Consider the following 102,306-nt stretch of genomic DNA (forward strand, 5'->3'; position numbering starts at 1 on the left):
TTTTCAGCTCCTCGTGACTGTTCCTTAGTCCCTTGATCTCTGTAGCAAGAGATTCTCTGCTGTCAGCTATACTGTTTTCAAGCCCAGCGATTAATTTTATGACTATTATTCTAAATTCACTTTCTGTTATATTATTTAAATCCTTTTTGATCAGCTCATTAGCTGTTGTTATTTCCTGGAGATTCTTCTGAGGGGAATTCTTCCGTTTGGTCATTTTGGATAGTCCCTGGAGTGGTGAGGACCTGCAGGGCACTTCCCCTGTGCTGTGGTGTATAACTGGAGTTGGTGGGCGGGGCCGCAGTCCGACCTGATGTCTGCCCCCAGCCCACCGCTGGGGCCACAGTCAGACTGGTGTGTGCCTTCTCTTCCCCTCTCCTAGGGGCGGGATTCACTGTGGGGTGGCGTGGCCCGTCTGGGCTACTTGCACACTGCCAGGCTTGTGATGCTGGGGATCTAGCATATTAGCTGGGGTGGGTAGGCAAGGTGCATGGGGGCAGGAGGGGCAGGCTTAGCTCGCTTCTCCTTAGGTGATCCACTTCAGGAGGGGCCCTGTGGCAGCGGGAGGGAGTCAGATCCGCTGCCGGAGGTTTGGCTCCACAGAAGCACAGAGTTGGGTGTTTGTGCGGAGTGAGCAAGTTCCCTGGCAGGAACTGGTTCCCTTTGGGATTTTGGCTGGGGGATGGGCGGGGGAGATGGCGCTGGCGAGCGCCTTTGTTCCCCACCAAACTGAGCTCTGTCGTCCGGGGGGCTCAGCAGCTCTCCCTCCCTTTGTCCTCCAGCCTTCCCGCTTTCCGAGCAGAGCTGTTCACTTATGACCTCCCAGACGCTAAGTCGCGCTTGCTGTCGGAACACAGTCCGTCAGGCCCCTCCGCTTTTGCCAGCCAGATTCGGGGGCTCTGCTTGGCCTGTGAGCCGCCCCTCCGCCCCGGCTCCCTCCCGCCAGTCCGTGGAGCGCGCACCGCCTCGCTGCCCTTCCTACCCTCTTCTGTGGGCCTCTTGTCTGTGCTTGGCTCCGGAGACTCCGTTCTGCTAATCCTCTGGCGGTGTTCTGGGTTATTTAGGCAGGTGTAAGTGGAATCTAAGTGATCAGCAGGACGTGTGGTGAGCCCAGCGTCCTCCTACGCCGCCATCTTCCCTCAGCCCCTCTCTGCATAGGCTTTTTGAGCACAAGTTAATTTAAGGAAATACATTTTGGATCAAAAATACCAAAAGGTAAAGGAAATTAGATTCAGTCATGCGCCTCCAATTTCTTTGATGATATCACTCTAAACTGAATATACCCAAATATTAATTTTATAGTAGAAGCTACACTCATTCATGTTCTCATGGGATGTTAACTTTCTGGTTAAGGGAAATTGAAGGTTTACAAGCAAAGTTCTATTCATTCCTAAAGGAAGGACTTCTCATTTTGTAGCTATTGGATTATGGATGAGATTTCATTTAGATAATAACCCCCAAGCCCTAGAGGGTGCTCTTGGACGGAATTAACATTCCCAAACAAGTAGATGCAATGCTCTTGGCCCTCAAGGCCTTTCAACTCTCAAACCAACTGAGCTACTGTGATCCCCAAATACTTACCTTCTCTGGTGAGTATGCAAGCTTCTCTTCTAAATGAAGTCATATAAACCTCTAGTAGCACCAGGCTAGTCTGTCTTTTCATATTTTTATTGGTCTCTATACTCTTTTAACTCCTTGATTGGCAGCTTTGCTAATGAAGAAAGTTCACTTTAATAAAATTACTATGTTTAGATGCTCATTATTAGAAACTGTGTGCCAAGTGCTATTTTAAAGCCCAATCATTAAGGTTAAGAGGGTTTGTTGTTCACACTACTTTACATAACTAATTCTGAGGCTATTAAAGAGCCACACAGGCTATTTCTATTTTAAACATGCCTATCTATGATGTGTTCTTGTCCATTATTTGAACCTATCAATATGGTAAAGTCTTAATAAGCAATGAAATGAATGACATTTGTTCACCGATTTAAAAAAAAAAGGGGGGTTTGAGGCACCTCGGTGGCTTCATAGGTTAAGCCTCTGACTCTTGGTTTCAGCTCAGGTCATGATCTCACAAATTATGAGACGGAGCTTCGTGTTGGCCTCTGCACAGTGCAGAACCTGCTTGGGATTCTCTCTCTCTGCCCCTCCCTTGTGCTGTCTCTCTCTTTCTCAAAATAAACTTAAAAAAAGAGGGAGTTTGTTGCTGCTGTTTTTCAGTTTACCTCCCCATGTGAAATCTGTAGTTGCTTTAATAGCCTTTACCTTTGTCATTATCAAGAATTCCTACTCTGCTTTCAAAGCTGGGTTATAACTGGGTCTATTCATATTCCCAAGTCTTATTTTAATATGTTCTATTACCATTTGGCCTGTCCTTGCCCCGGGGGCGGCGGCCCCCCCCCCAATATGGAGCTGAGATGTTTAGAGAATAATCATTAGGTGTTACTCCTACATCTTCTGGTCAACTTTTAGAGATCCTGATGCCTAAGTAGCACTCCACACCAATTAAATCAGAATGTATGGGGGTAGGAGTCCTATGCATCAGTATTTTTTTTATTTTAACTCTTTTAGTGTTTATTCATTTTTGGGAGAGAGAGAGAGAGAACGAGCATGGTAGAGGCAGAGAAAGAGGAAGACACAGAATCTGAAGCAGGCGCCAGGCTCTGAGCTGTCAGCACAGAGCCTGACACGGGGCTCGAACTCACAACCCGTGAGATCATGACCTGAGCCAAAGTCAGATGCTTAACCAACCGAGCCACCGAGGTGCCCCTGCATCAGTATTTTTTAAAAGATCCTCCAGGTGATTCCAATGTGCAACAAGGTTTAGAAACCACTGGCTTTACTTAATAACCATGTAGACTTAGCATAGAGGTTCTTGCTCCCAGTATCAATTTACGCCTCAGAATTAATTAGATGACCTTATAATAATGCACTTTAAACTAATTGGAAAAAAAGATGTTATATAAATATAACCTATCACTATTTTTGTTATTATATAGACTTTAAAGAAAGACTTTTGTGGTAAAATATACATATCATAAAATTTATCATTTTAACCATTTTTAAGTGTACAGTTCAGTGGTACTAAGTCCATTCACATTTGTTGCACAACCATCACCACCAACCACCTCCAGAACTTCTTCGTCTACCCAAACTGAAACTGTCCGTTGCACAGTAACTCCCATAACAGCCCCTGGCAACCACCATGCCACTTTCTGTCTCTATACATGTAACTGCTCTTGGTACCTTACGTAAGTGGAATTATGCAGTATTTGTCCTTTTGTGACTGACTGATTTCAGTTAGCACAATATTTTCAAGGTTTATCCATGTTGTAGCATGTATCAGAATTTCCTAATTTTAAAAGCTAAATAATATTTCAATGTATGTATATACCACATTTGATGTGTCCATTCATCGGTCCTTGGACACTTGGATTGCTTCTGCCTTTTGCCTACTATGAATAATGCTGCTATGATCGTGGATATACAAGAAGCCAATTTTAAGTGATAAAATTATGGCCTTTCTCCCACTATAAGATGCTCATCTGGATAAATTGCTTGTTCTTTATGGTTAGGTTGTAGTGTAATTCACCAGATGAGATGACCTGCCCCTAGTGACTGGTCTACCTTTTACAAAATATGGCAAAAATTAGCTATTGTTCCATATGCTTTCTGGATTTTCTCAAATATGGTGGTAGAATTATTTTGTTGAATCAGCTCTCTTGCCCAGTCTGTGGATCAGTCCCACAGAGGCTGTGTTCTAGAAATACAGTGACAAAAGTCTGTGTCTAGAATGAAATAAAGGACTTATGCTATATAGTTTAGTTTAATTTCATTCCCAAATGCTACTATGGCAAAATCGTAAGCTTCAAAACAAACCTAGAAAGGTTGGTTCCCCTAGAAATTATAAACTAGAAGTCTGTATGTTGCTCTGGAAGTTGTAAATTAATTAGCTTGAGTCTAGAAGCCACAGTAAGATCCTCTGACTTCTGCCTGTGTTACTCAGGCCATTTAGCTCTACTCCCATACATGGCCTCTTTGTATTACAAAACCTAGTACTTGAGCTGAGAGTTCAGTTTTTTAGTTCTTTCCATTCTTAGTGGACCCTTTCTGTCTCTTGACCTCCATGAAGGGTATGCTTTCTTTTTTACAGACAGTTCAGGTAGGTGTTTCTTCTGCAAGAGATCAGCTGTGTTGTAAGGGGAAATTGTATGGAGTCAATCAACTTTGGAAAAGTAGTGATTATTTATTTTAACATTGTGTTTCTGAAGGCATTATTTTCTCATATTCCCACAACCCACCCACCCACTCATCTTTATAGGATCAAAGAAATGAATTTTCATTTGTGTGTGTATATTTCACTTTGATCCCTTTGACACTTTTCCTTAATTTTTCACTTATAATAAAAAGCAGTTGAAGTGAAAAGAGGCTTAGCTGTATCATTGAAAAGATACCAACTGTACACTTTTTGGTCTCACTGGGTTAACAACTGGGCTGCATCTGTGTTCCTTAGAGATACAGGAATGTCCCAAAACTGAGATCATAGAATTTTAGAACCAATTCTACACTTTTTTTAAAAAAAATTTTTTTTTGAACGTTTATTTATTTTTGAGACAGAGAGAGACGGAGCATGAAGGGGGAGGGTCAGAGAGAGGGAGACACAGAATCTGAAACAGGCTCCGGGCTCTGAGCTGTCAGCACAGGGGCCCGATGCGGGGCTCGAACTCACGGACCGCGAGATCGTGACCTGAGCCGAAGTCGGTGCTCAACCGACTGAGCCACCCAGGCGCCCCAAACCAATTCTACACTTAACCACGAGCAACTTGTTCTTCTTGTCTGAAGACTGGTCTATCAAACTCTCCAATCTGAGAGGCCAAGAGTGAGTAAACAAATCTTCTTTCTTTCTAGATCTTCATCTGCTGGTGGACGTGGCCTGCAAACAGGAGCACTTTCCAAAGGAGGAAGAATTAAAAGAGTGAGGAATGGAGGACATACGTGACATTGTGCACTAGCTGTAGCTGAGGGCAGACTAGCCTTGCACATGACACACTGTTCAGAGTTTTTCAGTTCTGTTAAGGAAAAAAAAAGTATTTTTGTTTTGTTAATTGAGAATTTTGTTAATTGAGAATTGGGATTTTGGTATTTACTACAGCTTTTCAGTTCAGATTATTTACCTTGACAAACTATTAAACATCTAGCAGCCTTTTTTTTTTTTTTTTTTTTTTTTGCACCCAGATCCCTTTCAAATGGAAAGTCCTGGCCTTCTGTTACAGTCAAGAAGCATCTAAAAACTGCTGCATCTATGGTACTGGAGAATAATCTGTGTGTGTGTGTGTTGATTTGCTGTCTTGCCACTCTCAAACTTTAGTCAGCACAATTCCAGAGGGGGAGTTCAGTCTATCTGTTTCAAGTCACACTGTGATCCTTCTAGAGAAGACTGTGCGAAACAAAGGCATGTGTGGTCACCAAGATCGCAGGTCTAAATGGGTCAGGAATTCCAGGAAAGAAACTCTGAGAAAGAGCTAATTTTCTAACTGATTACCAGGAAATGCTCTTACTTCCTAACCCAACATTCTGTTTCAAAAGCGAGGCACCTGGACTTGGACCATCCATCACACTTAACAGCTCCTGATTGTTTTATATTAATGGGAGCATTCTTCTATTTTCATATCTTTCTTTAATTTTAATGATACATTATCATAAATGGTAAGAAGGTTTTGTTATATATCACTTATTTAAATGTCTTCTAAAAATTTTTTAATTTGTTTAATATATTTATAAATGCTGGTAGAGTTAAAAGTTTTAAAGCTTTATATTTTTATTAAGATTGCACAATAGAAGGATAAAGGATGCATGTGTAAGATACTTATTTTGAAGGGGAAATGTGTGAACGAAAACATTAAGAGATTTAACACTGTTTTCTTACTTTAGATTTTTACATTTGGTACATGTAAATTCTCATCTATATATACTGTGTGCAAAATTTTGGGAAAACCTGATCAGTCATTTAACAGAAGCTATACCTCTGACATTTGTAATAGTTTATGTCTGGTTTAAGCTTCTGAGAGAATTTTGGATAGTGGGATATACCATAACATTTTTATTTTATCCCCTCTGCAGGATTCTAAATTCAAGTAGTAGGATTGTGGGACCGGTTTTTAGGAGAGGTATCTTGGGTGTCCACTTTCTGTGGTTCATCCCTCACTTGCTCATCTAGTGATAGCAAGAAACTTTATGATTTTAAAGTCTTTTACACTGACGAGAACTTTCTTATTGGATTCTGCTTTGGTTGTCCTAATAAGAATTGCAGAAACAAAAGGAAAGTGTAGGAATATGAAACTAATTAAAAAGAAAAGGCACTTAGTGATATGACATAAATACTATGCTAGTCATTGTGGGTGTAACAATTCATCTCTTAAATTGCATTGTGCCTTCCCAATGATGTCAAACCATAGACGTGTTAACAGAGATAGTAGTTTTTTGGAAAAGGATGAGTTCTGTATTGGTCTGCAGTGACTCAGTTTAGATATGAAAGTAGGTTCTGAAAAGTGACCTGTTTGGTCCATCTGATTAGATTAGTTGATGTCCACGTGATGGGCATTTATTAATCTTTATTAGCAAGGTTTAAAAAAGATGAACAGAATATCAAGACTCCTCCATCTTTTGGCCAGACTATGTATTTTGGCAGAGTATGTGAAGAGGAGACCCAATTTCCAAATGAAGGAACTTTGCCTTTTCTCTGTCATGTTGAGAAGCTGACAAACTGTGTAGGTGACATTCCTTCCCTTAATATGCCTTTTTAGCTTTGTATCTGTTGAAAGAGATAATATCCTTTGAGGAACATATGTCAAGCAGAAACCTTGGCATGGCTTAATTAATGAAATGCCTTTATCAGCTTTCCAAACTTTTTTATATGTGAATACAACAGACCAAGGAGCTGGATCTCCTGTTATACTCACATGCCTGCTATCTATCAACTAAAGCTATCATCGCTGACTTGGGAAAAATGTCAGAAGATAAAATAAAATCTTTGTGTGAATTGGCCAGTAGGGTCTGACGCATACTAACAAGGTTTCTGACTAGCTCCTCAGTATTTCAGCACCTTAAGCACAATAAATTTCAATCAGTCAACAATAAAGTGAGTGTTTCAACTGGAGTTGTCTTGCTTGTTTTTACTGTTTAACTGGTGATCAATACAAAACTAAGTCATTGTGACTAGTATTAATAATAGCAAAATTTGAAAGATAATGTATTACAGAGAAAGACAGATACCACATGGTTTCACTCTTATGTGGATCCTGAGAAACTTAACAGAAACCCATGGGGGAGGGGAAGGAAAAAAAAAAAAGAGGTTAGAGTGGAAGAGAGCCAAAGCATAAGAGACTGTTAAAAACTGAGAACAAACTGAGGGTTGATGGGGGGTGGGAGGGAGGGGAGGGTGGGTGATGGGTATTGAGGAGGGCACCTTTTGGGATGAGCACTGGGTGTTGTATGGAAACCAATTTGACAATAAACTTCATATATTGAAAACAAAAACAAAAACAAAAACAAACAAACAAACAAAAAAAGAAAGAATGTATTCTGTTTTTCAAAGAATCTACTTAAAAAAATGTCCTGGCTTTTTTTGTTTTTCTTCATTTGTGATTGAATGGAGATTGAGTCTTTAAAATGCCATTAAGGATAAGGACAATTCTTGGACATATTTATAGAAATCTGTTTTTTTAGGAAAAGGACTCATGTCTTCAGTAACTTTAGTCAATCCGGATGTGAAAATAGATCCTGAAGGATGATATTTCTCACGGGTAAGATTAGGTAGTAAATATTAGTGACATGGCATTTCATTACCATGGTAATGACATCTTTATGATATCTCTGTGGACGTTGTAGTAGATAACGTGAGGGATAAGCCAGAGAATAATTTTTCTTGTTTGTCAGCTCTGGTGACCCAATAAATACAGTGTATCAGTGAAGTAAAGTGCATTGGGCTGTTTAGTTTGATCCTGAGTATCTAAGTGGATATCCAGGTTCATGATACATATTTTCATCATTCCTAGATCTTGGAGTTTCCTCAAGAGAGGGCAACCACATCTATATTTTCTTCCTTCTTTCAACTAAGTGTTTCAACTAAGTGTTTCAACTAAGTGTTTCAACTAAGTGTTTTCAACTAAGTGTTTTCTTCCTTCTTTCAACTAAGTTTCAAGCAGGAATAGGTGAGGTAAAGTCCATTAGTAGGTCACTTTTTGTTTAAGATAATTTTGCATATATCAAATATATAGTAATGTGTATTTTGCATTTTTTATGCTATACTATTACACAACATACATAAAATAAAAATATAAAACCACAGATGTAAAAAATTCTCTCTAGAAGAATTAGATATATTCCTTTTTAAAAATTTAATTTATTTTTTAAATTTACATCCAAGTTAGTTAGCATATGGTGCAACAATGATTTCAAGAGTAGATTCCTTAATGCCCCTTACCCATTTAGCCCATCCCCCCTCCCACAACCCCTCCATATTTGTTTGTTCTCCATATTTGTTTGTTCTCCATATTTCAGAGACTTCTATTTTGTCCCCTTCCCTGTTTTTATATTATTTTTGCTTCCCTTCCCTTATGTTCATCTGTTTTGTATCTTAAAGTCCTCATATGAGTGAAGTCATATGATATTTGTCTTTCTTTGACTAATTTTGCTTAGCATAAGACCCTCTAGTTCCATCCACGTAGTTGCAAAAGGCAAGATTGCATTCTTTTTGATTGAGAATTAGATATATTCTTTTGGAAAGAGCTGTAAAGGTCTATACTTGCATTGTATTCCTAAGGTCCAAGCAACAAAGAAACATGCTAAATTAAGAATTTATTTTATTCTGCTCTATGTCAGTCATTAGGCCTAAAATGTCAAAAGTGTTCCCATAAACCTTCTCTAGGGAAAAAATGCTCAGGGTGAAGAGAGCTCCTATACTTTTTGCTTTCAGAGGTATTATGTCATTTAAGTTTTACAACCAACCTACAATGCAATTATTGTTATCCACATTTTACAGATGATCAATTTGTATGCTTTCATTTGTAAAATCAAAACATTTTTAAATCTTATATGCTTCTTACCACAATTTAAAACATTAAAGTGTACATTCAGTAGTGTTAACCACATTCATACTGTTGTACATCTGTACCATTTGGAAAGATTATTGTCAAAAGGTCAAAAATAAAATGTCTGGCCACAGTCAAATATAATCTGGTAAATATGAAAATTCAAATTTTAGAAACACATATGAGAAATGTTTGCATTCTAATGACAAGGTAACTAAAAGGGTTATATATAATTCATGAATGTGGTTATTAGCCAAAATGGGTTTTCTTTTTGCCTACAGGCTTCTCATTAATCATATATATTTTGCCCCTTTGGTTGCATTTATGACATAGACTTACTTGCAATCTTACATTGAGGGCATAGGTCTGACCTCCCAAAGATGTGGGAAGAAAATAACAGGCTCAAGACCTCTGACATCAACCTGACTAAAAGCTCCATACAGGAACAGTTTTAGAAAGGAGATACTGAATTTAAAGTAAGTAAAAGCAGAAGAAAAAGTATGCATAAAATGGACAGAGTTCCTGCCAGGGTAGCAGACATAAGACAGCAGTAAACACTACAGCACTGGATGACTTTATTCTGGCTTTGTGCCACTTATAGACACGAAAGCCCCAAAAGAGCAGAAACCCCTTTGAACTTACATTTGCAAAGCCCTGTGTCCCCTCTTTCATGTTCCGCGTTTTCGTTATTTTGTTCTCTTTATTTCTTTATACCACCATTTATGTTCTCTTGGGTGCAATCTGCTTAGATACCTGTTTGAGTGAACCTGACTTACCTGTGGTAGCTTGCTTACCCATTGAACTGGATGCAATTTGGCTGTGGCTCAATAGAGGGAGTAGCGGAGCTGAGAGAGGAGAGAGCAAAAGAACATGTCTGGCTCAGTTAAGTGTGCGCGCACTCCAGCCCTTGCCCTAGCCAGCCAGGAGGAGGAGGGGCGGGAGGGGGGGTGGTTGCCTGTAGCTGCTCCACCCTCACTTTGTGTCAGCAGGTAGAGAGCGTGATTGCAGTCCCAGGGGAGGGAGTCAGAGCTAGAACACCAATTACAAACCACAGGCTTCCTCCTCTAGGGAGTTGATCCAGAATTGTCTTTCTGGAAGGGAAGCACTCGAATCTTTCCGAACTTTCCAAGCCCATCCATGATTCAGAGATACTGCTTTCTCCCTCTGGGATTTTCTGTGTTCCTGGTAGTGAATTGTTGCTGATGTATTTGCTACTTTGCTCCTTTTCTCTCTCAAGATTTGATCATTTTATATGCTGTTCGGGGAGAAAAAGAACTTTTGTTAGAAAGGAGATTTCAGAAATGATTTTGGATCCTTTATAAGTGCTTTTAGAGTCTTGGGAACAGTAGCTCTAACCCTGGAGTAAATGTTTGCCTTTGACCTGCATGGATTATTTTTTCAGGCTGCGGAATTTCTCGGCACCTACCTACAGTGTGGGGCACTTGGTTTGGTTGCAGTGTAAGAAGGTGGAAGAATGAGCTGTACTTGGTTAAGCAGTTGAAACCTTTTTTGAGCAGGACCTATAAAAGCATAATTGAATTTGTTTCACCCCCGTGGATTCCAGTGGGCCCGACAGCGCAACAGGTTTGCAGATTTCTTTTGAAATTCTTATTTTTCTCCCTCTGCCTCAGCAAAAGAAAAGGATCTATGTAACAGGTTCATGTTCAATTGCTTGGCTTTTCAGCACTTTTTCTGAAGACTTTATAAGACTTTTTAACTTGACCTCTGAACACGGCGGGCTTTATGGTTGAAGTGCATTTATATTTACTTAAGGGTGCACATTTTAATATCTTAGAACTCAGATTTTGTTTGTACAAAGACCCAAATTCTCAAGTGTGCCTAGAAATAGCACAGATCTACTCTACTCAGGCTTATTTATACTTTTTCAGGGTGTTCTACTTAGAGCCTGTAGACTAATCACCTCCCTACTCCCCCTATCTTTTATTCCCCGCCCCCTCAAGGAATTTGAAAACGTGTTAGGAATGGTCCTTTGTTTTACTTATGAACCTAGAAAATTACAGATTATAAAATCTGGATAATAAAGTAGTTTCCAAAATCATCTCATGGGAAATCAAAGTACTTGACATTCTCAAGCAGGAGAATAAAAGCTGGAATCCCTAACAGAGAAAGGAAAATAAAGATAGAAATATCAATTTTAACTGGGAAAAATAATTGGAAAGCTAAACTTTTCAAATATTCTTCGAATTTTGAAAGTTGGAAAAAGCGGTGATACTCAGGATTATCCTGTAATATGTGAAGACATATAAATTAGCATCTAATTTATAGACAAATTTAGGTAGAACATTAAAAATGATAGTATATTTAAGTTCATGAAAAGTATTATAAATTCAATGGGTCTAGAACTTTGGCTACCCTAAAATACAGTTTAATGTGGAAACTTTTATGAATACGTGTTATAGCATCTTTGGACATCCCTCACGGTGTGGCCTGAAATATATTGTACCCTCTCCTTCTCCATTAAAACAAAAATCCTCCTATGACCATTGACAAGTTTTGTGGCTTAAAAAGGACCATCTCTTCATTTTCCGAGCTGGTGTGTTTCACTCTCACCTTCAGTGCATGGCTTTAGTTGTTTACTTTGCCTTGTTTTGTTCATTAACATTGGATTTAGTGGCTCAGCAACTTGATGCATATGGAAGACCAGCACCAAGTGATCTGACATAATAAAAATTCAGGATGTGACATTCAACCTCAAGCAAAGTTGGAAATTCCAAACAGAAGTGGTGATATCTTTACTAATCATAGTGAAGATGGGAGAAAATGACATCCCTGCAGCAGAAGTGGGCTGAAAACACCTTCTTCTCTGCCAGATCAGGAATGCCACCTGTTCTTGGGAATATACTTTAGAGAAAGGAAGGGCCAAAACTACGACTTGGCTTTCAGAAACTGAAGCATAAATTCTCTTTTCCTCCATATTTGTCTGGATCTGAGAACCTGCATTTGGTATTAGCTAGTGGAAGCAGTATGTATGGCCGAGGTGCATTGCTGCAGCTGGTAGCATGAGTGGTGGCCACCAGCTGCAGCTGGCTGCCCTCTGGCCCTGGCTGCTGATGGCTACCCTGCAGGCAGGCTTTGGACGTACAGGACTGGTATTGGCAGCAGCGGTGGAGTCTGAAAGATCAGCAGAGCAGAAAGCTATTATCAGAGTGATCCCCTTGAAAATGGACCCCACAGGAAAACTGAATCTCACTTTGGAAGGTGTTTTTGCTGGTGTTGCTGAAATAACTCCAGCAGAAGGAAAATTAATGCAGGTAAGGATAACTTTATTATGTTTCACTTTCCATCTGTTCGAAATGTGTCTTTCTTCTTTTGTCTCCCAAACCAAATACCATACAAGAGTTCTGCTGTTGAGTTTGCTGTTTGTTCCATCTTTTAAGGATATTGCGTTATTGGCATTCTAAAGCAAATTCTTATTCTAAAAAAGAAACATACAAATTCCACATTTTAGAAGATCATCTTCTTATTTTTAACTCTGGTGTTACGTTGCCATTTTAGATCCACGTAAGACCTTTCTTTGCAAGTCCAGTACTCTGGACGCTATTTTTTGATAGATTAAATATACGGACTTGTATTTAATTGACATGAGGATCATACTTTATGTCCTGTTTAAATTTGAAGTGAACACTGAGGAGGTTGATATTTTTTTATTGAGTTAAAATTGGTATATAACATTATATTAGTTTCAGGTGTACAACATAATAATTTGATATTGTATGCATTACAAAGTGATCACCACAATAAGTCTAGCTACCGTCTGTTACCCATACAATTGTAAGGAGGTTACAATGGTCAGCAGCACCCTGAAATTCTAGAATGCCCTTGGAGCATATCTGATTACTGTGTCACTTTTAAAATTCAGCCAAGCTTGAATGCTATGGCTGGCTTTATACCACGTGGAGCACCCTAGAGCTAAGCCCAAAATGGAGAGGACGGAATTACAAAATGGACACAAGGTGTAAACTTGCCTCCTTTGGTCTTGTCTATACATAATTTTATTTTTGAAAAATTTTTAATTTAACATCTATTTTTTATTGACCCACAGATCTTTTCAGACACAGTTTCTTAGGCTTTCAGGCTGTGAATTTTGCCAGTGATTCATTCATAGCCTACTCTTTATGTGTTGAATTTATGAACTGACTGGGTCCATAGCATTTCATAGATGAATTACCATTCCCCATGGTGAAGATAGAGCCCAAAGGGCTATACCTTTTTGCTGTGGCGTTCTAGTGTCTTATTCCATAAAATTATGTTGCTTATTGATTACAATTCATTTTATGAAAGGACACTTGCTGTAGCTCTTGGATATAGGTTAAAATGTTATTAAATATGATTTATTCCAGTATCCAAACTCAGATTTTAATTTTGTGATTTGAACAGAACCAAAGTATTGTATGAATTGCAATTTTTGTCTACTTCAAGGAGGTGAGAAAATTTAACAAAGTATAGAACTCTCTTTTCCAAACATGGATTTTAGCATATATGATTTAGTGGTTCTTCATGGTCACTTTTTAAGCAATATTTTGAAACTGGGATAAATTAAGTAGAAGAAGAATTGGATGACATGGAAGGCTTAACTATTCAGAGAAATAAACAGGCAAAAATAATGTATCTGGGAAAAATGGCCAAAGGCTTTTTGGATGAGTCTATACATATAATTTGAACTGTAGGATGGAATTAGGAATATTTAAAAATTGAAGTCACAAAGAATTTTGAATATAATTGGAAAGGAGACTTCCTGGCCTTGCCTAGTTAATACCCTAAAGCATGAGGTATGTGTTCCATTTTCATTTTTTACCCTAAGTAGTTTTACTATAGAACCATATTTTAATATCTCTGTGGTCTTTGGGAGCCATACTAAGCTTTGTGTCTTATTAATGTCCTGTGGCAGCATGTTCAATGGGTTAATTATATGCTGTATAAAATAGTGCCTCTTTTATTTTAAATGTGTTACCTTTTATTATCATAAACCTCTGTGTATTCAGAAAGGAAAAGGTATATAACAGAGACTAGCTGGTGTTCTCTTTGCCATTCATTATTTTACCAATCTTTATCATATCTTCTCTTGCTCTACCCTTTTTCTCTGGTAAATCCTGCCAATCTTTTTATTATTATTATTATTATTATTATTATTATTATTATTAACTATTAACTTTGAGCCCATCAGTATACTTTACACGTTGTTTCTTTACTTTGTGAAGAGGGAATTTCATTGTATCTATTATTTAGCAAGGCCTTTCACCCTTTATTATAGGGTGGTTTGCATCATTGGCAATTTTTAGTCTTTCTTCACTTTTTCTGTCCACGTAAGCTTCTTTTTTTTTTTTTAATTTTTTTTTTTTAACATTTATTTATTTTTGAGACAGAGACAGAGCATGAACGGGGGAGGGTCAGAGAGAGAGGGAGACACAGAATCGGAAGCAGGCTCCAGGCTCTGAGCCATCAGCCCAGAGCCCGACGCGGGGCTCGAACTCACGGACCGTGAGATCGTGACCTGAGCCGAAGTCGGACGCTCAACCGACTGAGCCACCCAGGCGCCCCCACGTAAGCTTCTTTTAGGTCATTAATAAACTTGTACACAGGTCTAGTATTAATCACTGGACAGTGTCAGCATTGGTCTTGGTTTATTGTCTATTAACCAATTCTTAATCCACAATAGCTACTAAATTTTCTTAATAGCTTCTTATGAGAGACTTTATTTTAAAAATACAAAGACAACTATTTGAATAATATGCACCAGTTTTTCTTTATCCACTATTTGATTAACTCTTTCAAAGAACTCTAGAGTGGCGATACATGGTTTCTAATTCTAGCATTCATGCTATTTGTTCCTTATCAGATTACACTACAACTCAGGTTTACTCAACTGTGGTTAACCAAGCCTTCCATTTAACTGAAGTTTGTATCTCTTAAAGTTGTGCTTTGCTGCACTTTAGTTTGCTTGATAGATAGCTGTAACCTGGTGTCACAAATCTGAAGACAGTCTTCTCTATTGGCTTTGAGGAATTTTGGATAATTCTATGTATCCTTCTGCCTGTGAATTACTCTAGCTGCCTGTTAAGTTTGATTGTCTTCGAAGATGTCGTCAGGTCTTTTTAAGATTGAGGATGTAAGATTGGGGATGTAGGCATTGGGAAATGTAAAAGTACAAGAACAATGATTTTAAAAAATAGTAACCTTGTCATGGTTTCTGGAATTCTCAGAGAGCTTCAGAAAATCTAACATTTCTTTACATTTTGCTCAATTAATCCATGTCAAGGAAATTTTCTAGATTTCCTAATTCTTTGTCTATGTCTGATAAAAAGGACTAGATAATAGTGATTATGATTTATTACTGTTTTTATTTTTCATTTGAGTATATTCTTTTCTCCTGGTTTATACCATTGTAGATGGAAAATGTGCTAGAGCTTATGCATGGCCTAATTGTCCAGTTTTCTGGTTTATTTACCTCTTGTTGAGGTTTATTTCTATTATTTCTAGTAATGGTGTTGCTACCTCTTCTGTAAATGATTACAGTCCTATTTTCTTTTTCAATTCTTGTTCATTATTTATAAATGTCATTTGAAGGGCCAGCTTGAAATCAATGTTTTTAAAAAAATTTTTTTTTATTTTTTATTTTTTTAAGTTTATTTATTTTTGACAGAGGCAGAGTGGAAGCATGAGCTGGGGAGGGGCAGAGAGAGAGGGAGACACAGAATCCGAAGCAGGCTCCAGGCTCTGAGCTGTCAGCACAGAGCCTGACACAGGGGCTCGAACTCATGAACCGTGAGACCATGACCTGGGCTGAAGTCAGACACTTAACTGACTGAGCCACCCAAGCGCCCCTCAATCTTTTTTCTTAAAGCAAAAAAAAAAAAAACAAAAACAAAAAAAAAAACAAAAAAAAAACCAAGAGGATTTTAGCATAGCACAAGAGAGCTCAACAATTCTTTGACTATCACACTCTTCCTGCTCAGCTGGTTGTCTTGGATTTTCTTAGGCTGTAGGATAAAGTTATGATCAAGATTAGAATGTACTGTCCTGTGGCTTCATCCCTACAGTGGGAGTTGTGGTGATTTGGCATTTGGCCACTAGCAGTGAACACCTCCTGGACAGATTCCCCCATACACAGTGTCTCTGCTTGTCCCTTAATTTACCTATTAGTCAACAAGTAGCTATCCTATCTTTGCATTTTTGCTTTATTTGTAGTCAGGGCCTGAAATAAATTATTTGAGGAGGGAGAGAAATCTTAATAGTTAAAGTTTTGGCCAAAGCCAGTGAGACGATGCTTTAGCAAACTGTAGTTGACAAAGTGACTACATTGTGGCTCAAGGGATTTGATTTTAGCTCTGGCTCTGTCACTAAGTAGTTGGGTGATTTGGGTCAAAATAGTTACTACAGTTTTCTAGGCTTCAGATTCCCCATCTGTAAAATTGAGAGATTCAAATATAATAATGCATAGCAAATTCGTGCTATTCAGTTTGCGTGTATTAGCTTATTGCAGTCTCATAATAACTTTGTGAGAGAAGCGCAATACTTTTATTCTTCACATTTTATGGATAAGGAAATTGAGGCTCAAAAATTAGTATCTGCCAAGGTTATGTGGCTAGTAGGGTGGCATAGTTGGAACTTGAACCCGAAAGCCTAAGCTTTTCTTGCTCTAAAATTCTGTACATTTGGGGCGCCTGGGTGGCGCAGTCGGTTAAGCGTCCGACTTCAGCCAGGTCACGATCTCGCGGTCCGTGAGTTTGAGCCCCGCGTCGGGCTCTGGACTGATGGCTCAGAGCCTGGAGCCTGTTTCCGATTCTGTGTCTCCCTCTCTCTCTGCCCCTCCCCCGTTCATGCTCTGTCTCTCTCTGTCCCAAAAATAAATAAAAACGTTGAAAAAATTTAAAAAAAATGAAATAAAATTCTGTACATCAAAGAATGCTACAGATGACCAGAACACCAGTGTAGACTTTGTATAAATGATTTATTTCCAGACTAGAAAGGAATGAAAATGATGAGTACCAGTTTCTGAGGTTGATCCAGAATACACAGTATCCTGCTAGTTTCTAAGAATCTCTGTATTCTGTATTCATTCTGTTTCTCTCATTTGTGTTTCATTTGCAAAGATATTTGTAAATCAGAATGTTTATTTAAATTTTTTTCATGTTTATTTGTTTATTTTGAGAGAGAGAGAGAGAGAGAGAGAGAGAGAGAGAGAGAGAGAGAGAACATGAGCAGAGGAAGGGAGACAGATGAGAGAGAGGGAGACAGAATTCTAAGCAGGCTCCATGCTGTCAGCACAGAACCTGACATGGGGCTCAATAACATGAACTGCGAGATCATGACCTGAGCTGAAATTAACAGCCAGACGCTCAACCGACTGAGCCACCCAGGCACCCAAAGAATGTTTACTTAATCAGTATCTACCTTTGTTTTTAATTAAAAAATTTTTTTAATGTTTATTTATTTTTGATAGAGAGACAGAGCACGAGTCGGGGAGGGGCAGAGAGAGAGGGAGACAGAATCTAAAAGCAGGCTCCAGGCTCCGAGATGTCAGCACAGAGCCTGACACAGGGTTCAAATTCATGAATCATGAGATCATGACCTGAGCCAAAGTTGGATGCTCAACTGACTGAGCCACCGAAGCATGCCCAAAGTTTACTTTTTATACGGTATTAAAGACATTTCTGGAGCTCATGGTTTTGTTTTTTTGTTTAAAAAAATTTTTTAATGTTTATTTTTGAGAGAGAGAGACAGAGCGTGAGCAGGGGAAGGGCAGAGAGAGAGGGGATTCTGAAGCAGGCTTCAGGCTCTGAGCTGTCAGCACAGAGCCTGATTAGGAGCTTGAACTCAGAAGCCGTGAGATCATGACCTGAGCCGAAGTCGGACGCTCAACCAACTGAGCCACCCAGATGTCCCTGTTTGTTTTTGTTTTTAATAGAAGGCCCTTTACATTTTATTCATTGGAAAATGTTGGAACTTTTTGGTACTTTTTTTCCCTTTAAATTGCTAAGTACAGTAGAGGAAAAAGATGTTATAAATGAGTGCTGTACTATTATAAATGTCCTGTTAGGAACCAGAATTGGTAGTACAGGGTATTGTTAGAGAAGAGTGTAGTAATGATGTTCCATTGAATTTATATAGTAGTTTTCTTCCAAGAAGCTTAAAATGATTCACAAATACCTGCAAGCCAAATAAGAATAGGTGATATATACTCCATTTTACAGAAAAGGAAACGTAATGGGGGAGAGAAAGCAAATAAATTATCCAAGAACAAAGGTGCACAGAGATGGGCCCAATCTGCTTTGCAGGAGATAAAGGAGTAGTCCAATTTTTAAGGTATCCAAGGATATGGATTTCTCTGGGATCAATTCTGCAGAGTGGCAATCCTAAAAAGCTAAAATATTGTCAAAGAGTGAAATATCTACTCTCTTTGAGCCTATGTTGCTCAGTGTGATAATTCAGTCAAAAAACTATTGGTGGAGCAATTTGCCAACTTTATGTCTCAAAAAGCCCTCTGCGCCACTGCTCTAACCTGCATTCATTGTTCTTTTCAGCATTGTTATTACGGTAAAAGTCAAAGTCTTTGCAACGACTTGTAAGGCTCATCAGGATCTGACCTGGCATTCTGATGTTTTGCTTCTGCCCTCACTCAGTTCTCATCGCTCTGACCTCCTTGCTGTCCTTCAGTTAAACCAGGCATACTCCCACCTCGGGGCCTTTCCACATGCCAGTCCCACTTATGGGATTTATGCCCCAGGTATTTTCTTCTCTTAGTCTCTCAAATGTCACCCCCCCAAGTGTCAAATATGTCACCTTCTCAGTGAGGTCTTCCTAGACCATCCTATTCTGAAGGGCTCTTCCTATTCCCTCTGGGGCTCATATTCTCCTTCTCTGCTTTGTTTTTCTTTATGAACTTATTGCCATGTAACATATTGTAGTATTTTACTTTTGTACTTGTCTCTGCCCCCTCAGTGAAATATGAGCTCTGTGAAAGTAGGGATTTTTGTCTTCTTAGTTCAGAGCTATATTCTTGGGAGTAATGCCTTAGTATACTTAGTGCCTTAGACATAATAGGTACTCAATAAACATTTATTGAATAAATGTAAGGAACATGATGGTGGTGCTAAGTAACTCTAATAGCTGGGAGATAACTTTAGGATAAAACAGATTTATTATGTCATCACATTTCTAAGTATACTGTGAGGTCAATTATTTTGAGTGCTTTGCGTTTGAAAGAACATGCTCTATTCCTTCACTCTGACTTATAGACAGCATAGTAGCTCCTTGATTGCCTCTTCCAAATTGTAAACATGGCTATAATCAATACATTTGCGGTGCTCCTTTACACAGCATTTTTACACAACATTTATTTGATTTAATAGATAGCTCAACATCTGCTTTTTAGGAAATTCTGATTTTCCAAGAAAGATTTATTGAGATATTGACTTTAAATCTGTGATTATCAGATATTGGTATATATCCAAAGGACCTCACCTTCTTAGTCCTTAAGCTTGTGATTCCCAATTCTGGTTTTGAGCTACCCTAACACAGTGATTCTTTATCCTTTTTTGGTGCCACAGACCCCTTTGAGGATTTGAGAAAAATTGCTGACTACATGTATTTGAACATATAATTTTGCATAAAATCTCAGTGAGTTGAATCTTTGAGATGTAGGGATCTAAGGACTCCAGATTAATGGCTGCTCTCCTAGAATAATCCCTATTATTTCAAGAAATGATACCAAATTCTCAAAACTAATTTACCCTCCGTTTACTTAATTTAAAAAGTATTTATAGGGCGCCTGGGTGGCTCAGTTGGTTAAGTGTGTGACTTTGCCTCGGGTCATGGTATTGCGGTTCGTGGGTTCAAGCCCCGCATTGAGCTGACAGCCTGCTTCAGATCCTCTGTCCTCCTCTCTCCCTTTGCCCCTCCCCCACTCCTCTCTCTCTCCCTCTCTCTCAAAAATAAATAAACACTAAAAAAAGTATTTGTATATATTACTTGAAGTCAAACAGACAACAATATTATTAGGCAGTTATAAGAAGGTTGGCCTAAGATTACCTCAGATGTAAAAACTGGCATGTGAGAAAGATCTGCTCATGTTTATTTAGTGAAGGAATTGTGCTTTCCAAATATTAAGTGAAACTCCATCAATTCAAGAAATGCTTACAACCCTTTCATCATGGTGGTTTCACTAAAAGGTCCATAAGAATAAAGGATATTTTACTGATTTGTTTTGATGTAGGTAGAACAATTGTAGCTGTATGTGTCTGTTTGATTACTAAATTCAAAAAACAGGCTGTAACACTAACTTTGGTTACTTTCTATTTTTTTGGTTTCTATCCTTTAAGCTTCACTTCTACCCTAGGGTAGAATTCTTTGAGCCCTTAAAATTTGCTATAATGGAAAACTTTGAATCTTTTTAAAAAAGGTTTATTCTTGCTAAGTTACTTTATATACTCTAATTTTTGTCTGGGCTCTAAACATTACAGTTCATGAATACATTTTGTTTTGATACTTTTTAGTAAGAGTTTGTGTTTAATATGCAAATTCAGGAACACCAAAATAATAAAAATGATTTAAGTTAGAGGGTTTTTTTTTTCCCTGAGAATTATAAACACAAGGCTCACATTTTCCTTGGAGATAGGAAATTAGATTCTTTAGAAATTCTAATTCCTAAAGGCAGCTTGGGTAGCTCAGTTGGTTAAGCGTCCCACTCTTGATTTCAGCTCAGGTCATGATCTCACAGTTTGCAGGTTCAAGTCCCGCATTGGGCTCGATGCTGGCAGCATAGAGCCTGCTTGGGATTCTCTCTCTCTCTCTCTCTGCCCCTTCCCCGCTCATGCTCTCTTTCTCTGTCTCTCACTCAAAAAAAAAAAAAAAAAAAATAAAAACCCGGGGTTTTTAGGCGTGGTAGTTTAAGACAGCAATATAACTATCTTCAAGACCACTGTCTGTTTTTTTTTTTTAATCTAGGATACTTCTGTTATAATGGAAATCAACCATAATATAACTGTAATTTAAGCAGCATATTCAGTTAGCATATGCCTGTCAATTTCGTGCATGCTTATATATCAAAAGGTTACTATTATGCATATTTAAATATATGATAATTGAGAAACACTGTTGCTATTGTTATTTCTGTAGAATAATTTGGATGAGACTGAAGGCCTTATGTTTTATGCCTATTTATCTTGCTAGTTCCTAAAAACTGATTATGGATTCCCATTCTTTTTCCCTAAAAAGTACAGTTTGTGTACAGTCTTGTGAATTAGCCACTCAGAAAAATATGTTACATGATTCAGGTTTTAGGTTTTAGGTCCTTTAATTTTTGTATCTTCTATCTAGAACCATATAGGTATCTGACTTTACAATTCTGTGGCCAGTTTTTTTTAAACTTGGTGGTGAAATACTTCTTTGGACTTGCACTAGAATTCAGTCCTATTCAGTTTTCCATACCTAGGGTAAAATACAGTTTGGAGAGGGGAAGGGCAGAAGGGCAGCCTATTCCATTTATAAAATATAACCAGCAAATTTCAAGCTAGAAAAACACCTAATCCAATCATTTGATTTCACAGATGAAGAAATAGACTCAGATTAGTAGTTTGCCAAGGAGCTGCCAATCTACTGCCATATCTTACTGGCCAGCATTTTTAGCAAACCTTATTTATTTATTTATTTTAAACTTTTTGGGGGGTCATTGCAAGGAGATTAAAAAGCAGATGTTGGCAGAGATTTTCCCCTGAGCATTCCATTAAGAAGATATTATAAACTGCCATAGGGTCTTTCTCCTCTTTGATCCCTAGTCAACCAGAAGGCATACTTTAAAATAAGTGAGCAAACATAAAGTATCTTACCACAACTTAGCATTACTTCACATGGTGCTTATGTCATTTATTCTGCTGTAGAGTCACTGTGCACCACATGGCCTGTTGACCTGGATTGTTTCCTCAAAGCAGTGGAGGCTTCTTATGAAATCTAGGCCAAGAACTGTACCCAGACTGGGGGCAGCACTGGAGTCTCTCAGTGTCTTATAATGTGGATCTCCTAGTGCATACCAAACACTGTGGCAGTTCCTGTAGGAGTACAAAGAACAGGACCCTAGCCTAGTCTATCGGGGGAGAACAGCAGAAGCCAGTATGAGATGAATGCCAAGCAAGAGGCTCAGGCATAGATGCTCTAGAGTGCTGATTTTCATTCTTTCAGGAGTCTTTCAAATGACTGTGGTAGTTCTGTTTCACAGTCCCCTAGGACCAAAGGAAAAACAAACAAAAAAACACAAAATTTTAACCCAGACAACTTCAAGTGGCTTAAAGCTAGAGGACAAGTACAACCCAAACAATCATACCTTCTAATTTTACTGTTATCAGTTAAATATAGGTTATAATATTGTCTGTGTAAATATTCCTGTATGTATAATACTCATCTGTAGCATTTTCTTTAGAAATGCTACATTTTCTTTAGTTAGTTGAACTAAACACCATGGTTTTCTTCTCAAGTTGCAAACTGTCTTTCTAAAATGTACAAGAAGTTTCTGTTAAGTTGTAGTGAAATTAAAACAGAACATTTAAACAGCTTTAAACAGAGTGCAACGTATTAGTTCTGTGTGAATGGAGAATCTCAGTAGCTCAGTTTTAATTCTTTAATAACTGCATAAAAGAAGAAATAAATACTATGTAAAAGGTGAATATTTGAATATCATCTCTATTCAGCAAAATTTATTTCTAATTTTTTTTAACGTTTACTCATTTTTGAGAGAGAGAGACAGAGACAGAGTGCAAGTGGGGGAGAGAGAGGGAGACCCAGAATCTGAAGCAGGCTCCAGGCTCTGAGCCGTCAGCACAGAGCCCAATGTGGGGCTTGAACCACAAACCACGAAATCATGAACTGAGCCAAAGTTGGACACTTAACCGACTAAGCCAACCAGGCACCCCCAGCAAAATTTATTCATCATACCAAGATATTAAAAAATCATTGACTTTAGTCCTCTGTATCTGTTATTTCCATTCTCTAAAATGTGTTGTGATTTTAGTATAATATGAGGAATATAGACACTTAACTCTAGAAGAATGTACATATCTGCTATGACAGCAGCAACAGGTTATTACCTGCTCTGAAGTTAGTAAACTGTATGGTTGTACATCATATATTTTGATCATTGGAGATTATGTGGAGTGTAATTGTCCCCTTTGTAACTATGCAAAGTCCCTAGGTGCCTCATGACCATTTAAAAAATAAGAGTAAGTTGTGAAACCTATCATTTGTTGGGGTATGGTTGGTCGGGTAAGTAAATAATCTTTAAGATCCTTTCCAGCTCTAAACATTGAGAGTTTATGTTTACTTTAGAAATAGACTTATTGTATTAAAGAGACATGTAACTTGCTTATTGATTTCTCTTCCCTGAGATAAAATTTGTTTTGCAGGTGGTACAAAAATCTGACCAAATTCCTTAAAATCACACAACAGATTGGTAGCAAAACGAAGTGTCAGACTCAGGTGCACTCTGGGTCCTCTGGTCCTATACTGTCTTTACATTCAGTTACACACACACAAAGGAATTTTTCTCTGGAGATTTAGATTTTAAAATATCTGTTGTGGATTGAGGACCCTTATTCTAAATTCTTCATCAAGGTGTCTCAGTGATCAAACCACACTGACTTCAATCATGAGCCTACATCTAAGTGAATCTGAACCTTTGGAAAGGCTTGGAAAAGCCACGTATAACCTAGAGCCAGTCTGGACCATAGTAGTAAAGGAGGATGATGCATCTGATTCTAAAATATTTGGGGCGGGGGGGGGGGGGCGCCGGGGTGGCTCAGTCGGTTAAGCGTCCGACTTCAGCTCAGGTCATGATCTGATCTGTGAGTTCGAGCCCCGCGTCGAGCTCTGTGCTGACCGCTCGGAGCCTGGAGCCTGCTTCAGATTCTGTGTCTCCTTCTCTCTCTGCCCCTTCCCCACTCATGCTCTGTCTCTTTCTGTCTCAAAAATAAATAAAAACATTAAAAAAAATTTTAAAAATATTTGGTAAAGTTGAATTATTGGAGATAAGCTAAATAATTACACTAGAAATAAGACTTTCAGAGCAGCTGGTAGGTGTCCATGTGTGGGGCTGTGGGATAGAGCTCTAGTATATAAGCATCTGGAGGCATCTGGGAGGAGTGGAAATGGGGCCATCTGATTAGTAACTATGCCTTGTTATTAAACCGTGACTTTCTGCATTGTACATCCTCAGAGTTGGAAAACTTCCGCTGGCAAAAAAAGAAGAGAAGGGCTGCGGTGCTGTTACTGAGGGCCATACAGTAGACACAAAAGCGCCTTCTTAGAGGCCTGCAGCAGAGGCAGCTTGTACAGGCAGGCCCAGTCCTCTCAAAGACTGGGAATCAGATTCTTTCCCCAGGGGGTTTCCAACTAGTTTGCACTTCAGAAAAATCTTTTCTTTCTCCTGCTGTTCACGCCCTGCAAAGAATTTTCTTCCAACCAAAGAAATTGTTTTATAATCAAAGATCCTTGTCCTTAGTTGTTGGACATCAAAGAAAGTTTGGAGGAGACTGGGGGATTATGTGAATGCCTCGAATTTATTTTGAATGCAAACTTGCAACATTAGCAGGTCCCCCAAAGAATATACTCATCCCAGACTTGGGAGAGAGCCTAATATAACTAAGTCTGTATTCTTCCTTGGTTGGATGTGCCCTAGTAAGATACAAATGAGTTGAATAGCTCTATCTGGACTTAATTCCTGTATTTGGTTCTTGAGGTTCTTACTGGAAGAGAGACTCTTACTCCACCTGCCCTTTTAAAACCTGACATTGGGAAACGTGAACATTTGTTGGCAAACTTGAAACAACAACAACAAAAGTCTTTTTTAACCTTCAACACTTCAACTCTTGGGAATTTGGGGTTTCTCCCAGGGCAGTTGATGATATCACCAATGTTGGGAGCCACATTCCCTGCATTCTCTGCTGTCTCCGAGGTGTTGATGATGTCATTTTCTCTCACAAAGGAAAACCTCAGCACCCTGAGGGCCTGAACTCAGGTCTTGGCAGGTAAATGAAGGAGGAACTTACTTCTGGATTTAAACTGTTTGGCACAACCATGTTAAATACTAGGGAGAATTAACACTGTAACTTTAAGAAATTATTTTCTGGGTCAGAGCAATGATTGATTTAATATTTTGGTTCTTGCAATTGGGACATTTATAGGCTGTTGTTCTAAGACATTATGGCAGCTCCTCCTCCTCCTCCTTCTTTTAGAGAAAAAGAGTGAGAGTGTGAGTGGGGGATAGGGGCAGAGGGAGAGAGAGCCTAAGCAGGCTCCACACTCAGTGAGGAGCTGATGCAGGACTCGATGCAGGCTTCATGACCGAAGCCGAAATCAAGAGTTGGATGCTCAACCGACTGAAGGGCTCCTTCTTAAATATCCTCCGAGTCTATGAATTTTTCCAAGCTTTTCTGGAATCCAGTTATAAATTATCTGACTTTCCTTCCTAAAGCAGATTAACAACAACAAAAACAAGAATTAGAAAAAAATAAAGTGATGGATAGGACAGATTTAGGCAGAATTATGCCCTGGGCAAAGTACATTCTTGTTATTTTAATCTTGGCTCTGTGGTTATGAACAGAAGAGAGTATTTGGTCTAGGAGACTTCCAATCTCTTCTGTCCCTTCATTGCAACCACAAAGTAGTGGTTGGAAATAGAATTCCAGGAACACCAAAAATGCTCACAGTTTCCAATAGTGGCAGCTCCAGTGCCCCAACAAGGATTCTTTGAGCACTCTTCCTCAGAAACTTCTTGTGGTGTCCTTGTGGTTAGGAGCCTACATCATCAATCACAAAGGCTTGTCCTGAAGACAAACCTGGTAAAAATGTCAGTTGTCTATCTTTGCCACCAAAAACAATCCTTTATGTTTTTACTCTGTTCTAAACGAATATGCTCTATAGGTTTTTAGAGGAAGACAGTTTCTTTGAAGGAATCATCAACTGCCCATTCTCACAAAATTTTAAATGCACTAGTTTGTTCTAGAAAGGTAAGTCAGGAGGTATAGGTTAGGCAGGATTTGACAGAGGTTTTTATTCCACTCAGCAGTGTTAAACTAACTTCCCCGTGTTACTCCAATGCAGACATTAGATTATAGTTTTGGGTTTTTTTTTTTTACACTAAGAATATATGGGTAAAATTCACTGAAATACAAGAATATCCCTTTAGTTTATATAGGGGAACAGGGAATTGAACTGAAGGGAAGAGCCTGCAACTCTTCATTATTATAATCTGATGTCTCCTGAGTTGATGTGTACTGGTACTAAATTAATATTATTATATGAAATGCCCTAGTTTTTGCAGCAAAGGTATGGAACAGGATTTGGCATTTTGTTTCCATTTTTATTGTTTTGTTTTCTAAAGGGAAGTTTGAGTTGGAGCCTGTCTGGCAGGATTCCATACTTCTACCAAACCACCTGCCCTGGCAGAGACAATGGAATCAAAAGTCAAGTTCTTTATGGAATCAAAAGTCAAGTTCTTTATGGTTGCACCTACCTTGTCAGTGCTACCAGAGATCTGGTTTTCTCCTGTAGCCAAACTCTACCCAGAAACTATAGTATTTGGCACCTTAACAGTGGGTACATATACCCCAAAACTTGGATGTCCCAATTTTAGGAGGACACTAGTACTAGTTCTCCATTGACATCTAAGGTAGTCTTCTGTATTGCATTCAGTGACTATTTTATTACTTATCAAATGGAGGAGATGTAACTTTCTGGTTCACTGGTTTTTAAGATTTTTGTCAGGGTCTATCAATGATGATGAATCATTTGGTAATTTATGTGTAGAAATTGCCTTGCACAATTATGTCTCTGCTAAGCATGAAGGAGAATTTGAACTATCTAAAAGAGATCAGGAACATGATCTCCAAAGTCAGAACACCATGCAGTGTTTGCCGGGAGAAGAAGCTACCATTTGCCCCTGCTGCTCTTTCCATCTCCCAGAAATGTAAGTTACCCTCTGGGTCACCAGGTGAATGCTCTCTGATTAGGTAATTGTTTTGGAGGCCATCTAACTTCCATGATGAGGACATTTTCCTTTTGAATTATCAGTGTGTATTTTGGGTTCCCTTAGGGTAGAGTTACTTCATTATGTTCTAACTTTATGTATAACTGGAGGCCTTCTGGCCTAAGAACATATTTTCTGTCACCAATCAGATCATTGAAAATAACACACCCACCAAACTCTTTGCACAGTATTCACATATAATGATATAATAAGGCATAAAGGGTGTTCTAAAATGAGTGGCAACATCTCACAGTAAAAAGAGTTCTCAGTAGTCTTGTGTTTTAATCACAGCTCTAATCCTTAAGGAAAATTGTTGAACTTCTTTGAGTCTGTATCCTCATGATTAAAATGGGGATAATAGTAATAGTCTGCCGACCTGAAATGAAATGAGGATTGTCTTTGGAAATTACAAATGTAAGGTATTATTATTATTATTAATAGTAATTAGACTTGAGCTCTTTCTTATTCACCTAATGACTGTTAAGAAATATGAAGTTTCAGGGTTATGGATTTTAGCTCAGTTAACCTATTTGAATTCAATTTGGCATTATCCTGAAATAACTAAGTAAAGACTATTTATATTTTTTATGTGACCAAAAAGACAAAGCTTTAGATTCAAAATTTGTGGGTTAAAGGGCTGATTAAATGTTACCATAATGTAGTGGCAGGTAGCCTTAATGGCTTAGAGAATGACTAATGGCATATATGTTCTAGGGTGGGAACTTAAGTCCTGTTATGGCCTTGCTTGTGCCATGGTGAATCACTTGCCCTCCCTGGACCTTTGTACATGTGGCTGTTCTGTATTGGTGAGCCCATTAAGTTCCTTCCAGGACCAATGAGGTGGTCACTGACACAACACAACACAGCTACTTTCTAAGTTTTTACTTCTCAGCGTCAGAGGGATCCTAGAACCATATTATACATATTACTCTTACATTTTCCCTTTTGGAAATTTTGGAGTATTCTTTTCATTGCTGCTGCCGTGAAATGATTGCTCAGAATGCTGAAGCTCTCAGCCTCCTGTGTAGGTTTACAGTTGTTTTCTAAGGGATAGAAGGAAAGGAGTTCAGGATTGAGAAGGGAACTAATTTACCCAGTTCATTATACTTGTACTGTGCTGGTCCCAACATGTTATTCTTTGAAGCTTGGCAGATAATGTTCTAAAGCCTGCTTGGAAATTATCCCACAGGTCCCTGAGACTCCCAGCTCCCCATCTGAGAAGTGTTAGATCAAAATGAGAATAAACAGTTTTAAGCATAGCACCTATCAAATATTTGTAGCCCGGAAATCATTTTTGGGTAAAGATATCCTTTGAGGCATCTCAGAGACTAATATTCTGCACTATGGAAAAATCTGTATTCCATGCAGTTACTTTATGAAGTCTACCCCCAAAATAGGTAAATAATGGGATAAAGGTAATTATGGGGTTTCTCATCTTTTCTGCTTGCCTGTTCCTTATTGTGATTAAACACATGTGGCTTATAATTCTTTTAGAAACCAACTGAATTACCATTATTATACTTTCAACACTTGCATGGTATTATAATCCATTTCAATCATAGTGCAATATAGTGGGAGTCAGGAGACAAGTGTGTATGGGGATGATGGAGAGGGCAAATGTTTTCTCTTGTGTTGGTTTTGAGAAGTGTCTTTCTTCTCTTAAGGTATTTCTTGGGGAGGGGCGCTTGGGTGGCTCAGTTGGTTAAGCATCTGACTTTGGTTTGGCTCAGGTCAGGATCTCACGGTTCATGGCTTCAAGCCCCGTGTTGGGCTCTGCACTGACAGCTCAGAACCTGGAGCCTGCTTCAGATACTCTGCTTCAGATTCTGTGTCTCCCTCTCCCTCTGCCCCTCCCTCACTTGTGTGTGCACAAACATGAGCATGCCCGCCCGGCTCGCTCGCGCGCTCTCTCTCTCTCTCTCTCTCTCTCTCTCAAAAATAAATAAGTAAACATTAAAAAAAAAAAAAAGACTTCTTGGGGAAAGCTGTTTTCTTCCCGAGGCCTAATAAAGATTAGTGAGAGAGGTCTGTAAAGCTTTTGAAGCTCTTTGAAATAAAGGCATGGATAAACACTCAGTATCATTGTTATTATCATTACAAAGGAAAACCCAGCATGTGATGTTTTGGGTCACTTCCAGCGGCATTTTTTTGATGTTCCTGATTCCTTTTTTGACCTTTGCCTCTTGATAGCTTTATACATTTATTGAGGCTATTGGACAAAGTCTTGCGATCCTAAGTAATAGGGTGTTAACAATGAATGACTGCTAGCCTCCATTTCTATGGGTCGAATGTCTGAAAATGTGTTTAAAGTAAGTAGGTGTCTGTCTGTCTTTGGATACCTTGTTGTTCAAGTTTGGCAATCTTGGTGGCAAACTTAATTTAATATCTGATCATTTGAATTTTTATTTCCAATTCTACTCCTTAGAACCAGAGTTTTATAGGGAAATTTTCATTAACTACAATAATTACTAAATAAACTGGGATATTTTTCTGTATTGTGCTTATAAGTTAGAGATAAATTAAAAGGAAGAAGCAGATAGAAAGGATATAAAAAACAAATAATATGAGAACTTCCAGAAATAATACAAGAATTTCCTAGGGGCACCATAATAAGTTCAGCCAATCTCCTATACTTCAGAATATAAATTATTTCATGCTAAAAATGATCATAATGATATCTTTATAGTGTTAGAAGATACCAAAGATACCAAATAAAGGCTATATTATGTTCAGCATAATGTATTTAGGCAGGAAAGTATACTAAACATTTTGGAAAGGGTTTGTCTGGTACAGATTAAATTGGTCCTTAGCAAGCTAAATAAATCACAAACTTTTATTTTGTGCCTTCTGTATTCAAGGACTCATGCTAATCAGAATATTCTCTTCCCTGATTGGCAGCTATATTTGAGAATTGAGTAGAACTAATGCTCAATTTTTTTTAAATGCTGCTGGTCTTTCCTTTTGAGTTTGTGGGGTTGCTATGTGTTGCTAAAAAAAAAAAGAAAAGACAACCCTAGTTGATGAGTTGGGGTTTTTTGTTTTAGATTTAAAATGGTTCGGGGCGCCTGGGTGGCGCAGTCGGTTAAGCGTCCGACTTCAGCCAGGTCACGATCTCTCGGTCCATGAGTTCGAGCCCCGCGTCAGGCTCTGGGCTGATGGCTCGGAGCCTGTTTCCGATTCTGTGTCTCCCTCTCTCTCTGCCCCTCCCCCGTTCATGCTCTGTCTCTCTCTGTCCCAAAAATAAAAAAAAATAAAAAAAATAAAAACAAAACGTTAAAATGGTTATACACACACATATATTTTCCCCTCAATTTTTTCAGTTGAGTTTGGTTTTTTTTCAATCCCCACCCCAATTTATGCATCTATACACACACAGGTTTTTGTATTTCTAAGCTTAGCTTTTGCCAAAGAAATGTAGAAAAAAGAATTGAATATTTGCATCAGAACCAAAGGAAACTCAACAAATTCTTTTTTTTTTTTTTATTTTTTTTCAACGTTTATTTATTTTTGGGACAGAGAGAGACAGAGCATGAACGGGGGAGGGGCAGAGAGAGAGGGAGACACAGAATTGGAACCAGGCTCCAGGCTCTGAGCCGCCAGCCCAGAGCCCGACGCGGGGCTCGAACTCACGGACCGCGAGATCGTGACCTGGCTGAAGTCGGACGCTTAACCGACTGCGCCACCCAGGCGCCCCAAAACTCAACAAATTCTATAGGAAATTGGATAGGAGGATGGTATACATTGTGCCAACCACTAATATAAAATTATTTGAAATTGGGGTACCTGGGTGGCTCAGTGGGATAAGTGTCTGACTTCGGCTCAGGTCATGATCTCATGGTTTGTGAGTTCCAGCCCCACATCAAGCCCTGCATGGGGCTGTCAGGGCAGAGGCTCCTTCAGATCCTCTGTCCCCTTCTCTCTTTGCCCCTCCCCATCGTGTGTGTGTGTGTGTGTGTGTGTGTGTGTGTGTGTGTGTGTGTATGCGCGCGCACATAGGCGCGAGCGTGTGTGCGTGGGTGTATGCGCACACACGTGCGCACACTCCCTCAAAAATAAATAAAATTAAAAAATAAAATTATTTGAAATTAACAGCATGTTTAGCCACCCTGAAACTACTAATAATGGTAAATATGTGTTTATGTGTATATACACTTGAAGAATTGAAGATGAGTGTTTAGATTAGAATGAATAATATGTATTAGATATACTTATAAATGACATATTTTTAAAATGTTATTTACAGTCTTATATTTTTAAATATGTTTTTTAATGTTTATTTTTGACAGAAAGAGCGTGAGTGGGGGAGGGGCAGAGAGAGAGGGAGACACAGAATCTGAAGCTGGCTCCAGGCTCTGAGCTGTCAGCACAGAGCCTGATGCTGGGCTCAAACTTATGAAGCATAAGATCATGACCTGAGCCGAAGTCTGATACTTAACCCACCAAGCCACCCAGGCACCCTTATAAACGACATATTGTATATGCTCTATAGAGAATATATGTTATTTATATTATATATAGAACATGTATATGGAATATAGAATACATGTATATATTCTAAATACTTATTTTCCATCCTTTATAGGAAGCTTCTTCCTCTATGCGAACCTTAGACCAGTCTCTGAAAACAGTTGCCTTTGGAGACCCTAAAGGCAAATTACTTATGTGGCTTTTGAAATTTTTCCTATTGAGAGGATGGTCACAGGCAAAATGGATAACCTTAGGACAGTTCCCCTCTATGTCCCTTTTCCCTGATACCTGTCTTTCAGTTAAATTTACCTAGCAGAAAACAATCAATTCTAACCCCAAAGTGGTGTCTTTTGCTTTGTTTCAGCCTTGTCTCAGATTCAGGATGTTGGGGTTGACTTTCTTCTCTTTCTTGTTGACTATCTCCTTAAGAATTTTTATCTACATAATGGTCCTGTTTCTTTTCTCTCATTTTCATTTTGGGGTCATTAAAGAATCTGTGCCCACTGTCAAATCAAATGTCTCTTCTCGCTATGAAAATTTGCTATCACTTTTGTATCCTCCATATCATGTTGGTCTTACTTAGTTTGGGATTTTGACAACCAGGCCTGTTTCTCTGTATGCCATGTACTGCACCCGACTCACCGTATAGGTTCACTCATAATTTTGTCTAATAAATTGGTGTGTTGCTACTATTGTTCCTCTGGAGATAGTTTTCTGCAGGCAGCATTAACAGACAGCTGCACATCAGATTACATTCGTGCTGACAGCAGTGTCTTCCCATCAGAAAAAAATCCTTTTTTCCTCCCTACCAAATGAAAGCTCAGATTTTAGAGAAAATTACAAAATACAGAAAATGAAAGAGAAGAATTGAAATCACAGTATCTGTGGTTTTCTCTATCCTTAATGATAAAGCAGCTTCCTAGAGAATTTTATTATAATATGTTGATGAAATGTTTATAGTCATCCCTTTGCAGTTTATTTAGAAAGTAGCTTCTAAGCAGCAGTTCCTGCATCATCTAGAAAACTTTTAGCTAGAGAAACCAAATTTCTTTTCTTTCTCAAGCTGCAGAACCGGTCTAATCTTTTTTTTTTTTTTTTTTGAGTTTGTTTAATACTTGATATTTATGGTGAGGGACTAAGTTACATGATCTTTCTTCCAAAAGAATATTTCTCAGATCTTTGTGTTTCATAGCCTTCTGATTTCATTGCCATAGTAGATTTACTTGTCAGGAAACTGTGGATATCTCTAGGAGTTCAAGTGTACACAATAATAAACTATCTTTCATGAAGAAGGGATAACTTCATGGTATTGCTATGATAGTAGGTTTGGGTGCATCTTACCATGCATGGACCCAGAGCTCTGACCAGAAATAGTTGAGTCATGTGTATGTTGAAACTAGGAACGTACCAACACATTATATTGCCTCATATTGACAATACCGTTTCCATAATCTTTGGATAGATAGGTCATGCTATGACAGACCATTTGGCTGCCTCAGAACTTTTACCTTGTATTTTTACTCAAAGGAATTTCAGATCCTATTTAATATTTGCTAGTTTTGCTAAGTAGTGAAGGCATGGAGGTTGTAGTAGTAATCTTGTGAAGAAGGAAATCAGTGTTTCTTATCTATTTTCCATATATTGTCAATCTGTGCAAGTAAACCTATTATATGGAAAACTGATAAAGAACTTTGTTTTCTTCTTGATATACTTGCCTGCACAGCACCATGCCCCACTTTGGAGAACCCTGTGGTGGAGTTTCAGCTTTCTAGATAAGGTGGAATATCTGTAAAATAGCCGAACCATTGTGCTTCCACAGATTTTCACAACCCTGAAGGTGAAAGGAGTTGGGAGGATGAAAGAGGGTCATCCCCCCACCCCCAAGACTCCTAAAATTGAAAGACACAGCTGCTGTTCCAGTAGAACCAGTGCATCTGGAGCAGTCCAATTACTAGAGAGGTGACACTACAGCCTTCCTGGTATCCTCTAAAGTGTTCATCTGGTGGCTCTTATCCTTCCCTGGGAATCATCTCCTCAAGTCCTTCTACCCTTTTGTTGGCCTGCTTTGAACTTCTTGGGTATTCCTCTCTTTTACAAAGCAAGGGCTGTAAGCAGTACAGAGTAAGTACTGCAGGTGTACTCTCTTCCATGCCGTATAAGGAGAATTGTTGAACTATCTTGTTTCTGCATATTAAAAACTGCAATAGCATCATCCTCTGAGTTCTTGTTTGTGTGACTTCTTCAGTTTCCCTAACAATTTTCTAAATTATTTCTTTTCACTTGCGCAATATCCAGTGCATTGATTTTTTATTCTATTTGATATCAAGTCATTGGTAACTACCTACATAGAGAGGCTAGAAGCATGTTCTCTTCCTTCTTTGAGGCTATTTTCTAGAAGAGTATGGAGCCATATTCTATGAGATTATCTGGAATTTCCCCATAAAATTCAACATCAACTGATAGGATTTTCTTTTGTAATTTTACCCCTCAAGCTTACCACTCACTGGGTCATATTGTTTCTATGATTTCTGTGCAAACAATATTTTTATTTGTATTCTTTTTTTTTTTTTTTTGTATTCTAAAAATAAAATGGGACTCCATCTAATCTTACCCCAGGAGAGAAAAGTATCCCCATTAGATAGGAGTCTAGAGAATATTGGAGGTGCTTTTTGAAGCAACTCAACAATACCTAATTGTGTTTCTATTCAAGTTTTGTGCAAGTAAATGCACATGGGTTATGGCCTGTTGTAGAAAATACAAATATTACAATGAATCTCAAAAATCAGGTCAATTTCCTAATCTACACCGCAATCAAAATAGTCACGTCACGTTTGCCTCCACCTCAAGGTAGATAGTCTAACATGATGGCCTATCCCCTACCACACAGGGTGGGTCACTAGTTGCTCCATAATAGCAACATTGCTCAGCAAGTTAGGACAGGAGAATAAAGCAACCGTATCTAGTTGAGGCTGCAAAGGAAATTCAAGGAAACACAATGTAATAATGATGACTATACTTACGTATGAATAGAAGAATATGAATTGCATGCACTGTCTCCAAATTTTCTTGCGAGAGTATTTTGTGATAAGTTATATGATGTCTGTTCCCTCATCAGGCCATGTATGGAAATAAAAAAAAAAAACCCATATAACCCTTCCTTAGATTTTGAAGATATGTATTCCCTTTGAGAGAGTTGTAGTAATGATGGTAGTTCTGGAGTGAATGTGCAACTGTCTTACGTATTGACTTTTAGATTTATAAGGCTTAGTTGTAGAAACTGCCATTTATTCCACTTTCAAATGTGTTCAGGGCCAATAGTTACTTAATAAAGAAATAGTAGAAATTCCTACTGTCTTTCTTTGGAGTCCATAAGCTAGCATACACTTAAATAATAACTAGACTTGGTGTTCACTGGCTTTGAGTTCTCTTTAATATTTGCTGCTTCCAGAAAGCTTTTCTGGCATTCTTGGTGTTAAGTCTATTTTTCAGTTATAAGCTAGCCAGTTTTCCATTATATCTCATAATTAGTAGTTGTATGTATTTGTGTGAAAAACATTTTGCTAATGTTCAAACAGCTGCCATTTTGTCTCTTGGGACTCACCTCAGTAGAGGTGTCTTTATAGCTCCCTTTAACTTTATTTACTGTCATTTTTGAAATCTCTTATTCTTTCTTAGTCTTGAGATGATGTTCTTTTTCAACTTGTATATTACTCTCAGAAAAAGCAATATACTTCCATCCACCCTCTGTATGCTGCCCCATAGGAAAGCCAGCCTTACAGATCTAATGTCTTAGGGGCTTCTGTGTCCTGTGGTAGGTGCAGATTTCTGCTTCATTTCAAGGGTCTTATTTCCCTACTCTAATCAACCTCTAGATGCCAGCTGTGAAGACTCTTACCTACACCTCCTAAACGGCTTAGAGAGGAATCTGGTTCTTCTGGACTCCGTGCTGACCTTGACCCTTTCCCCAGTCCTGAGCAGTCCTGGAAACTCTGCCCCTCAGCACCTAATTCATGCCTGATATTCTAACTTTCTTGCCCTGGCCTCAGGAGAGAGAGCACATTCTGAACACTCCTCCTTTTGTGTCGGCATCTCTGTGAGGTGCTTTGGAAGGACTCCAGCCAGGCATGGAAGGGTTCTTTGATAATATCTGACGGGTGGGTAAGAATTTCGGGCACCTGGCCAAGATACACATAGCCTGTAATCGTTAACTCAGTCTGTAAACAGTTCAAACGGCACTGAGAGGCCGTCAGTTATTACATTAGAAGAAGCCTTTCATCTCTCTTGCTTAGAAGCCAGGCGTCCAACATTGGCCCCTACTGTGGCGATTGGAACCATAGTGCTCTATGCACAGCCACCAAGGTCCGAGACATGCAGGGACATACAATGGAGCCTGCTCCGACTGACTGACTTCCAAACGTTCAGCATTGGAGCAGTAACTAAATCATTAATTTCCTTTTGTTCTTCACCTGGCTGATGCTAGAAAGAAAAAAAGAAAAAAAGAAAATCCTGACCAGAAATAATTAGGGGGAAGAAGGAATTATCATCTGGGATTGGAAATTTCATTCTTCAGCTCAATTTTTCTACCCATATTCGTGTTCTGAAACCTTTACAACCTCACCATTTACCTTTTTTTTTTTTTCCCCTTTGCCCCAAATTGAATCCAACTTTGGTCCTCAGTATACCCCATACCTTGAATTAGCTTTACAGTTATTCAGTATTACTAGACCCTAGGTAAAAGGCACAATGCGGGGCCCTGGAGAGGGCCCAAAGGAGCATAAGATAACAGACATCCTGCCCTCAAGGTGCTTACTAATTGAGACCTTAAGATAATACTAGATATATGCTAGAGATAACTACCACCATGGGAGTTTATAATAAGTGCCAACTAAGGTGTACAGTGAGTTTCTGTGGGAGTTTACAGAAAGGAGAAAGAACGGCAACATGGACAGGAGTGATTAGGGAAACTCCCTTCCAATTCTATGACAGGTTTTTTTTCAGTACTTTTCTTTTTATTAGTTTATTTTCTTTCATGTTTCTCATCAATTTTCTTTTGCCTTTTCCATTAAATTGCTCATTTTGCTAGCCACATGTTGAGCGTTCCAGGCAAATAGTAAATGGAATCATTAAGCCTCTTTTAGAATTTTTTCTGATGAATAGAATTTTGCAGAAGCAGAGTTTATGAGACCTGCCTTCCCCTGTGGTATTCTGGTACCGAAAGATGGTGCAGGAAAATCAAGCACAACTTATTCTAAGCATCTTAATTGTGGAAGGCCCTTTCCTAATGAATATTTTTGAAGATATTTACATTAGTTTTTAGGGTATTGTTGCTGAAGCAGTTTGTTCTCCATAGCACAGGAGCAAAATTTAGATTAGGCCATAGGTTTTAAGTAGACAAGAGAAATAAAACCCTACACTCATTATATTCAAGGTGAGCACCAAAGCTCCAGATTTTGCCCTTTACACCAGAATCCCAAGTGTAAAGCAACTAGACTCTTTTTCTCTACAAAACAGTGTCTTAACATTTGCCTTATTTACTTCAACTGAAGGAAGATGATAGAGCCATGAAATGTTCTTCCAAAAAAAAAAAGCCAGGGTGGTGTATTGTATAGTCAACTTGACTGGGGCCTTCACGACTTAATTAGTTAGAAAGCTCTGAGGTCGTGCCTTTTATTTTCTGTTTTGCTCAGCTTTCTGGATCACCTTTTCATCTCCTATACATATTTGGGGGTTTGCTTCTGACTTACCATCCAAATTTTCTTTACTGTTTCTGAATGTAGCTTTAGGGGAGGGAAGCACGGATAAAATAAAAGAGAAGGCATGGCTTGTGGATGTTCTCTGCTTCTGATTTCCCAATTTCGGATGATGAACATTTTCTGTTATCTAGGATGACTAACACTTTCCCCTACTTCCTAGAAAAAAAGCAGCTCAATATTAAAGAAAGAAAGAGGAAAGAAAGAAAGAAAGAAAGAAAGAAAGAAAGAAAGAAAGAACAAGAAAGAAATCAAATCCTTTGGAAGAAAACAAATAATAGAGAAAACAAAACCAAGTTTCTTTACCATTTGCTCAGCATTGTTATTTGTTCATGGTAAATAAGAGGGTGGTTATTGGAAAAGATGTGTTAAATCACATTTATACAGTAGAATTGCAGAAATACAAAATTTATAAGGTATTTCTACAAGGAAGTTTTGTGGCTTGCTATCTGATCCACCCAATTCAATGCCCTGCTTAATTCTGAGGTCATTTACAGGTTTAATATGACAGGGAAATAATGGAGGAAGTCCCTGCTCTTCTACCTGAATATAGTCTGTTTTTTGGGAAATGATCATTCTTGAATTTTGACTTCCCATCTTCATCGTTTTCCTTATGTGTGTAGTACCGAAACTTCCTAGAATTATTTTGGTCCCTCTAGATCAGTGCTTCACAGATTTTAATGTATATCAGAATCAGTTTTAGAAGGCCTGTTGGGATGCTTGTGTGGCTTAGTCAGTTGAGCACCCGACTCTTGATTTCGGCTCAGGTCATGATCCCAGGGTCGTGGTATTGAGCCCTGGGTCAGGGTCCATGCTGAGTGTGGAGCCTGCTTAAGATATTCTCTTTTTCTCATGCCCCCTCTCTGTGTATAAAATGAAATGAAATGAAATGAAATGAAATGAAATGAAATGAAATAAAATGAAATGAAATAAAGTTAAAATAAAATAAAATAAAATAAAATAAAATAAAATAAAATAAAATAAGGCTTGTTAAAATACAGATTGCTGGGCCCTACTTGCAGAGTTTCAATATGTCTGAAGGTGAGGCCTGAAAACTTGGATTTCTAACAAATTCCCAGCTGATATTGATGCTGCTGGGTCTCAAGGACCAAATTTTGAGATCCACTGTTCTAGGTTACTGCCTACTTTATAACCATGAAGACTTTAACAGATATCAGCTGCCTTCATAGGGCACAGCATACAGCTTGCATTGAAGTGGCTGTGGCTTTAATATCCAAAAGTGAACCCTTAGTTATGAGAGAATTTGTCCTACTTGCAGAGAGTAAGTGGTGTGAAGGCTACATCACTTACCTATAGGCACCTGGCAGACGCTTTTTGACTTTTAAGCAGCAGGTAGCTGGTGGGAGCTTACTTTTAGAAAAACTACTAGCTGGGCTATAGAAGTAGCAATATGACATAAGGAGAATGAAACCCAATGCTTTTGATTGGTTTCTGTATCATCCTCAAAGAGGAGATTCCAAGGTTGCTTTGCCTTTAGGAGTTCTCGTTTTTCTTCTCTCCACTGCCCTGAACTATAGAACCTTTTAGGTCATACATTAGATGATATTAGAAGCTAAGTGAGTGGAATCTCATTCTAGTGTGGCAGGCTACACAGCATCATCTCTTCTGGATTTCTTGCAGTGGGAATAGTTCAAGTGAACCAACAACCAGAAGCTCTACTTTTAATTGGATTCACTTACGTAGCCGTTTTAACTTTTCCTAAGTGTTTTCGTGCATTAAATTTAGTATTTACAATATTATATCCATAGTACTATATCTGAAAGATGTAAACAGTATTTGGCAAATTTGTGTCTCTAGTCCTGTGTTTTCACTCAAACTCTGATTCTTATTTCAAATCGCCTATAGGATTTAAATGTTCATCTCTAATTCAGAATTAGAATGAATTCATTTTCTTCTGTGCAAAATTAATTTCGTTTTCCAACGTCCATCTTTGGATTGATGCAACTCCCCTTCTACCTGCCACCAGTTCTCCAGGTTTAGAACCTTTAACTCTTTTATTCTTGTGGTTCAGTGTGTCAGCAAGTACTTTCTACATTTCCTTCGTGATTTCTGTGATTCATTCTTTCACCTTCTAACTGTTGCCACCAGGGTTCAAGCTCTCATCATGTTATGCTAGATTCTGGAACAGCTCTCTAACTGGTTTTCCTACCACCAGTTTTCTTTTCATCCCATTATAGTTTTTATTCTGATACTAAATTGTGTTTAAAATACTGTTTTGATCATGAGATCCCCTTGCTTAAGAATCCAGAGTGGTTCCTTTTTCTCGTATGCCAGCAAGGTCTTGCTCTTATCTCAGCATTCAGTGGCTTTCACAATTTGACCCTACCTCAGCTATCTAAACTATCTCTGCCGGTCTATTTTTTAGTTACGTAAGTCTTCGTACTTTGAAGACTTGCGAGAGACTGGTCAAGAACCCCGCTTTTCCTCTCACTTGGCCCCATGTGTTTTCTCAAGGCTGTAGCTGGGAATTTCCCCAAATCCATTAGACAGATCCTGTGGATCAGATCCTGCTTATTTTACATATGTGGTTATTCTTCTCTTATTCAAATCCTGAATCCCCAAATTCAAATTCCTTAGGGGCTAGCTTAATTCATCTCCTCCACAAAACCCACAGGACCTATGGGCTATACCACCCAATGTGATACTTGGTCATACATCATTTTATGTCACCATTTAGTTGTGTTTATGTGTTATCTCCCTAATAAGACTATAACCACTGGGCTGGATCAAACATAATTTTGATGTTCATCAAACACTTGCCAACTAAGAGGCCATATTTCAGGCCCATTCTGATGTGCCCATGGGGCAAGACTCCATGTGTACCCATCCCGCATCCACTCAATAGCAACATTGTGTGACTGTCCATATCTTGACAAGGAACATTTGGAAGCTATTGATCTTCCCTGTAACAAAGAGTTTGGGAAGAAATTGTAGCAGCTGCTATTTTAGTGAGAAAGATGGCTCCAGAAATAGGCCTGATAGTGTCCAGGCTAAGAATCAAACTTAGTGCCAGACAGCAACTCTGCTAGTTAGGTATTTTGCTAGGAAGGGAGTTCAGCCTCTGAAGCATTTCATGTAGGTGTGGACTCCACAATTAGATATGCTGCTACTTTCTGAAGTAAGCCTACCTAAAGGCAAAAGCATGGCCTGATGACTGGGTGATTACTCCCGCACTGTGAGTACTCATTTATAGGCTACATGGAAGTACCCACCCGAACAAACACTATGAAGAAGCAAAAGAAAGTGCCCAGGACCTAAGTGTAGTCACTGTGTCAACAGCAATATCAGATAGGGTGATTTTTATAGAGTGGGGGGTGTGGTGGGGGGGAAGAGTCGACGCACCTGTGTTTGGTGATTCAGAAACTTGGTGACCGCATTATATGGCACCATGAAGCCACCTTATGTTCCAGCCACCCCATGGTGGCTGATGTCATATAATTACCCACCCATTTGCTAACTGGACCAAGAGGAAATGGATTGGATGAAAGCCAGAATAAGGTATACCTTGTAGCTGAGCCACAGTCAAAACCTGTGAAACCAGATGGCTTTTGGGGACTTTTTCCTATACCAGTGAAGTCATTGCCATTGTCAACCTAATAGTGGTTGGTTTTTATAGGTATCATGCATTTTTGCTTGCCTATTCCTCAGATATGTTCTCATCTGAATTTATTCAAATGAGCTCTGTAGCTCACAAATTACTAAATTATGCTATCTTAATCAGGAAAGGGTCCAGACAATTCCTGTTGGCTGAACTAGGACTGAACTTAATCCTAGACTGACTCAGCTTCTCTGTTAAAGTTGTTTGAAATTCTGATATCCCGCCAGAGACTGTTTCTAAAGAGTTCTCAGTGTGAAGTATGAATCACAAACAAATGGACTCTGGGGAGACCAAAAGCACAAGCTTTCAATGTGAATTCAGCATGCATTTACTGGTTGCCTGCTATTGTTAGGGCATTGTACTGTGTGGGAGAGAAAGAAATCTCTGCCCTCAATTTAGTAGATAAGGATGTAAAGCAGAAGGTGAAAAGTGCCACACAATAAATACAAGCAAGGTGATTGAGACATTTCAGAGGAAAAAGAGATTCTTCATGAAAGAAGTAGCATATAAACATGCCCTTGAATCTCATGGTTCGTGAGTTTGAGCCCCACATTGGGCTCACTGCTGTTAGCTCAGAGCCCGCTTTGGACCCTCTGTCCCCCTCTCTCTCTGCCCCTCCCCTGCTCACGCTCTCTCTTAAACAAAACACAGCACAACAAAATGAACAAACAGAAAAACACGCTGCCTTGAATGATAATAAGTAGCATTTTAAAAAGTGACAGGATAGGAGTAAGGCATTCCAAGAGAACAGGAGAGAAGAGTAAGACAGTTTGGTTTGGATAAGCAGTATGGTACATTTAGGAGAGAAGTGGAGATAAAGTTGAAAAGGCAGAGGGGAAGAGGAAGGAATTAATACTTTTTTAGTGCAAGAGATGCTGGTACTTTAAATATGTTGTTTAATCTCTAGGATGATCTTCTTGGGTAGGTAGTGGTATCTGAATTTTTTTTATCCATAAAGAAACCAAGACTCAAGAGGTTAGCCTCCCCACTCAAAGTTACACACATTTTTCAAGTGACAGAGCCAAAATGTGAAACCAGGTGTTCTGATTCCAAAGCCAGGGCAGAGAGGTCTGAAGCCTTGATTTGATAGGCTAAGGAGCTTGGGATTTAATTCAGAAGGCAGTGGAGAGTCACTGATGGTATTTGAATAGGACAACAATATGATTGGTGCCGTATTTAGGAGGATTGCTCTTGCAAAGATACATGGAGAGCTTTAGAACGTTGAGAGACTGGAGACTAGTCAGAAGCCTATTGTAATGGTTCAGACTCCAGGGACATAGAGAGGTAGGTCTCCAAAGAGGAGTTTAAGTGATTGGATGCAGGATGGGGGGGGGGGGTCATAATGACTCTGAGGTGCTCGGCCTGGGTCTCTAATGACAGTACCACTAACAAAAACAGATGAGTTACGAGAGGTTATTGGTTTAAGGTGGAGTGCAGGAAGAAGATGATATGTAGGTTTGCTATTATTGGAGTTTGAAGTACCAGAAAGACTTCAAAGAAATAATGTGTGGCAGGCATTTTATAGTGCAGGATAACTGGACTTAGGAAACAAATTTTGGAATTAGCATTGAAGATATTAGAATGAATAAGAACCCCAGAAAAAAGGTAATAGAAATCAGAGAACATATGCTTATATTTAAATGAAAGGAAGAAGAAAAGAGGAAGGCAGAGGCAACAAACAAATGAGGGACAGTCAGAGAAGTGGAAGAACTAGAACAGCATTAGGTCAGGAATAGCAGTAGGGAGGGTGTCAAGAAGGGATATTCCACAAGTCAGAAGTTAAGTCAGCGATATTTGTCTTGCTTTAGTGTCAATCCCTTTTCTTGGGGAACTGGCACCACTAGGTTCAGATATATTCTTTTTTCCTTTCTCTTTCAATTCTGTTATGGAGGAAATTAGTCAACCAGAACTGTTTCCCTATTAAAGATGTGTTTGGTGATCACATTTAAACTCGTGAGAGCTCTCAGTTTTACTGCTGGCAAAATAAAGTAAAAGTTTCAGGTCTTGACGTTTATTTCCCAAGAAGGCTTTTATAATTTTGATGCTTTTATTCCTTTACTCTGTGACTCTTTCTATGGTCAGCAACATCTCCTCTTGTTATATTTAGTACATGAAATCCATGCCCAGAATTCAGGGTTCCTGGTTGCAAGCCTAATATGCGTTGTGTTGTCTCTTCAACCTAATTTGTGAAATGGGTGGTACTAATAAAGGGAGAATAAAAGAGCTAATGAAGGATTGTAAAGCACTTTGCTAATATACAGCGCAACATCAAAGCCGATAATAGTCTTAATTCAGGGCGAATGATTCCATTAGCAAAGTAAAAATAAAAGGACAAAGGGTAGTGTTGCTTTGTACCTTGATAACGGCTACAAATCAGAAGTGCTGTTATTGATCCTCATTGCCCTGTGAACTCTCAACTCAGGAGTCTGGCTCCCCTCCCTCCTGACCCTCCAAGTACTTCCCTTACCCACTGGGTCTGGTGATGGCATCTCTCCGAATGTCCTGAGAAGTGCAAACAGGAACTTCTGTTCCACAGAGCCAACCTGATAACTGAGAAGACTCTTCTTCCATTTATCAGCACTTTGATTATCTTTTCATATCTCTCACCATCTGCGCTTAGCAAGAAAAATAAAGAGGTTTGAGCAATTAGGAAGTAACAAAGAACTCATAGTTCACAAAGCGCAAGTCAAGGGATGTTTGGAATATTTGAACATACGACCACACTTGGCGTGGGGTGGCCCTCTTACGTCCTCAGGACCAGAGCAGGCTGGAGGGCTGAGCAGGCTGCGGGGAAGCTGAAACCCATGTGGCTCCTCAACTGAAGTCTTTAAAATTCGGGCTTCAGACACTTCAACCCTAAAGAATTTAAGGATGGAGGAAAGAAATATAATTCATCACTCATTTCATTTAAGGTAAGAAAAATGTTATTTAAATATGTTACTTCATTTAATGTTAATCTGACCCACTCAGAAAAAATATGGAGTACTATTGGGAGTTAATCAACTCTGAGTTTTTCCAGACCTTTTCCATGCAGATCACTTGCCTGGGTCCTCATAAAATCTTGGTAGGAACTGAAGTTCACCAGAGACACTCAGCCAACACCATGGCCTAAGGCCAGTGTGGCGGCCTAAGAGTTTCTTTGAATCAACACTATAGCGATAAAAAATAAATAAAACTGTTTTTAATGGTTTCTAAACGGTTCCTATCCTGAAGGAGCTTCCCATCAGATCTGGGAGATTAGGCAGAAGGGCCCAACGGACAAGAGAACACTTCGAAAACAAAGCACGAGAATAAGTTGGTCTGCCCATTCGTTCTACATTTGCTCAGTATGTATGTGTTGTGACCTGTGAATGTACATTCCCTGTGTGTTGTTGGACAAATGGGCTTGAGCCGCTTGTGTGTGTGCACATGTGTATGCATGGCTGTAGATTTACAGTTAGGCTTTAGTCTCTTGAAAGCAGGAGCCCTTTCCCTTTTTTGGCAGGGGGGCTGCTTTCTCTCCCTTAAGGCTTATGCTCAACTCAGCACATTGATACTGAGGGAAGACAATAAAAGAATAACCGAGGATGGGTTATTAAGCAGGAAGGTTTTCCTGAAAGAAGTGAGTTTTGTTCAGGGTTATGGAGGAGATTTAGGTGTGATATAAAAGGGAAGTGACCTCTCCCTTGCTAAGAGGTAAAAATACTATAAAAGCTGACTTTAAAACTTTAACTTATAGGGAGTATACAGAAGGTTTTTGAAGAGAAAGCCAAAATCTAAAAATAAGCATATCCTGATCAAATGACAAGGCAACCACCAAATTTATTTGACCTCACATCTGTTTATTCAACATGCATGCATTTTTTTTCTTCACATCTGTGTGCCTGGCATTCTGCTAAGTGATGAATAAGGCCTAGTCCCTGACTTGAAGTAGCTCAGGATCTACGTTAGAGGGAGGAGGAAAGGACTAATATTTTATTGAAATCTAAGAATCAGGCACTCTACTGATACAACTGTAAGACGTTAAGTGTCATTTAAGAATTTTGAATAAATCTGGGGTCCCTGGGGGGCTCAGTCAGTTGAGCGTCCAGCTTTGGCTCAGGTCATGATCTCATGGGTTGTGAGTTTGAGCCTCGCATCGGGCTATCTGCTGTCAGCACAGAGCCTGCTTCCGATCCATCCTCTGTCCATCACTCTCTGCCCCTCCTTCCCTCCCCCCTCTCTCTTTCTCTCCCAAAAGTAAACATTTACAGAAAAGAAGAAGAATTTGGAATATAACACTTCAGGGGAACAATGGGGGAAAGTGTTTAATTCTGGGGACTTAAAGCCCAGTAGGAAGAGTAGAGAAGACTAGGCTGGAAGGTTGAGGGCAAAAAGAGGGGGAGAGCTGTAGGACTTAGACGTTGGACTCTTTGGCGCCCAGGGGAAGGGGAGGTGCCATTTTTCTTTTCTATGCGGAACCAAGGAGATAGGGAAAGGCCCATGAGAAGAAAGTAAAAGGAATTTATCAAAGAACCAAACTACTTTCCCAGCTCATAAATTTTTTTTTAAAGATTTGTTAAGGGCCAAGACAGTGTTTTTCTGGTTTCATTCTCTTTAACTCCTAGAACCCTGCCATAAGAGGCTACTTACATATCTTGCTCTTTAGTTCCTAGGAGCCCAGGAGATGCTGCTATTAGGAATTACTAGGGGTGCCTGGCTGGCTCAGGTGGTTAAGCATCCGACTCTGAATTTTGGCTCGGGTCATGATTTCGTGGTTTGTGAGATTGAGTCCCACATTGGCCTCTGTACTGATAGAGTGGAGCCTGCTTGAGATTCTCTCTCTGCCCCTCCCTCTGTTTATGCTGTCTCTCAAAATAAATATTAAAAAAAAAAAAAAAGGAATTACTAAAATAGGGGCGCCTGGCTGGCCCAGTCAGAAAAGCACGTGACTTTTGATCTTGGGGTCGTGAGTTCAAGCCCTGTGTTGCTCATAGAGATTACTTAAAAATAAAATATTTGTGGGGAAAAAAAGAAACTACTAAAATATTCAGAGGATGGAAATACCAACTGGCACCGATGCCAAGGTATCCAGGCACTATCCACGGAGACCCAGTGAAGTGCTGAGCTCCAAATGGCAATCTCTTCTAGGCTCTCGCTACACCATCTTTCGCTTTTTCTTTTATCTCCTGCCTGGAAGGCTACACCATGGGTGGGAATAAAAATCTACTCTCCTGTTGCATCCAGGAAGCTGCCAGCAGCCTGTTTGCCTTGCTCTTTGCTGGCAAATCATTAAACAGTCCCCCCAAAGCAGGCCTCTTCCCAAGGGCCACCCCATGGACAAGGATTCAGAGCTGTGGTCAAAGGGCTGTCAGCAGTCAGGCTGGAGCCTTTGGGTTGTCTCCAACACAAGCCTCTTCTGACTGTTGCCTCTTCTGAACAGAAGCCTCCTTGGCCTGGTCTCAACCCCCAGTGGCTTCTGAGGAGAGACTCTGGGCATCTGAGTTGGCTGGTGGCTTGAATAATTTTGTCCTTCCCCTCCTAATGTAATTTCTAAGTACAACTAGGCCCATGCTCCACCCCTCCCCCTTCCCCTTTGCAATGTAAATGCAGTCTTGTGTGTTAGCTGCCCAGGAGCTGGGGCCTGGGATCAGCCAAGCAAATGCCATAACTTCCCATCACCACTCACAATGTGGCAATTAAAATCTGAGCATAGATTTAGTTGAATTGGCCCATCTGGATACAATATCTGCCCTTAAAGGACTCATAAGCACCACAGCCAGCCAGTCATAGATGACTGGAACAGAGTGTGCAGGGTAACTTGAAATCCCTACAACCCCTGAGCAGGAGACTAGCCTGAAAGACACAGAATGTGTGAAATAACCAGATTAATTTATCTATTTCACACTCTTGTGTTAAACTCACCAAACTTAGAAATACTTGGGTAGTTCTACTGGTAGTCGTGATATGCCTCTGGCATATTTAAATAAATAACCTGATTTCCTCAAATTTAATTTCTTTGGTCTTTTTTCACAAGGGCTGTCTGGTTTTAGTCTTTGGTCTTTTCAGCATTAAAATCTTAACGTCAATAATTACTTAAAAACAATAATACTAACACTGCTTCCAGCAGATTTCTAAATTCCTACCATCATCTCTGGCATGAGTTTGGCTGCAACAAGAACAGCAAAATCATAAAGCAGACTGTGTCAAGGCTGTTTGCAAGTAGCACATTGGGTTCAGTTGGAGCACTTGTGGGAGTGCAGTTAACTACTGTAGAGTTAAGAGTTAAGGCCATCCCTAGGAGGGGCTCTAGCCAAAGCCTCTAGAGCCCCTTATCCTGGAAATTTGACGGCAAGTATTGCCCTAGCAATACTGCCACCTGTGACAAGACCTCAGCTTTTCTGCAGATGACCTCTTTTAATAAGACTTAGGTAAATGAGGGACCTCAAGTGGTGCTTCCTATAGGATGGAGGTCAGTGAAGGTGGTAGGATCTCCCTGGGACAGTGGTCACTAACTGAGCAGCAGAATTCAGCTGATATTTCAGGACATCTTTGTATAGGAGTCTTGGAGGTTTGATCCCTGAGATCCTTACGTGGTGGAGGAAAGGAGTTCAAACTTCATGCCTGAAGCATCTTCTAAGATCTTGACCTTTGTGGGCCTGAGAACCTGGGTATCCTATTTCATAGCTTTTCTTCTAAAGAGCACTGATGTAACTAAAATGATATTTAGTGGGCTCCCACTCCTTTGTTCCTAACTTCTTGATTAGCTTCTTGGTGCCCCTATAACTAGAGGTCATTCTGGGCTGAGTCAAGACAAACTCTGTTTCTGTGTGAGAATATAATGGACGAAAATAGCTGAGATTTTTCTCCTTCTCTCCATCTGATTATTGCCAAATAAGCTTCCTCTCTGATTATCAGTTTATTTCAAAAGCAACTTAGTTAGCTCTTTCTTCTTTCTCCTCCCCTTTTTTTTCCTGCCCATGAGTCTGCTTATGACCCTGTGAACCACCCATACATAGATGCCAAGCAGAAAAACCACACCATGGGAACCATTTTAAGGTCATGAGGTCCATCTACATCATGGAGCTTGGATATGATCTGAGATGAGGATGGGTGAATTTTTTTAATAATTTTTTTTAACATTTTTTATTTTTTATTTTTTTTAACATTTATTTTTTGAGAGACAGAGAGACAGAGCATAAGTGGGGAGGGGCAGAGAGAGAGGGAGACACAGAATCTGAAGCAGGCTCCAGACTCTGAATTGTCAGCACAGAGCCCAACATGGGGCTCGAACCCATGTGCCTTGAGATCATGACCTGAGCTGAAGTCAGACCCTTAACCGACTGAGCCACCTAGGTGCCCCAGAGGATAGGTAAATTTTAAAATTGAAGAATGAAGTCTTTAATGTGGAGCAAGATGGGGAAATTGCAGTCTGGCTGAATGACCATTATTTGGGTCCAAGCTTTTGTGAACTCTAATTTCAGGACACACCTTTCTCATCCTAAACAAACATGGACTATTCACTGGGAAAGCATCTCTGAGCAGTGTCTGGATCTGGCTGCCTTTGTTGTGGCTAGGAGAAGAGATGAGATAGGCCCTAGGAGAGAGGAAGGAAGCTGAGGCTGCCGGGAAGAAAGAGCCTAGGCCTGGAGGGAAAATGAGCAGACAGACCTTGCCTTTGTCCTGTTGCTAAGAATGATTCAAGTTTGAGCATTCTAGAAATGGAGGTCGTGAAGCCTTTCATCCATTCACCGCAGTACTCAGCAATGTTTGTTGTACCACACAGAATACCTCCCATTGCATGTACCTGGAGGTGGCATGGCAGGGTAAACAGGGTACTGGGATTGAATTCTGGAGACCTCCAGGATTTAACTAGCTGTGTAACCATGGGCAGCCTGTGACTTGAGTCTCAGGTTCCTCATCTGTAAAAAAGGAAGTGTTGAAGGGCCCTTACAGGTATGAACCAGGCTCAGCTGTTAGCAAATCACATCTCTTTGTAAACTGTATGGCAGCTGGATTCAAATGAAATTTTATTCATTATTCCAGCAAAGACCAAGGGCCTCCAAAATGCAAAGCCTCAGACTAGACTTTTGATGAGCTCATTTCCCCCCCTCAGCCTTTGTCCCCCTGCTTCCTGTTGGAAGCTGGCACATCATTTCAGTTCTTCTCTTCTCAGCACTCTTGCTCACCAGCACACCTGTCCACTGGGGAGGTCTTCTGGATCCAGTGAGAAACACTGGAGGCCTCTGTCACCCATCCTCTCTCTGTCAGTCCACTCTCATCAGGGGGCCCAAGGTTGTGCTGCTCTAGCCCCACCAATATTATTTTCCTTCGTACCTTAAAAAAATTACACAATCAAGCAGGAATACATTTTCCTTATAAAAAAAAATTAACAGAATAAAGGGAAACTCCTTTTGACAATTTCCCCAGCCTCCCAACTTAATTCAGTAGGAAAGTCAGTCATCCCAAAGACAGTGACAGGCTGAGGTAAGGAAGAGAATGAGGTCTCGAGGTTTCCAAATCCAAGCCTAAACAATCACCAGTAGGGCCTAACCTGCGGATGTGAGCTGGACCTCTTTCAATAAAAAGGACAAAGTGCCCAAACTGGGCTTCAGAGGCTATTTCAGTGCTGCAGGCAGGAAGCAGCAACTTCAGGCTGTTCTGTTTTTCCCAACTCCCGAGCTGTAGGAGCTTGACTTTATGATGCTGGTGTGTCCCGGTGCTGGAGATAAGAGTCAGGTGGTTCTAAGTTCAGGTAATGGAGGTTGCATAGGAGAGATGGATTATAAAATCTGAAAAGAGGAAATGGGGGGAAAGGTGCCTTTGATGCCTGGCCAGTATTCCTGATTACAAAGGCAAAGTTGTAGCAGGCAGTAAAGTTACCTGTCCAAGGCCTGGGTGAAGGTCCGTATGTGGAATCAGAGAACTAAGAGATTATTGCAGCAGAGGTGGGGCGGGGGGGGGGGGGGGGGGGGGGGGGGGGAAAAAAAGAGACAGGAGAGTTGCTTGCAAAAGCACACGCCCCAAGATGAGGAGATGCCGTGGGTAAAGAAAGACCAGCATTAAGTTTGGGGCTCAGTTGAGCCCTGGAATGCCCTTTGTGAGGAGGTAATGAGATCACATGGCTTCCTTCATGGGAAGGAGGCGGGCTGAGAACTGGAAGAGCTTGTTCAGTGGGGTTTGGAGGGCTGAGCACAGGGGGGAAGTGACCGTGGATAATGAGCTGTCCCAGACTGCGCCTTGTAGAACACTGGCATTCAGAAGCACTGTTGACAATCGCCAAGGGAGTAGCAGTCAGAAGAAGGTCTTTGTCCCTTCCAGCAATAAGGAGGGATTTTATTATTGCAAATATGATAATAAAACAATGACCGTTTAATGAGCACTTATTGAGTGTCGGGTTCTGTGTGCTAGGTACTTATTATATCCATTATCTCCAGTCTTCATGATAATCATCCCATTCTGTAGGTGAAGAATATGAGGCTCAGAAAGCCTAGGTAACCTGTCCAAGGTCACACAGGCGAATGATGGAGTCACAATTTTAGCCTTAGGTCTATTTTAGAAGGGAGGGGGAAAATCAGAACAAATAAGTTAAAGGAGGAGGACAGAGACCTAGAGACCAGATCCATCCGAAAATATGAAGTATAACACATGCCACTAAAAGGACAGTATTCACGTCTTTACACAGGCATGGAAACTATGTGTGCAAAGCTGAGTTCTCAGCCAGAGTGGCCTGGACCCTGAAAGCAAGCTCAGGCTCCTCTTAATTTGCCCCTGAAGGCAGTGTCTGGAACAGGGGCATCCCATCTCCTGACTTTTCAGGAAGTCACAGATAGCCAGTCCTTAAGCCCCTCCAGTTTTCAGGGGCTCTCCCCAACCACACCCTCCCTGAATCCTACCAGTCAACTCCCTTGGCTCTCTCCTGGTGTCCTGAGAGGACAGGTGACATCTCCTTATTAGGAGACCTTGCATCCTAAGGAGGCAGGTACATTTGGATCTGTTTTCTCTCAGGGGCCATCTCCCTAGCTAGAATTCCCTGCAGGAGGGAGCAAAGACAGCCTGTGGTACACCCAAGGAAGACTAAAACTGCCTTGCTAGGTAATGAGCAGTGTCCTGGCTGAATGGTCTTCTTTTTTTTTTTTTTCTTGGTTTTGTTTCTAATCTGAGCATACTTGAAAAGTCTTACTGTAAAAGAGTCCAACCATACAAAAGTGCAGTGAGTATGGTTTTCATACCACAATACAACTATACAAGAAATAGGTTTTCTTGAGAGCTTCCCCTCACAGAGCAGCCAAAACAGAAATATCTAAGACACCCCTCTGATATTTGTCGACACTGGTCACCACAAATACGCTCATTGTTCAAGCCCAAGTGTTCCCTTGAAATCCATGTAGGCACATCATCTTCACCAGGGTCCAGGCTTCTGGGGTCTACTCCTTCTGGGGCACAGTCTGGAGATTCCCACATCTTGGCATATCCCCAGATTCCTTCCCCCATTCCCCCAGGATTCCAGGGACTCTAATGGCCCCTGCCCTATCCCCCATACACACTCCTTCTGTCTTCGGGACACTCACATTTTCCTCAAGGAATTCAATCTTTCACAAAAGCCAGGAAGATAGGTCTTTAGCATCACTTGTTTTGGGTAAATGCCCCTGAGGCAGGGAAATAGGAGAGGCTCTCTTGGAGTGGCAGGAGAGAAAAGATACAAAATATAAATAGCTGTCATTCTTTTCTGTTCTTCCACAACAGCAAAAAAGCAAAACTCAAATTAATATCTCAGTATATCATTCTATGATTGAAATGTTCAAAGCAAACCACCAAAGTCTCTCTTCACTATCTCCTCGCTAAATCCTCTCTCAAAGCCATTGTTACCAGAATTTTGGTGTGCATTGTGTTGCCTTTAGAGTTAACTGTCAGCTATCTGGTTGTAGACTGTCGATATTTAATAAAAAAAATATTGATCCGGATACCTACTGTGTGGCAGGCACTGAAGGGGCGGTGGAGGTGAGTTATATATAGCCTGGGAAGAGAGGGAAGTAAGCAAACAACTGAAATACCACTGCATAAGTCGTGATGGGGGAATACAGGGTGCTAAGAGGGCCCAGAGCAGGGGCCTCTGACCTATCCTGACAGAGCAGCAAATGCCAGAAGTGTTTGGAGACATGAAACACGTTATTTCTGGACCATGGGTTTCAAGGGGGGAGAAGAAGTATGGGAAGGGAATGGGAAGCCATGGGGCAAGGTGTATAGGCATGAGCCCAGAGCAGGCAGAGCCTTTTAAGCTGTCTTTATAAATACAGACTTTATTCCAAGAGCTATAAGAAGCTTTTTAAGAGCTTAATGTGGAAGAGTGACGCACTCAAGTTAGCATTGTAGATCACTCTGGCTTCAGTGTGTAGAACTGAGAGGGGTGAAATGCCCCCAGTTATTTGGAATAACTGTGTTCCCAGTAAATTGGAACAGCAATGATGGTGGCCTATATTAGAGTAGCCAGAGTGGAAACGGAGGAAAGAGGACAAATAAGAGACATGTTTAGGAGATAGAATTGTTAGAAGCTGGTGATTGGTGGCTGTTGCTGGTAGGAGTAGGGGTGAAGGAAACGGAGGAGGCTAGGTGGAAAACATCTGTTTTGGGGAGTAGGTAGATAGCGATTCCCTAAAATAGGGAACACTGGAGGAGCAGTTTTGAGGGATAATATGATTAGTTCAATTTTGAACATGCTGAGTTTGAGATGTCTCATTTAAAGCTCTTCATGTGCCTGAGTGGCTCAGTCGGTTGAGCGTTTGACTTCAACTCAGGTCATGATCTCGCGGTTCATGAGTTCGAGCCCCGTGTCAGGCTCTGTGCTGACAGCTCAGAGCCTGGAGCCTGCTTTGGATTCTGTGTTTCTCTGTCTCTCTGTCCCTTCCCTGCTCACGCTCTGACTCACTCTCTCTCTCTCTCAAAAATAAACATTAAAGGAAAAAACATTATAAAGTTCTTCGTGCAGAAATGTCCAAGCCCTACCTGTCGGGCATAAAGGTCTGGAACTCATGAGAGGTCTGGGCTGCACATGTGTAATCAATGACCTCTGTATGGAAACCAAAGCTATTCACTGGTTGGAGTCGTGTAGGGGGTGCATGGAGGGTAAAAAGAGAGGAGGGCCTAGGACAGAATCCAATATTTCAGGGATTTGTTTAGGAATGTAAAATTAAGATGGTAAGTTTTCTTGGTCATGAGTTGGGGGAGGCATCGTGTTTTCAAAGTAAAATGGGAAATATTCTTAGTTTATTATTATTATTATTATTATTATTATTATTATTTATTTTTACTTTATCCTACTTCTTCCATTTCTTCTGATCTCAGCTGTGTAATTCTGGACATGTTACCCTTTTTTTTTAAGTTTTTATTTAAATTCTAGTTAGTTAACATATAATGTAATATTAGTTTCAGGTGTACAATATAGTGATTCAACACTTCCATACACACCTGATAAGTGCATTTCTTAATCCCCATCACCTATTTAACCCATCCCCCCAACCACCTCCCCTCTGGTTACCGGTTTATTCTCTATGGTTAAACTATAGAATTTATTTCTCAGTTTGCCTCTCTCTCTTTTTTCCTCCCTTTGCTCATTTGTTTTGTTTCTTAAATTCCACATGGGTGAAATCATATGGTATTTGTCTTTCTCTGACTGAATTATTTCACTTAGCATAATACTCTCTAGCTCTATCCATTTCATTGTGAATGGCAAGATTCCATTCTTTTTTATGGCTGAATAATATTCCATTGTGTGTGTATATATATATATATATATATATATATATATGCACACACACACACACACACACACACACACCACAGCTTCTTTATCCATTCATCAATTAATGGACACTTGGGCTGTTTCCATAATTTGGCTATTGTAGATAATGCTGCTATAAGCATCAGGGTGCATGGATCCCTTTGAATTAGTATTTTTGTATTCTTTGGGTAAATACCTAGTAGTGCAATTGCTATATTGTTGGATAGTTCTATTCTTAACTTTTTGAGGAACTCCCATACTGTTTTCCAGAGAGGCTGCACCAGTTTGCATTCCCACTAACCGTGTAAGAGTGTTCCCCTTTCTCTGCATCCTCGCCAACACCTTTTGTTTCTTGTGTTGTTGATTTCAGCCATTCTGACAGGTATGAGGTGATTTCTCATTGTAGTTTTGATTTGAATTTTCCTGATGGTAAGTGATGATGAGCATTTTTTCATGTATCTCTTGGCCATCTGTATGTCTTATTTGGAAAAATGTTCCATTTGTATCTTCTGTCCATTTTTAAAAATTAGATTGTTCACTTTTTTGGGGGGTGTTGAGTTATATAAATTCTTTATATATTTTAGATACTAACCCTTTATTGGATATGTTGTTTGCAAATATCTACTCCCATTCTGCTAGATTGCCATTTAGTTTCATTGATTGTTTCCTTCACTGTGCAGAAGCTTTTTATTTTGATGTAGTCCCAATAGTTTATTTTTGCTTTTGTTTCTCTTGCCTCAGAGATCTGTCTAGAAAGAAGTTGCTGCCTGTGCTCTCTTCTAGGATTTTTATAATTTCAGGTCTTACATTTAGATCTGTAATCCATTTTGAATTTATTTTTATATATGGTGTAAGAAAGTGGGGTCCAATTTCATTCTTCTGCATGTCGCTGTCCAGTTTTTCCAACACCATTTGTTGGAGAAACATTCTTTTTCCCGCTGGATATTCTTTCCTGCTTTGTCAAAGATGAACTGACCATATAATTGTGGGTTTATTTCTGGGGTTTCTATTCTGTTCCATTGATTTATGTGTATTTGTGTGTGTGTGTCTGTGTGTGTGTGTGTGAGAGAGAGAGAGAGAGCGAGAGAGAGAGCCTGTGCCAGTACCATACTGTCTTGATGACCACAGCTTTGTAATGTAGCTCGAGGTCCGGAATTGTGATGCTTCCAGCTTTGTTTTTCTTTTTCAAGGTTGCTTTGTGTATTCGGGGTCTTCCATACAAATTTTAGGATTGTTTGTCCTAGTTCTGTGAAGAATGCTGTTGATACTTTGATAGAGATTGCATTAAGTGTATAGATTGCTTTGGATAGTATAGACATTTTAACAATACTTACTCTTCCAATCTATGACCATGGAATGTCTTTCCATTTCTTTATGTTGTCTTCAGTGTCCTTCATCAGGATTTTGTCGTTTTCAGAGTACAGATCTTTGTCTTCTTTGGTTAGGTTTATTCTTAGGTATCTTATTGTTTTTGGCACAATTGTAAATGAGATTGATTTCTTAATTTTTCTTTCTGCTGCTTCATTATTGGTGTATAGAAATACAATAGATTTCCATACATTGATTTTGTATCCTACGACTTTACTGAATTTGTGTACCAGTTCTAGCACTTTTTTGGTGGAGTCTTTTGAGTTTTTTATATGTAGTATCATATCATATGCAAATAGTGAAAGTTTTACTTCTATCTTGTCAGTTAACCGCTTAATGCCTCAGTTTCTTCATCTTTAAAATGGAGACAATAGTAGTTTCTACCTTAACATAGCATTGTTACGAGAATGGAAAGAGTTAATACACAAAAGTGCTCAGACTCATCACTGGCCCACTGTATTTACTCAATAAATGTAAACTAGCATTATCATCATCCCCATTAGCTTGGACAATGGAGGGTTGACTCTGGGTTCATTTTGAGTTACAGGACTCCAGAGGCTGGAGTCAGATAGAGCTGGGTTCTAATCTTGTGTGACCTTAACATCCCTGTGCCTTAAGCCTCTTTCTCTTCTTTAAATGGGAATGATCACACCTACCTCATAGTGAGATAACATCTAGAGGGCCTGGCAGGCAAGAGGTGTTTACTAATGGTTAATTTCCTCCCCCTCCCTCTTCTATAGTCCCTTCGGGATCAGGGAAGTCTGGTGACTCTGACACCAAGTTTTTTCTCCTGCATCACCTCAGAGGCATCCTACAATATAGCACTGCTTGTATATGCTGGTTCCCCCTGCGAGGGCCTGGGGGCAGAGTGGTGGTTAAATATTTGCAAATCTTTCTGTAAAGACAACTCTTGGGGCTCCTGAGTGGCTCAGTCAGTTGAGCATCCGACTCTTGATTTCAGCTCAGGTCAGAATCCCAGGGCTATGGATGGAGCCCCATATTGGGGTCCATGCTGAGCATGGAGGCTGCTTAAGGTTCTCTCTCCCTCTCCATCTGCCCCTCTCACCAGCTCACTGTGCTCTCCCTCTCTCTCAATTTAAAAAAAAAAGAATAAGGAAAAGAAAAGTTAAAAAAAAGAAGACAACTCTTCTCTGAAGTGACTTCCCCCCTCACTTGACACTCTAATCAGTGAGAGGCACGTTGGAATTATCTGGAGAAAGCTGGACTGTGGGTAGTGGTAGGGGAGCAAGCAAAGCAATAGAGTCCCATGGCTACGATTTGTAGTTCCTGAAGATCTCACATCTTTTGTTCTATTGGAACAGCTGACTTCTGACTCCTTACCACTCTAGACAGTCTTCTCTCATCACCAGGGAGACCTTTCTCAAACGCAAATCTGCAGTCTTTCCTCCTTGGTCTGGTGCTTGCCAACATTTCTGGCCTCATCTCCTGCCTTCCCCTCCACACCAGACCTAAATGCCTGCAGCCCCTCCTTGCCCTCTGCCTGTGCCTCCATGCCTGGGCACAGGCTGCTTCCTCTGCCAGGAATGTACCTCCCCCCTTCCTGCAGATCCAGTGGGTGAACACATATCTACTCAGTACCCAAGGGCTCACTAAAGTCACTCTGCTCTCCTACATGGGATACTTAGTCCCCTCTCCTTGAGCCCTCCCACAGCATCACAACATCACAATACAATGTGTTTGTACACTTGTCTTCTGAGCTTCGTTAAGGCAAAGAGCCTATCTTATTTATTGTTGACTCCCCAACTCATTGTACAGTGCATGGCAACAAGGAGGCCCTCCTTGTTGAAGAAATGAATGGATGCATGGTTGGGCAAATGGGCAGATGGACAGACTAATGGAACTTGTTGAGACAGGAGCTACAGCTTCAGTAAAGTGAGAACAACCCCTAATCTGGGCCCTGACCCTTTTCTGAGGGGGGTTGGGGTGCACATAGCATTTCTTCCACACTAAACTTTGACGACTACCAGAGTAATTCTCCTTAAATTCTGGGAGCAAGAATGGAACTCCCTCTCATTTCAACTCCCCCTGCCCAAAGATTTGTATTCACAAGGATAGAATTCAAAGCAGGGTGGTGCTTGTTTTTGAGAACCTACTATGTTCAAGGGACTGCAGTGACATGGTGAGAAGAAATAGCATGGAAATGCTTTCAAAAATGACTGTGCTTTTATTTATTTGTATATTTTTAAAGATTTTTTTTTAAGTAATCCCACACCCAATGTGGGCCTCGAACTCACAACCCCGAGATCAAGAGTCACACACTCTCCACCAAATGAGGCACCCCCAAAAAGTGACTGTGCTTTTTAAATCCATCATCAGCACCAACATCTTCATGAATTCAAAATGCTCTCTGGTTCGTCTGATGGTTCTTTCTGGAAGTCCTTTAGACTTCAGCGGCAGTGGAGAAGAAGTATGGACACCTCCCTCATACAAAATCCCCTTGTTTGCAGGATACACTGGGTTTCCACCACATAGGAACCTCCGGCCCATAGGATTATCTAGGGCCAGATAAGTACTTTTTTTTTCATAGCACAATGGGAAGATTAGTTTCAAGTGGGTATTCGAATCATTTTGAGTGACAAGTGAGTATATAGAAGGACATTCTTGTCCTCTGATGGGGGATTCTCTGGTCTGTTAGCACACTTTGGGCCCAGTTCCCCCTGAGCCATTGCTCTGCACCAGCTAGGCTAAGGGCACAGGGTCTTGGACTGACCCTGCCACACCCTCAGAACATGTGCTGGCTCACCTCCACTGCATAATTCCCAGGGAAAGGATGAGCTCCTAGGAAGTGTGATGTTCAAGGCTCTTAGCCAAGGCTTATCCCCAGATAGCGTCTTCTCCCTGCTTCATCTCAGGATGGGCCCAGGGCAGGGGCAAAGGGAGATATTGAGAAGATCAGGGAAACACAGAGTGAGTAGACCCAAGCCACAGGAAAGATGGGGATGTCAGCGGGCATCCCAAGGAGGCAGGAGGCACCCGGCAGCACCCAGCACTGCCCTGGGAGAGCATGGAGGGAAGGCAAGATTCTGAAGGCACTGATATGGGCTCTTAGCCTGGGGTTTTAGAACAGGTGAAAGAAGTAGGAGGTGAGAGAGTCTGTGGCAGTTTGAGGGTTGTTGGGGCAGATTTGCAGCAGGCTCTTCATTGAGGTTCCCCCTTTTTGGCACCCCTCGTGCCTACCTGCACCCCACCTCCATGTATCTTTGGCCCTGGTGGCCCTGAAATGACAACTGATGCTTACGAGCTTCCTCTGAGGCAATTTAGTAAGAAGGCCCATTAAGGAGGACACTTGGGATGAACACTGGGAGTTATATGTAGGGGATGAATCACTGGATTCTACTCCTGAAATCATTATTGCACTATATGCTAACTAACTTGGATGCAAATTAAAATGAAAGAAAGAAAGAAAGAAAGAAAGAAAGAAAGAAAGAAAGAAAGAAAAAAGGAAAAGGAAAGAAAGAAAGAAAGAAAGAAAGAAAGAAAGAAAGAAAGAAAGAAAGAAAGAGAAAGAAAGAAAAAATAAGAAGGCTGATTGTTTCATAGCACTAGGAGACCTGCCTGGTCCCTGCCTGGAACAGTGGGGAAGTACTTGGCTCCCACAGCTTACTCCTGCTCCCTAGAGCCTCCCTAACCTCTCTCTCTCCCTCTCTCTGCAGTCCCACCCCCTGTACCTGTGCAATGCCAGTGATGACGACAATCTGGAGCCTGGATTCATCAGCATTGTCAAGCTGGAGAGCCCCCAACGGGCCCCGCGCCCCTGCCTGTCACTGGCCAGCAAGGTAGGTTCACACTTGACCTCCACACACTCTGAACTTCACCCAGCTCCAGGCTGTGAGAGGGCCCTTTGTTCTCTGTCCCCTTCTCACCTAGGAGAGATGTGTCCAGTTTGCTCTGGTTTTCCTCATTCATGACTGGTTTGAGAGGGGTGGAAATTCAGGCCTCCATCCTTTCCCCACCAACCATCATCCACCAGCAGAACCTCTGACTGTCATCTAAGGCAGGTGCCCCACCCCATATCCTCCCCCATCACCTGGAAATCTTAAATCCCTTCCCCTAACCAGCATCAGGGCAAAGAGGCGGTCAGTTGAAGGGCTTTTCCATCTTTCAGAAACATTGACTGAGCATATGCAAGAATAGCAGAAACAGAAGCCCTGTTTCCTTAAAAAGTTCACATTCTTGGGGCGCCTGGTTAGTAGGTTAAACACCAGATTCTTGATTTTGGCTCAGATCATGATCTCAGGGTTCATGAGATTGAGCCCCATGCTGGGCTCTGCACCGAGAGTGAGGAGCCTGCTTGGGATTCTCTCTCTCCCACTATTTCTGCCCCTCCCTTGCTCACGAGCGCACACATGCTCTCTCTCCTTCTCTCTCTCAAATCAAATAAATAAACATTAAAAAAAAGTTCACATTCTTCCTCTAAGATTGCAAACTGGTGGCTCCACATTTCCAGAGGGCATCATTGGCTGGAGCTGGTGGCAGTTGCCAGGTTTCCACCATCGTGGACTGTCTGGTTTGCCATGCTGCTCACTGGCCTGCTACCTCTAAGGTCCTGTGAACATTTGTATTTGTTCTGCTCTAATGTTAGTTACTGTTTTCTGTGTGCTGACCATGTGCCACATGGGACAGATTCTTTATACATTATCCCCTTTATTTTGCATGACAATCAGGAAAGCTAGACATTTTATTCTCTATTTGACATGTGAAGCAAGTGAGGGTCAGAAAACTTAAGTAACTGGGGCACATGGCTGGCTCAGTTAGAGGAGCATGTGACTTTTTTTTAAATGTTTTTTAAAATTTATTTTTAAGAGAGAGAGAGAAAGAGTGCAAGCCAGGGAGGGGCAGAGAGAGAGGGAGACACAGAATCTGAGGTAGGCTCCAGGCTCTGAGCTGTCAGCACAGAGCCTGATGCAGGGCTCAAACTCACGAACTCGGAGATCATGACCTGAGCTGAAGTTGGACTTAACCAACCTAACCGACTGAGCCACCCAGGTGTCCCAGAGGAGCATGTGACTCTTGATCTCAGGGTTGTGATTTCGAGTCCCACATTGGGTGTAGACATTACTAAAAAGTAAATAAATAAACTAAAAAAGAAAAAGAAAAAAAAAAAACTTAACTTGCCAGGGTGACCCAGCTGGGAAGGGGTGGAGCTGTGATTTGAACTGAGCCTTGTCTAGTTCTCAAACCTGGGCTTTTAATCTCTCTGCTCTGTTGCCTCCCATTTTGGCTAGGAACACTGAAAGCATGAGAAAAGATTCTCCTGGTGGCATAAGCCAGAGCATAGTTAGATTCTGTGTGGCACAGTCAGGTGGATTTGGTGGAAGGGGTCCAGCTCCCCGGTGTGGGGAAAGAGGACGGTGACAGTCCCAACCAGTGTGCCCGCTGATTGTACTCAGGCCCAGACTCTCCCTGGTTTCCAGATCCTACTGAGGGCTATTTCCTGAGCCATGAGTCTCAAGGAAACAGCCTGGGCTCTTACCTGGTCCCATGGAGGGGGAAAGATGTGGGCGGGGTTCTGATTGTGGCACCCACAGGTGGGTGGAGATATTCTCCCAGCCCAGGCCACGCTGATGCAGAAGAGGGCTACGGAGGAGGTGGGCGGTCGGGGCCAGCACACGTGGAGGATCTGGAGAGTGTTGTCTCTGTGTAAGACTGGGCAGGTCCTTAATGGCAGCAGAATTTTGTTAGGTTGAAGGTACCCTGCTTTGGGCTATTTCGCTTCCCTTGCTTTACAGAATATGGGCAAATGTCATTCATTTGCTCATTTGGTAGATGAGTGCCTAGTGTTACGTGGTATGAATGTGAGTGTGGAGTGTGTGTGAGTGGGTGTGAGTGTGTGTATGTGTGTGTGTGAGTGAGTGTGAGTGTGTGAGATACAGAGGTGGGAGAGGAGAGAAAGATGGGAGAGGAAGGGCTCAGAGATGCTCTGCTGTTCTTCTAAAACAGTGTATGCATTTCACACACATGTGAACACTGGGCAACGTGGCAGGACATTGTCCACGTAGGAGGTTTTCTTCTCGCCCCCTGGAGGATCACAGTGCTGTGGGAGGAATAAGTCCTGTGCACAGACACTAGGAAACAAGGAACGTGTGGTCGGTGCTCTTTTCAACCTTATTGGGCCACCACCATAAAATGGGACTTTTATTTTCTACCCCAGTGGTCGTTGTGAGGATGAAAATGATGTCTGTCAGCTACCAAATAGTGCCTGAGCTAAAATGCACAAAGGAACAAAAAGCCATTAGGGGTTTAGAAGAGGCACTTTGGCTGCTGCCCTAGGACCTGTTTTTCTTCCACAGCCTTTGTGGTCACTGCTCATGCTTCCTCCTCCTTCACTAGCTGCTCAGCTTCTCCATACCTGGCTTCTCCCCCACCTCGGTGGGACAGGATGGCTCTAGCCCCACATTCTCTAACTGGTCAGGTCAAGGCTTCCCTTGGGTTTCATCCTTTGACCTGACCAAGCAGCTCCTACCTGAGATCTGCTGGCTCAAAGGAGGTCTGTGAGGGTAGTAATGGAGGTCTTTGAGCTACTTCCAATGTTTCATAAGTCCCACAAGCTTAACTAAAATATTTGTATGTTGCTTTTGGTTACAAGTTATCTCATAGGAACATGAATTGTACATAATGAATTCAGTTAGTTTGGTAAAATGTTAAAAAAAACATATGGTTCCCAGAAGCCAGAGGGGAAAGGTGGGTTTTAGTGATAAAAGTTTGAGAAATGCTAACCTCAATCAGCTCTGGAATATCCATCAGTAGTAGTGGTGTCATCACCATCAACAGAGCTGGGGCTCTTGAGACCCAGACAGCCCTGGGTCTGAAGCCTGCCATCTCCACTGCTCCTCAGTGTGACCTAGACATTTTAGCTCGCCTCTCTGGGCCCGTTTCATCATCTGTAAAAGGGGAATAATAATGGGACTTATATCATAAAGTAGTTATGAGGATTTAATGAGACAGTACAGATGGAAGCTCTTATGGAAGCTCCATAAGACAGTACAGATGGAAGCTCCCATGCTAAGCACATAGTAATCACTGAATAAATGATTGCAATTACCACTGTTGTCGTCACTGGCATCATCATCCTATGCTTTTAACAAGATTGGGGTTTTTCTTTCATTCTTGCCTCTCTTGATCTTCTCTGAAACCCTCACCATAATTTTTCTGGACTCATCCATTCTTGTCACCACCACCGACTCCCTCCCCCTATCCAGTCATCCAACTTGGTTTCTGTTTCTCTATTAGCAACTCCACAGCCATCCTTATGATTACCCAGGCCCTTATCACCTCATGCCTGGACTAGATCAGTGGTCTGATCAGCTGTGTGGCCCTAGGCAAGTTGTTCAGTCTCTCTGAGCCTCAGTTTCCTCAACTCAAAACTGGATAATTGTCTTATAGAGTTTTTGTGGAGAGTGAATGAAATCACATACCCAAAGCATATAGTCATAGCTGATATAACAATAACTAATACTTAGGGGACACTTACTATGTGCTGGGTACTAGCATAAAGCTTTGCATGGATTAACTTATACAGCCCACAAAACAACCCTGTGAAGTAGGGCCTATTATAATCCCCAGTTTACAGAAAGGAAACGGAGGCACACAGCAGTTAAGTACCATACCCAAAGTCTAACAGCTAATAGTTGGTGGCATATTCGGGACCCAAACCTGAGCAGTCTGGGCAGAGTGGGTCTCGGTAAAGGTTAGTATCCCTTCTACTTCCTCCTACCCTTGCTTTCAAGCCCAGATGAATTCCACCTCTTCTAGTGAATCTTTCCTGACTGGCTCAGCCCAGCTAGCCTATTATGGAGGGATGCCTCTTTTCTGGCACACTGCCGGGGTCTCTGTCCATGCCAGGTTTCAGGGAGGTGCTTTGTGGGGAGGGGGAAACCAAGGCTCTTTCTTAACCCCACCCCCATCCTCAAACTCAGCTGAGTCTTATCTGTTTTGTATATTGAAGATTTGCGTCAGATTGTGTGTGTGTGTGTGTGTGTGTGTGTGTGTGTGTGTGTGGTGGGGGATGGGCTTTCTGCAGTGAAAAAAGGTTTGAAAACTACTGGTCTATTTCATTCATTTGTACTCTGGAATGTTATCAGCATTATATTATGGATAGGTCTTTGGATATATTATGGATATGTACATATGGATATGTACAACTAGATAATGAGCTGTTCTAGAGGGCTTGGCCTTCCCTGGCTTGGTGCCCTGGCCACAGTAGGTACCTAGCCAATCTTTGATGAGGAGATTACAGAGACTGTCACTGTGTCTGGAGAGGAAAACCTACAGCCCAGAGAGGTACAGAGGGTAGTGTACGAGTCCTAGAGTGTACTAGTCCTGGTTGCTAGAGGCCGTGGGCAGCTTTGTTTGCTGCCCCTAGAGAGATGGCTGACTCTTTGCAGCCCCGAAAGAGATCTCTGGGTAATTTTTCTAAAGCTGAGTCTTCCCATGCAGAGGGCCTTCCTATTGTCTCTGCCTTCCGGATTCCGGTCTCCCAAGAAGTGCTTTCTTTTCTCCCTCTCTCCCACTTTCTTGGGGGCAGGTGGACCAGAGGGAAGCATGGATAGCCCCAGTGTGGGCTGCCATCTGGCCCCAAATCGTGCTTTTTGGTTCCTAGAACTCTGAACACAGGTACCCACTGCCTGAAAGTCCTGTTTGTTTCCCCTGTTGGCCAGTACTCTCTCTTTGATCCCTTTTTACAACTTTGTAATTATGGGCTGTAATGGGCTGGGGTGTTTGAACATCAGGGCAATTACTTTCCACTGTTCCTACCCCAGTCCTTCAAAGACAGAGGGGTTGGTAAGTAAGAAAATCTCTGGAGAAGGAAGTCTGTGCCCTTCTCTCATGCTCTTTCAGGCCAGGCTGGGTCTAGGGTCTCAATCTGGGCATGAGACACATGAGGCCCTGTCAGCATGTAGGATCCAGGAGTCTCAATTCATTGACTACTGAGGTGACCTCCCCATGCCTTGGCCAAGTTCTAGACTATGACATTAGCAGGGGGAGCCCCTCTCCTTTTCCTCTGGTGTGGCTCCCATACCCTGGCTTGGAGGGTTCAGAAGTTTCTCTTTGCCTGGGGTCACCTAGTTGGGCTGGACTTCTTGGGAGTAAATGAGCAGGAGGACAATGAAGGCTGTGACCTCTCAATTTCTTCAGCAATACCATTCTGGAGTCCTGTGAATTTCCAGTCAATTAGGCTGGCGAGCCTGGGCCTGGGCTGGGCCTGGGTGCTGGTAGAGGGCCCAGCCCAGCTCCTCAGCAGCTCAAGGAGGGAGGGAGAGAGGGAGGAAGGGGGAAAGTTACTCTTCTGACCAAAACAGGGCCCCACTCGAGTGTCTCCACCACCTTCTTCCTGGGCTCCCCTGCCTGTGGGCTGCCAGTTCTGAGGGGGCCCTCTGGCCCCTGCTGCCTCCTGGGGAGTAGGGAGCAGGGAGCTGGAGCAAGCTGCTCCCCTGGCCTGCGTGGCAGGAGACCTGCCCGGACAGGCTCTCTCCGGGAAGGAAAGCAGAGATCAAAGCCCTAAGAGTGTGAGTAAGCCCCAGCCCTGGCTCCCCTTCCTGCCACCACTACTGGCAGAGGGATTAACTCCTTCAGTGCCTGCAGGAAGGCCGCAAAGACTCAGCAGGGCCCTGGGGGCACGAGGTCCCAGCCTGATACCAAGGCAAGATGAGCCTGTGCTGTGGGGAGAAAGGCTGGAGAGTGGCTGTGCTGGGCAGGGAGGCTGTCACAAAGGCAAGGCAGTATCTGTCTGTGGCTCCTTTGCCCTTGCACCTCCACCCCACCCCTGGCTCTTATCTCAGTTCTCTTACCCCACACCCAGCTTCTAGATTCCTGCTTTTTTTCTCTCTCTTTCTTTTTGGCTCTGCTCTGCTCTGCCTGGTTGGCTAGACCCTGCTCTTGGAGCCCTGGCAAGCGTGCATGTGCGTACCTGCACAGTTGTGTCCTTGTGGTAATAGCCCCTCAGTCCCTCCCCACCCAGCCTCCAGTGCCACCTTCAGGGAAGGGATGAGGGATAAAGCACTGGACAGAGACTCCATTAAGTCCTTGAATTGTAGCCAGGAAAAGTGTGACAGGGAGAAAGAGATCAAGAGATGGGCTGAGCCTGGGCTCTGCCATAGAGACCTTGGGTGACAGCAGGGGCCCAGGCCCTTGAAACTCTGCCTGAGCTGAGGGGATGCCCGGTAGGCTCCTCTTGTCAGGCAGGGCTGGATCTTGGAAAGCCCAGTTCTATTCTGAAGGAGTTCTCCACCTGTCTTTTCTCCCTCCCTTTCCAGGGACTGGTCACCCTCCCCCCACTCCCTGGGGTGGGGGTCTGTGGTGGTTCTGGCCACTCCCTTCTGTTCTCACACTTCTTAGTGAAGGCAGACTTGTGGTACTTTGAGGGCCAGGCAATGTCTTATTTGTCCTTAGCTCTAGAGCCAGGTCCACTACCTGACACCTACTAAACCCTTGTTACGGGTTTATTCCATGACAAAATGAAGGATTGAATGTTGTCCTTGAAGGCAGTGGGACCTGGGTGAGCTGAGGGCAGGACACGGATCGCACATGTTATATTTGAGTGTGCAAAGATGCAGCGTGTGCAACGTCCCAGGAAGGGACAGGCGTGTGAGGGGTGAGGCCGGGGCGTGGATGGACAGATGGGCTGTGTCCTTCTCTGACCTCAGCCGGACCTCTGCTGTGTGTCCCTGCAGGCCCGGATGGCAGGGGAGCGAGGAGCTAGTGCGGTCCTCTTTGACATCACTGAGGATCGAGCTGCTGCTGAGCAGGTACCCAGGGACGTTGGGGTGTCTGAGGGAGCTGGATGGAGGGAGATAAAGTCATCTGGGAAAAGACAAGTCAAGACATAACAGCCCTCGTGGGCACTTTCCCTCCCGCAGCTACAGCAACCCCTGGGGCTGACTTGGCCAGTGGTGTTGATCTGGGGTAAAGATGCCGAGAAGCTGATGGAGTTTGTGTACAAGAACCGAAAGGCTCATGTTAGAATTGAGCTGAAGGAGCCCCCAACCTGGGTAAGCACGCCAGATCTCCAGGCCTTGCCCTAGCGCCCGTTCTCACTGCCACTTTGTTCTGTGGCAACTCCCATCAAGAGCCCTTAGACTCCTGGAGCTAAAGAGAGTTTAGAAACCCTATAGTTCAACTTTATCCACCAGCTGTGTGCCTCAGGACAGGTTTCTTCCCCCTCTGGGATTCATCTGCAGAATGCATCAATTTGGCCAGCTGAGTTCTAAAGTTGTTTTCAGCTCTGTGGTTTCACGGCACAGAGGAGCAGAGCCAGAATGAAACCCTGACCCCCTAGCCCCTGACACCCTGGCTGGTGTTTCTCCACTAGCTAGAAACCTCACTCAGCTGTGCTCTGGGTGGCTTCCACTTTGCAGAGGGTCTTTTTCCTCTTTTTCCCAAGCACACAGGTCTTCAGATAGTAGTACCTCTCACAGCTGACACCTGGAGGACCCTCTCCTATGATTGACCTTGGGCAGACAGGGACCACCTAACCCCACCTGCAGGTTCCTCCTCACTTCATCCCCTCTGCTGGAAGACTCATGGGGATCTCTAGCCTTCACTCTCCTGAGCACCTGAATGTCTCCCAAATTGGCCCAACTCCTTCCAGAAATAATGACTCTTTCCATCTCTGCTCACTCCTCCAGCCAGATTATGATGTGTGGATCCTCCTGACGGTGGTGGGCACCATCTTTGTGGTCATCCTGGCTTCAGTGCTGCGCATTCGATGCCGCCCCCACCACAACAGGCCGGTGAGCAGGGTGGGCTCCCTGGTGGAGGTGGCATGTTTATGCATACGGGAGGGTAAAGAGCAGGAAGGGAGAAGTGAGGAAAGAAGATGTCCTTATGCTCTTGAAATAGTTTACATCTAAATACCCTGGCATCTGACTTGTTGATCTCCAGCAGCCTCTCCACATCAGCTTGCCCATTCATTTATTTATTCAGCAAATATAGAGACCTCCTCGTATGGACCAGGCACTGTTTCAGGTATTGGGGATTGTGCAGTGAACAAAAAGATCCCTCAGGGAGCTTTCATTCTCATGGGAAGAGACAGACAATAAACAAAATAAATAAGTAAAATATGTAGCATTTTAGATGGCGACATGTTCCAAGGAGAAAAATAAAATGGAAGAGGAAAAGGGGAATGTAAAAGGACAGAGTTAATTTTTATTTAAAAAATTTTTTTTTCAATGTTTAGTTTTGAGAGATAGAGAGACAGTGTGCGCAGGGGTGGGGGAGGGGCAGAGAGAGAGGGAGAGACACAGAACTCGAAGTGGTCTCCAGGCTCCATGCTGTCAGCACAGAGCCCAACGTGGGCCTTGAACTCACAAACTGTGAGATCATTACCTGAGCCAAAGTCGGATGCTTATTCAACTGAGCCACCCAGGCTCCCCGGACAGAGTTAATTTTTAAAAGCAAAGCCAGAGAAAGCCTTATTGAGAGGACGACATTTACAGGAAAGACCCTAAATGGGTGAGGGGGTGATATGTGCAGATATCTGGGGAGAGTATGATCGAGACAGAGAAAACGGTAAGGGCAAAGGCCTTGAGGCAAAAGCGTGTCCAGTATGTCTGAGTCACAGCAAGGGGGCCATGTGGCTGGAGTGCAGTGAGTGAGAGGACAGAGCAGGAGGCGAGGACAGACGGTCCATGGGGGCCCCTTTTACTGGACTGTGTAGGCCATTGGCAGGACAGTGTTTTTTTACTCTGGGTGAAATGGGAGCTATTGGAGAGTTTTGAGCAGAAGTAGTACCATGATCTGACTTACATTTTAAGGCGGTAGGATGGATATGTGGTTCGGTGGTTAATGGGATTAGGAATTCAGTTTGATGGGCCTATTTGATATCCAAGCAAAGATGTCAAGCAGGCAGTTGGATGAAAATTTTCTCCCACGGGTCATCAAGGAAAAGAAAGCTTGATGGTATGAATGGGGGAGTGGGGTGGGCGGGGCTTAGCCTGCTTGGCAGAGCCACGTATGAGCTTGAAGACGACAAACTCCTAGGAGTAGTCAATCGGCCATATGATCTAACTGGGTGACTGGGAGCCAAGCACAAACTTGAGGTGCAGGGGTGAAGGAAGAGGAGCCCTTGCCCTATTCTGAGCCCCACCCCTCTTCTCAGGATCCCCTTCAACAGCGAACAGCCTGGGCCATCAGCCAGTTGGCCACCAGGAGGTACCAGGCCAGCTGCAGGAGGGCCCGGGCTGAGTGGCCGGACTCAAGTAGCAGCTGTAGCTCAGCCCCTGTGTGTGCCATTTGCCTGGAGGAGTTCTCTGAGGGCCAGGTAAGGCAGGGCTTGCGGGCGACCTCCATGACCAGGCTGGGGAGGGCAGCTGGACTTTGGGAGGCTGGAGGAGGCACTCGGGCAGGTGTGGGTGCCCTGGTTGCATCTGTGTCCCGTGTATCTTGCAATGAAGCAGAGGTAGGGGACAGCACTGAGGTCTGGTTATTTTCCTGGTCTTCCAGGGAAAGACAACTACTGTTCGTTGAGTGTGTACCACGTGCTAGGATCTGTAGTGGGTGCTTTAGATGTATTATCTCATTTTAGCCTCATGACAGTGCAGGGTGGGGGTAGGTTAGTTTTTCATACTCATTTTAGAGCGGAAAACTAGAGCATTTCTGTTAAGAAACTTGCCCAAGGTCATGCAGCGAAAGTGGCAAGATCCAGGTTTACCGGACACCAAAGCCCTTACTCTTTCTATTCTACCATGGGGTATTTTTCAAGAAGCTGAGGGCAAAAAGGAGAGGCCAGAGGGAGTCAGGGAAATCCTCGTTACTCCTGAACCTACAGGTAACTTTGGTTTGGACCCCCTTGTTTTCTCTAGGAGCTACGGGTCATTTCTTGCCTCCATGAGTTCCATCGTGTGTGTGTGGACCCCTGGCTACATCAGCATCGGACTTGCCCTCTCTGCATGTTCAACATCGTAGGTAGGAGGTGGGCCAAGTCCTCCCCTGTGTGCAGGCAGATGGGTCTAGAACAAGGTTGCTCTCTGAGGGACGGTTTTGTCTTGAAGCTGAGGAGAAAGCAGGTCTGCCATAATAGTTCTTTAAGCTGTGTACTGCTCAAGAGTGCTTCCTGTGAAGGGCAGGGAGGGCCATTCATACTGTAGACATCTTCATTACTTTAAACATTGTATCTGTATGACAACTTTGTTGATTCTAAATCTGGGTGGTTTGTATATTTATTATTCTGATTTTCTGGCAACAAAGTGTCTTATTCTAACAAAACCAGGATATTATGAAAATTTTCTAAAAGATGAAAGTGAAGTATCTTGAGGAAGGAGAGCCTTTTTCTAATCTACCCAAAGGTGCACTATGGACTGGTGGTGGCCCTGGGTCAAAGAGCCCCAGGTGGGCTGATGGGAGGAGCAGGGATGGACATACACAGTGGAACTTCCAGGGAGATAGATGGACTGGAAGGAGCCAGGGCGTCCCAGGGCACAGGCAGATTAGGAATGTCCTTGGTCCCTCAAGTCTGAGCGAACACACAGGCTACGTGGGCTCAAATAGGTGCTACAGCCACACTTTTCTGAATGCACGCTCCATAGGTTTGTGGGGGTCAAACACCTATGCTCTTGGTTCTTTCTTCCAGAGGGTGATTCATTTTCCCAGTCCCTGGGACACTCTCGATCTTATCAAGAACCAGGCCGGAGACTCCACCTCATTCGCCAGCATCCCGGCCATGCCCACTACCACCTACCTGCTGCGTACCTGTTGGGCCCTTCCCGGAGTGCAGTGGCTCGGCCCCCGCGATCTGGTCCCTTCCCAACCTCGCAGGAGCCAGGCACAGGCCCCCGGCACCACCGTCTCCCCAGAGCCGCACATCCTCGGGCTCCGGGAGAGCAGCAGCGCCTGGCGGTGGCCCAGCATCCCTACGCGCAGGGCTGGGGGCTAGGCCGTCTCCGATGCACCTCGCAGCACCTCTCCGCTTGCCCAGCACCCCCACGCCGGGCCAGGCCTCACGACAGCAGCGGTTCTGGAGAAAGCTACCGCACGGAACGCAGTGGCTACATGGCAGACGGGCCAGCCAGTGACTCCAGTTCGGGGCCCTGTCATGGCTCTTCAAGTGACTCAGTGGTCAACTGCACGGACATCAGTCTGCAGGGCATCCATGGCAGCAGTTCTACCTTCCGCAGCTCCCTGAGCAGTGACTTTGACCCCTTGGTGTACTGCAGCCCTGAAGGGGAGCCCCGGGGGGAGGAGACCCAGCCTAGTGTGACCTCTCGGCCCCGTTCTTTGGACTCAGTGGTACCCACAGGAGAAACCCAGGTTTCCAGCCACATCCACTACCACCGGCACCGGCACCACCACTACAAAAAGCGCTTCCAGTGGCATGGCCGGAAGCCTGGCCCAGAAACTGGGTTGCCCCAGTCCAGGCCTGCCATTCCTCGGACACAGCCCCAGCCAGAGCCGCCTTCCCCTGATCAGCAAGCTGCCAGATCCAACCCAGCTGCCCCCTCAGGACAGCTCCCCAATCCACAACGGCCCAAGGCCTTCGTCGAAGCAGCCGCAGGCCCAGCTGATGCCTCCAGCCCCAGTCCCAGCAGCCTCTTCCACTTGCAGAAATCCAGCCTCCCTGTTCGACATCCACAGAGGAAAAGGCGAGGGTGCCTCTCAGAGCCCACCCCAGCCTCTCGGCCCCAGGACTTGACTGCACACCCAACTTGCCAGGTTTTCCCCCATTATGCTACCAGCTTGGCATACCCTTGGTCCCCAGAGGCCCATCCATTGATCTTTGGACCTCCAGGCCTGGAGAGGAGGCTGCTACCAGAAACCCCAGGCCCTTGTTACCCAAGTTCACAGCCAGTGTGGTTGTGTCTGACTCCACGCCAGTCCCTGGAACCACACCCACCTGGGGAAGGGCCTTGTGAATGGAGTTGTGGCACCCTGGAGGGCAGGTCATGCCCTTACCCACACTGCCAGGTGCCGCCAGCCCAGCCTGGTGAGTTTTCAGGGGGAGAGGGTGTGGTGGGGAGAGGATACTAGGGGTTATTGCAGGATGGGTAAAGTCAGCCAACAAAGGGTTGACAGAAGCTGAGAAGGGTGCAGTGGGGCGACATTCAAAATATTGAACAACAGGCATAGCATAGGATGCTGGCTGAAGCACTCTGACTCTGCCAGGTATTACTCCTTTAGTTGCCAGATCATAGGGCGGCCTCAGGGGAAATACAGTGTGGATGGAACGTCAGAAATCTGGCACTTGCGGTTGTTTGGGACAACAGCTCCAATATAGTTGTTTCAATACTTTAATAATTAGTAAAGCTGTACCAATGCACACAGTTCAATTATTAGCTTTAAATACAAAGAAGGCCCAAAAGGGTTCCTCGCTCTTGAGGAGAGCATGGAGAATTACTGATAGCCATAATCCTAGGCAATATGAGGTGTTGTAGGAGAAATAATTGCAGATATCCATAATCCTAGGCCATATAAGAAGAGCTATGTAAATGAGAAAAGGGAGGAAGGAAGGGAGGAAGGAAGGAAGGAAGGAAGGAAGGAAGGAAGGGAGGGAGGAAGGAAAGGAGGAGGGAAGGAAAGAAGGAAGGAAGGAAAAGGGAAGAAAAAGAAAAAAAAAAAACACAGATGGTTCTCAGCAACCCTGTGGGTCCTTAGGTTTTCTCCTCTCCCCCTGGGGGTAAAAGAACAACTAAGGCTTCCCTTCTAAGCACCCTTGTTAATAAGACTGACCTCATTTTCCTGGGGCCTCAGTACATCCCTGATACTGTATTACAACCAACGGTGATAATATAAATCCTCAACTTTAACTTGGTGTTTTTTTTGCTCAAATCCTCCTCTTCTTCCTTCAGAGCCCCCTACCTCCCCATTTTCCCCATCTTCTCCCATAGTGTGGGTGACACAGCTCTTTGCCTACAGCTATCACTAGCCACCCCAAAAGGGGACCCAAAGGTCCTGAAACGTAAGACCTCACAGTCCAGGAACCCAACAGTTAAGATCTAGAGCTGTTACCATTCATTCATTCACTTCTTGCCTCCTTTTTCCTTCTTGCACTGTATGTTTGCTCTATGCTAGGTTCCAGGCTAGGCTCTGAACACATGGAACTTGTCAACCAGGAGATCCAGGTCTGTGGGGTCATAAGCATGTAAACAGTTACAGTAGAGAAAATAATTGCTTCCATAGAACCAGGTAAAGTAAGCTTTGGCTATGTGTTTGATGATTCCCTTTGGGCCCTGTCATGTGCTGCTGGTCCCAGACCACCACTTCCCCTCTCTCTCATACTCAGAACCTGTTTCAATGTCTCCCTCTTCCCTGCTCCTCAAATCCAACCAATGCCAGATTCTGTTAAATGTATCCTTGATGCATTTTTTACCTTCTTCAAAACTGATGGCCCCTGCCTGTGTCTTAGATGCAGCCTAAAGATGGAAGCAGGAGCCTCCTGCCCTTCTTCCTTCCCCTCTTACAGGTCCATGAAGGCTGGGCACTGTACATACAGTGTTGTGTCCTACAGAGTCATGCAGCACAGCTACCCTGCTCACGTACTGCTGCCAGGCTCATCACCCTCAAATAAACTGTCCAGAAATTTCCAAATGTTCTCTTTTGTCCACAGTGAAGAAAAACCCATCCTGGTTTGGCCTTCAAGGCTCTAGCACCAGCTAGCCCCCATCTTCCTTCCCAACCTTATTTTTCCCTCTTCCCCTTCCTGTTCTTCCTGTTCTTCCCTGTTCCATCCTTTTGCCAAACCAAGTAAATACTTCTTGCAGTTCCTATAGCCCACAATATTCTGCTGCCTTCCTATTCCCATAAATTGAGTTCTTACGTATTTCTGCAGGACCGGCTCATTTATCTTCACCTTCAGGAGGCCCTTCCTGATTGTTCCACTGGAACATGATCTGTCCCCTTCCCAGGAAAGGTCTTAGGACCCAGTCCTGTCTCACTGGCAGAATTTCCCTTTGCATGCACGCCTTCTCTTCTACAAGACTGTCAGGTTCCTGCTTTTTTTTTTTTTTTTCTGGTCTTCTATTTGGTGTGTGGTAACAGGCCAGATTCATGAGTGCTTAATAAATATTAATTGGATGGGGTGCCTGGGTGGCGCAGTCGGTTAAGCGTCCGACTTCAGCCAGGTCACGATCTCGCGGTCCGTGAGTTCGAGCCCCGCGTCAGGCTCTGGGCTGATGGCTCAGAGCCTGGAGCCTGTTTCCGATTCTGTGTCTCCCTCTCTCTCTGCCCCTCCCCCGTTCATGCTCTGTCTCTCTCTGTCCCAAAAATAAATAAACGTTGAAAAAAAAATTTTTTTTAAAAATATTAATTGGGTTAATGAATGAATAGGAAGTATTTGTAACACACTGGTTGCTATATATGTTTCTCTTTCTCTAGCTTCCCCCCCCCCTTCCCTGTGTCCCAACTGGGACCCCTCCCAGCTTTCGATCTAACTGCCCCTTCTGGACACATTCCCTGCTCCCCACCCTGTGTGGTTCCCTGCCAGCCATACTGTCTTGCAGGTGGAACAAGCAAGAGGCTGGCCTGACACTCAGTGACCAATTTCCTCTCCCTCTGTAAACGCAGGCTCGGAGGAGGAGGAGCTTGAGGAGCTGTGCGAACAGGCTGTGTGAGATGCGCAGACTTCGCTTCAACCAAGTGTGCTCCGGCTGACCTGGGGGCCCTGTGTGGCACAGAGTCATGCTCCTGAGAGAAGAAAGGACCTCGGAAAACACCCCTCTTTTTTGCTATACTTCCTGGAACCTCTGGAAGAGGGGTGGTGATGGTGGGGGGGGCAGGAAGTGTTCCCTGCTCCCAGCTCTGGACCCTGCGTGCAGAACACATTTGCAGGGCAGCAAGTCTGTGTCCAGCCTGGCAACTAGCTACTGCCTATGTGGGCTGGCTCCTTAAGGGAGAGCAGGAAGCTAGGTGTGGGTAGTTAGGTGTTGAAAAGGTGCTGCTCCTTCCCCCAGACCCTGCAGGTCTTCCTCATCCCAAGTCTCATGTGCATACCTGCCAATGGGTCCTTCTTACCTCCTTTCTTGGGTGAGTCCTGCACACCAGCTTTGACTCCTCGGTAAAGCTGCTGCATCAGCAGCAACCTGGCTCTTATTTTCCTTCTTTGCAAAAGGATCAAGAACATAGGTGAGGCCTGAGCCCTAAAAAGGGAAGCTCTGCAGCTTCTCCAGGCAGTGCCTACCCTGGTGCATAAGGGAGAATGTTTTTCCCTTCTTGCTCTTAATTGTCAGATCCACTCTATTAAGTCAGAGGGGAGACTGTGGGAAGCCAGGGTGTGGAGTCGTGTCCCAGCACCATGTTCTGGCACCATAAAGAACCTGGGATGGACCCTCTGACTTTCAGACTCCCTTCTCTCTCCAGCAACTCCCAGTACCTCTGGGTATTGGGGGGGGTGGCAGTGGGGAGGGAATAATTCTTTTCTAGAGATTGCCTATCTCAAAGTCCCAAAGTAGATGGAAAGAAAAGGATTTCTGATGAACTTCGTCTAGAAAAGGGAGGATGGAATGAAGGTAGAAAAGGCAGAATTACAGCTGAACAAGGACAACGATGAATCTGGGGGTCTTCTCTCAGAGCAGGGATGGGAAACGGGAGAACAAAGGAAAAGCAAGGTGGGACATTTGGGTTTAGGTGGCCCCAAGGCCCAGCTTCCCATTATAAGCCATATAGGCCAGGGATGCCCAGGAAGGTGTGCATGCAGGATATCTGGCCTGGGTAGCTGGTACTGAGTGGCAAGGGCTGAGGGGCCTCCTGACGGTGACATTCACCCCAGGGCAGCTTGACCATTGCTGGCTCCTCAGGCATTATCCCATTTGGAATGTGAATGTGGGAGCAAAGTGGGCACAGGACCCTACCTGGGAATCTTCTTCCCTCAAAGTCAGTGGGGAACTAGCACCTACCGAAGCACCCACATGGGTATTTATATCTGAACCAGACAGAAAGACGCTTGAATCAGGCACTATGTTGAGAAATGTATTTATTTGCTAATATATTTATCCATAAATGAGGTCTGGTCTTGTGGTTTTGTTCTCTCATGACTGTCACTCAGGGTAACAAATTCATCTTCTCCATTGACAGAAATAAATTATTTCTGGTATCAGAGGCTAGGCTCTGATTTATGAAAGGACAGGACAGAGTGGTAGACTAGGTAACAAGAATTGATTTGTAAGCCCCTAAAAACGATTTGGTGAGATAAGGGAAGGGGGAAGCATGACAAGATTCACACTGTGGTCCAGTCGTTATCAGACTTATTGTACTTTTCACTTCACACATTCTTATGATGCTTCAGTGACTTTGTGACCTTGGGCAAATATTCTGTGCCTCACTTTTTTCCACCCATAAAATAGGCCTACTTCACAGAGTGGTTGCAGGGCTCCCATGAGATAAGCGTGAAAGTATGTTTGGAAAGTATCCAGTGACAGGGAACATTCTAACCCCAGTCACAGAACCCATCTGAACACACGCCCTCCCCCCTTGAAAAAGCTCTGTTTCAGCTGGGACGCCTGGTTGGGAGGATAGAACAGTAGGGCCTGAAACTACTGAAACTATCCCAGAGCTCCAATTCTGATAAACACAAATGACTGTGCTCTGCCTCCCCACGGGACTACGGTTGAGGATCAAGAGCTGGTGCTATGTTGGTATGAATTCCACAGAGCCTGGGGCAGCCTCTGCTCTCATCCTCACAAAGCACATTTCCCCCTCTGCTTCTCCAGGACAGGTTTCCTAGGGGGTGGTCATTGTCTGTTGCCCAGTTTTGAACAGGAGAGCAAAGAAACATCCAGCTTGCTATAGGGTGAAATCAAAACAAAACAAAACACAATCTCCAATCCCCTACAGATATTCTGAAGTAAAGGACCTGTGTCTAAATGCTGCACGAGGGGCGCCTGGGTGGCGCAGTCGGTTAAGCGTCCGACTTCAGCCAGGTCACGATCTCGCGGTCCGTGAGTTCGAGCCCCGCGTCAGGCTCTGGGCTGATGGCTCAGAGCCTGGAGCCTGTTTCCGATTCTGTGTCTCCCTCTCTCTCTGCCCCTCCCCCGTTCATGCTCTGTCTCTCTCTGTCCCAAAAAATTAAATAAACGTTAAAAAAAAATTAAAAAAAAAAATAAATGCTGCACGAAACAAATTATCAGCTGGAACAAGGAAAGTACGTAAAGAGTTTTAAAAAATAATGGGCCTGGTATCCGCCATGGGCTCACAAGCCAGCATTCCCGTGGACGGCGAATGGAAACCCTTTACTGCTCTCAGGAAAGAAAGGGGCTGTCCCTGATTTTCCTCTCTGCAGAGATAATCCAGATGGAGACAGTGGACTCTGGCCCTGCGCTTTTAAAACGGGAAGACAAAAAAGAATCTCGGCTGACATCTGGGATCCTCCTAAGGGGACCGGCGGCCGGCTGCCAGCGGCCTAGATCAAACGGCCCGCCCCGCCGGGAGTTCCGGCCGGAGCCGCGGCGCGCTCCCGCGCAGGCGCCAGCCGCGCCACCCCTCCCCCACGGGCCCTACCCACAAGCGCAACTGCCTTCCCGGCCTCGCCCTCGCGCCGGCCCAGGTGGCGGGTGCGCGCGCCGGCCCAGGTGACTCCCGGCCGGCCCCGCCTCCAGGCGGGAGAAACCATCTCCTTGACCGGGGGGGGGGGGGGGGGGCGGGGGAGAGAGAGAGAGAGAGGGGCGTGAGTCCGCGGCTCCCCACACCGGAACAGGAAGTGCGGAAAACCGGAAGTGGAAGGCATTCTGGGTAAATCGCTGTTTACTTCCTGCGGCTGAGGAAGCCGTGGCCCAAATCTTTGCTGTTCATTTGTCGGAGAGGATGGCCCTGGAGACGGTGCCGAAGGACCTACGGCATCTACGGGCTTGTTTGCTGTGTTCTCTGGTCAAGGTGTCCTTCGGGGAGGCGGTTGTAGGGGCGATGGGGTATCAAGGTGGGGGAAAAGGTGGAACGGAGCTGGGGGATAGCGAAGGGAAAAGTAAGGTCCAAGACCCCGGGGGTTGGCAGGGGATGTGGGAAGCTGCTGGAGGCCGTTGTTTAAGTCGGGAAGAACGCATGCAGTCTTACATGATTTTGAATCCTCAGCACACAGGTCTGATCCTTAACAGACATTCAGTGAACTTCTGTTGAAGCCGAAGGCCACTGGGATTCAGAGGAGGGTGGGGATCTGCAGCTGAGGGAGTAGTCGGAGAGGATGCCTGACCCTGAGGAGACTAGGGAAAGGAGTAGGTAAAACATAGCTGGTAATAAGAGAGGGAGGACTGTGAGGGTGGAACTTTAGCAATGGGGCTGTGGGAGTGGTGGGTGGGGAATCTGATGAGACAGAGCCAACATAGGGAGACTTCTAACTGACCAGGTGGAAGTATGGAGAAAGCTACTTCCTTTTTTGGCCTTGTTTATGCTCACTCCTTCTCCCTGTTTTCCCTCTCCTAGACTATAGACCAGTTTGAATATGACGGATGTGACAATTGTGATGCATACCTTCAGATGAAGGGTAACCGGGAGATGGTATATGACTGCACCAGTTCTTCCTTTGATGGGTAAGCCCCTTTAGAGTCCTTTGTTACACCCACCCCCACCCCACCCCACCCAGTAAATGTGAGGCAGACTTTTGAGACCATAATCCTAGTTGTTCTCAAAGTTATTTTGAGACATAGTAGTCCTGTGCTGTCCAGTACAGTTGCTACTAGCTATGTGTGGCATTGAGCACTTGAAATGTGGCTAGTCCAAACTGAGGTTTGCTCATACTGCAAAATATGCACTAGATTGACAAGACTTAGAACGAGAAAAAAGAATATAAAATATTTTAATTTTTCAAATATTAATTACATGCCAAAGTGATAATTCTTTGGATATACTGGGTTAAATGAGATATGGTATTGAAGTTAATTTCATCTTTTTGTCTTTACTCATAAACATGGCTACTAGAAAATTTAAAATGACTTGTGTGGTTTTCATTATATTTCTGCCATACAGTTCTTCATTAAAGACGGTCAGCTCATTGTTGGTAGGGACTGTATTTATCTTGTGCACCATGATTTGGCACAGGGCCTGGAAGGTGGCGAATGGCTAATAAAGGTTTGTTGAATGCATGAAGATCCTTTCTGAAGATGAAGGTCAGGTAGAGTAATGGTAAATTATCGCCCGAAAGCTGTTCCCTTTAGATATGTCTAAGAGAACCTGTAAGAAAAATTTTCCCTTAGTGAGATTGTCCAATGGGGAGAAAGGGAAGTGAGAGTAACATAAGTAGCCAGGTCTCCATTTTTCCCCCAAGGTAGGAGCCAAGGGGCAGTATTTTGGGGGGGTTCAGGAGATACTTTAAAGTGTCTCTTGGTCTCCAGGCCAATTGAAGATTTACACACAGACTAGGCTCAAACCCAGTACTTGCTGAACCTTCAAGATGGGGCCAACTCCATCCCTTCTTTGATTTCCTTTAAGGAAGCATGAAGAATTGGGCAAAAAAGATGTTGTCATGGAATCTTACTTCCTACACATGCATGTGCCCAGGCAGAATCTTCAGTCCCTTCGATTATTTGTTTGCACTGTAACAAAATTGCTAACAAATGAATAAAAGAACTCCCATTTACAGGTAACGTACTGTGTTGGCTGCTCTGAAGGATGTCAAGAGTCACACAGTGATGTATTTACTAGTAAGAGATGCAGTGTAAAGTTTTGCATGTTAGAATTTTTTTTTTTTAAGTTGTAAGATATGTGTGACAGAAAATTTACCATTTTTAAGTGTAGAATTCGGTGGCATTAAGTATATTCACACTGTTGTGCAGCCATCACTACCATCCATCTACAGAACTTTTTTCATCTCCTCATTTACCCCTCCACACAGCCCCATTCTACTTTCTTTATGAATTTGCACTTGATCTTAGCCAAAAGGCCGAGAAGCGATTGAATTTGAAGTATACTGTAGGTGTTTCATATAAGCGGAATCATACAATATTTGTCCTTTTGTAACTGGCTCATTTCACTTAGTGTAATGTCTTCAAGGTTTATCTATATTGTAGCATGTCAGAAGCATTTTTTAAGCTGAATAATACCATTTTTGTATATACCACATTTTATCTATGTGTCGATGGACACTTGGGTTGCTTCTGTCTTTTGGCTGTTATGAATAATGCTGCTGTGAGCATGGCTTTACGAATATCTGATCAGGTCCCTGCCTTCACTTCTTTGGGGTATATATATCCAGAAGTGGAATTGCTGAGTTCTATGTTTAGTATTTCGAGGAACCGTCAGACTGTTTTTCGTAGTGGCAGCACCATTTTACATTCCCACCAGCAGTTTCTCTACACCCTACCCAACACTTGTTATTTTTTGTTTTATGTTTTGTTTTGGTTTTGATAGAAGCTACCCTATTGGGTGTGGAGTGATATCTCTTTGTGGTTTTGATTGTCTTTCCCTAATCATTGGTGATGTCTTTTGCTAATCAGTTGTGATGTACTTATTGGCCATTTGTGTATCTTCTTCAGAAAAAATGTCTGTTCAGGTCCTTTGCCCACTTTTGAATCAGGTTATTTGGCTTTTTACTGTTGAATTGTTGGGAGTTATTTGTGTATTCCCTGTGCATATTAGGTTTTGGAGAATGGGTATGTCAAAGGCTAATGGAGATCAGAGGAAGGCCAGATGAACTCAGCCAGAAGCAGAGGAGATAGCATATGAAGCAGGCTCTTAAAGAAGTACAGGTTTTTTGAGGAAGGTGAGGTGAGACAGCATTTTAGAAAAAGCATTCTAAACAAGGGAATGACTTGAGCAAAATCAGGGGTGGGAAAACTAGGGTATGTTTGGAGAATGGTGGGAATTCTGTTTAGATTGAATCATAAGGTTGGGTAACAGACACTATAGGGCTAGAAAGATTGGTTGTGAAGGACAGAGGAGAATATAGTTTTGGTCAGGAGAATGGCCTGCATATGTGTCTGCTGCACATCAGTCTGCCAGGCCAGGGCAAGTATTACCCTGCGTAACCACCCTGGAGGATGGGATCAGTTCCACTCCGTGTATGACTGAGAATGTAGGATTTGGATGGGGAGGAAGGCCCCCCAAATAAGAATCCAAGATTGTTGCCAAGAGAAGAGGGAATGGTTATTGAGGAGGTAATCAACAAATGTCAGTGTCTAGAACAGACCTGTCACAATAGGCAATCACTAAGCATTTGATTGAATCAACAAATGGCAGAAATGACCTTTGTAAGCTTCTGAAAGTACCTGATGTTTACATGTCAAGCCCAAAAGGCAGGCTTCTAGCTCTTCAGTAGCCTTTCTGTTGCCTGTGCTCTAGAATCAGAGGTATCCTAGGAAAAACTAGTAGGATAATAAGGAGAGTTAATGTTTATTCAGCACCTATTCTGTGCTAGGTGCTTTTCATGTATTAGCTTGGTCTTTGAGTTTCATATGTGTGTTAGGCTGCACAGCTCATTAGAGGCAGATCTTGGCCCAGTCTAACTTATTTCTGGTAGAAGGACCCATTGTTTTCATTCACCCTCTGCCTTTGCATTAAGGCCAGCCCCCTAGTGGTCATGTTGGTTGTAATCAGAAGAGCTGGTTTCCCCGGGAGTCTGGGCTAAAGATGTTTTTGAGCCCGGTGAAGCTAGTCCTTTGGGGATGATGACTGACTTGTGATTGGCGGGCAAAGAAACTTTTTCAGTACTAACTTTTGGTCAGCTCCTTCGCAGCATTAGAAGTCACTTTCTCCTGCTTTCTAGCAGAGACTCAATACTTGGCTTTTTCCTGTGTTTCTTCTCCCAGAACTATTTTGCTGGCCTGTAGCAGAGTAACGTGGGCAGTCTCCTCCATCGCTCTTCTCTAGTGCGCAAGGCTCAGCGTGACTTCTGTTTCTTTCCCTTTCCCAGAATCATTGCGATGATGAGTCCAGAGGACAGCTGGGTGTCTAAGTGGCAGCGAGTCAGTAAGTTCTCCCTTCTCCTTTTCCTTCTCCTAGTTGTGAACCCCTTGGGTTCAGTGGGGGAGTCTTAAATCATTGGGTACGTGTCCTCAGAGTGAGAAAGATGAGAGTGTCCTGTCCCCTGTCATTTAACACTGTAGCCAAAAGAGGTGATTGCTTTTCTCGCGGCGCTGCAGCATTTCTTTCGTTTTGAGCTTAAACCTCCATTTGGTCTTTAGAATTAACTTACTCTCACTGCCATCTCTTTTCTTCTCTCTTAGGTAACTTTAAGCCGGGTGTGTATGCAGTGTCAGTCACTGGTCGCCTACCCCAAGGTAATAATAATCATAATAGCAGCTGATACTCATTTACTGTGCCAAGTTCTGAGGAAGTCCTTGTTGTGATTGCATGCTAGTCCTCACACCTCTGTGAGGGAACTGAGACACAGAGAGGTTAAATAACTTGTCCAAGGTCACCTGCTAGTTAAGTAAGGAGGTAGAATTTGAACCAGGCATTTCGGCTCCAGAACCCTTGGTTTCAATGACTACAACGTGTCTTCTGTTTTCCTGTCATTTTTACCAAGTCATTGCCAGACACTTGCCTGAATCTTCAGTGGTAACAAGCCAACCTGGCAGGATCATTGATGAGCTGTCTAGGAACTCCACTTTGCTTAGGAACACGTTTCTTCCCACAAAGTGGTAGTAGAGGGACTTTTCTTATCCTCTGGAATCTTCCTCCCTCACAGAGCTGTTTCTTTTCCTGCCACAGGAATCGTGCGAGAGCTGAAAAGTCGAGGAGTGGCCTACAAATCCAGAGACACAGCTATAAAGACCTAGCAAGATGCATGGCTGCCAGCGTCTTGCCTCTGCCCCACCTCCTGCCTCTGTTTATTTTTTGTTGTGGAACTAAGGGGGCGGAACTTCAGATACTCCCCACCATCCAGTTCTGAGACTCAGCAGACTGTTGAGAGCACAGCGTGTCCCTGGGCCATTTTACCTTTGGACTACTGGTGGGGGTGGTTTGGGTTGGTGGATTGACAGAGACTGAATTGAATAGGAGGTAGGATACTGGTCTTCCTACTCAGAGCCCAGGTCTATGCCCTTACCCATGGGCAAGACTCTGGGTCAAATGCCAATAAACACGAATCTCTAGGAAAGTTCTTAAGCCCATGACAGACGCCTTATCTCCTCCTTCCTTCCTTTTACCCGGGTGCAGTAAAACCCCCTTAACCCTGTAAGCACCTTCCCAGAGCAGCAGAAGCCCTCCTGCTCTCCATTACCCATCTTTCAGGCTCCAGAGTTGCAGCCTTTCTAGTGTGCTTCCTTGGGTCCTGTTGGAAGGTCTGCTGTCCTGAGTCTAGGGAACCCCATCATGCAGACTTTTGCTCTCTAGACCTGGCACAGCAGGTGTCCCCTGAAAGAAATCCTGAGACTTCATAAGTATTCTTTGCCCATTGACCATGTTTAATACACCCTCCCCCCCCACCCCCTCTGTTTTCTTTTTGCAGCTCTTCCTGTACCTTAGGCCAGTCAGTGGTAACCTTGGCCCTCTGTCCCCCACCTACTCACTTTTGCTGCTTCCTGTAACTGGTGACTGGTGGCTGCTGGGTCTTGGTCTGGTTAGTTTATGCCTCTGTAGGAGTTGGGCCCGTCCCTCTCTCCTTTGGCCTAGTAGGGGGTTTTGTTATTGGCCAAGACAAGTTACTTGTTTTGGAATGAAAATTTACCATAAATTCTTATTTACTTAAATTTCCACAAAGAATCCTATCAATACCCCCATTTTGATACCCTAAGTTTCTTGTTCTCCATCTGTAAAACCATGATAACACTCTGCCTGTTTACCTCAGTATTGTGGTGATTATAAAAATGAAGCAATGTGAAAATTCTAGAACTTAGGTTTTATAAAAGGTAAAATTCACCTACTCTCTTTTTATTAGTTATTTTTTAATGTGCACACAGTCAACCAAAATAGTGGGAGAAATGCCCAGAATCACCACTGCAGAATGAGCTCTTGACTCATAAGCAGAGGTGCCTACACTAGGGCTTTGTGTATCTTAGCCACCTGGTGTTTCTAGTGAGTCAGTGTCTCCTGTTACCTGTGGCCTGGAATGTGTGGGAAGGAGGGAGAGGTGCTGACTTGGTACCACTGTCCTTGTCCTCTCATGGGCCCATGGGAAGGAAGCTGGTTGTGGCCCTGGTGGCTCATGTCGCTCACAGATCCTGAAACCAGAACCATTTTTGCTGAGGCCTTCAAGCTCTGAAGGAATGGTCTGTCAACCCCAATTTCAACTGAGTTTTTAGAGGATTTTTCCAACCCAGCAAACTGAAGGAGCTCAAGGGGTGGCGGTTTCTGTTCAGTTTCAATCTGAAAGGATCCTTGGGAAGTAGCCCCCACGAGGCCAGCCTTACGTTCTGGAGGGAAGAAGTGGGTTTCAGCAAGAGTGCCTAAGCTGTGCAGCCAACACCCAACTTTCACTGGCTTTTCTCAAAAAGTCCCTTGGAAATCCCCGGCTGCTGTCCTGCGTGTCTGACCCGGACGTGGCTGCTTGGTGAGAATGGAAACAGTTGTGGGGAGGGGAGACAGGAGGAGCCATGCACAAATAACCACACTCAGGCTGCCTCAACCCCACTCTGAGCTGAGGCCCTAACTGTTAGCCTCGCAGGAAGCGAAAGACACAGGCCCTGATGGTTGTGGGGGAGGGGTGGCCAGTTGCTGGAACCGGATCTCACAGACTCGGTGCCAAGTGGGCCCTGCCTGGGAGCTGCTTCTGAATTGGCTTTCTTGTTTTCTCTGGTCCTCGAACCTGCTGATGGTGCCACTTGGCAGCTCAGGCGCTAAGGTGTGAGAGTCCGATCCCCTGCAGGGAGCCCAAAGAAACTGAAAGAGAGATCTCTGATCCTTCAAGGTTCCCTGGGAGAGAGCAGTGCTATGTGGGAGAGGTTCCAGGTGCTGGTGCCACTGCCCCTGTTGCACGTCCCTGAGGGCTGGCTATGCCTGCTCGTTGTTCCTGTCAGAGGTTCACCCCATTCTGACTCCTGAGGTCTACTTATGGTCTTGGCCTCTCGCTCAGTAATTTGGCTTCTCTTTTCAGAAAGCAAGGCTCCTCCCCCCTAGTTCAACAAAGACAGATGCAGGTCAGACAAGAGTAGTGGCCAGGCTGCCTTCCTCCTTGTCTGCTCATTCCTCATTCTCTACTTCCTACCCACTATTGCCTGTGGGGTTAGGCTGGCTAAGTGGCAATGCATTGCCGAATGCAGCCTCTGGCCCTAGGCAGTGATTGGTGGCTGATAGAACAAGTCAGAAAATTCCGGTCAGAAGCCGTTTCCCCAAAAGTAATGGGGATGAGCTGGGGAGGGTTAAGCTCAGTCTGGGCTCTTTAGGTTTGGCCTCATTTTCTCTGGGCATGGCCACTACCTTCTTACTCCAAGCCTGTCCATAACTTGCCATTCACTTTTTTAAAAATGTTTTATATTTGAGAGAGAGTGAGACAGATCATAAGTGGTAGAGGGGCAGAGAGAGAGAGAGAGAGAGACAGAATCCAAACCAGGCTCCAGGCTCTGAGCTGTCAGTACAGAGTCCAGATGCGGGGCTCAAACCCACAAGCAGTGATACCATGACCTGGGCCGAAGTTGGACGCTCAACTGAATGAGCCACCCAGCCACCCTATAACCTGCCATTCAATCTTCATGCCCCCTCCCTGATACCTGATCCTGCGAGTATGTATAAAAGAGACAGGTAAAGTTGAAGAACAGACTGATATCTTACTTTGGAAGTCTGGTTCATGTTGATCAGTAAAGCCTTTCATTTAAATAACTTTTTACAGTTGACAAAAGGGATTTCATGTCCATTATCGGATCTTCACAAAACCTCTATGTCATAGTTAACATCCTTACCTAGTGAAGAACAGACTGACAGTCAAAGTTAAAGTGACTTGGCCATGATCAAGAAGTAGCGCCTTAGCTCAAGAAATACATTGCCCACACCCAAGGTAGGGCTTCTAACTCCTTCCAGCATAGTTATACCCAGACTCCTAGGGCTTGCTCCCTTCATGAGTATTCCACAGAACCACCTACGAGGCATTAGCTTGTTGTTGAGTGAAAGTTACATGTCCCTACACATTGATCCCCCAAACACCCTATGCCCACTACTTATATCTCTAGTCCCCAAATCTAAAATTACCCCCAGAGGGGCATCTGACTTGGTCAGTCGAGAGAGCATGTGACTCTTGATCTCGGGGTTGTGAGTTTGAGCCCCACATCAGGTGTAGCGGTTACTTCAGTAAACTTAAAACAAAACAACAAAAATTAACCAAAGAGGCAGTCTGGGGAAATGGCCCAGGGAGGTGATCCTTGGGATTTACTCAAGGATCCCTATGTGGGACATTGGGAAACTGGTCCAACCCTTCTCCAGTTCCCTCCTGACTGCATCTTCTTTTCTACTCCAGCAGGTCTTAGGTATCTGTTGACCTGTGCCTCATAATCCCCAACCTCTTCTGCTTTTTTCCTACCCACACCTTCATCTGCAGCCCAATTATGGCACCTTCACCCTCCACTGGACACTTAAACTCGTGATGAAAACCTACATATATATCCAATTGGGGGTGTTGCTCCTGCCTCCCAGTCACTTCACTGCCTTAAAACAAAGTTTCCTGTCTATAAAATGCAGCTGACAAAACTCTGGTTTAGGTGGCAGGATAGTGATTACCTGTGAAGAGTGGGGGTGGAAGAAGGCACACCAGGGGTTCCTACGGTGTAGGTTATAGTGTCTCTTGATCTGGATGCTAGTTACATAGGTTTGTTCACTTTCTGAAAATTTATTGAGTTATATACTCATGGTTTGTTCACTTTTCTGTTTGTCTGCTAACTTCAAGTAAAAAGTTCACTTAAAGACAACAGTCCTATCCTGGGATAGTTGTGAGAAATACATTAACTTATGTAAAAGCAATTTGAGAGCTGTAAACTATAAAATGATTCTAGGGAATCATCTTTATCCAAAGTCGTCCACCTCTAGATTAGTTCTAGGTAAGTGTGGCAAGAATGTTATCCCTGTAATATTGTTGGACAATGCGTGTTTCAATACATCTATCATACATAGACATCACAACTGAAACATTTTCCTTTAAGCACCATGGCTTTTTATTTTAAAATAAAAAAAAAAAAGTGTGTGTGTGTGTGTGTGTGTGTGTGTGTGTGTGTGTGTGTTTTAAATATATACTTTCTTGCTATTTGGATACAGGAGTCTGGATGTGATTTAAGCTCTACTTGGCACAAAGTCATTGTTATAAACCTCCATTTCTGTATCATGTGGTGAAATGGTTCTGGGACTGATTATTTTTCTACCTCTTGGATTCATGTCAGCCTGTCAGCTGTCACTTCTGCTGCCCATGTGTAGCTGTCCCTCTTCCAGTCTTGTTTGAACTAAGAGAACAGACAGCCACACTTGGTAAAAATTGCTATAGGTGAGCCAGTAGGCTTAGACTGAGGAAGAAAGCACATGGCTGCCTGCCTGGGCCTTTGGGGCTCAGAGGCCTTCCCCAGAGTGTTGGGGCTGTAGAGTTTCAGCAGATCAAACAGAGAAGGTGAAGGCTGGGAGAGTCCTGACTTAGGCCAGCTCCCCTCTCCCCAACACGCACTTTATGGGTGAGAAGACTGAGCACCAGAGACAGTGGTCAGTCTGACCCCAAAGGGGTCACTGTTACTTTATATGTCCCACACTGCTTGGCTTGGTGCCTTCTGCCTACAGATGTTTCTGTTTCTCTTTACTTTAAGATCCCAGAAAGCAGGGACTGAGTGCAGAGAAAACTGCCCTGTGCTGCTGGCACCAAGATGCCAGATCCTCTGAGAAATGTGACAGAAAACCTCTTTCCTCCAGACTTCTGGCACCCCTATTCCCAATACTCCTCCCGGAGTGGAGGGCAGGTGTCATGGGATCATGGACAGAGGACATAAAGCCCAAGCTTTCCTTGGGGGGTCCATCCCACAGATGGAGGCCCGGGCCTGTAAGAAGTCAGGGGCCTGGCAGGCCCATTTTGAGAACTCCTATGTGCTGCTTCCTGCCTATGCACTCTTTCCTCCACACTGAGCTCTTGTGCTACAGAGAGAGCTTGCTTAACACCAGGGTGGAGGGACCCCAGCTTCTCTCCAAAATGGATTCCTCATTCTTCCCCAAACCTGACAACTGCCACTCTTTCAACCCTTCCCCCCATCCCGGAAAATACCTGGAAGGAAGTGAGTGCTCTGGGGCCACTAGCAGAGGAAGGGGTTTAACGGTCACCCTCTCCCTGGGGGCTTGAGTAGCAGAGGGCAGAGGGGGAAATGCAAATCCGTGCTTGGGAGAAAGAAGGACTCTACAGAGAGGAAGAGGGTGGTGGCCATCACCCAGCTTTCCTCCTGGGCGGTGGTCCCAACTGGGGCTGCAGAGGCCTGGGGCAAGGAGTGATCACAGGTCCTGGTAGAAGCCAGCAGCTGCCCCCACCCTGTGCTGACAGCTGAGACACTGGCACTTTCTCTAGGCAGCTGAATAGACTCACTTCCTCAGCCCTGCATCCCAAGGGAGTAGGGAGATGGGGGCAGGGTGTGGAGCTCAGTGGGGCCAGGCAGGGAAGTTGGGGTGCAGGAGGTCAAGGTGGGCACATCACATCCCTGGTGAATGAGCCTGAGGAAAGAGTGTCTGTTCTGCTTCTGCAGCAGGAGGGACTAGGCTTAGGTTAGAAGGACACCTCTGACCTCCACACCTCTCCTCCCCTGCTAGAGACATCAGAGGCCCAAACTGAGAACCACATGGTGTCCTTGCAAAAGGATCTTTCACAGCAATTGGGAGGTAAGAATCTGAGTGAGAAGCAGTTTTTGGGCTTCTAATAATCTACTGTATCAGCATGGCAATTACCAGGTTCAAAAGTGGCCACTTTCATTATTGCCTCTGATCCTCAGTACCACCTGTGAGGCATTATTCCCCTTTCACAGATGAGAAAACTGAGTTTCAGTTCTATCACTTGCCCAAGGTCAGTAGCCGGATAAGGCTACACTGGTGTGTCAGCCCAGCTGTCCTACGGCCTCTCTCGATTTCTGCTATGGCAGATGGGGACCTAGGGCCCATAAGTGGGGCAGAGGTGAGGGGGTCCTCTTTGTCTTCCTTTTGCCCCCTTGAGCCCCAGCCTGCAGGTGGGGCTTTCAGTGGGCGGGGGTCTACTGACGTCAGTAGGGGATGGGGATGAGGGCCTCTGAACACCTTCTCAGGCTCACTCACCCTTGGACCCTTCCTGGTGGGCCTGGGCCCCCTGCCCCAGTCCCCAGCTCCCATTTTGCCCCAGGCCTCTCACCCCGCCCCTCCAGCCACAGCCCCATGACGTGGTTGCACGCGCCCCATTGGTCAGCCTGGGAGCATTTGCCCTTATTTGGCCAGGCCGGCTCCAGGCCGGGCCTCCACCCCCAGCCTGGCCCCCACAGGCTCTTCTCTCTCACTTCGTCTTTTTGAGGTTTGGCTCTGGGGCCCTGGCAGGCGTCGCTTCAAACGCACTTTCTGGTTGAGTCATTTTTTAACGGCTCCAGGGCTGTGAGCTGCTTGCTGTGGCTGCTGGGGGCCCCAGCCTTCGTGGCCAATTCTCCCTCATCTGACTGCCTAACAGGCTCCCAGGGAAGGGGCTGGGGGTGCCATTTGCTGTTGGAGAGATTCTGTAGACCATTCGGTCACCCATTTAGAGCCCTCTGTCTCCCCGGGCCCCCGGCCCCCCCCCCCACCGCAAGCCTGGGGAGCAGGGACGTCTGCCCGAGTTCCTCCCACCGCTTTTTCCAATCCCCTTTTCTGGCTGGGTAGGTGAGCAGATGTAGGCCACATCTCCCCTCTCTGTTGGGTAACCCTCTGGGGTCTGGTTCTTCTCAGAGGCACTTTGAATTGAAATCCTTTAGGGGAGAGAAACGGGATGCAGACTGTTGGTTGGTTTTCAGGAAGGTGAAACTTAACCTCGCTGAGTTTCCGGTTCTTCATCTCTAAGTTGGGGATACCATCATTTACATCACTGGCTCAGTGTGAGGATCAAATGAGATTCAGACCGAATGTGTTTTATAAAGTCCTTTAGAGGCCTTGGCTGCTGCCCTCCCCCTCAGCTCTGTGTGTGCAACGTGGGAGTGAAAGAAGAAAGTGAGCCCAGAACAGTGCACAGTGCTGACCTCACCTTCTACCTTTCCAGCTGTCCCTGGGATATGAGGAATGCTGGGGGGGGGGGGGGGGGGGGCAGAATGCTGGCAGGAGGAGATAGATGGACTAAGGAACATTCCCCCCCACCACCACCACCCGCCCCAGCCCATTGTCCCTTGTTCCCAGCCAAGATAAGGGGAGGATTCTGCTCTAGATCCTTTCCCAGCCACCTGCCTTCTCTGAGTAATGGGAGCTCTTGCTCTTGAGCCAGCTGGGGAAATCCATCAGCTACCCAGTAGCTGGGCAGGTCTTGGAACACAGACCTTGCTGCTTCCTCCTCCAAGGTCCCTAGGCCCCCTCGCTTTTGAGAACTTTCCAGAGTACAAATAGGTCCTTGGTCAACCTCCTCCTCAGTTTTATAGGTGAATAAACAAAGGACTAGGGGTTGGGGGTCAGATTCTGTGACTGGTCCAAAGTTCTACTGTAAATAGCCACAGGGTGGGGCCTGGGCCCCTAGTAGGGGCCCCTGCCTCCTGGTTTTGCCTTCTGTTTAGTGGTCCTAGTGTTGGGGTAGGGAGTTAGGCTGATGAGAGATCATAGTGGGTTCCAGGCACTGACACCCTACCTGGTCCCAGCTCTTGGGACACACACACAAAACGAACACAGAGTTTATTGGTAGAGGTTAAATCTGGAGCAGATGCAGCAAGTTAAACCAAGCACCTGTGTTGGAGAGAGCCAGGAGGGTGCTTTCTCTGCTTGTGTCCCCGGGAGATCCCAGTGGCCATCTGGTTTCATGGCCCCTCCCACAGCAGTTGTTGGGGTGATTTTCTTCTCACACCCACCCCCCATTTCTTACCTAGCCCATCCTGCCTCTTCCCAGATGCTATGGAAGAAACCCAGAACTTGGCCTCAACTTGCTTTGTGACCTCAGGCTGCCGTCTGCCTCTCTGGGCTTGCAGATCAGTTTTCTGACTCAGGCTAGGTTACTACTCCCTGACCTTGCTGCTTAAAAGGCCTTGAATACTATGGTCTGGAGAGCTGAGCCAGAACCCTGTCCTAGAGCAGAGCTGGCCTCCCAGGGTGCATTGCAGCTGCCTCTCACCCCAGTAGAGCAAGAGAGCATGAAGTTGACCCTGCAGGATGTCTGGGCAGTGCAGACAGGGCTGAGGGGGAAACGTGCCTACTCTCCTCGTCTGGAAGCCTCTCCGCACTACTGGTACCCCCCAAGGCTTTGAGATGAGTCAGGGGGCCTTCTTAGGTGCTGAGTTGACCTCTGCAAGGGACAGGAGCTGTCTTAGGTTCTTGAGGCACTTCCTTTTCTCAGAATCTGCTTCCTTTAGCAGCCCTTCCAGGGAGGGTGGTGAAAGGCCCCCACATTTGGGACTGTCGGCTCCAATTTTCTTTAGTCCCATTTTGTAATGCTAGGGGCTCAGTTTCCATCCTTTGTAGCCAGGCGTGCCCCCCCATCCCCCCTGCCCGTGCTCCCTTGAGGGCGGGCCTGCTCTGCCTTCTGACTTCCTGTTTGTGAGTGGTTAGGTCCTGTGGCTTCTGTCTTGTTGTCTCCTCACAAGGCAGGTTATCTGGGCTGCCATCTCGGCCTGCCTGTCTTACCCAGGCCCAGACCTGAGCAGCTGCAGGGAAGACTTGGTTTTCCTCTCTGCCTTCATGTGCAGACAATGCCCTCGTCATTTCTCCAGCCGCTGGGCCTGCTCTCCTCTGCAAGTGTTAGGCCTTCAAAAGACTAATTTCCCCCTGTTTCTCCCCCTTGGCCAGTCAGCTTCTGCCCTATCCCCTCTCTTTCCAAAGCTCTTTCATCTGTGCGTGCCTTCTCCAGGAAGCCTTATCTGATGGGCCCCCTGTGACTCTGAGGTCGCCACTGCAGCATCGGTCAGGACAGCCCTGTGGACCCCTCAACCCCCCCCCAGGACGAATTTGCCCTCGTTGCCGTAATTTTGTAAGATGTAGGTACGTGTGGAGGTGTGGAGGTGTGTTCTCCTTCACCTCTCAGATTCAGTGCTTGCTCAGGTAGGAGCTCTGAAGCTCTGGGCCTGCTTTGGTACAAATTGCTCTCACACCGACACATAAAACTCACATATCCTTCGTATGTATCTGTGTCTTGTCTCAGACTGAGAGTCCCTGAAAACAGGTCCCATCCCCTTTTCTCCTCAGGCCCACCTTTACCTACTCGCAGCCTCAGCTTGGCACACAAAGATGGCTGCACCCTAGGTCAGCAAGGTTGGTGTAGGAGTGAGGGGTCGAGAGCCTGGAGTCCTCCAGGATCCCAGACCCCGGGGGCCTCAGCCCCGTCACCTGGTGAAAGGCTGTCCGCTTTCTTTTTTTCTGCCCCACCTCTACACCTTTTATCCTGGTCCCTACTTCCTCCTCCCCTTTTGTTACCTCTGAGCAGGAACATGATCCCTGGTCTAAGAGTGTCGGGACTGGGGAGGACTGTGGAGGACACTTCCTAGCAGAGTCCAAACGCGAGGCTGCCCAGTGAGTGTCTGGAGGAGCCCTGACTACTGCCACGGGGCGGAGTCTGAAGACTCAGCTTCAGCCCCTCTCCTCCACAAAGAGAGGCATCCTTTCTCAACCACCTCTTCTCTCAGCCTCTGGCCATCATCTCTCATCCCAGTGGACTGAGGCGACAGGCAGCCTTGGGGGCAGGAGCGGGAGTCCCACCTCGCACACAGAGGTGCCTGTGTTCTGAAGCCATCCCCAGGTCCCTCCGGTCACCCTGCCAAGTGCTGGCCTCAGATTCCCAAGTGAACCTTCCTGAGTGTTTCCGGGGAGGAGACAGGTGTCCCGGATGTGCCGCAGGGCTTCCTCCCGGTGTGTGTGTGGGCCTGAGCTGGGCTGTTACCCACAGCATGTCTGTGCGGCTCTGGGCCCGCTGTGTTTCTCTGGAAAGGAGACTGTGAATCTTTTGGGCCCTTTGGGCCCTGTGTGTCCGTGTCCGTGTGTGTGTGTGTGTGTGTGTGTGTGTGTGTGTCTGCACAGGCACCCACTGCTCTTCCCTCAGGTGCCTGTTGCTCAGTCATGCAGGACAAACATGGGTTGTACCAGCCTGGAGCGCATTTCCAGTCCAGTGCTCCTGTTCCAGTCACCTGGGTGGTTCCTGTGGTCTGTGTGTCCTTATTTCAGACCCGGCCCCTTCCTAGTCCTTGATTTTGTCTTGGGCCCTGTCCTGTTTCTCCTGGTTTGGGGCCCATCAGTGCTGGGAGCCATTGCTGGGCTGGGAGAGAAGTTCAGTGTGCAGCAACACTGAGCCCCACCTCTGTTCCACCTCTCTTCAACCCCAGCCTCAGGATCAGGATGGGAACCAGCAAAAGCCCAGCCCTCCAGAAACCTCCTGACTCCAGAAGCTCTGGGGTAGACAGGCTGGGTCTCAGTCTCTCTCCTACAAAAATAAATAAATAAATAAATAAATAAATAAATAAATAAATAAAATAAAAATCAGTGGTGGTCTTTGGCCTTGAGCAGTGAGGACATATAAAAGAAAAGCAGCCTCTGTTGTCACAGGGAGCAGGCATCAGGGACACCTTCACCCTGCTCAGGACAGGAAAGGGGCTGGACTGGGAGACTGTTGAGGGACGTGTGGGTCCCCGGGAGGGAACCTCAGGTCTGACTTGCTGCAGGTCACATGTGGACGGAGTCTATGGCAGATCTGAGCCCTGAAGCCATGCCCTTGGATTCCAGTCTGTGACTCTGGTCTGCTGGGACAACATGCCTCTGAGGTGATAGCTCCAGGGGCACTCTAGGCACAGGGTGGTGGTGGGAGGGCAAGATGCTCCAGGAGGAGGGGCCCTGACGGGTGGGGGTCCAGGAACTCAGGTTACTGCACAACTTTGATATTCTTATCCTCTTATCGTCAAGGGCAGCCACTTCCCCCTCCACCCAGGGTCTGAAGCAGTGGTGGTCTGTTAAAGGAGCACTGTCCCATTTCTGGCCAGCTTGCCCTTCTCACCACTGTCTCTTCAGATCCCAGTGGATGCAGGGCCCTGTTCTCCTTTTCTCCATCCCATTTAGGGGCCTGGGATAGATAATAATTCTCCAGGTTGAGTATCGCCTTTCCTGAAGGAAAAATGAGAGGCAATCTATCTCCCCACTGGTCCCTACTCCATGTCAGTCCTCTTTTGGCCCTTGAATCTAAGAGTTCCCTGAAGTTTGTGTGGGCCTGACCTTGAATGGGGGTCTCAGAGAAGAGGCCCGTGGCCTTCTGAGAAGGAGTCACTGGGTGATTCTTGTCCACGCCTACCACCCTCCCATTCCCCTAATCTATTCCTCCTGATTCCAGAAACAAGCCCACCGAGAGGCCTGGAGAACCTTGGGGAAAATGCGTGCCCCAGCCACCCACCCTGCTCCCCACCCCCAGCCAGGGGCCCTGGGATGGGCAGTTTCCTGCCTTCCCCATGGGGAAAGCGGGGGTGGCACGCAGGTGGGCGGGCCCCGTGCCCACATCCGGTGGCTGCCAGAACCTCCCCTCGGAGTCTCTTTCCCTTCACTCCTCCAAGCCCAACGACACCTATGCCCTGTCCTAGACCCTGGTCCTCACCACTGCTCTGCCCTGCGCTCCTATCCCTGTAGGCCTTCCAGGACCCCAAGGAAGCATAAACATCCAGTTTAGTGCCAACAGGTCCACCTGGCCCGAGTGTGACCTCTGTGTCGTGCTGAGGGCACAGGCCAGGTCTTCCAGAGGCTGGGTCTGGGGGAGGGGTCGCTTTGTGGGGTGCTGAAGCCTCTGACTATGCGAAGGGTATTGTGATGTGCTGGCCTGGACCTCCCTTCGTGCATCTATACCTTTGTGGCCTCTCTAGACAATATATACAGAGGAGCCGTGGCTTGGTCTGAATGTCACTGCTGTCCCAAAGGGAAGGGAGTTTTCTGGGCTAGGGTCATGGGGGTGGAGCTCAAAAAAAAGGTCCTTTTTTCTTATGCTGCATTCAGGACCCTGTGTTTTTGGCACTCACCAAAGGCTCTGACAGGGAGTCCTTATCTCCTAGGGTCACCCCCAGTACCCTGAGTCAGTCCCAGGCTCTTGAACCATCCCCTGGACTCGGTGCCATGGGGGAAGGGCAGGCCCGGGGTCCCGGAAGCCACCTGTCCAGGGTGTGTGAGATGGTCTCTTCAGCCCCCCTCCCGCCAATACCCAGGCTTGTCTCTGGTTTCCTGTCAGTCTGTCCTCCCCAGGGAGGGGAGGGGCACGCTAATCTCCGCTGCGGTGTGGGGGCGGGCTCCAAGACCGTTGGGCGCCCTGAGATCTGGCCCACGTGGCCTCGGGGTTATAAGCCCTGCCCGCCCTGAAGGGAACCCCACTTGAGAGCTTGGAGCACAGGGCTTGCTCCGCTGGGCCTTGCAGCATCAGGTAAGGATCTGAACCTTCACTTCAGCCCCAACCAGGGGCTCCTCAACTCTTGGCTTCAAGGGGTGATGAGGGTTTTGGGTTGCAGGCTCTGGGTGGAGATACTTAGGGGAAGGACTTTGAGAAATTGGGTGCCAGGGTTTACTAGGGAAGCTCTAGGCAAAGAGGTGCAATAACCCTCAGGTCTGTTGGCCTTCATGGTGGGACAGCTGCTCAAAATCCTGGGTCTTGACTTCCCTCTAGACAAGGAAGGTAAAATGGCTCCTGGCCCCAGATGACGAAAGGAAGGGTCCAGGGCTTCAACGGATAAGGGCCGGAGAGTAGGGTGGGGATAACAGGGGGTGTCTGGAGGCCGAAAAGTGGGACTCGGTGTCATTGAGAGGCACTCAGTGTCTCCCTCCCCCCAACATGGCCACCTCCTCTGCTGTGATCGCCTTGGGCTTCTGCCTAGGGAGCTGTTGGATGATGAGGGAGTCAGGGCCTTGGGCTGGTGAGGAGGCTGGGGACAGAGGCCTTGGTGGGAGGAAGCTGTGGCTGCCTCAGTTGGACTCTGGAGGGTGGGTAGTGTGGCTGGAAGGGGTCACCCAGGGCGTCAGAACTGGGGGTCAGAACCAGAGTAGCTATGGCCTCTACCTGAGTGTTTCCAAAAGTGGGGGGATGGGGTGGAGCTCTAGGGGGAAGGGAAGAGGGAGCCAAAGAGGAAGTGGGGGGAGGGAGGTGGAGGAGGCAAGGTCTGGCGCCATGCTGAGTCACCGCCCACAAGGCCCAGAGAAGGCCCTCTGGGGGCCATAGGGCAGGGTGGCAGGGTCTTAGGAAGCCACGGGGAGGGCTGGGGGCTCTCGAAGCAGGAGTCAGGAGGAGGAGCGGGCGGCCTGAAGAGTACTCGCAGACGGACAGACAGACAGTGCAGTCACCCATAAAGTAGAAAGCACTACTAACAGCACTGGAGGGTGTAGTGTTTCCTACTTTATGGATGAGTGTACTGTGGGCTTCGGAGACCACGCCGCCGCCGCCCGCCGCCGACTTTCTGCACGCTCAGGATCGTGTGTGTGACAGGTGAGCCCCTCAGGCACCTTCCCGACCCAGCCCAGATCTCTGAAAGGCCTCCACTGCCCCCCACGGCATTGTCCCTCCCGGTTCTGGCCAACCAGGAAAATCCCACATCAGCTCCTCTGCCGCCCAGAGGTCTGGGCGGGCTGCACATTTGGACTTGTCGCAGCTATGGAGAGGCCCCCCGCGCAGGGGTCCAGCCACAAGTGGACAGAATGCCAGGACGAGGAAGAGGCTGAAAAGGAGAGTAGATGGAGGGGAATGAGGGGGGTGCCGGGGATCCCAACACTAATAAAGAATGGACTCTTCTTCTGTTTTGTCTGAGACTCTATTGCTGGGTGGCACGGGGCCGGGGCGGGGGCGGGGGGGGGGGAGGTTGCTGAGTGGGCTTAGCAGGCACATGGATGGGGTGGGGACACAGAGGGGTTGGGAAGGAGAATCACCCACTCCCTTGAGAGAAATGGGCTTGGCCCTGCCTGTGAGACCAGAAGAGACCTCTGGCCTGGCCTGGCCTGGCCAGCCTGGGAGGGAAGGAAGGGTCAGGGGTGGGGTGGGGTGGGGTGGGGTGGTGAGACCTCCCTGCAAACCCAGGAAAGGGGGCAGGACATGGAGGGGAGGGGTTATGAGGAGCCCTCCTACTTTTTTCCTTTGCTCTGGCCCTGCCCTGACCTCTACTTGCTTTCTACACCCCTAAACTGAAGGCGGCCAACCTCCAGTTCCAATCCAGGAAAGTCCAGTGGGTCCTTGGTGGTGTAAGAATTGGGTATAAACACACTGCGGCACACACACAAAGCATCTCGTAGATAAAAAAGGGCGCAGATACTCATATACAAAGCATACACAATCACGCATGTGCATTTCCACATAAGGACCCCACACACAGTGACATAACACACGTGACATGGCTGGCATGTCAAATAATGACCCACAGATATAGTCACACTCAGGACACATACATATTCAATAGTATACACACATGCAATGATATAAACGCGTACGATGTGTGCTACGCATAGAAGAGCAGACAAACACATAGTGATATTCATGTAATAAACGCATTTGCTCCATACACACTCACTTATACTGACACATTCATACATGATTATAAATATACAATAGATACATGGTGGCACGCATATCTAGATACACAGATCTAAATAAAGCCATGTCATTGTCGTTACATATACTTACATGACTATGTGAGAGTGTGTCATTATGTGTTGTGTAATGTCATGTAACGGCACGCATATACATGTATTGTGACATACGTGTTGTAATTTCTACACTCGAAGTCCTCCCTCAAATACACAGAATAGCACGCACTGTGGCGAGCAGACATGTATGCAATGGCACACACGTAGAAACATGCACGCATATATACCCAATGAGACCCACAGAAACATAAGAGCACGCATACACACATACATGCTTCTGTATACATACATAAACTAATACAACGGCCCCCTCCCACACACATTGACATAAACATATGCCTATTCTATACGCATACCTGCAAATAATGGCATGCATATGTCCCCTGACATAAACACCAGCGACATGCGTGTAGTGGTGCACATGCTGATCTACACACTAGGGAAGTGAGGATGTCACCTCATCCCCATGAACTCCTCGGCTGTTCCGTCAGCCTGGGTGGAGCCCACACGCAGGGGCCCTGTGGTTCAGTGCTGCTGCTGCTATTCCCCAAGGGTGCCACACGAGGGCCCCCAACCTCGGCAGAGACTGGCTTGTGTGCGGTTGGACTGAGTCCCACGTTCAGAGGGGAAAGGGGCTGCCTCTCTGAGGCCCCTCCCAACACCCCTGTCTCTGGGGACCCCATCTAGGCCCCCGCCCCCACATACAAGTTGACTTGTGGGTAGGAGAGTTCCCATGTCCTTGTCCCCCAAAGCCATTTTCCCATAGCACAAAGGCCTAAGGTTAGACGGAAGATGAACTTCCTTGCCGTTTGGGGCCAAGCCAGCCCGACAGCCTGTGTTGTCTCCCCTGTTGGCGCAAGAAGGCCAGATTGCCCCCGAAATGAAGTCTGCCAGGAGGAAGCTGAAGCAATTCTCTCAGTCAGTTTCTATCACTGTCTCTGCTTCTATCTTCCTGTTTTCATTCTTTTGATTTCTCTGTCTCTCTCTCTCTCTCTCTCTTTGTTTCATCTCAAATCCCATTTTTTCTCTACCTGCCCCTCTTCACGGCTGGCTCTGTCTATCTGTCATACCGCCTCCTGTCTCTGTCTCTACTGGTCTTGGGCTGGGGCCGATGTGGGGAGGACCATCTGCAGCCCCCTCGCCTCAGTACAAGGAAGGCGTAGGGGCGTGTGGGGAAGAGGGGCGGGAGGCCACATGTAGCGGGTACTGGGCTGGGATCCCGTGAGGAACCTGCTCTTCCCTCTGTCCCGACCCTGCCTGCTGGTCCAGCCCACCAGTCCAGCGCCATCACCATGGAAACCAGCAGCCGACTTCCTATTGGTGGGCGGGAGAAGACAGGGAGGGGGAGGGGAGGGCTGGCTCTCCCCTGCTCATCACCCCCATTCTGAGGCTCAGCCCTCCTCTGCGCCCACCATCTCGGGGCTCCGGGACTGTAGGGGACCCTTGCAGTCCCCAGAGCTGAGGCCAGCAGGGACAGAGACTATGAGGCAAGCAGCCCACCGACCCAGGCCTCCTTAGGACCAGCCGACTGCCCAGCAAGCGGGAGAGCAGCAGCAGAGAGAGGGGCAGGAGATAAAGGACCACAGCGGACGGTCGAGGATCACCCCCAGCAGCTCCCGCACACCTTAGCCAGGCTGAGGGTCGTGATGGAGAGCCAGACTCACAGACGCTGACGGACACACAATGACACCGATGCACACGGCTGCACAACACTGAGCTGCTCAGACACAACCAGTGACAGCATCACACACTGCCACAGCCCTGCAATACAGACACCCACACACATACAGAAACAACTGGTAACTCCGAAACAGGCAGACGGTGACACACAGAGCCACTACCCCCAGCACACACGAGTGGGGGCACCTGTCCTCCAAACACACACAAGACAGCGCTGACCTGAACAGACAGGGCTGGAGACACACGCAAACCCTCAGCCAGGCGCTGCTGTTGGTGGCCTCTGCACATCCTCCCTGCCCCCACGGGGACACCCTCGCTCCTCCACACACCCGCGCACACACATAGCCACGAGCAAACATAGCTCGCATACCCCTAGCTTCAGCTCTGGAAGCTCGGACTCCTGCAGCCTCCTTTGTGGGTGAGGAAGAACAGCCAACCTCGGATGGAGCCTCGGTGAAGCCAAGAGCTCAGAGAGGAAAGGGTCTGGCCTGGCATGACCCTTGCCAGCCCCTCCATTTGGCTGGGTGATGTCCCCCGGCCTGGGTCCTGGGGCCCCTTGGCAGTATCATGGAGCAACTGACACCTCTCCCACAGCTGGGGGACCCCAGAGCCATGGAGCCGTGGGCCCTGCCCGCCTGGCAGAACTGGACTCCAGGCCAGGGGAGCGAACCCGGAGGCGCAGCCCCAAGCATTGCTGAGATCCCGGCAGCTGGGCAGGTTGGAGAGCTGAGGCCCGGGGAGAGCTCCGAGCCGGAGCCTGAGGGAGCCCAGAGCCCCGGGGCTATGGGGGGCATTGACCCTGAAGGAACCAAAACCGGGCTGAACAGCCTGGGGCACCAAGCAGCAAGCTCCAGACCCAGCTGCCCGAGGCTGGAGGACGAGGAGGTGGAGGCTCTCCCTAAGGTAAGGGAGCTGGGGAGGGCTGGGGTCTCCAAGGTGGGGCCTCTACTGGCGCCCTCCAGCCTGGGCACGATATGTAACCCCGCTGCCCACTCCTCCTCTCCTGGCCTGTCTCTGTCTGTGGGTCCTTCTCTGTGACTGTGTGTCATCCCTTCTCTGGGCAGGAATCTCAGTGGCTCCATTTTTTGCCATATGTCTGTCCTTCTGACTCTCTGCCTGTCTGTCTACATCTGGCCCTGCCCCTGCCCCTTCCCTCCGTGAGTCTTTCCTTAACAGTCTGTCTGTCTGTGTCTCCTCCTCTGAGAGTCTCTGTCCTTGGGGGCTGGAGGATCCTGGGGGAGGTGGGGGTGGTGGGGGTGTATGGTGGAATCAGAGACCAGAGGAAGCAGATTCAAGGGAGGGGGCTCAGTGCTGGGTTGAGCCAGGAAGGACAAGGTTTGGGGTAGGTGTGAGCAGCCTCCTATAGAAGATGGAGGGACCAGGGCTTTGGGGGAAGCAAGGGGCCAGAGCAGCCGGAAGGAGCCTGGAGGGGTGGGGCTGGGAGCTTGAGCTGGCATTTCCCAGGGAGAAATGGGCAGAGATGGAAAGAACTGGGGACTAGCAGAGAGGGTCTCAGGGCTGGGGAGGCCGGTGGGGGCCCCTTCTAGGCCTCTCATGCTCCTCTCTGAAGGCCTAGGACATGGGGGAGAACCTTCTCGTCTCCATGTCTCCTTAGACCATTGGGGGGCAGGATGCTTCCATAGGAGGGCTTTGACAAGGCAGGGTGTGTTTCCGAGGTGCCGTGTCCTGTCCTTTCCCATGCCAGGGCAAGCTGAGCATGGGCTTTGGGGACAGGCCCAATCTGGAGCTGCTGAGGGCCCTGGGGGAGCTGCAGCAGCGCTGTGCCATCCTTAAGGAGGAAAACCAGATGCTGGTGAGGCTTGGAAAGAGAGTCCTGGGTCCTGCTTGGGGCTGGGGGAAGGCAGACTCAGACACCCCAGCCTTCTGCCTCAGTGCCCTCCTCATCCCATAAAGCATCCCTCCAAGTGGGGGCTGCATGGAGGTGATATGATCCCAAGATGCAGAGAGGGTGAACCCCTACTTAGAGTACCCAAGGACTCCACTGTGAGCCCAGGGCTCCAATTCAAGTCCTGGACAGTTAGGATTGGGTCTACGGGGTGCTCCCCGCACGCCCCAATTCTGGCTGACCCCTTGTCAGAGGAAGAGCAGCTTCCCTGAGACAGAGGAGAAGGTGCGGAGGCTGAAGCGGAAGAATGCCGAGCTGGCGGTCATTGCCAAGCGTCTGGAGGAGAGGGCCCGGAAGCTGCAAGAGACTAACCTGAAGGTGGTGAGGATGGGAGGCTGCTGGATGGAGGCTGGGTGACCAGGGAGAGGGGAGCCAGGCTGGGCCTGAGGGAGTGGGGTTCGGGAGTCATGGACTCCTGGCACCCAGGAAAGCGGGAACGCAGGGGCCAAGGTGTAGAAAGGGCAAATGCTGGCTGGGCTAGGAGGCTGAGGGTTTCTGGAGTTACCGGAGGGAGGGAAGAGTTGGGCGTTCCTGAACAGGCGGGGAGTTTCTGGATGACCACGTGCTGGTGCTGGCTGCAGCCTCCCGCTGAGCTCATCTTTGGGTGAAGGGCTGGTGGGGGCAGGGATGAAGACCCATGACAGTGGCAGCCCTCAATTAGCAGCAGCCTTTGGGCCTAAACTAGGATGTGGAGTTAACCCTTCCAGTCCTGTCTGAGAATTGCTGGGATGGGGTCAAGTGAGGCCAGTGGTCCCCTAAAGCCCCAGATACAGGGTAGAAGCAGGAGGCCATACTTCTAGGTTTTCATCCGAATCCCTCCGTTGGGAGGAGCTGAGGAGTGGGGAGAAGTGCCCCAGCCCTCAGATGACCGTGGGCCTTACTCCTCCTCTGGCCAGGTGAGTGCCCCTGTGCCCCGTCCTGGGGCCAGCTTGGAGTTGTGCCGGAAGGCCCTGGCCCATCAGCGAGCCCGGGACCTCAGTGAGACAGCCAGCGCCCTGCTGGCTAAGGACAAGCAGATTGCTGCCTTGCAGCGGGAGTGCAGGGAGCTGCAGGCCAGGCTCACCCTGGTTGGCAAGGTGCGAGGAGGCCCTGGTCACCCCTTCCAGTTCAGCCCTTCGCAGGGCCACCTGCCTGGCTTGCGGGATGTGGACGAGATGTTGATGACATGCAAATGAAGCGGGAAGGTAGAAGCTGCTGGGGAGTAGGTTCCCCTGGCAACGGCCCAGGTGGGAGCGGGGAGAAGGAGCCTGAACCGAAGGGGGTGGAGCTATGAATCCCAGACCTGGGAATTTCTGTGCTCCAGGCTTCAGGCTGTATGCCAGCGGGTTTGGCTGTACGAATCCACGCATACCTCACACTTGTGTGGAGCGATGTTCACAAGGCATTTTAGCACAGTGCCGGGCACACCGTGAGTGCCCAGTAAATGAGTTACTCTGACGTTCTGCACACGGGCTCGCGGAAGCATGTGGCTGTGCACGCGTGCACCTATGGCGAGGCATGTATGCATGGGAGGCTGTGCACGTTCCCGCGCATCGGAGCCGCTCCGGCACCGTGGAGCGCGGGCTCCGCCGGGGATGGTGGGGGGAGGGCAAGGGTTAGGCCTGACTCCTCTCCGCGTCCCCCAACCAGGAGGGCCCCCAGTGGCTCCACGTGAGGGACTTCGACCGGCTGCTCCGCGAGTCCCAGCGGGAGGTGCTGCGGCTGCAGAGGCAGATCGCCCTGCGCAACCAGCAGGAGCCACCCCCGCCGCCCCGGCCCCCGGGCCCCGCTGCCCCGGCCAGAGCAGGGGCGCCCGCCCCCGGGGCCCCGGGAGAGGTGAGCTCTGGCGCCAGGGCAGGTGTGTAGGCGTCCGGGGATGGAGGTGGGGGAGGCTCTGGTATCTCTCCCTGCACAGCGCTCGGAGCCCCGAGGACTCGGTGGTGGCGTGCGCGCTCCAAGGGCTGGGGAGCTTTCCCGACCCCAGGGGGCAGGGTCGCCCGTACCTGCGCTGAGCCGGACCCGGGCGACTCGGGGTCCGCCCTCCGCAGGCCTGCGCCCCACGGGGCCCGCCCCATCGCCCCTGCCGCGCCGCCAGTGGTACGGCCCGGCTGCAAATCCGCGGTTGCCCTGGCAGCCGCCCGGGGCCCAGCCCGCGCCGCCGCCTCCCGCCGCCGCC

At 45.3% G+C, this 102,306-nt stretch overlaps 4 protein-coding genes across 11 annotated transcripts in view; all 4 read left to right on the forward strand.

Moving 5' to 3' along the window:
* HSF5 (heat shock transcription factor 5) overlaps positions 1-7,153 on the forward strand; it is a 51,267-nt gene extending 44,114 nt beyond the window's left edge. Inside the window, exon 6 of the mRNA XM_040497009.1 lies at positions 4,906-7,153. Coding sequence (XP_040352943.1) covers positions 4,906-4,976 — 71 coding nt within the window. The 3' untranslated portion in view covers positions 4,977-7,153. The remainder of the gene's footprint in view (positions 1-4,905) is intronic.
* A 2,935-nt stretch (positions 7,154-10,088) lies between these two features.
* RNF43 (ring finger protein 43) lies at positions 10,089-75,005 on the forward strand. Of its 2 annotated transcripts, XM_040497011.1 has the most exons (10): positions 10,089-10,670; positions 11,719-12,358; positions 58,732-58,854; positions 65,749-65,823; positions 65,935-66,066; positions 66,703-66,807; positions 68,175-68,336; positions 68,878-68,980; positions 69,645-70,994; positions 73,571-75,005. In XM_040497011.1, exons 2-10 carry the CDS (start codon positions 12,107-12,109, stop codon positions 73,615-73,617), a joined length of 2,349 nt encoding a protein of 782 aa, XP_040352945.1. In that variant the 5' UTR covers positions 10,089-10,670; positions 11,719-12,106; the 3' UTR covers positions 73,618-75,005. The 2 variants fall into 2 exon arrangements, with proteins under 2 accessions (XP_040352945.1, XP_040352944.1); XM_040497010.1 differs by having other exon boundaries at positions 10,089-12,358.
* Positions 75,006-76,735: 1,730 nt separating this feature from the next.
* SUPT4H1 (SPT4 homolog, DSIF elongation factor subunit) lies at positions 76,736-82,790 on the forward strand. Its single transcript, XM_040497012.1, has 5 exons — positions 76,736-76,870; positions 77,414-77,520; positions 80,838-80,893; positions 81,151-81,204; positions 81,638-82,790. The coding sequence occupies exons 1-5, from the start codon at positions 76,802-76,804 to the stop codon at positions 81,703-81,705; spliced, it is 354 nt and encodes a 117-aa protein (XP_040352946.1). The 5' UTR covers positions 76,736-76,801; the 3' UTR covers positions 81,706-82,790.
* A 15,133-nt stretch (positions 82,791-97,923) lies between these two features.
* TSPOAP1 (TSPO associated protein 1) overlaps positions 97,924-102,306 on the forward strand; it is a 26,274-nt gene continuing 21,891 nt past the window's right edge. For 6 of the 7 annotated variants that reach the window (XM_040497013.1, XM_040497018.1, XM_040497015.1 and 3 more), the window contains exons 1-5: positions 97,924-99,148; positions 99,951-100,058; positions 100,344-100,472; positions 101,048-101,227; positions 101,781-101,966. In XM_040497013.1, the coding sequence (XP_040352947.1) occupies positions 98,813-99,148; positions 99,951-100,058; positions 100,344-100,472; positions 101,048-101,227; positions 101,781-101,966 (939 nt within the window). In that variant the 5' untranslated portion in view covers positions 97,924-98,812. The remainder of the gene's footprint in view (positions 99,149-99,950; positions 100,059-100,343; positions 100,473-101,047; positions 101,228-101,780; positions 101,967-102,306) is intronic. The other variant, XM_040497014.1, reaches the window with a different exon arrangement.

The sequence above is a fragment of the Herpailurus yagouaroundi genome, unplaced genomic scaffold, assembly GCF_014898765.1.
Source record: "Herpailurus yagouaroundi ecotype Mexico unplaced genomic scaffold, PumYag 189, whole genome shotgun sequence".
NCBI classification, from domain to species: domain Eukaryota; kingdom Metazoa; phylum Chordata; class Mammalia; order Carnivora; family Felidae; genus Herpailurus; species Herpailurus yagouaroundi.

Bases quoted from the DNA above. Each gene is read 5' to 3' on its own strand.
- SUPT4H1 (XM_040497012.1), top strand. From the start codon at position 76,802: ATGGCCCTGGAGACGGTGCCGAAGGACCTACGGCATCTACGGGCTTGT. The intron at 77,521-80,837 runs GTAAGCCCCTTT...TCCCTTTCCCAG, and splicing joins ACCAGTTCTTCCTTTGATGG to AATCATTGCGATGATGAGTC. The intron at 80,894-81,150 runs GTAAGTTCTCCC...CTTCTCTCTTAG, and splicing joins GTCTAAGTGGCAGCGAGTCA to GTAACTTTAAGCCGGGTGTG.
- RNF43 (XM_040497010.1), top strand. From the start codon at position 12,107: ATGAGTGGTGGCCACCAGCTGCAGCTGGCTGCCCTCTGGCCCTGGCTG. The intron at 66,808-68,174 runs GTGAGCAGGGTG...CCCTCTTCTCAG, and splicing joins GCCCCCACCACAACAGGCCG to GATCCCCTTCAACAGCGAAC. The intron at 68,337-68,877 runs GTAAGGCAGGGC...TGTTTTCTCTAG, and splicing joins AGGAGTTCTCTGAGGGCCAG to GAGCTACGGGTCATTTCTTG.